Here is a 144179-nt window from a genome sequence, read left to right as displayed (position 1 = left end):
TATGGAATGAACTACACTAGCCCAGTAAAGATTTCACATTATCTCATTGTCACAAAATTAAAGGTTGGTAGAAAACAAAAATGACCAATGGAGTATAATTTATAAAAAATTCATTTATCAATAATAAAACTCTTTATTGTCCACTTACCTCGGTGAGATTTATGAAAATAACTTATAAAAATAATAACATTATAATATCAGGAAATTATACGCACTCTGTAACATAACATATGTCATACTTTTAATATTTCAATTATCAGGCAATAAATTTCCTCTTTTACCAGCCTACCAGTATCCATGGGAATCCATAGGGGTCCCCGTTACACGTGAACCATTCACCTTAATAACTTAATTCCAGGGCCGTCCCCATACCCCGTCCGGTATAGGCACCAAAATCATGAATCTCAATACCCCGTCTGGTATGAGGGTGAAGCGGGCCGTCCTCATACCCCGTCCGATATGAGTGCCAAAATATTTAAAGTCTCCATACCCCGTCCGGTATGGGAGACAACGTTCCCGGTAGGGTTCTCTATGGACTTGGTTCATCCACCATCTCCCAAGATATCTAGTGAGGCTGTCAACTTATCCATTTGTCAACTCACATACCTTTTCTATTTTTCCTTAGTTTTCTGTTTCTCACATAATCATGAATATTTAAACCAGTAACAAGCATCCAATAAGGCAGGCATATCATCGGATTCACAAAATCAAGCCATAATGAAGTAAATAGTGATTCATGCATTCAAAACCATAAAATAAATAGATCATCTACCATAATGCATTTAAAACTATAAAATAACTAAAACAGCAACTGACCGAAAATATATCAGATTTGGACTCCATTAGCCACTTTAATTAATTATACATATCTATTAATTCATAAAATACTGTTTTATCATTTATTAAGCTTTAATGTCATGATAGAAAATAGGGTGAGAGATCCATACTTGATTCGAAGTCTAAGACCGGTTTTTTTTTCACTGCACCTACGGGCTGTCCCTAGATTCTCTGAATTTTTTTTCAGGAACTGAAACACACTTCTGGTACCTACACGTGTCCCCAAATAAATCAAAATCAGACCCAGGGCCTATTCAGCCAATTTCGAAATTCTGGCACGGCAGCTCCACCGTGCTCTGGCGACGGCGATCCGCCTCGGGTTGGCAGTTTTCTGGTCGTTTTCGACCGAATTCAGCCAAACTTGTACCGGTTCCTGTGATAAAACACACGTAGGGCCCTCGGTGGGCCAAAAAATACAAAAAACTGAGACTTACCAGCGGTGGAGCTCTCGGGCTTCTCCGGCTCGAGTCGCAGGTTGGTGTTTTGCTCTAGTAAACCTATAGAGGAAAGGACAATGGTCACAGTGATGGAAAAATTACATCGAACGAAAATCGGGAAGGGCCTCATCGGAGGCAAAAACTGTAGAAACCCACGGCGGCGCCACTGGTTTGGCTCCAATTTGGCCACAGGTGGGTTTAGAATCGAAATCCGAGCTAAAGGGAAAATGTCTACCTCATTTGGCGGCTAAAAAGTTCTCCGGTGTGGCGGCAGGTGGCGGCAGTCGATTCCTCCGGTGGTTGGGCTGTCTTCTCCGGCGATGGCTCTAGCGGCTAGAGTTTGGGTTTGGGTATGGATGAGGTTATTTATAACCTTCTGCTTTTAATCTGAACCGTCCATCACGATTTAATCTATACCGTCTGATCGCGATTAAATTGGGAATGAATTTGGGCCGTCTATCACGATGCGATCTGGGCCGTCCATGCGTGATTCAATCTTGGCTATCCGCAAGCGTGCAATCTGGGCCGTCCGCACACGCTTTTAATCTGGGTCTTCCGTGCGTGCGGGAACAGATCTCAGCCGTCCGATCGCACGCACGCGGATCAGCCACGTGGCTCCACTCCGTGTGGCCTCCTGCGTTAGAGTTTCTGCCACGCGGCGTGCCTTGGTTGGCCAGGGCTGCTGACGTGGCATAATTTTTCTAAATTGTATTTTGACCCCTGGTTTTCAATTTTCTTTTCAAAAAATACCCCCATAATCTGAATTTTCACCCCTCTTCCCAAAATTATTTTCAATTAAATCCCAAAAAAATTTTATGCCTTTTTATCATTATTATTATTTTTATTTCTATTTTATTAAATTAAACTAAATTAAAACTATATATTATTAAATAAATAATCATTTAATTCATATAAATTTACAAAAAAAAATTAAAACAAAACAAATTAATGTTCATTAAAATAATAATAAATTTTTTGGGGTGTTACAATTTGCCTCTCAGAATTTTATATTTATTTTGTTTTTAATCCTTTTCCAATTCATTTCCTTGTCACTGCACCAATACCACCATTTCCCAAACAGACATCAAGAGAATTAAATCCAAAAGATAATTGAATAATAATTCCCAAATAGACATCAGATTTAGACCACTATTTCCCTCTTTTTTTAATTTCCTATCCCTCTCTCGTTCTCATCCTTTTAATTTTCCTCCTAGGTTTCTAACATATTTCCTCTGTTCTCTCCTCATAGCTATCCACATGATAATTCCATCATTTCGTCCAATCTTCTATTTATCCTCATATCTCACTCTCCATTTTTTTTTTGTTTTTACTCTTGGTTCTAATCTGATTTCAAGAAAATGTCCCTATTCTAAGATCAACTCATTTCTTCCCAAAAATATCTCAAAGAATTTAAAACATAAATTCTACTCAAGTAGTGAGAGTCAAATTTAACTTAGTTCTCAATGACGACGTTAATCTGATTGACGGATTCCTCCATTGTTCTACTCCCAACTCCACCACTAGCTAATTAATCTGATTGAAGAAACTGCACATAAACTTCCTCTTAGTGTACCCTGCAGCCCGACGTCCTCTTTGAAAGTGAAGGAGGAACCATCAGAACCATTTAGGATGGCAAAGAAATCCCTAAATTAAATAAAATTACAAAATATTATTTGATAATTGAGGTATAATCAATATTTTTACTTTTAATAGTTAAGTTAGAAACAAATAACATCTTCCTAGATATAATTATATAATTATATATTTACTTTTTGAAAAGAAGATTTTTATCTCTTTAACTGCTTAAGTAGTAATCAAAATTTTAAATTCTAATGACTAATGAAGAAAATAAATCTCTAGACTTTGACTTCTAACAAGCATTGAATTCTCTAAATTTAGATATTCTTTAAGTGTAATCTTATAATAGTTTTTTTATAGATAACATAATAAAAATAATGTTAAAACTCTAAAATATTTGATTACATAAGTTCAAAAATAAATTACGATACTTCTAGTTTTTTTTTCTTTCTTGATGCTTTCAATTTTTCTTTCAATCTTTCTTTAATGATATAATTTATATCTATGATGCAATGTTCATATAAGAAATGATAAAATAGTTTCTTTACAAAATTAGCTCTATTTATTACTTCACCACAATATAATTTCTTCATAATCTGATCCTCACATTTATTATTGTGTTACGATGTGATCAATTTTAGGTGATTTAGAAATATAAGAAAAGTTACAAAATAATTGGGAGAAGGAGGAAAAACATAAGGAAATGAGATAGGAAAACAAGAGTCAAACTAGAAGTATTATAAAGGTGAGTTCTCTTTTATTCCCCTAACACATAACGCACAATTAGGTAGTAATTATAAAGTAGATTCGTTATAAGGATTCATATTTTTCAAACAGTTTCTAAGTTTTAGCTAACGATCGCGAACTAACTCAAATAACATATTTGACTTTTTATTAAATTACTTTTTTACTCTAAATAACAGAAAAACATAAAAGTACAATCTAAATTAAATACGTCCAAAAATATATACATGTACTTGCATTAAGTGGTATTAAATCTATCTTGTTCATTTGATTCAATTTTTACTTTTTGTGTAATTACTAGTAATCATTTACATGTTGAATGAGGTATATATTCATTAATTTTATTTTTGAACTTATATTTTCAGCTTGAATTTATTGAATGAAATTTTATTTCATAATCCTTCAAATATATGAAGATTAATTAGAATTTAGTTCGCAAAAAACATAATTAAGAGAGTTTAAATATTAAAATTGTGATATATTATTAAATTATAAAATATTTGAGAAATGTAATAATTAAATTTCTTAAGAAAAGGATGAAACTTGTTCAGAAATTAAAGCAAATGGGACAATTAGATACATATACAAATATTTTAAGTTCTAATACTATTCTATATTATACTAATATGGTTTAGTCATTCTGTCATAAAATGGTGCATGTATGTTATATATATGTAGACATATATATATATATTAATGCTCCTAAGGATGAATTAACCCTAAACAGAAAAGACTAGAAACGAAAAAAAATTGAAAAAGAAAAAATGCTCAGCACATGACATAGAAAATGTTTATGAATAATGAGTGGTTTACAGATCAGAGAACAGAGAGTTATATGCATAGGTGGCCGCAATTTGTTTCCTTGTGAAGGAAAACGGTGAACAACTCACTATCAATTACTCCACTCTATGTAACCGCCATTTCACTCTATATGTATATACATACACCTATAGACACTGTCTTTTTCATCACTCTCAATTACCAGTTGATTAGCTCTTCTTCTCATTAATGGCTGATACGGCTGCTCTCAAATCCCAGATCTTAAATGTTACTTTCTCTCTTTCACTCACTTTTTCTCCAATATGCTACTGTATGATACATATATCTATATATATAATGATTTTGATGCATGCGTGTTTAGTTAATACTTGTAATGGTGAGGTGCAGGGAATAGTGAACGAGCAGCTTGCAATGGCTTATGGAATGAAAGAGATTCAAGAATGTGGACCTTTTTATTTTTTCCATCGGCTTCCTACTTTCATGAAGGATTCTCGAGTTATTTTAACAAATATGATGATAAAATTGTATTTGTGTGTCTATTTATATATATATATATATAGATATAATATTGCATATGTCTTTAGTATTTTTTGTAAAATGCAATATATATTAATTTTGCATAATGCAAAAAGTGGAACTTAATATTCTAATACGAATAAAAATATAAACAGTCGTTTGATTCATTTATATCCTTTTAATCATTCATATATTATGTGGGTATATATATATATATATAATTGGGTGTGTATATATAAGTATAGATAATTTTGCTCTTTATTTAACTTCAGTGAAAAATCAGAGGTGGACTTTCACGAGATTGGAGAACTTATTTTCAAAATCAAAGGGGCTTCTTCATGATAATTAATTATACAACCCCGGATAAACTATATAAATGATATTAATGTATAGATCATAATAAATATTATTGTGTGTGTGTGTATGTATATATAATCATGGTTACTATGGTACTCCAGCATTGGTGCTTGTCGCATGGCACAGATCTGTCGTGAATTCCTTAAGCCTATTGAGGAACAATCTAAGCAACAATGAGCAAACACTTATTTTTCTGTGTTTTGTTTTCATCTCTATAATATTCTTATACAAATATATGCACCAATACATATATATATATATATTGAAATTTCATTTACTCAAATATTGATGATCAAATTAACTTTGGTTCAAAAATTCATCTTGAGACACTTGTGTCTTTTCTATAGGTGTATCTTTCAATTGGAAGCACTCAAACATGAATTCTCAATCTTGCAAGAAAAATTAAGCATTCTTCATGAGGTAATTAATAATTATTGTTGGTATTTTTTATAATGGGTAATCATTTCACATTTTCATTAATAATTTTTTTAAGCTATTATATTGTATATTTATTTTTACAACACAATTTCTCAATTACTAGTGTGATTTGACCCACAACCTAAATATTTCTATGTAATTTCTTCATTTACAAATTGAAAATATATACATATATATGAGATTAATGTCTATTGTTGTTGGAAATATATTTATTTTTTTATTTTTAATATTTTTTGTGGTACAGTTTGAGAGAAGGATTGCGGCTAATGCTAGACCTAGATGAAGTAAAAGTTGTTAAATGCTATATGTTTAGTTTCCTTTATGAGCTGAGCTTTAGTTTCTTCTATGAATTGATCCCATAAACTTGGAAGTTTGTAACAGAGATTTAGTTTCCTTCATGAGTTGATGCTAAGAACTAAAAACTTACAAGTGTATAGTAATGCAAAAATATGTAATGAATAAAATATGAGTTTGCAAAAAATATCTTATCATCACTTTCTAATCACTCTCTCAGACAATGCTTTACATACCAGTTGAATTTTTTCAACTAATCTGGAACCAACCGAGGAAATGTATTGAAAAGTTTTTTTATCAAGCATTAATTTAGATGGAAAGGTGATGATTTACGAGATAGAAAAATACCATAACCAATACAAAATGATTTACAAGATGCAGAAAATATCATAATCAAACATTAGAATTAAAATAATGTCAGGTATTTTTGATTTATAGTGAATTCTTTAAAAGAATGTCTTTCACTCCTATAACACTTTATATATGATATAAAGTCTGTAAATAGGAAACAACTTATTTAATCTCCAATCCAAGAAGATGTTTTGAGCTAATGCTAATCCTAAATCAACATATCATTTTTACATTAAAATCCTATGATACCCGAATCATTGCTCAAAAGCTTTAACCTCCAAATAAAATGAAAAATAAACCATTGTTATCATCACCATTATACATTTAAGTTTTTTAAATAGGTAAGTTGAGCCATAAATTGAAGTTACCTATCCTTGTGTGAAAGCAGCTTCAGAATCTTATATTATATACATCTGTTGGGAGTTCTTTTGACCATGTTTTCTCTTGGGGTTAGCACTTATCATGCAAGAGAAGGCATTGACAAGCTAAGAATCCTCTTTAGTTATTAGAATTTTTTTTGCACTTGGGTCTGCAAGTAGAAGCTTAGCCACAAGGTATCCAAGAATTGATCTTGTTTGGAATAACCGTACTTGTTTCCTGATGAACTTTTCTATTTTCATGTCATAGTATTCAGGCCACTTGTCTCTTGATATGTGTCTTTCAATAACTTCAACAGCTCTTGCAGTGATTTTTGGACTTTTCATCTTTATGGCTACAACAGTAAGCTATAAAAAGTCCATTTTTAAAATCTTAAGTCGCACTGCCTATTGTAGGCTGATTCAACATTGACAGTTGGATATTTGACTTAGTTTTGGATTTATCTCCTAAAATTTTTGATGTTTTGTTAGTCGTGATAGAATTTGAGTTAGTGGCACAAATCTCTACCATTTCTTTTTATTTTTAGTTCAGTTGTAAAGCCTATTTAAAAGGCATTTCTGGTTGCTAAATCTATCATCCCACTGATTTTAAAATTCCAATAGCAATTCATACCCATAAAATGTTTTGATTAATATTTTTATTTTTCTACTGCATTCATTTCTTGTCTACTATATTTTTCCTTGCTGCCGCAAGTTTGAGTTTAACAAAGCTCTCTTCTCCAACAATAGTAGTATCAGAGCAAAGTTTGGTTGTAATTGGGCGTGCATCTCATGGCGACAAATGGCAATGTCGTGAATATTTCTCAACCATCAATTCCTATCTTTTCGTGGTGAAAGCTACGAATTTTGGAGCATTAAAATGAAGACATTATTCAAGTCTCAAGATTTATGGGACTTTGTTGAGAATGGGTATCCTAATCCGGATGTAGATGGCAGGTTAAGAGAAAATAAAAAAAAGGATTCTAAAGCACTATTTTTCATCCAACAAGCAGTGCATGAATCTATTTTTTCTAAAATTTCAAATGTAAATACAACAAAAGAAGCATGGACGACTTTGCAAACAACATACAAAGGCTCATCGAAGATAATTATGGTAAAACTTCAATTTCTTCGTCATGATTTTGAGATGTTGTAAATGAAAATTAGAGAATCGATACAATAATTTCTTTTACGAGTTGCAAGGGTTGTTAATTAAATGAGATCTTATAGGGAAGAGATTTCTGATCAAACCACTATTGCAAAAGTGTTAAGGTGTTTAACTCTAAGTTTTGATCACATTGTTACAGCCATTGAGAAGTCTAAGGACTTAGCAACTTACTCATTTGACGAGCTGATGGGTTCTTTGTAATCCCATGGGCCAAGATTGAATCAGGTGAATGAAAAGACTGAAGAGAAGGCTTTTCAAGTGATGGGGGAGTCTCCCAAATGACAAGATGATTCAAAGAAGGCACAAGTAGAGGATGTGGTAGAGGAGGTTATCGAGGCTGCGGTAATCGAGGTAAAGGCAGAATTGCTGGACAAGATGAACAAAGGGAGATGATTGGAAAACAAATAAATTAAAAAAGTAATATTTAGTGTTATTATTGCAAGCGATACGGGGATGTAAAGGTAGACTGCTAAAAAGAGAAAAACAAGCAAATTATGTTGAAGATGAGGAGGAGATTGAGCTATTTATGGCCTATCAAGATGGCACCAAAGCATCAAGTGGCATATGATTTTTGGATAGTGGTTGTTTCAACCATATGACCGGGATCAAATCTCTATTCAAGGAGCTGGATGAGTCATGTAAGGTGAAAGTAAGACTTGGTGATGATGGCAAAGGCACGGTGGCATTAAGCAATGGTCATGGTAACACAAAACTCCATCACAATGCCTATTTTATTCCTACTTTATCACAAAATCTATTGAGCATTGGGCAGCTTATGGTTAGTGGGTATTCTATAATGTTTGATGATGTGTCTTGTGTGATTAGAGATAAAACATTTGATCAAATTATTGTTGGTGTTTAAATGGAACTTAATAAGCTTTTCCAACTTGAGGTTTTTAGTGTTAAAAACCATGCTCTTATTGTTAAAGAAAATAAAGAGTCAAAATTGTGGCATTTACGATATGGACATTTGAATGTAAAAGGTCTACAATTATTGAGTTAAAAGGAAATGTTGTTCGGGTTACCTAAAATTGAGTCCTTAAATTTTTGCAAATGGTACATTTATGGGAAACAATGTAAAAAACCATTTGCTATAGGAAAGTCTAGAAGGGCATATAAGTGTGTTGAACTTGTACATACTGATTTGTGTGGCCCTATGAAAGCACAATTTTTTGGTGGAAGTCAATATTTTTTGTTGTTTACAGACTATTACAGCTGTATGAGTTAAGTCTACGTCCTTCAATTCAACTCTGAAACGTTTGAGATCTTTAAGAAGTTCAAGGCACTTGTTGAGAAGCAAAGTGGAAGAAGCATAAAGGCATTGCGTACTAATAGAGGAGGGGAGTTTCTATCTAATGAATTTAATCAATTTTGTGAAGAACAAGACTTGCCCAGAGAATTGACAGCACCACATACACCAGAACAAAACAAAGTGGATGAATGTAAAAACTTAACAGTTGTTGAAATGGAAAAAAGCTTACGAAAAGAAAAGGGGCTGAAAATGTTGTCGTTGCTACCTATCTATTGAAATTATCTCCTACAAGGGCTGTTCTCAACCAAACACCATATGAAGCTTTGAGTGTTATGAGACCTTAGGTAAGCCACTTAAAAATCTTTTGTTGTATTGCCTATTCCTTGATAGATTCACATAATCACAACAAACTTGATGAAAAATCTGTGAAATGAATCTTTGTTGGTTATTGCTCTCAATATAAAGCATATAAGCTCTATAACCCTTTGAGTGGAAAGATAATTGATATAATTGAATTTTATAGATATTTTTCTATTTTATTTGAGTTGATTTTGATCGATTTTTGCCAGATATGCTGTGTGATTGTCTTTAGCACTTTTCAAGAATGATTTTAGAACTTGGAAGCAAATTAGAATGGGTTGGAATAAGATTTGGGTGAAAAAGTGTTGAAACATGAAGATGTGGGAGAGATGGCCATAACACACAACTATGTGTTATGGAGCCAACATTTTTATTTCTTAGGAGGAGTGAGACATGGCCATGTTCCTGAAAGACACGGCCATGTGTCTTATACTAGGTTAACACAAAGCCATGTGTTAAGAAGGCAGTGTTTCTATTTTGTTTGACAAAAGAGACACAGCTGTGAGCCTAGGGGACACGGTCGTGTCATGTCTAAAAGCTAAAAATTGACATAATTTCGAGGAAGACACAGCCGTGTGTCGATTTGACATGGTCGTGGGATGTGCCAGATTAGAAAATTAGGTTTTGAACGATATAAAAAAGAGAGGATCTGAAAAAGAAAAGGGAAGACTGGAGGAGGAGAGGAGGGAAGACAGCTGCAGACATCAAGAACTTCTTTTGTCGGTCATTCTTTTCACGTTTCTTTTAGATTTCATTCTTGTAATTTTCGTTAGGATGTGTAACTAAACTCTTCTGTTGGGATCTTTGATGAAACCCTAAGGGATACTTTGTGATTTTTTTATTCAATCTATGAAAAGCTTTTTCCCCAATCCCTATGTGTTATCTTGTGGCTTAATGCATAAATAGATTGATCACCTATTTATTGATTTATGATGAATGATTGGATTGAGAGATTGATTATTCATTAGAATAGCAAGTTAGCACAATAGATTGAATGTGAGTAGAGATATTAAGCATAATCTATATATTTGATGATTGAATGTTAATGCACTGATTCATACTAATCCATAGAAATATGTGTGTTACAATGAAGTAGGTAAGGTAATTGATCTTTAGAAAGAGATTACTACATGATTGAATGAAATTGGAAAAAAGATCTAGTTGTAGATTGAATTAAGGAAATTCATAATTGAACTTAGGGTGGATTCTAAGATCTTGACTTTTATTATATCTTGATTGTTAATTGAGAAGAGATTACTACATGATTGAGCGAAATTGGGGGAAAGTTCTAGTTGTAGATTGAATTTAGGAAATTCATAGTTGAACTTAGGGTGGATTCTAAGATCTTGACCGTTATTATATCTTGATTGTTAATTAATCTTAATTCATTGTTTTTTTTGTTGTTGTTAAGTTTTAGTTTATACTCATTCTCTTAGTCATTGGCCAAATAATATCAATTAGTTGTGATTCTAGTAATTGTTATATTAGTCCTCGTGGGACGATATCCAAATTTATTGCTATAGTACGTGTTCGAACTAGTGCACTTGTTAGGTGAGTTCATATAACAACAAAGTTTTGGCTCTGTTGCTGGGGACTAATACTAGCAATATTAAAGTTGACTATTTTTTATTAATTTGGTATTTTTACCTTGTTTTTTTTTTTGTTTTGCTAGCTATTTACAAGGGGTTCTATAGTGCATGATAAAAAGAAACAAAGAACCATTGATTTTTGATACATAAATCGAGAGGACTCACCACAGACTGAGAGCACAAGCAAGAAGTAGACTTCTCCCATCTCGTGTCAGAAATTTGTTGAGAAGAGGAACAAAAACAATGGTTGACGAACTAGAAGGGCGAAGAGAGCACACAATGATGGATTATTCTATTATACTCTTATTAGAATTGAACCGAGTGTCACATGGTCAGCTGTAAAAGCTAACAACTTTGAGATTAAGTCAGCCATCATCCAGATGATTCAGCAAAGTGTACAATTTTTTGGGTTCCCAGCTGAAGATCCTAATGAGCACATTGCCAATTTTCTGGAAATCTGTGATACTTTCAAGCATAATGGAATGAGTAATGATGCAATCAGATTGAGACTTTTCCCTTTATCATTGAAGGATAGATCTAAGGCTTGGTTGAATTCGTTACCAGCTGGTTCCATCACTACTTAGGAGGATATTGCTCCACTTTTTTTTAGCCAAGTACTTTCCAACTTCAAAGACAGGTAGGTTGAGGAATGAAATCACCACTTTCGCATAAATAAATGGAGAATTTTTGTATGAGTCTTGGGATCGCTATAGGGATCTGCTAAGGAGAGTTCCTCACTATGGTATACTTATTCTGCTTCAAGTACAGACATTCTACAATGGTCTCACAACCAACATCAAGATAATGATTGACATAGCAGCTTGAGGAACACTGAACAACAAGACACCTGAGGCTGCCTAGAAGTTGATTGAGAAGATGGCAAATAATAGTTACCAATTGGAGAAGGAGAGATCTTCATCAAGAAATAATTGCAGCTTGCATAGTGTTGACAACTATACAGCTCTATCTGCACAAATTGAGGCCTTAACTAAGAAAATAGACAGCATGAATAGGGTGACAGCACAAGCAGTGCAAGTTCAGAATTATGAAGTTCAACAAGGGAATCCTTATTCTAATACTTATAATCCTGGATGGAGGAATCACCCTAATTTTCCATGGGGCAACAAAAATAATCAGACACAAGCTTCCCCGCTAGCTCTGTCCCCCATTGAATGAAGGCCAAACATAGAGGATATGCTCACCAAATTCAGGATAGCAACGGACACTAGGCTACAAAGTAATGAAGCCTCCATCAAGAGTCTAGAGGACCAAATTGGGCATTTAGCAAAGTTGATTTTTGAGTGTGCTCAAGGAACTTTGCCAAGCAACACAGAGACCAACCCAAGAGAGCATGTGAATGCTATAGCATTGAGGAGTGGAAAATAGTTAGTAGAGTTAGAACCAAGGAAGATAACACAAGTAGATGAGAGCAACCCAAACAAAGAAGAAGAAAAAAATAAAAAGAAATCAAGAGAAGGAGCTACCCAATCGAGGAAGAGAACTCTCTAACATTGCATATCCAGGGAGATTGAAGCAACAACTACTATGTTTAATATTTTTAAAAAATAGTTTTACTTTTCGTTAAAATATAAACTCATAAATCTTAAATAAAACACAAAAATTTTAACTGCTACCATATTGTTATAATTTATTATAATTGTTAATAGCTATAATTATGAGCTAATAAAACATATTTTTAATTAAGTAAAACTCATACTTTATAAGTCAGCAAATTTAAATTTAGTTAAAATTTTCATAAAATCCATAAGAGAAAAAGATATATATGAAAATAAAATTTTGCAAAATATGTAAAATAAAATATTCCCTCAAGAAGGATGTTTATTTTTTCCTTCATAAGTAAGAAGTCATTTGTGATTGCATCCAATGCTGCTATGCACCTTTGTTTAAAAAAAAATAAATTTAAAATATTTTATAGAAAACTCAATAAAGAGATATATTAGTATTATCTAAAATAAAAAAAAGAACGAAATTCATTTATTATATGAATATATAAAGACTACTAATTAATTTATGATGTCCATTATGTATGAAAGCTTACCCTTCTTTATTCCTTTCATCAGATGCCTTTGATGAATTCTTCATATTTCAATGCCACTCGACAAGCACCAGGGCTGCGATTAATATCAATTAATTATTTTTTTAACAAAAATTGTGTAAATCTATTGATTATGTAGTATACATCAATCATAATATAATACAAATAATCTCCCAATTAGAATACACATAAAAGTGCAGTTTGACTTGAGATTAATTAGGCGATATACACTAATTACAATACAATACAAGTAACTTTAATTGATGACACACACGAAAGTACAATCTGATTTGAACTTATGATCTCTTGTAAAAGAAGAAATGAATCAGCTATTAAACTAATTAATTAATTAATTTGTAAAAGAAGAAATGAATAAGCTATTAAACTAATTAATTAATTAATTAAGTATACACATACACCAATCAAATATATATATCCTGCTAATAGATATTTGGTTAATTAAATTATTAATTATTTATGTATTAGGTTGATATCTATGTACTTTTATCCTTATTATAAGAGTATGAATTCAAATCAGACTATACATCTCATGACATATCATTTTAACTATTAAAATGTATGAATTTTTATTATTAAATAAATATTGTAAGATCAATAATAATACACATAAATACTCCAAATTAAAGAGTTTTGAGCCGTGATGACTAGTATTAATTATATACCTTGAGGAACTCCTTTAATCTTGAAGCAAAGTTCACAAATTTTAGGAAAATCTACATCAAATAATTTGTCTCTACAAATTAAAAGAAAAAGATCAAATAAATAAAACCCATTAACTAGTCAAACATAGTTAATAAATTACTCAGATCTATATTGAGATATGTATTTTGCACACATATAAAGCTTTAGTCATGTCTGATAAGGTGATTTCATATTTAATTATGAAGTTGGAGACCAGATCAGAGAAATAATTAGGATCGCAACCAAATACTCCTTTCATTTCATATGCTATTCCAAAAAACTAATCTACCGTACTCTTTGAAAAAAATCAAATGTAAATCAATCAAGGATATCAATATGTACATGATTGGTAAACAAATAAGAAAAAAATAAATAAGATGTTAAGCACTAAACTTCTTGTTCCATCGAGTGGATCATGTCGAGGAGTTGCGTGCTTTGATCCATCCTATTCGAAACGATTAGAGAAGAAAAAATGGTTTTGCCGAGAGAAGGGAGATTGTTTTTTTTTTTCGAATCTGTAATGCTCACCGAAGTGGTGGAGAGTTATAATGAGTTTAGTGTTTATAAAAAATTGTTAATAATTTAGGTCATTTCTAGTGATTGATCTTTAGGTTATCAATATTCTATGCATTAATGAACTTGCATATTTTTGGATTTTGTGTTTCGAGTTTGGATTAATCTTGCCAACAGTTTTATAAGAAAAAATATTTTCTTTTGAAAAAAAATAAGAGTTTAATTTAATCCATTTATAATATTGCATAAACGATAAAGATGATTTTTCTCCAAATAAATTACTTTAACTGATAAAAGATACTTTATTGGCACCTTTCAGAACAGTTAGTTACTGCTAAAAATTAGACAATAGATGATAAAATTTTACCAATAGATTCATATTTTTACTAAAAGTCAAAATGATGCAAAGTAAATTTGCAGCAAAATAGAGGAAGCCACGTATCCATTTCATGCACAACCTGTCCATTTCTTTATTTGAAAAAAAAAATTATTTAGCTTTTATATTGACAGAAAGACGTACAAAAGAAATCAAAAATAAAATTATTTATCTTTATGTTCTAAAACCTAAAGAAAATTTAATTTCCTCTATTGCAAGACACTAAAACTTCTCTGTCTTTGTTAGTTGCATCTAATTGTAGTCATCACCCATCACCTCTCATTATTCATTGAAGTATCAATTTTTCTTATCAGTCATTAAATATTGTATTTTAAACAGTGAATTTATGTTAGTTAATTCACTCATTTGTATGAGATTAAAATATTTATTCAAGTTAAATCATACCTTATTATTTGACTAAACTACAAATTTAGCCGTATTTCTTTCTAATACTGTATAAGTCAATAAAGAATGTAAGTTAGTACAAGAACATCCAATACAACATTTACTTTTTCCTTTTAAAAAATCATGGATAAAAACAATTCTGCTTAAGCAAGTGAACAAAAAACAGAGACTTATGAACAACTATATATCTTTCAAAAGTCTTTACTACATCTCTAGCTATGTTATATACTATCTTATTACACTTTTACATCCAACTATGAAGAAGAGAAACAAAATGTAGAATGAAGTTACTTTTAAATTCAACTAAAAATTAGACAATAAACAACACAATTTTAGCGAGTGATAGACGTTGTCACTAAAAGTCAAAATGTCGCTAAATATATAACAAATAAAGGAAGCCACTTGTCTATTTCATGCACAATCTATCCATTTCTTTGGAAAATAATTATTTAACTTTTATATTGGTAAAAAAAATACATAAGAAGCTACAAATAAAATAGTTCTTTTTTGTGTACTCAAAACTAAAGAAAATTTGATCTCTTCTATTATAAGACATCAAAACTTCTATCTTTGTATTAGTTGCATCTCTTTGCAGTCATCATCAATCACCCCTCATTATTTATTAAAGCATAAGTTCTCGTGACCAATTGTCAAAACACTATATTTTAAATAGTAATTGTACATCATTTGATTCATTCATTTGTATGAGATTAAATAATTCATTCAAGTTAAGTTCTATTTTGTTATTTGATTTACCTACAAAATTAGTCGTATTTCTTTCTAGTATGGTATTAGTTCATACAATGTAAGTCAATACAATAATAACCATTACAACATTTACATTTTGTCAAGAAAATTTCATCATCCATAAACAGTAAAAACTATTTTGCTCAAGAAAGTCAACAAAAAACTTAGGCTCATGAATTTTTAAATCTAACTAAGAAGAAAATAAACAAAATACAGAATGAAAGCATAAACATTCTCAAGTAACAACCCAAACTTTAGAAAAATATTCATCAAGTATAAAATTTGTATATGGTACTTTTAATAAGGGTCTTATTACAGGTAGAAATTAGACAATAGATGATATAATTTTAGTGACTGATTTAAATTGTCACAAAAGTTGAAATGTTGCTAGGTAATATGCAACAAATAGAGAAACTCATGTGTCCATTTCGTGCCCACCCTATCTATTTCTTTACTTCGGAAAAAAAGTTGTTTAACTTTTGTATCAACAAAAAGGAGTATAAAAAAAAATTAAAAATAAAACAGTTCATCTTTGTCTTAAAATCTAAAGAAAATGTGATCTACTTTGTTGCAAGATACCAAATCTTTTCTTTTTGTGTTGGTTGCATTTCATTGTATTCACCATCAATCGCCTTTCATTATTCACTGAAGTGTTAGTTCTCATAATTGGTCATCAAATACTACATTTTAAACAATAAATATACATCATTCGATTTACTTATTTATTATAATATTAAATAATTCATTCAAATTAGGTTATGTTTTATTATTTGATTGAACTATAAATTTAGTAGTATATGTTTTTAATACTAAATCACCTATTATTTTTTTAAAGAAAAATCATTATTCATTAATAATAAAAAACATCATACTCAAGTAAGTGAAGCAAAAACTGAGGAGATTCATGAACATTTATCTATCTTTCAGAAGTCCGTACTCATCTCTAGCTAAGCTATGTATTATTATTATAATACTTTTCAATCCAACTAAGAAGAAAGGAAACAAAATGCAGAATGAAAGCTTAAACATCCTCAATAGGAAACAAAATACAGAATGAAAGCTTAAACATCCTCAAGTAATAACCTAAACTCAGAGAAATATTCATAAAGTACAAAATTTGTACTTAGTACAAAATTTGTACTTGGTACAAAATTGTCCATATAACTAAGTAAAACAAACTCTATACTAAATTAAATTTTAAGACAAAAAATTTGTATCTTAGTGCAATATAACATTAAGGAAAAAAAAAGAAAATACTTAAACCTAAAGATTTAGATGTAACATTGGAGTTTTAGAGCTTTATTAAGTCCTAATACATGCTCGAAACCTCAAAGTTGTCATAAGAAAGGTCTAGAACGCGAGAACAATTTTAAAACCCTACACAAACTTTTGGCAAAGCTATCTTGTAACCTTATATGTATATCAAAATAGCTCTAGAAGCCAAAAGTTTCCTTATCCTCAACTATCCTTGAATCTTGACATTGTTTGTTCCCAATAAGGTAAGTAGTAATGAAGCACTACACAAGGACCCATGAGTTTCCTTACTTGATATTATCAGGACCTTGAAGTAATACATTTAAGTTTTATCCCAGTAATATCGTAAAAAGAGTATTACTACCTCTTATACCAAATATTTGAGAAATTAATAATACTTTTATACGGTTAAGTAAAGACATTAATTGAGAACAATTGAAAATGCTATATTTTTTGTTAGACAAATGATCCAGTAAATCTTTAATTATATATTTTTATAAATATTGAACCTTTCAACATGAATTTCTTTAAAATTTCTTGCCCTAATGTACATATTACTTAAATCTCACTTTTGTTTAGTTATTAAAATTCAATATACATAAAAAAAAAACATATATCATGTAAATTAAAGACTAAATTTCTTGCTTCCTATTAATACTATATTGAACTCTCTATAGTACTATCAAATGCAATAAATTCCTTGCAAGATACAGGAGAAGGAACAAATGATGATTTTATACATCTCAAAAGTTCCTAATTAAGCCCATCAAAAAATTGGTATCGTTTGATTGTTGTTACACCCATTGTGGACCGCATTTGCCTCGTGGGGTCCTTGATTAATAGCGGTGTGATCAAATCCTTTGCTAGCTCCGAAACCATGATTGACGAATTCCTCCCTTATTCTGCTCCCAATTCCACCGCTAGCTAATTAATTTGATTGAGAAATCGCACATAAACTTCCTCTTAGTGTACCCTAGCTATGAATTTTCTTTCTCTCCCTCTTCCCCTGCAGCCCGACGTCCTCTTTGAAAGTGAAGGAGGAACTATCGGAACCATTGAGGATGGCAACGAAATCCCTAAATTAAATAAGATTACAAAATATTTTCTGATAATTGAGGCATAATCAATATTTTTTTTTTTAATAATTAAGGTAGAAACAAATAACATCTTCCTAAATATAATTATATAATTATATATTTACTTTTTGAAAAGAAGATTTTTATCTCTTTAACTGCTTAAGTAGTAATCAAAATTTTAAATTTTAATGACTAATGAAGAAAATAAATCTCTAGACTTTAACTTCTAACAAGCATTCAATTCTTTAATTTTAGATATTCTTTAAGTGTAATCTTATAATAGTTCTTTTATAGATAACATAATGAAAATAATGTTAAAACTCTAAAATATTTGATTACATAAGTTCAAAAATAAATTATGACATTTCTAGTTTTTTTTTTCTTTCTTGATGCTTTCAGTTTTTCTTTCAATCTTTCTTTAATGATATAATTTATATTTATGATGCAAAGTTCATATAAGAAATGATAAAATAATTTCTTTATAAAATTAGCTTTATTTATTTCTTCACCACAATATAATTTCTTCATAATCTGATCCTCACATTTATTATTATGTTACGATGTGATCAATTTTAGGTGATCTTCAAATATAAGAAGAGTTAGAAAATAATTGGGAGGAGGAGGAAAAACATAAGGAAATGAGATAAGAAAATAAGAGTTAGACTATAAGTATTATAAAGGTAAGTTCTATTTTATTCCCCTAACAAATAACGCATAATTAGGTAGTAATTATAAAGTAGATTCGTTATAAGGATTCATATTGTTCAAATAGTTCCTAAGTTTTAGCTAACGACCGCGAACTAACTCAAATCACATATTTGACTTTTTATTAAATTATTTTTTTACTCTAAATAACAGAAAAACATAAAAGTACAATCTAAATTAAATACGTCCAAAAATATATACGTGTACTTACATTAGATATTCTTTAAATGTAATCTTATAATAATTTTTTTTATAGATTACATAATGAAAATAATGTTAAAACTCTAAAATATTTGATTACATAAGTTCAAAATAATGAAAATAAGATTTCTATCTCTTTAATTTTTAAATTTGAAAGATTAATGTAGAAAGAAATTTCTAAATTTTGACTCCTATTGAGCATTGAATTCTCTATATTTAGGTATCTTTTAAGTATAATCTTGTAATAATTTTTTTAAAGATTACATACCTTAGAATGAAAAATAATGTTAAAACACTAAAATATTTGATTACAAAAGTTTAAAAATAGAGTATGACACTTCTATTTTTTTTTCTTTCTTGATGTTTTCAACTTTTCTTTCAATCTTTCTTTAATGCTATGATTTATATTTATGATGCAATGTTTAGATAAAAAATAACAAGATAGTTTTTTTATTAAAATTACCTCTATTAATTTCTTCACCACAATATGATTTCTTCATAATCTTATCCTCACATTTATTATTGTGTTACGATGTGATCAATTTTAGGTGATCTAGAAATATAAGAAGAGTTAGAAAGTAATTAGGAGAACAAGGAGGAAAAACATAAGGAAATGAAATAGAAAAACAAGAGTTAGATTTGAAGCATTATAGAGGTAAGTTCTCTTTTTTTTTCCTAATGCATAATGCACAATTAGGTAGTAATTGTAAAGTAGATTCGTTATAAGGGGTCATATTCTTCTAACAATTCTAAATTTTAGACCGCGAACTAACTCAAATCTCATATTTGACTTTCTATGAAATTACCTCTTTATCCTAAATAACTGAAAAACATAAAAGTACAATCTAAATTAAATATGTCTAAAAGTATATACATGTACTTACATTAAGCAGTATTAAATCTATCTTGTTCATTTGATTCAATTTTTACTTTTTTATGTAATTATTAGTAATCCTTTACATGTTGAATGAGGTATATATTCATTAATTTTATTTTTAAACCACTTATATTTTTAGGTTGAATTCATTGAATGAAATTTTATTTCATAATTCTTCATATATAGGAAGATAAATTAGAATTTAGTTCTCAAAAAACATAAATAAGAGAGTTTAAATATTAAAATTGTGATATATTGTTAAATTATAAAATATAGGACAAATGTAGCAAGTAAATTTCTTAAGAAAATGATGAAGCTTGTTTAGAAATTAAAGCAAATGGGACAATTAGATACATATACAAATATTTTAACTTCTAATACTATACTATACTATATCTATTTTTAAAATATAGTTTCTCAACGAGTGGTGTAATTTGACCCACAACCTAAAAATTTCTATGTACTTTCTTCATTTACAAATTGAAAATATATACATATACATGAGGTTAATTGAAATTATTATTGTCATAATCGAGCAATAGAGTTAAAATAATATAAGAGTATTCTCAATTTATAGTGAACTTTTTAAAAGAACACCTTTCACTCCTATAGTACTATATATATGATATAAAGTCTATAAACAGGAAACAATTTGTTTATTCTCCAATCCAGGAAGATGTTTCAAGCTAATGCTAATCGTAAATCAATATATCATCTTTACATTAAGATCTAATGATACCCGAATCACTGCTCAAAAGCTTTAACCCCCAAATAAAATGAAAAATAAACATTGTTATAATCACCATTCTACATTTAAGTTGTTAAGATAGGTAAGTTAAGCCACAAATTGAAGTTACCTATCCTTATGTGAAAGCAGCTTAAGAATCTTATATTATGCAAGTCTTTTGGGAGTTCTTCCGACCACACTTTCTCTTGGGGTTAGCACTTATCATGCAAGAGAAGGCATTGACAATCTCATAATCCTCTTCAATTTTCAGAATTTTGACTGCACTTCGGTCTGCAAGTAGAAGCTTAGCCACAAGGTATCCAGTAATTGACCATGTCTGGAATAATGGTGCTTGCTTCCCGATGAACTTTCTATTTTCATGTCATAGTATTAAGGTCAATTGTCTCTTGATATGTGTCTTTCGACAACTTCAACAGATTTTGCAGTGATTTCTGGTTTTTTCATCTTTATGGGTGCAATAGTAAGTTGTAAAAAGTCCATTTTTAAAATCTTAAGCCACTGCCAACTTTCCTTCATTATTACTTTATTTTATAAAACATCAACAAGGTGCCATATCCTATTGGAGTCAAGTATGTGAACTTAAGAAACTTATACCTAAATATAACTTCTACAAAGGGTTCTTTGGAGCAATGAAAAAAACATTAGCAACAGAGAGAATATTTAAGCATAACAAACTAACTTACCATAGCAGAGTTTGCCAAGAACCACCATTGTGGTAAGACCATGGACTGCATGAAAAGGAAACGTAGTGAGAAATGCTGAAAATAATGAAGAAATATATCATAAATAAATAATACGAAAGTAGATTCTTATGTGTTCTTAGGATCACTACTAGTGATTATTTGCCACACCTGACCTTCAAGAGCAGGATAACATATCTTGAATAGCATATTTGCTACCAAATCTGTTTCGCTTCAATAAGATCTAGTATGGCATATGACTAATCAACTATTGTCAGACTGCTTACAACAGACCACATGTTTCTTAGAGAAAAAAATCAAAAATCCATATGTGCTAGTTGTAAATTTCCAATTAGATAACCTCCTTTATTGGGCATCCATTCCACCAACCAAGGAGAAATTTGATCTGGGTAATTTTTGAACTTATTAACTGCATCATATGAGTACTCCTCAATCTTGCAACTATAAATCTCTTTCAGTTTTCGCAAATCAATCAAATAATACTCCCTGATGTGGAATGAGAGAGCAAGTAGGCAATTATTTAGTGCCGAAACAGATCAGCTGATCCATCTTCTTGAGCAAGCATTTCACGTGCACAGAGTAAGGTAGAATAAAATAATGCCTTTAAGACAAAAAGGTAAACAAATAAGATCTCTCTATTACTAACTTATAAATTTAAATAATGGCTGATCCATGTAGGCTAGTGAGTCAGATCATAATCTGTTGTTTGAATCCAATTTGCTAAAACATTGATCAAAACTAAAACGACTGGGAATAGTTCTAGATAAAAGTAGTAGAATTGCCTCAGAAATTCCCATATACATAATGGTAATCAAATAATTATAACCCTCTTAATCCTCAAACCCTTCTTTTATCAAAGTGAACCCAAGAGATTCTTGACTCAATTGAAATAATACCTTCTTCTACTTCAATTTCAAGAATGATTAACCTTAAATGAAAAAACAAGCAAAAGAAACAAATAAAGGCATTAGATTCAATGTGAGTATTTTAGTGAAAACTTTCAACTAAATTAGACATACAACCCAAAAGTAAAAAATTCAACAATAAAAAGGAAAATAAACTTTGACCCTCAAGGAAAACTAATGAAATGATGCTACGAATATACGTAATACGTCTCTTTCCCCCCGTTATTTTTAGGAACCATAAAGAATTATCTTCTAATACCTAGAAGTCATATAATAAGAGTACTTAAAAGGTGAGAAAACCTCATCAAAAGACAAAAGCTAATGATTACAAGGCACCAATGCAACTTTTTTGTAAAAAACAACAGAAAGCATCTAAATAACTAGTAAATTTGTGATAGAACTTAACAAAAGTCCTACTAATTGGACCATTCATAAATCAAGGATTCCAAATCAAGAAAAAAAATCATAGCTTAAATCCAAACTCATATGAAGTGATATTAAAAATGAACATACTCCAAAACTGAACGAGAAAATAAAAGAGAAAGGTGCATACCTTGTATGAAATAAAAAGTGGATTTGTATTGAAGCGATGTTTGGAGCAGAAAAATCTAGAAAAAGAGAAGACAATGTTGTGTCGTTTCAATATCTCGACACAATCAACAATAATGCAATTGTATGTATCGTATTTAGTTTTGTTTTGGATAGTTGTGGATTATTATGAATAAATAAGAAATTATATAAAAATTCTGCTTGCTCTTCTTTTCTCATCTTGTCCTTTTATTTTATTTATTCATTTCATTTGATTATTTTTTAATTCTATATATAAATTTTCTCTCATTTTTCTACTTGTTTTTCCTTTTCTCTGAATCACATGATTAATGATAAGTATAGCGGATGTGCAGACGAAGGAGATATCTTGCGATGAGGGTAAGCACACTATGAATTCATGCACCCTCCATTTTCATCAATTTGCCATTAATTTATTCAACTTATATGATCAATGATTTGTGTTGAGCATATTTCTTGTTTGTTTGTGTACAATAGTTCTCTCAACAATGATATACTCATAATTTTCCCTCTCTTGCTTGGTTAAGATAAATCATGAAAGACAAAATGCAAGTAGGTTAGAGAAGAACAAGTGCCTGGAATTCAAAAGCTTTTGGAATGAACTTTAATGAGAATCATAAAAAATAATGGATATGTGAACCAATCAAGATAAAGTTGGTTTTTTTTTTGTTTTTAGATTTTCATGATTCATTAATGAAATTCGAGATATGATCACACTTTTATATGAGATAATAAGAATCTATAAGTAAGAATCATTACTTTGTTTCTAAAGTGGAGGTTTTATAATATGAATGTTTTTTTTTCTTTATTAAAAGAATTGGAATTAAACTACTTTATCTTACATTATTTTTTATTAAAATACATGAGAGATTGTTTTAGTATTGTAATAACAATATATATTCATGTGAGTTTTTGAAAACAAAATCAAAACTAAGGGTCTTTTATATGTGTGTAATAAGAAGACGAGAGATCTTTGACTTAATGAGAGAAAATATAAGAAAACTCACCCTTTATATGTAGGCATTTTGTGAGTTTTACTTTAACACATTTCTTCTTCTTTAATATTTATGTTAATAAATAATTTAAGAAAAATATTAATTCGAATTTTTTCGCCTATTATAATTGTTTTAATAAAAGAATCTAATCGTTACAGAATATTATTTTCATTTAGATATGCCATGACTCTTTAGGACAAAATCCAATTTCATTACTATATCTCTACCAACAAAGTTATAAGTTAAATCTTTTGATTCTATTAAATCAAATATTATAAACAAATCATTATTAATACATATAATTATATCCAAAAAGTGATAAATTTTACATTTTAATAAGATACAGACTTGTTATCTTCCAAAAAAATGTAAGAATCTTAACCATTCAAACACCATGTTTATGATCATTTATGAAAATTCTTAAAAACTTCATTGTAGTGTATGCTTAATTGTGATAAATAAACATAGTCACAAGCTTTAATGGGGGCATTTTGGTGCATGAAATTCATGTTCCCATGTTAATGGATGTTAGTGGCTAGTTTCTCCTTTTCAATGGTATCATCCTATGTTTACCTTATAAATAGTTAGCTCTTCTACTCTATCCTATCTCATTCCTACATTTCTCTATTGCTCTCTCTTTTATCTTTTTTCTTTCACTTTCATTTTTTTTAAAAATTTTCTTGAAAGATTCTAACTTTTCCTTTTCTAGTTGCGCAAATTAATAAAATCTATGATCTATTGGTAGCTAAGCTTATTGTATCATACAATTAACATGTCAAAAATCTCCTTTTTATACTCACCTTATCTGATTCACCTAGTGCACACCTCAATCCTTATAATGGATGTTCAAACTTCAATTCCTATTTGTATAGAAAGTAAATGTCTAAGGTAAATTCTCCTATCTTTTTTCACCAAGAGATTTTTACATAAAACTATTAAATATCAACAATTCATCTCAACCAATAGCAACAAAATTTAAATTTTTTTGAAATAATATCTTTTAATTTGTAATTATCTCTGTAGAATAAGTATGAGTTTCAAAGCAAAAAATTAAAAGTTAGGTCAAGATTTTGACCTACTATAGTTCCCTCAACTAAGAGAACTTAATAATCATGAAATATTTTTTTCGCCTAAAAACATAATAGGCACGTTGAGATTAAACTCAACTTAATCACGACATCAGCAGCATAAAAAAAAAGTTAAGAGTTTAAATTTGTTTTCCATGAAAAAGTAATACTTATTACAACCTGCAGAGAATTTATTGGTATTGATTTTTAGAAGCTTTCATCCCCTCATCTGCCTAACAAAAAAAAACGTAATTACTTTATAATATTGTTATTGAAAGAGATGAAAATAGATAAAATAAAAATAATGAAAAATTAAATATTGAACTAAAATTTTATAAATTAAAAGGATAATAATTACTTTAGTTAAGTTACAGTAATTGAAGAAAAATATAAGTCTTATTTTATTCTTAATTAATTTAAAAGCAAATTGAATTATTTAAAAAGAAACTGTATTTATTACAATAACAAGGTATTCGAGAGTAATATTCTCCATTTACTAGAACGATTCAAATTAAAATATTAAGGAATTAAAAAAATAAATAAGAATCAAATTAAATAAGTTGTAAGAAGCAAGAGTACCTTTATTTCAAAGAGTACATTTGCGCTTGCGAGGGGTGGTTCTAGCTTCCAACTGCACCACCATACATACCCCATTCAGTGAATAATAATAATAATAATAATAATAAATATTTTAAAATCAAAATCTACAATGTTTAATGTTTTAAAAAAACAGTTTTACTTTTTATTAAAATATAAACTTTGTATTTTCAGCAAAACCTAAACTTGTAAATCTTAAATAAAACATAAAAAAATTTAACTACTACCATATTATTATAATTCATTATAATTTTTAATTGCTATAATTATGACCTGGTAAAACAAATTTTCAATTAAGTAAAACTCATACTTTATAAGTTAGCAAATTTAAATTTAGTTAAAATTTTTATGAAATCCATAAAAGAAAAAGATATATATGAAAATAAAATTTTGCAAAATATGTAAAATAAAATATTACCTCAAGAAGGATGTTTATTTTTTCCTTTGTAAGTAAGAAGCCATTTTCGATTGCATCCAATGCTGCTATGCACCTTTGTTTTTTTAAGAAAATAATTTTAAAAAATTATAAAAAATCTCAATAAAGAGATATATTAGTATTATCTAAAATAAAAAAATAAGTACGAAATTCATTTACTAAATGCATATATAAAGACTGTTAATCAATTTATGATGTCAATTATGTATGAAAGCTTACCCTTCCTTACTCTTTTCATCAGATGCCTTAATGAATTCCTCATATTTTAGTGCCATTTGACAAGTGTCAATGCTGCAATTAATATCAGCTAATTATTTTTTTAAATAAAAATTGTGTAAATCTATTGATTAAGTGATATACATCAATCATAACGCAATATAAATAATCTCCGAGTAAGAATACACACAAAACAATAGTTTGACTCGAGATTAATTAGGCAATATACACTAAATGCAATACAATACAAGTAACTTTTAAATGATGACACACACGAAAGTACAATCTGACTCAAACTTGTGATCTCTTGTAAAAGAGGAAATGCATCAACTATTAAACTAATTAAATAATTAACTAAGTATACACATATACCAAATAGATATATATATCATACTAATATATATTTTGTTAATTAAATTATTAATTATTTATCTATTGGGTGGATATCTATATGCTTTTATCCTTATCTATAAGAGTATGAATTCATATCCGATTATATGTCTCATGACATATCATTTAACGACTAAACTGCATGAATTTTTACTAACAAAACTTGCACTTGAGAATTTTTATTATTAAATACATATTATAAGATCAATAACAACACGCATAAATACTCCAAATTAAAGAGTTCTGAGCTATGATTATTAGTATTAATTATAAACCTTAAGGAGGCTCCTTTAATCTTGAAGCAAAGTTCACAAATTTTAGGAAAATCAGCATCAGATACTTTGTCATTGCAAATTAAGAGAAGAGAACCAAATAATTAAAACCCATTAACTAGTCAAAATTGGTTAATAACTACTTAGATCTATATCGAGATATATATTATGTCCACATACAAAGATTTAGTCATGTCTGATAAGATGATTTCAGATTCAACTACGAAGGTGGAGTGTAACGGCCCCTGAAAATTCAAAAGAAAATACATATAATAATCTGAGTGCGGAAGCAAAATCAAAGATTAAGGTTAACATCCCTTACACAACAACTTAAAAGTACTAAACAATACCACGGAATAAGTTCTCTAAAAGAAATACGAGAAATGAGAAAAATAAAGGAAACTATAAAGCATCTAGCATCTACTCGCCGTCTTCTTGTGGATTAGGCTCGGGAACTCGGTCCTTCTGATCTAAAATGGTTAAATAAGGAATGAGCTACACTAGCCCAGTAAGGGCATCACACTATATCATCGTCACAGAAGCAAAAATTGGTAGAAAACTGAAAACAACCAATGGAGAACAAATTTTAAACCAATTCAATTATTTAAAATAAAACCACTTACCCTTTTTTTTACCCTTGGAGCACTTGTGAAAACAACCTATAAAGACAATAATATCATACAGATCATAATTTCATGCATAATCAGTAACATAAAATACATCATAAATTTGTATTCATTAACAATAGCTGATTATCACCGTTTCTCGTTTTCATCAGCATACTAGTATCCATGGGGATCCATAGGGATCCCCGCTACACGTGAACCATTCCCCTTAACAATCTTAATCCCAGGGCCATCCCCATATCACTTCTGGTATAAGCGCCAAAATAATAAACCTCAATACCCCGTCCGGTATGAGGGTGAAGCGGGCCGTCCCCATATCCCGTCTAGTATGAGTGCCAAATGACCAAGTCTCTATACCCCGTCCGGTATGAGACGACGTTCACGGTAGGATTTCCTATGAACCTGGTCCGTCCACCATCTCGCAGGATATCTAATGAGGTTGTTATCTTATCCATTTATCAAATCACATCCCATTCCTATTTGTCCTTAGTCTCTGTTACCAACTCAAACATAAATATATAAACAAGCAACGTCCATCCAACAAAGCAAACATATCTTAGATTCCCAAAATCAAACAGTAGTGAAGTAAGCAGTGATACATGCATTTAAAGCTATAGAATAGATAAACTAGATACCATAATGCATTTAGACTGTAAAATAAATCAAACAGGAATCGACAGAGAATAATGTCCAGTTCGGACTCCATTAGCAACCGTAATTAATTATACATATCTATTTAATTTATATAAAATACAGTATTATCATTTATTTAAACTCCAATTCCATGATAGGAAATAGGGTGAAGGGTCCTTACTTGATTCGATGCCGAAAACTAGATTGTCACTACGCCTACGAGCAGTCCTAGGTTCCCTGAATTTTTTCTCGGGAACTAAAACGGGCTTACAGTATCTACACATGTCCCAAATAACCCAAAAATCAGACCCAAGGCCTACTCGGCCAATTTCAGAAATCTGGCACGGTGGCTCTGCGGTGTTCCGGTGATGGCGCCGCCGCTCGCAGCGGTGATCCACCTCGGGTTGGCTGTTTTCGGTCGAATTCGACCAAACTTGCATCAGTTCCTCTGAGAAAACACACTTAGGGCCCTCGGTTGGCCAAAAAAATGAAGAAAGCCGAAACTCACCTACGGTGGGGCTCTCTGGTGCGGTGGCTCCTCCAGCTCACGTTGCGGTTGGGTGTTTTGCTCCAGTCAACTTGTAGAGGAGGAAACGGTGATCACAACGGTGAGAAAATCACATCAAAGGGGAATCGGGAAGGGCCTCATCAGAGGCAAAAATTGAAATACCCCGCGGTAGCGCAGTTGAGCTTTGGCAGTGTTTTCTTGCCAATTGGCTAGTGCTTTTACTCTTATTTGGCCATAGGTGGGTTTAAAATAAAATTCTGAGCAAATGGTAGAATTTTTACCTCCTTTGGCGGCCGGAAATTGCTTCGGTATGGCAGCGGGTGGCAACGGTCGACTCCCCATTGGCTGGGCTGACTTCTCCGGCGAGGGGCTCTGGCGGTTAGGGTTAGAGTTTGGGTGCGGATGGGGTTATTTATACCCATCCGCTTTTGATCTGAGCTGTCCATCGCTTTTAATTTGGATTGTCTGATCACGATTAAATAGGGAGTGAATCTGGGCCATTCGTCGCGATTTAATCTTGGACGTCCATGCGCGATTCAATATGGACCATCCGTGCGCGATACAATCTGGTCCGTCTGTGCGCGCTTTTGATCCGGGCCGTCCGTGCGTGCGGCAATGGATCTCAGTCATTCGATCGCGTGCACGTGGATCGCCCACGTGGCCTTCCGCGTTAGCGTCTCTGCCAACTGGCGCGTCCTAGTTTGTCAGGGCTACAGACGGGGCAGCTGACGTGGCACAACTTTTTTAAATTGTATTTTGACCCCCAGTTTCTTATTTGTCTTTTAAAAATACCACCAGAACCCAAATTTTCACCCCTTTTCCCCAAAATTATTTTCGATTAAACCCCTAAATAATTTTTACCCCTTTTTATTATTATTATTATTATTATTTCCATTAAAATAAATTAATTTAAATTTAATTTAATTTAAAATTACATAAATAATAATTATATTCATATAATTATAATTAATAAAAAGAAAAAAAAAGGAGAGGTTGGGTGTTACATGGAGAGCATATTAGAGAAATAATTAGGACCTCAACCAGGCACTCCTCTCATTTCATATGCTATTCCAAGAAAGTGATCCACCATACCCTTTTAAAAAAATCGAATGCAAATCAATCAACAATATCGATTTATATACATGATCACTAAATATATAACAAAAAAATAGATAAAATGTTAAAGCACTATACCTCTTGTTCCATCGAGTGGATCATGTCAAGGAGCTACATGCTTCAATCCATCATATTAGAAACAATTCGAGAAGAGAAAAATGGTTTTATCGAGAGAAGGGAGATTTTTTTTTTCGAATTTGCAATGCTCACCGAAGCAGCGGAGAGTTATAATGAGTTTAGAATTTTTAAGAAATTGCTAATAATCTAGGTCATTTCTAGGGTTTGATATTTAGGTTATCAATATTCGATGCATTAGTGAACTTGCATATTTTTTAATTTTGTTTTCCAGTTTGGATTATTCTAGCCAACAATTTTATGAGAAAAAATATTTTCTTTTGAAAAAAAAAACAAGAGTTTAATTTAATCCATTTATAATATTGTATAAACAACAAAAATGGTTGTTCTCCAAATAAATTACTTCAACTGATAAAAGGCATTATATTGGCACCTTTAAGAATGGTTAATTGCTGCTAAAAATTAGACAATAGATGATAAAATTTTACCAGCAGATTTATATTATCACTAAAAGTCAAAATGCCATAAAGTAAATTTGCAGCAAATAGAGGAAGCCACATATACATTTCATGCACAACCTGCCCATTTCTTTATTTTTTAAAAAATTATTTCACTTTTATAATGACAAAAAGAAGTACAAAAGAAATTAAAAATAAAATAATTTATCCTTATGTTCTAAAACCTAAAGAAAATTCAATCTCCTCTATTGCAAGACACTAAAACTTCTCTCTCTATGTTAGTTGCATCTCATTGCAGTCATCACCCATCACCTCTCTTTATTCATTGAAGTATCAGTTTTCCTTATCAGTCATTAAACACCGTATTTCAAACAGTAAATTTACGTTACTCAGTTTACTCATTTGTATGAGATTAAATTATTTATTCAAGTTAATCCATACCTTATTATTTGACCGAACTATAAATTTAGTTGTATTTCTTTCTAGTACTATATAAGTCAGTAAACAACCCAAACTTTAGAAAAATATTCATCAAGTATAATTTTAGACAACATAATTTTAGTGGTTGATTTAGACTATTACAAAAGTTGAAATGTTGCCAAGTAATATGCAACAAATAGAGGAACTCATGTGTCCATTTTGTGCCCACCCTATTTATTCCTCTACTTTAAAAAAAAAGTTTCTTAACTTTTGTATCAACAAAAAGGGGTACCAAAAAAAATTAAAAATAAAATATTTCATCTTTATCTTAAAACCTAAAGAAAATGTGATCTACTTCATTACAAAATACCAAAGCTTTTATCTTTGTGTTGGTTGCATTTCATTGTAGTAACTATCAATCGTCTCTAATTATTCACTGAAGCATCAGTTCTCATAATTGGTCGTCAAATACAATATTTTAAACAATAAATATTCATCATTCAATTCATTTATTTACTATAAAATTAAATAATTCATAGAAATTAGGTTATACTTTATCATGCTCAAGTAAGTGAAGCAAAAATTGAGGTTCATGGACAATTATCTATCTTTCAGAAGTTCATACTCATTTCTAGCTAAGTTATGTATTATTCTTATAATAATTTTAAATCCAACTGAGAACAAAGGAAACAAAATATAGAATGAAAGCCTAAACATGCTCAAGTAATAACCTAAACTCAGAGAAATATTGATCAAGTATAAAATTTGTACTTGGTACAAAATTTGCCAGATAACTAAGTAACACAAAATCTATACTAAATTAAATTTTAGGACAAAAACTTTGGATCTTAGTGCGACATAACATTAAAAAAAGAAAAGACTAAAACCTTAAGATTTAAATGTAACACCGTAGTTTTAGAGTTTTATTAAGACCAAATACATGATCGAAACCTCATAGTTGTCTTAAGATAGGTCTAGAACACGAGAATAATTTTAAAACCTTGCACAACCTTTTGGTAATACTATCTTCTAACCTCATAGGTATCTCAAAATAACTCTAGCAGCCAAAAGTTTTATTATCTTCAACTACCCTTGAACCTTAGCATTGTTTATCCCAAATTAGGTAAGCAGTTCTGAAGCACTACACAAGGACCCATGAGTTTCCTAACTTTCTGTTAATTTCAAGGAATGCGCTTGTGCTTGCGAGGGGTGGTGCTTGTTTCCAAATATATCAGCATACATACCCCATTTATTAATTAATAATAATAATAACAAAGATTTTAAAATCAAAATCTATAATGTTTAATATTAAAAAAATAGTTTTACTTTTTATTAAAATATAAACTTTACATCTTCAGTGAAACTTAAACTCGTAAATCTTAAATAAAACACAAGTTTAAACTACTACTGTGTTGTTATAATTTATTATAATTGTTAACAGCTATAATTATGCAACCAGCAAAACAGATTTTTAATTAAGTAAAACTCATACTGTATAATTCTACAAATTTAAATTCAGTTAAAATTTTCACAAAATCCATGAGAGAAAAAGATATATATGAAAATAAAATTCTGCAAAATATATAAAATAAAATATTACCTCAAGAAGGATTTTTATTTTTCCTTCATCAATGTGAATTCATTTTTTATTGCATCTAATGCCGCTACATACTTTAAAAAAAAAGAAATTAAAAAAATTAAAAAAGCACAATAAATAGATATGTTAATCGATTTATGATGTCAATTATGTATGAGAGCTTACCCTTCCTTACTCTTTTCATCAGATGCTTTGATGAATTCCTCATATTTCAGTGCCAATCGACAAGCACCAACGCTACAATTAAAATTAACTAATTATTTTTTAAAATAATTACAATTCAACACTACTTTCAAACGATAACACACATAAAAGTATAATCTCACTCGAACTTATGATCTCTTGTAAAAGGATAAATGCATCAACTATTAAACTAATTAATTAATTAATTAAGTATACACATACACCAATCAAATATATATCCTACTAATAGATATTTGGTTAATTAAATTATTAATTATTTATCTATTGGGTTGATATCTATGTACTTTTATCCTTATCTATAAGAGTATGAGTTCAAATCACACTATACATCTCATGACATATCATTTAGTTATTAAAATGTATGAATTTTTACCAACAAAAATTATACTTGAGAATTTTTAGTATTAAATGCATATTATTAGATCAATAATAACACACATAAATACTTTAAATTAAAGAGTTTTGAGCTGTGATGATTAGCATTAATTATATACCTTGAGGAGGCTTCTTTTATCTTGAAGTAAAGTTCGCAAATCTTAGGAAAATATGCACTAAATACTTTGTCCTTGCAAATTAAGAGAAGAAGACCAAATAATTAAAACTCATTAACTAATCAACGTGGTTAATAACAACTAAGATCTATATCAAGATATATAATATGTACACATATAAAGCTTTAGCCATGTCTGATAAGGTCATTTTAGATTCAGCTACGAAGATGGAGAGCATATCCGAGAAATAATTAGGACTGCAACCAGGTACACCTCTAATTTCATATGCTATTTCAAAAAAGTGGTCTACCATATCCTTTAACAAATATTGAATCCAAATTAATCAATGATATCGATATATATACATGATCAATAAATAGATAACAGAAAAATTGATAAGATGTTAAGCATTAAACCTTTTGTTCCATCGAGTGGATCATGCTGAGGAGTCGTATGCTTTGATCCATCCTTTTCGAGACGATTAGAGAAGAGAAAAATGGTTTTGCCAAGAGAAGGGAGATTGTTTTTTTCTTCGAATCTACAGTGCTCACCAAAGCAGCAGAGAGTTATAATGAGTTTAGTATTTATAACAAATTGCTAATAGTCTAGGTCATTTCTAGTGATTGATATTTAGGTTATCAATATTGTATGCATTAATGAATTTGCATTTTTTTGAATTTTGTGTTCCAAGTTTGGATTAATCTTGCTAAACATTTTATGAGAAATTTTTTTTTTAAAAAAAAGAGTTTTGTTTAATCCATTATAATATTGTGTAAAAAACAAGTATGGTTTTTCCCTAAATAAATCACTTCAACTGATAAAAGGAATTATATTGGCACCTTTGAGAACAATTAATTACTGCTAAAAATTAGACAATAGATGATAAAATTTTACCAGCAGATTTATATTGTCATTAAACATAAAAATGCAACAAAGTAAATTTGCAACAAATAGAGGAAGCCACTTATCCATTTGAAAAAAAAAATTATTTAGCTTTTATATTAACAAAGAGAAATATAAAAGAAACTGAAAATAAAATAGTTTATCTTTATGTTAAAATCATAAAAAAATTCAATCTCCTTTGTTGCAAGACACCAAAACTTCTCTCTCTGTGTTAGCTGCATCTCATTACAATCATCACCCATCATTATTCATTGAAATATCAGTTTTCCTTATCGGTCATTAAATTTTGTATTTTAAATAGTAAATTTATGTTACTTAACTCACTCATTTGTATGAGATTAAATTATTAATTTAAGTTAAATCATCATTATTATTTGACAGATTACAAATTTAATCGTACTTCTTTCTAAAACTATATAAGTCTGTAAACAATGTAAGTCAGTATAATGACATCCAATAAAACATTTTCTTCTTCATTTTTAAAAAAATCATGGATAAAAACCATTTTGCTTAAGCAAGTGAACAAAAAACTAAAACTCATGAACTATATCTTTTAGAAGTCCTTACTACATCTTTAGCTATGTTGTATACTACCTAATTACACTTTTACATCTAATTATAAAAAAGAAAAACAAAATGTGGAATGAAAGTTACTTTTAAATCCAACTAAAAATTAGAAAATAAACGACACAATTTTAGTGGGTGATAGACATTGTCACTAAAAGTCAAAATATCGCTAACTAAATATACAACAAATAAAGGAAGCAACTTGTCCATTTCATGCACAACCTATCCATTTTTTTACTTAGAAAAAAAATTGATTTAACTTTTATATCAGCAAAAAAATACATAAGAATTAGGAAATAAAATAGTTCATCTTAATGTACTCAAACCTAAAGAAAATTTGATCCCCTCTACTGTAAGACATCAAAGTTTCTATCTTTGTATTAGTTGCATCTTATTGCAGTCATCATCAATCACCTCTCATTATTTATTAAAACATCAGTTCTCCTAATCAATCATCAAATACTATATTTTAAACACTAAATGTTCGTCATTTTATTTATTCATTTGTATGAGTTAAATAATTCATTGAAGTTAAGTTCTACTTTGTTATCTGATTAACCTACAATATTAGACATATTTCTTTCTAGTATGGTATTAGTTTATGCAATGTAAGTCAATATAATAACATCCATTACAACATTTACTTTTTTTTAAAGAAAAATTCATCATCAATGAATAATAAAGACCATTTTTCTCAAGTAAGTCAACAAAAAACTTAGGCTCATGAATAAAAATATATATTTCAATAGTCCTTACTACATTTCTAGCTAAGTTATGTACTATTCGATTAAAGTTTTAAATCTAACTAAGAAGAAAATAAACAAAATACGAAATGAAAGCTTAAACATCCTTAAGTAAAAACCTAAACTTTAGAAAAATATTCATCTAGTGTAAAATTTGTACCTCGTACCTTTAAAAAAGGTCCTATTACAATTAGAAATTATACAATAGACGATATAATTTTAACAGTTGATTTAGACTATCACAAAAGTTAAAATGTTGCTAGGTAATATGCGACAAATAGAGGAACTCATGTGTCCATTTCGTGCCCACCCTATCTATTTCTTTACTTGAAAAAAAGAGTTGTTTAATTTTTGTATCAACAAAAAGGAGTACAAAAAAATTAAAAATAAAATAGTTCATCTTTGTCTTAAAACAGAAGGAAAATGTGATCTACTTTGTTGCAAGATACCAAAGCTTTTATCTGTGTTGGTTGCATTTCGTTGTAGTCACCATCAATCTCCTCTCATTATTGTCACCATCAATCTCCTCTCATTATTCACTGAAGTGTCAATTCTCATAATTGATTGCCAAATACTATATTTTAAACAATAAATTTACATCCTTTGATTTGCTTATTTATTATAATATTAAATAATTCATTCAAATTAGTTTCTATTTTATTATTTGATTGAACTATAAATTTAGTAGTAGTTACTTTTAATACTAAGTAAACTTATACAATGGAAGTCAATACAATAGCACCCAATATAACATTATTTTCTTAAGATAAAATCATTATTCATTAGCAATAAAAACCATCATGCTCAAGTAAATGACCAAAACCATCATGCTTTGAGTAAGTGAAACAAAAATTGAGTAGGTTCATGAACAATTATCTATCTTTCAGAAGTCCTTACTCATCTTTAGCTAAGTTATGTATTATTCTTATTCTACTTTTGAATCCAACTAAGAAAGGAAACAAAATGCAAAATGAAAGTTTATACATCCTCAAGTAACAACCTAAACTCAGAGAAATATTCATCAAGTAAAAAATTTATACTTGTTACAAAATTTACCATATAATTAAATAAAATAAAATCGATACCAAATTAAATTTTAGGACAACAAATTTGTATTTTAGTGCAACATAACATTAAGAAAAAAAGAAAAGACTAATACCGCAGTTTTAGAGCTTTATTAAAACCTAATACATGCTTGAAACCTCACAGTTGTCTTAAGATAGGTCTAGAATGTGAGAGCAATTTTAAAACTCTACACAACCTTTTGGCAAAGCTATCTTGTAAGCTCATAGGTATCTCAAAATAGCTCTAGAAGCCAAAAGCTTCCTTATCCTCAACTACTATTGAACCTTAGCATTGTTTATCCCAAATTAGGTAAGAAGTCCTAAAGCACTACACAAGGACGCATGAGTTTCCAAGCTTGGTATTATTAGGATGTTGATGCAATACATTTCGGTTTTATCCAAGTAATACCTTATAAAGAGTGTTACTACCTCTTATACCACATGTTAGAGAAATTAATATTACTTTTAGACAGTTAAGTAAAGACATTAATTGAGAACAATTGAAAATGTTATATCGTTTGCTGGACAAAATTATCTAGTAAATCCTTAATTATATATTTTTATAAATATTGAACCTTTCAACATGAATTTCATTAAAATTTCTTGCCCCAATATATAAATTACTTAAATCTCACTTCTATTTAGTTATTAAAATTTGATATATATAACAAAACATATATCATGTAAATTAAAGAATAAATTTCTTACTTCCTAGTAATACTCTATTGAACTCTCTATAGTACTAGCAAATGCAACAAACTCTTAACAAGATACAGGAGGAGGAACAAATGGTGATTTTATTACCTCTCAAAAATGCCCAATTAAGCCCATCAAAAAATTGGTGTCATTTGATTGCCATTGCACCCATTATGGACTCCATTCGCCTGGTGGGGTCGTTGATTATAATCACGTGATCAAATCCTTTGCTGGCTCCGAGACCATGGTTTCTTTGGGAATTTAGGTGCTCGAGCCACGATATTCGCTAGGGGCAACTCTTGGTCAACTTCCTTACATAGCGTCATCCCATATAACATTTTGAATATGAATATCCCTAGTGCCCACCAATCAACTGCATTTCCATGCCCTTCACCATACCCAATTTCTGGTGCTAAGTACTAGTGGGTACCAACATAATACATTAATTAAACATTGATTGGCTCTGTGATGATTTCCACAACTGCGCGATGTGTTTACTTTTTTCTATTTGTGTTGACTAGGGCGTAAGCAGGAGGCTACATCAGGTGTGATACAATTGGCTAGAATGTATGATGAATTAGAAAAGTTGGGTTTATGATCAGGATAATAACTTGTTTTTGTGATTGATGATGCATTTTGAGCAGAAATTATGTGGATTATTGATGTGGGATTATCATCTTTTAGTGAGAGATCGAAGTCGGTCAACGAAATGTAGTCGTCGAATCTTACTAACACATTTTTGGGTTTCAAATCATAGTAAACTATCCCCATCACATGTAGGTATTCTAAGGCCACTATGACTTCAGATGCATAAAACCAGTGCAAAAATGAAAAGGTTACAAATCTGACTCCAAGTAAGAATAGACACAAAAATACAATTTGACTCGAGATTAGTCAAGTGACATACACTAATTACAATACAATACAATACAAATAACTTTCAAATGATGACTCACATAAAAATACAATCTGACTCAAACTTATAATCTCTTATAAAAGAAGAAACGCATTAACTATTAAACTAATTATTTAATTAATTAAATATACACATATATAGTTAATTATATTAATAATTATTTATCCATTAGGTGGATATCTAAGTACTTTTATCCTTATCTATAAGAGTATGAGTTCAAATAAGACTATACATCTCATGACATATCATTTAACTATTAAAATGTACGAATTTTTACTAGTAAAAATTGTACTTGAGAATTTTTATTGTTAAATGTATATTATAAGATCAATAATAACACATATAAATTCTTCAAATTAAAGAGTTTTGAGCTGTGATGATTAGTGTTAATTATATACCTTGAGGATGCTCATTTAATCTTGATGCAAAATGCATAAATCTTATGAAAATCTGCATAAGATATTTTGTCCCTGTAAATTAGGAAAAGAAGATCAAATAATTAAAACCCATTAACTAATCAAATATGGTTAATAACTACTCAAACCTACATCGAGATATATATTACGTACACATACAAAGCTTTAGCCATGCCCGATAAGATGATTTCAAATTAATCCATGAAGGTGGAAAGTAGATCATATAAATAATTAGGATTGCAACCAGTATCTCTTTTCATTTCGTATGCTGCTACAAGAGAGTGCTCTACTGCATCCTTAAACAAAAATCGAATGCAAATCAATCAAAAACTTCAATATATATATGATCGATAAGCAAATAAGAGAAAAATAGATCAGATGTTAAGCACTAAACCTCTTATTCCATTGAGTGGATCATGTGGAGGAGCTATGTGCTTCAATCCTCCTATTTGAAATGATTGGATAAGAGCTGTAACAACCCATACCTCCATAGTGAGTCAGGGTACCGTAAGAACTTATATTGCCAGCGAAAAATACAATAAACTTCTATTTCTAAATAAAATTAAGTACGTCCAAGCGCAGTGTTCACATCCCTCGCTAGTGAGGGTTAACCATTACATCTATCTAAAATCAAGAAGCCATCTAATTAAAGTTTGTGTAACTCATATTTTCCTACACGTGCATCATAGAGAACACTGTCTCTACTCACCTAGATCGGCTCCCAGAGTTTGTTTATTCCATTGTCAATCCCATTCTGACTTCTAAATAACACCACTTTCAACCTTATAGAGAACACTGTCTCTGCTCACCTAGATTTGTGTAAACATCCCCGAAAATTTAAAGGAAATATATATAAAATCTCTAAGTGCATAAGCAAAATAAAATAGATTATGGTTAACATTCCTTACACAATAACCAAACGTATTAAATGTATGAAAAAATAAGCTAACTAAAGTAAATACTAGAAATGAATACTATAAGGAAACTTATAAAATCTTTAGGCATCTACTCACTGTCTTCCTACAGAACGGGCTCGGGAACCAAGTCCTCCTGATCTGAAATGGTTAAGTAAGGAATGAGCTACACTAGCCCAGTAAAGATTTCACACTATCTCACTGTTACAGAATTAAAAGTTGGTAGAAAACAAAAACGACCAATGGAGCATAATTTATAACAAATTCATTTTGTAATAATAAAACCCTTTATTGTCAACTTACCTCGGTGAGATTTATGAAAACATCTTATGAAAATAATAACATTATAATATCAGGAAATCATACGCACTCTGTAACATAACACATGTTATACTTTTAATATTTAAATCATCAGGCAATAAATTTTCTCTTTTACCAGCCTACCAGTATCCATGGGGATCCATAGGGGTCCCCGCTACACGTGAACCATTCACCTTAATAACTTAATTCCAGGGCCGTCCCCATACCCCGTCCGGTATGGGCGCCAAAACCATTAATCTCAATACTCCATCTGGTATGAGCGCCAAAACATTTAAAGTCTCCATACCCTGTTCGGTATGAGAGATAATGTTCCTGGTAGGGTTCCCTATGGACCCGGTCCATCCACCATCTCCCAGGTCACATACCTTTTCTATTTTCCCTTAGTTTTCTGTTTCTCACATAATCATAAATATTTAAACCAGTAACGAGCATCCAACAAGGCAGGCATATCATCGGATTCACAAAATCAAGCCATAATGAAGTAAACAGTGATTCATGCATTCAAAACTATAAAATAAATAGATTAGATACCACAATGCATTTAAAGCTGTAAAATAACTAAAACAGCAACTAACCGAAAATATATCAGATTCGGCATGGTGGCTCCGCCGTTTGATTAATTTATATATGTTTAATCATTCATATATTATGTGGGTATATATATATATATATAATTGGGTGTGTATATATAAGTATAGATAATTTTTCTCTTTATTTAACTTCAGTGAAAAATTGGAGGTGGACTTTCACGAGATTGGAGAACTTATTTTCAAAATCAAAAGGGTTTCTTCATGATAATTAATTATACAACCCCGGATAAACTATATAAATGATATTAATGCATAGATCATAATAAATATTATTGTGTGTGTGTGTGTATATATATAATCATGGTTACTATGGTACTCCAGCATTGGTGCTTGTCGCATGGCACAGATCTGTCGTGAATTCCTTAAGCCTATTGAGGAACAATCTAAGCAATAGTGAGCAAACATTTATTTTTCTGTGTTTTTTTTTCATCTCTATAATATTCTTATACAAATATACGCACCAATACATATATATATATATATTGAAATTTCATTTACTCAAATATTGATAATCAAATTAACTTTGGTTCAAAAATTCATCTTGAGACACTTGTGTCTTTTCTATAGGTGTATCTTTCAATTGGAAGCACTCAAACATGAATTCTCAATCTTGCAAGAAAAATTAAGCATTCTTCATAAGGTAATTAATAAATATTGTTGGTATTTTTTATAATGGGTAATCATTTCACATTTTCATTAATAATCTTTTTAAGCTATTATATTGTATATTTATTTTTACAACACAATTTCTCAATTACTAGTGTGATTTGACCCACAACCTAAATATTTCTATGTAATTTCTTCATTTACAAATTGAAAATATATACATATATATGAGATTAATGTCTATTGTTGTTGGAAATATATTTATTTTTTTATTTTTAATATTTTTTGTGGTACAGTTTGAGAGAAGGATTGCGGCTAATGCTAGACCTAGATGAAGTAAAAGTTGTTAAATGCTATATGTTTAGTTTCCTTTATGAGCTGAGCTTTAGTTTCTTCTATGAATTGATCCCATAAACTTGGAAGTTTGTAACAGAGATTTAGTTTCCTTCATGAGTTGATGCTAAGAACTAAAAACTTACAAGTGTATAGTAATGCAAAAATATGTAATGAATAAAATATGAGTTTGCAAGAAATATCTTATCATCACTTTCTAATCACTCTCTCAGACAATGCTTTACATACCAGTTGAATTTTTTCAACTAATCTGGAATCAACCGAGGAAATGTATTGAAAAGTTTTTTTATCAAGCATTAATTTAGATGGCAAGGTGATGATTTACGAGATAGAAAAATACCATAACAAATACAAAATGATTTACAAGATGCAGAAAATATCATAATCAAACAATAAAATTAAAATAATGTAAGGTATTTTTGATTTATAGTGAATTCTTTAAAAGAATGTCTTTCACTCCTATAATACTATGTATATGATATAAAGTCTGTAAATAGGAACAAATTATTTAATCTCCAATCCAAGAAGATGTTTCGAGCTAATGCTAATCCTAAATCAACATATCATTTTTACATTAAAATCCTATGATACCCGAATCACTGCTCAAAAGCTTTAACCTCCATATAAAATGAAAAATAAACCATTGTTATCATCACCATTATACATTTAAGTTTTTTTTATAGGTAAGTTGAGCCATAAATTGAAGTTACCTATCCTTATTTGAAAGCAGCTTCAGAATCTTATATTATATACGTCTGTTGGGAGTTCTTTTGACCATGTTTTCTCTTGGGGTTAGCACTTATCATGCAAGAGAAGGCATTGACAAGTTAAGAATCCTCTTTAGTTATTAGAATTCTTTCTGCACTTGGGTCTGTAAGTAGAAGCTTAGCCACAATGTATCCAAGAATTGATCATGTTTGGAATAACCGTACTTGTTTCCCGATGAACCTTTCTATTTTCATGTCATAGTATTCAGGCCACTTGTCTCTTGATATGTGTCTTTCTGTAACTTCAACAGCTCTTGCAGTGATTTTTGGTCTTTTCATCTTTATGGCTGCAACAGTAAGCTATAGAAAGTCCATTTTTAAAATCTCAAGTCGCACTGCCTATTGTAGACTAATTCAACATTGACAGTTGGATATTTGACTTAGTTTTGGATTTATCTCCTAAAATTTTTGATGTTTTGTTTGTAATGATAGAATTTGAGTTAGTGGCAGATTGCTCTACCATTTTTTTTTATTTTTTGTTCAGTTGTAAAGCCTATTTAAAAGGCATTTCTGGTTGCTGAATATATCATCCCACTGCATTTAAAATTCCAGCAGCAATTCATACCCATAAAATGTTTTGATTAATATTTTTATTTTTCTACTGCATTCATTTCTTGTCTACTATATTTTTCCTTACTGCCGCAAGTTTGAGTTTAACAAAGCTCTCTTCTCCAACAATAGTGGTATCAGAGCAAAGTTTGGTTGTAATTGGGCGTGCATCTCATGGCGACAAATGGCAATGTCGTGAGTATTTCTCAACCATCAATTCTTATCTTTTCATGGTGGAAGCTACGAATTTTGGAGCATTAAAATGAAGACATTATTCAAGTCTCAAGATTTATGGGACTTGGTTGGGAATGGGTATCCTAATCTGGATGAAGAAGGCAGGTTAAGAGAAAATAAAAAAAGGGATTCCAAAGCACTATTTTTCATCCAGCAAGCAGTGCATGAATATATTTTTTCTAAAATTTCAACTGTAAATACAACCAAAGAAGCATGGACGACTTTGCAAACAACTTACAAAGGATCATCCAAGATAATTATGGTAAAACTTCAATTTCTCTGTCGTGACTTTGAGATGTTGTAAATGAAAATTAGAGAATCGGTACAAGAATTTCTTTTACGAGTTGCAATGGTTGTTAATTAAATGAGATCTTACAGGGAAGAGATTTCTGATCAAACCACTATTGCAAAAGTGTTAAGGTGTTTAACTCTAAGTTTTGATCACATTGTTGCAGCCATTGGGAAGTCTAAGGACTTAGCTACTTACTCATTTGACGAGCTAATGGGTTCTTTGTAATCCCATGGGCCAAGATTGAAGAAGGCTTTTCAAGTGATGGGGGAGTCTCCCAAATAACAAGATGATTCAAAGAAGGCACAAGTAGAGGATGTGGTAGAGGAGGTTATCGAGGCAGCGGTAATCGAGGTAAAGGCAGAATTGCTGGACAAGATGAACAAAGGGAGATGATTGGAAAACAAATAAATTACAAAAGTAATATTTAGTGTTATTATTGCAAGCGATACGGGGATGTAAAGGTACACTGCTAGAAAGAGAAAAACAAGCAAATTATGTTAAAGATGAGGAGGAGATTGAGCTATTTATGGCCTATCAAGATGGCACCAAAGCATCAAGTGGCATATGATTTTTGGATAGTGGTTGTTTCAACCATATGACTGGGATCAAATCTCTATTCAAGGAGCTGGATGAGTCATGTAAGGTGAAAGTAAGACTTGGTGATGATGGCAAAGGCACGGTGGCTTTAAGCAATGGTCATGGTAACACAAAACTCCATCACAATGCCTATTTTATTCCTACTTTATCACAAAATCTATTGAGCATTGGGCAGCTTATGGCTAGTGGGTATTCTATAATGTTTGATGATGTGTCTTGTGTGATTAGAGATAAAACATTTGATTGAATTATTGTTGGTGTTTAAATGGAACTTAATAAGCTTTTCCAACTTGAGGTTTTTAGTGTTAAAAACCATGCTCTTATTGTTAAAGAAAATAAAGAGTCAAAATTGTGGCATTTACGATATGGACATTTGAATGTAAAAGGTCTACAATTATTGAGTTAAAAGGAAATGTTGTTCGGGCTACCTAAAATTGAGTCCTTAAATTTTTATAAATGGTGCATTTATGGGAAACAATGTAAAAAACCATTTGCTATAGGAAAGTCTAGAAGGGCATATGAGTGTGTTAAACTTGTACATACTGATTTGTGTGGCCCTATGAAAGCACAATTTTTTGGTGGAAGTCAATATTTTTTGTTGTTTACAGACTATTACAGCCGTATGAGTTAAGTCTACTTCCTCCAATTCAACTCTGAAACGTTTGAGATCTTTAAGAAGTTCAAGGCACTCGTTTAGAAGCAAAGTGAAAGAAGCATAAAGGCATTGCGTACTGATAGAGGAGGGGGGCTTCTATCTAATGAATTTAACCAATTTTTTGAAGAACAAGACTTGCACAGAGAATTGACAGCACCACATACACCAGAACAAAACAAAGTGGATGAACATAAAAACTTAATAGTTGTTGAAATGGAAAAAAGCTTGCGAAAAGAAAAAGGGCTAAAAATGTTGTCGTTGCTATCTATCTATTGAATTTATCTCCTACAAGGGCTGTTCTCAACCAAACACCATATGAATCTTTGAGTGGTAGGAGACCTTAGGTAAGCCACTTAAAAATCTTTGGTTGTATTGCCTATTCCTTGATAGATTCACATAATCACAACAAACTTGATGAAAAATCTGTGAAATGAATCTTTGTTGGTTATTGCTCTCAATATAAAGCATATAGGCTCTATAACCCTTTGAGTGGAAAGATAATTGATATAATTGAATTTTATAGATATTTTTCTATTTTATTTGAGTTGATTTTGATTGATTTTTGCCAGATATGCTGTTGGATTATCTTTAGCAATTTCCAAGAATGATTTTAGAACTTAGAAGCAAATTAGAATGGGTTGGAACAAGATTTGAGCGAAAAAGGTTTGAAACATGAAGATGTGGGAGAGATGGCCATAACACAACTATGTGTTATGGAGCCAACATTTTTATTTCTTAGGAAGAGTGAGAAATGGCCATGTTCCTGAAAGACACGGCCATGTGCCCTATACTGGGTTAACACACAGCCATGTGTTAAGAAGGCAGCGTTTTTATTTTGTTTGACAAAAGAGACACAGCTGTGAGCCTAGGAGACACGGTTGTGTCATGTCTAAAAGCTAAAAATTGACATAATTTCGAGGAAGACACAGCCGTGTGTCAATTCGACATGGTCGTGGGATGTGCCAGATTAGAAAATTAGGTTTTGAACGATATAAAAAAGAGAGGATTTGAAAAAGAAAATGGGAGACTAGAGGAGGAGAGGAGGGAAGACAGCTGCGGACATCAAGAACTTTTTTTGTCGGTCATTTTTTTCACATTTCTTTTAGATTTCATTCTTGTAATTTTCGTTAGGATGTGTAACTAAACTCTTCTGTTGGGATCTTTGATGAAACCCTAAGGGATACTTTGTGATTTTCTTATTTAATCTATGAAAAGCTTTTTCCCCAATCCCTATGTGTTATCTTGTGGCTTAATGCATAAATAGATTGATCACCTATTTATTGATTTATGATGAATGATTGGATTGAGAGATTGATTGTTCATTAGAATAGCAAGTTAGCACAATAGATTGAATGTGAGTAGAAATATTAAGCATAATCTATATATTTGATGATTGAATGTTAATACACTGATTCATACTAACCCATAGAGATATGTGTGTTACAATGAAGTAGGTAAGGTAATTGATCTTTAGAAAGAGATTACTACATGATTGAATGAAATTGGGAAAAAGTTCTAATTGTAGATTGAATTAAGGAAATTCATAGTTGAACTTAGGGTGGATTCTAAGATCTTGACTTTTATTATATCTTGATTGTTAATTGAGAAGAGATTACTACATGATTGAACGAAATTGGGGGAAAGTTCTAGTTGTAGATTGAATTTAGGAAATTCATAGTTGAACTTAGGGTGGATTCTAAGATCTTAACCGTTATTATATCTTGATTGTTTATTAATCTTAATTCATTGTTTTTTTTTGTTGTTGTTAAGTTTTAGTTTATACTCATTCTCTTAGTCATTGGCCAAATAATATCAATTAGTTGTGATTCTAGTAGTTATTATATTAGTCCTCGTGGGACGATATCCAAATTTATTGCTATAGTACGTGTTCGAACTAGTGCACTTGCTAGGTGAGTTCATATAACAACAAAGTTTTGGCTCTATTGTTGGGGACTAATACTAGCAATATTAAAGTTGACTATTTTTTATTAATTTGGTATTTTTAACTTGTTTTTTTTTTTGCTAGCTATTTACAAGGGGTTCTATAGTGCATGACAAGAAGAAACAAAGAACCATTGATTTTTGATACATAAATCGAGAGGACTCGCCACAGACTGAGAGCACAAGCAAGAAGTAGACTTCTCCCATCTCGTGTTAGAAATTTGTTGAGAAGAGGAACAACAACAATGGTTGACGAACTAGAAGGGCGAAGAGAGCACACAATGATGGATTATTCTATTATACTCTTATTGGAATTGAACCGAGTGTCACATGGTCAGCTGTAAAAGCTAGCAACTTTGAGATTAAGCTAGCCATCATCCAGATGATTCAGCAAAGTGTAAAATTTTTTGGGTTCCCAGCTGAAGATCCTAATGAGCACATTGCCAATTTTCTAGAAATCTGTGATACTTTCAAGCATAATGGAATGAGTAATGATGCAATCAGATTGAGACTTTTCTCTTTATCATTGAAGGATAGATCTAAGGCTTGGTTGAATTCGTTACCAGCTGGTTCTATCACTACTTAGGAGGGTATCACTCCACCTTTTTAAGCCAAGTACTTTCCACCTTCGAAGACAGGTAGGTTGAGGAATGAAATCACCACTTTCGCATAAATAGATGGAGAATTTTTGTATGAGTCTTGGGATCGCTATAGGGATCTGCTAAGGAGAGTTCCTCATCATGGTCTACCCATGCTGCTTTAAGTACAGACATTCTACAATGGTCTCACAACCAACATCAAGATAATGATTGACATAACAGCTTGAGGAACACTAAACAACAAGACACTTGAGGCTGCCTAGAAGTTGATTGAGAAGTTGGCAAATAATAGTTACCAATGGGAGAAGGAGAGATCTTCATCAAGAAATAATTGTAGCTTGCATAGTGTTGACAACTATACAGCTCTATCTGCACAAATTGAGGCCTTAACTAAGAAGATAGACAGCATGAATAGGTGACAGCACAAGTAGTGCAAGTTCAGAATTATGAAGTTCAACAAGGGAATCCTTATTCTAATACTTATAATCCTGGATGGAGGAATCACCCTAATTTTCCATGGGGCAACAAAAATAATCATACACAAGCTTCCCCGCTAGCTCTGTCCCCCATTGAATAAAGGCCAAACATAGAGGATATGCTCGCCAAATTCATGACAGCAACAGACACTAGGCTATAAAGTAATGAAGCCTCCATCAAGAGTCTAGAGAACCAAATTGGGCATTCAGCAAAGTTGATTTTTGAGTGTGCTCAAGGAACTTTGCCAAGCAACACAGAGACCAACCCAAGAGAGCATGTGAATGCTATAGCATTGAGGAGTGGAAAATAGTTAGTAGAGTTAGAACCAAGGAAGATAACACAAGCAAATGAGAGCAACCCAAACAAAGAAGAAGAAAAAAAATAAAAAAAAATCAAGAGAAGGAGCTACCCAATCGAGGAAGAGAACACTCTAACATTAGCCAATTTTTTTAAATTCAAAACTATAGGTGTTTCACATTTTCTATGTACACGTATGGTATATATAAAAAAAGTGTGTTAAAGTTGAATTTTTTTTTATTTTGTCATAATACTATTATATAAGAAAACTTCATTAAAATTTTTGCAAGATATCAAGATTCTTATTCGGCATAAATTTGTAATATGCAATTGGATTTTTTTTTGTCTTCAAATGCGTTTGTTATTTTCTCAGAAATAATAGTTTATTATATAATTGAATATTTTTCCTAATGCTCAAAATTCTTGGCTTCATGAAAAGATGTGATCATTAATTCTTTTTTTATTAAATATAAATTCTTGATCAACATGCTAAATATTTAATTTCATCCCTAAATTATCATTGTTTCTTTTCATAGATTGCATGGTTTTTATTAATTAATGAGATACATTTGTTTGTTTCTTTTGAGAAATTTACAATTCTTTACAATAATATATTTAGTTATTTTAATGTAATATTTTAGTTTAAATCATATATTTATATACTAATATATAAAATTCGATTAAAACATAATATCTGAAACATGATCTAATGGTTAATGAAAATTATAAAATGCCTTTTAACATCCTACATAGTGTAATATAAAAAATATAAGTCGATAATGATAACATTTTAAACTGTAAACTAAAGGTTTACATGATCACAACATTTAGCACCTTGTGACCCTTTAAAATGATTGTGTACTGGTGCAAACTTTACTTTGTAATATTAACTTAACTTATTACTGATCTTGTAAGTTTAACTAATGTGATACATTTGTAAATTTTTTGAGTTAGCTTTAACTTATTACTAACCTGGTACGAAATTTTAAAAGATAATTATATATAAAATAATTATTCCACCTGATGGTCTATTAGAGCTTAAAAATGAAAAATTCATTCTCTTTGGAAGCTTTTTTATTCATGTAATCAATTTGTCCTCTCTTCCTCTTAGCTCACAGTCATATTTTTCCTCACATTTTGTTGTCTCTTAATTTTCACCTCACCTTTTAGACTTAAAACTAAATTTTAGCCTCAATATTTTTCTCACATTATGTATAAATGGATGTATATAAATATATATATAAAAGATGAAATTATCAATTAATATTAAGTAAATGGGATTGGTGGCATAGAGTTGCAATTATCAATTCAATGTCTATTATTCCAAAATGTTCAGTTTTGTGACAAAATAAACCGTTATTAAGATACTGATTACTTTTATAACTTTGTGACTTAGTTTACTTGTTTGAGTATCTGTCATTTTTCACATGACTTTTATAGGTACAAGGAATATGTACAAGATCTCCTATATGTATAGAAGTAAAAAATCATTCAATTTTTTCTTTGTCCCACAACTTTTATTAGCTGAAGGAAAACCTACAAGATCTTTTATTTATATAGAAGTACAAAATCAAATACTACAAGCTTGCTGTAAACCTAAACAACACATCGAGACTTATTGGTGGAAAGTAGTAGTTCTATCGAGGTGAGTTCATTACCTTTATAAGGCGTAAAAAGGACTGACACTTCCGCCTTTGCACTACTAGGGGTTACTGGCTCTACCATGATGCTTTGACTAATAAAAGGTGGAGGTGCTAATCAACTACATGTTATGCTGAGTAATGTGCATATATGTATTTCTAATGGATAAATTTTGATCCTAATGAAGAAAGGACAAGTCACAAAACTTGCAAAAGGTGTACAAGAGATCCAAAACGTAGAATGCACCTCTTGTGTCTACATTGGTTAATACAGGTCTCACTTTAGACACTAACAGTGCTGTACCTGCATTTATTATATGCAAAATGCACATTCCTAATCTCCTCGTCATCACTTTAGCTTAATGATTATGTAGATTGAAAGTTTCATCTTTCAGACTTATGTCGACTAAATATAAAATCCAGACTGCATGTTCATATTTTTTTATTAAGGGCTTGAGCTTAATCCCCACTTTTAAATAGAATTTGGATGCACATGCCATCTTCCTCCACGTGGTACACAAATCCCTACAGTGCTGGCGGCAGCATCTACAGATGCTCTGAGTTTGGAGGTGGTGGATGATAAGGCTCTCAAACTAGTCGTCATTTGTTCAAGTTCTGTTGTGGCCATGTATTGGAAGCTCTTATCAAAAGTTCTTGTTGCTATATGATGGGTGATGATTAGATTTAAAAATTTGTGTTTGAAATTTAGGTTTTAGAGAAGAGAAAGAAAACTCTTTAGAATTAAAGGACAATAAATATATATATATATGTATGTATGTATATTCTTTTTTCTATCTCAAAAATTCTCTAACAATAATACTACATATTGTTTAAGTAAGCATATTTATATTTGTAAAATATGTGCATATAAACTATATTTAAAAGAAATGTGAGGTATCCTTGAATTTATTTTTTGATTATCGTAATCCTACTATTTAAGAAAATTTTACTAAAATCTCTAAATGAAACAAAAAAACTGATTTAATATAAACTATTGATATGATATGGGCTTTCTTTTAAATATATGAAGATATTATTTCATAAAAAATAATGGTTTATTAAAGAATTGGATATTTTTTCTAATACTAAAAATTCTTGGGTTCTAGAAAAATGAGATACTTAAGTTCTTATTGAGAGATAAAATATAAAATTATTAGATAGATTGGTAGTAAGCCACCACCAAAGAATTGTGATTTGTCAAAGATCGTCTTAGCCTAAAAAATTAGTGTATATTATATCAATGGTAAAACAAGCAGAAGAATTTAATTCATCATGAATTTTACCCAATTGTATCACACCTACAGTAGCGTCCTGCTTACACCCTAAAAAAAAAGTCAACACACCACATGGCTGTGGAAATCATCACAAAGCCAATCAATGTCCAATCAATGTCTTTTGTTGAAACCCATAAGTACTTAGCACCATAGTTTATGTATGGTGAAGGGCATGGAAACACGGTTGATTGGTGGACACTAGGGGTATTGATATTCGAAATGTTATATGGGATGACGCCATATAAGGGAGTTGACTAGGAGTTACCCTTGGTGAATATTGTGGCTCGAGCAGTTTAGTTTCCCAAATAAACCATGGTTTCAGAGCCAGTAAAGGATTTGATCACACAACTATTAATCAAGGACCCACCAGGAAAATGGGTCAACAATGGGTTCAACAACAATCAAACGACACCAACTTTTTGATGGGCTTACTTGGGCACTTTTGAGATGTATAAAATCACCATTTTTTCCTTCTCCTATATCTTGTAAGAAGTTTGCTACATTTGATAGTACTATAGAGAGTTCAATAGAGTATTACTAGGAAGCAAGACATTTATCCTTTAATTTACATGTATACTGAATTTTAATAACTAAACAGAAGTGAGATTTAAGTAATTTCTACATTGGGGCAAGAAATTTTAATGAAATTCATGTTGAAAGGTTCAATATGTATAAAAATATATAATTAAGGATTTACTAGATCTTTTTGTCTAACAAATGATAAAGCATTTTCAATTGTTCTCAATTAATGACTTTACTTAACCATCTAAAAGTAAAATTAATTTCTCGAATATGTGGTATAAGAGGCAGTAATACTCTTTTTAAGGTGTTACTTGGATAAAATTGATAGTACTAAAAATATCAAGCAGGGAAACTCAGGGGTCCTTATGTAGTGCTTCATTACTACTTACCTAATTTGGGATAAACAATGCTAAGGTTCAAGGTTAATAGAGGATAAGGAAATTTTTGGCTTCTAGAGCTATTTTGTGATACCTATGAGCTTACAAGATAGCTTTGCCAAAAGCTTGTGTAGGGTTTTAAAATTTTTCTCGTGTTCTAGGCCTATCTTAAGACAACTATGAGGTTTTGAGTATGTATTAGGTCTTAATAAAGCTCTAAACCTATGGTGTTACAATTAAATCTTAAGGTTTTAGTCTTTTTTTTTTTCTTAATGTTATGTTGCACTAACATACAAATTTTTTGTCCTAAAATATAATTTAGTATAGATTTTGTTTTACTTAGTTATACGGTAAATTTTATACCAGGTATAGATTTTATACTTCATGAATATTTATCTGAGTTTAGGTTTATACTTGAGGATGTTTAAGCTTTCATTTTGCTTTTTGTTTCCTTTCTTAGTTGGATTCAAAAGTATAATAAGAATAATACATATGTAACACCCCGACTCAGGAAACAGAACCCAGCCCAAACTTGGGCATTAAGAAAAGCAAGGGACAAAATGACACCGTTTTAATTAAAAAGGAAAAAAAAAGAGATGGCAACTAAAGGTGTGCATGCCTCTGGAAGCCAAAGAAGGATGAGAAGAAGATCACACCTGCATGCTGTAAAAGAAGGAAAAAGAGGCGTGTAGGGCTCCCCTTCTTCGCCACAAAAATGGAGTTGTGACATCCCATGTGCCAATTAAGGCAAATGGGTATCAGATACAGATTTAAAATAACAAGTGCATAATAATATTTATGCAGCAGAATCAAACCTTAACAAATCCCTTATAAATATATATAATGTTCAAAATACATACATCAGTGAGGCCAGAAGTGGCAATAAAATACAAAACATAAGGGCTACTTATTTCACTATGCTACTAAAATTTATCAGAGTGTGGGTACAGTTATGCACTTAGACTTGTGGATTCACCGGATCCTCATAGACTTGTGGATTCCCCAGATGACCTGCTTGTGCGCGACAGGACACGCACGTAGGTCTTGACTCCATGCTATGCACGAGGATGGGAATTGTGCATTGTGCGCACGTCCCATGCATGCGTGCGGGCGGAGGGGACGTGTGCGCTGTGCGCACGTCCTGTGCGTGCTGGCATGCGGATGGGTTGTGTGTGTTTTACACATGCTCTGTGGCCTCTATACAAGCATGTTTGTGAGCACAGTGCCCAGCACCCACACTGACAAACTACTTTCTCGCGGGATTTATACTGCAAGCATGTTTTTTTCTGTTTCCTGTTTTTTTTTTAAATTTTATCTTTGAAATAAAATAAAAGAATTTAAAATATTTTAAGATAAAATAAAAATAATAAAATAAAATAAAAATAGATCAATCATGAATCTTGAGAAATGTTAAGTTTAAAGTGACCAACGACCCAAATAAATAGAATTTTCAGATCATTTTAGCATAGTGATAGGCAGGTGTTACGTTCGTTCTGTGGGATGGAGATCCTGTGCGTAAGGAGAGAGAGATCTATGTATAGAGAGAGAAAGAGAGTTATGTGAAGAGAGAAAATGAGACCTTAAGAGGGTCGCGGTGCCATTGACCTACTCAAGGTGGTATGTGATGGTGCGCGACTATCCTTGCGACAAGCTGAAGAGTCTAGGCAGCTGACAATCTGCGCAATTGGAAACTAGAAGGAGAATCATGTGATAGCATGCATTCGAAGAAGAAGGAGAGCTACTATTGTTGGTCGCATGATTCTTCCTATCCTTAGCTTTTTTCTATGCAATTTCACCATATACGCGCTGGATTTGAGTGTGCAAAGTAGTTCATAGTGAATTTTGGTTGATTCGCAGAGGTTCAGAACAATGTGCGGTGGCCAAATAGTGGTCCGGCAGCGGTGCTCTAGTAACAGCACTCCAGCTGTAGCGCGTAGCAAATCAAGGACATGCGTATGGTGACAAGCGACAGTTACATGTGACCGAGATCACACTATGGTAAAACTCGATCTCCATTTTGTATTCCAATTATTTCTACAAGTGTCTGTCATTAACCCACATGTTTTTTATTTGTAAATGAGAGAATTATTTAACAATACTAGATTTATAAGAGAGTACAGACCCGAGCCAATAAAGATTCTGACACTTTTTGATTCAACTGTAGGTAACAAATTGTTTTAGTCTCGTTCAGATGTCCCCATAGTTTTATAAAACTTTATTTTTCATTAAAATGAATTGTTTGTAGACTTTGCAAACTATTTAAGTTTTCTAACACGAGTTCTGTGAACTCATCATATGTGCGTGTGTGCAATTGTATATGATTGGAGACCTACATGATATTGTCTACGATGTATGTTTATGTATTCATATTGTTAGTTTTATATATATACAGATTTTATGCATGATAGTTATCGAGCTATAGGTATGTGTGATACATATATATGAGTATAATTGTAGGTTGTGTAACGTGTGTATGTATGAGTGAACAACTTGTATGTACCTACTTATAGGATACACATATGACTTGTGTAAATATACAAGTATATTCATGTTATATGTGTTGTGTGTACATATATATTTATTTGAGTTGATAACTGTGCATATAAAGGGTATATATTATGCTTATTGTATAAGCATGTTGATGTATAACATATATGATATATAAGTAGGTCCATGTCTGAGTAGGTCATTCAATGATGAACTTGATTAGTAAAGGAATAACATAAGAATCTTTAAAAGACAAGAAAATCCATTTAATTGGTATCACAGAGGGGTGGGTGTGTATGTAGTCTTTTGGCATATGACTGTGGTGAACCCTACCTGTGGATACAGATTTTGCCGGATGTGGTGAAGTGATGAGAACTTTGAATTGGATACTGTGTACTGCAAATTGTGAACTGTGAACTAAATTGGAATGTATTCACGTGGTAGAAGAGATCTTTACTTCTCTCGTTGATGCCAGCGAAAACGGCATCGCACTATGAAACTCTTAAAAGATGAAAAAAATACAAATTATAAACTTTAATAGAAAGGTAACTGAGAATGAAAGTATAACTGAAAAGTGATAAGTTAACACTGTAAGGTGAAAGTCATATTGACATATGCAATGATAAGTAATTCAGTAACAAGTGCAAGTGATTGTCAGAAAGTTCAAGTGCAAGTGCTACGAAACTAGTGAATAATATCATTTATTTATGTAGATATGATGTTAGAGTATTTGTGATGTCTATTAAATCATATGTGAAAGAGTGAATTATTGAGATATGTAAAATTATGGTTACTATATTGCTTGAGAATTGGTTTTAAGAAAATATGTATATGTTTTGTAAATCTTGTGTGGTTGAGTGTTTGTATGTCTTTGTTATGGGCACTGCTCTTTTTCGTTACTAAGTTTGTGAAACTCACTCCAATTAACACCCCCAATGCAGATTAGTCCAAATCAAGAGCAAGTTTAAGGTCGAAGGAAGACTTTATAGAACCTTTAGTGACAGTGAAAGTTCGTCTTGTAAAGTTAGTTTAATTATATTATAGTCATGTAGTGTAAAGAATTTTATAAGCCTCATAATTTATAATTCCGTATAAAGATGATTGAATCTTAATTTTTTACTTATTGCTGTGTAAATTTATCAGGTTATGTGTGTGGAATAGTGTTCCTTTCTCAACAGAGAAAGCAGGTTATTACAACATAGCTTAGCTAGAGATGAGTAAAAACTTTTAAAAGATAGATCATTGTTCATAAACCTCCTTAGTTTTTGCTTAACTTACTTGAACATGATGGTTTTGCTCATTTACTTGAGCATGATGGCTTTTATTGTTAATGAATAATGATTTTATCCTAAAAGAAATAATGTTATATTGGATGCTATTGTATTGACTTCCATTGTATAAGTTGATTCAGTATTAAAAACAGATACTACTAAATTTATAGTTCAATCAAATAATAAAACATAACCTAATTTGAATGAATTATTTAATATTATAATAAATAAGTGAATCGAATGATGTATATTTATTGTTTAAAATGTAGTATTTGATGACAAATTATGAGAACTGACACTTAAGTGAATAATGAGAGGCAATTGATGGTGACAACAATAAAATGCAACCAACACAAAAATAAAAGCTTTAGTATCTTGCAATAAAGTAGATCACATTTTCTTTAGGTTTTAAGACAAAGATGAACTATTTTATTTATTTATTTTTTTGTACTCTTTTTTGTTGATACAAAAGTTAACAACTTTTTTTTTCAAGTAAAGAAATAGATAGGGTGGGCACAAAATGGACACATGAGTTCCTCCATTTATTGCATATTACCTAGCAACGTTTTAACTTTTGTGATAGTCTGAATGAACTGCTAAAATTATATCGTCTATTGTCTAATTTTTAGCTGTAATAGGACCATTTTTAAAGGTACCAAGTACAAATTTTATACTTGATGAATATTCTCTAAAGTTTGGGTTGTTACTTGAGGATGTTTAAGCTTTCATTCTATATTTTGTTTCTTTTCTTCTTATTTAGATTTTAAAGTTTGATCGAATAGTACATAACTTAGCTAGAAATGTACTAAGGACTATTGAAAGATATATATATATATATTTATTCATGGGCCTAAGTTTTTAGTTGACTTGCTTGAGCAAAATGGTTTTTACAGTTAATGGATGATGGTTTTTTCTTTAAAAAAAGTAAATGTTCTAATGGATGTTAGTGTATTGACTTACATTATATAAACTAATATCGTATTAGAAAAAAATACGACTAATATTGTAGGTTAATCAAATAACAAAGTAGAACTTAACTTGAATGAATTATTTAATCTCATACAAATGAATAAATAAAATGAAGTACATTACTGTTTAAAATGCAGTATTGACGATTGATTAGGAGAACTGATGCTTTAGTAAATAATGAGAGGTGATTGATGGCGACTGCAATGAGATGCAACAAATACAAAGATAGAAGCTTTGATGTCTTATAGTAAAGGAGATCAAATTTTCTTTAGGTTTGAGTACATAAAGATGAACATTTTATTTCCAGCTTCTTATATATTTCTTTTTGCTGATATAAAAGTTAAATAATTTTTTTTTTCCAAGTAAAGAAATGGACAAGTTGCTTCCTTTATTTGCTGTATATTTAGTTAGTGACATTCTGACTTTTAGTGACAATGTCTATTAGTTGCTGAAATTGTGTCGTTTATTGTCTAATTATTAGTTGGATTTAAAAGTAACTTTCATTCCACATTTTGCTTTTCTTCTTCTTAATTGAATGTAAACGTGTAATCAGATAGTATATAACATTGCCAGAGATGTATTAAGGACTTCCGAAAGATATATAGTTGTTCATGAGTCTTAGTTTTTTGTTCATTTGCTTAATCAGAATGGTTTTTATCCATGTTTTTTTTTAAATGGAAAAAGTAAATGTTGTATTAAATATTACTGTACTAACTTACATTATTTGCTGACATATATAATACTAGAAAGAAATACGACTAAATTTATAGTTCAGTAAACTAATAAAGTATGATTTAACTTCAATAAATAATTTAATCTCATACAAATCAATGAATCAAATAACATAAATTTACTGTTTATAAAATAATTTTTATCATAAAACTGTTAGCAAGATTAATCGAAACTCAGAATACAAAATTCAAAAATATGCAAGTTCATTAATGCATACAATATTGATAACCTAAATATTAATCACTATAAATGACCTAGATTATTAGCAATCTGTTATAAATACTAAACTCATTATAACTCTCCGCCGCTTCGGTGAGCACTGTAGATTTGAAAAAAAAAATAATCACTCTCCTCTCAGCAAAATCATTTTTCTATTTTCCAATTGTTTCGAATAGAATAGATCGAAGCACACAGCTCCTCGACATGATCCACTTGATAGAACAAGAGGTTTAATGCTTAACATCTTATCTATTTTTCTCTTATATGTTTACTAATCATGTATATATATCGATATTGTTGATTGGTTTGTATTCGATTTTTGTTAAAGGGTATGGTATATCACTTTTATTGTATAACATATGAAATGAAAGGAGTACCTAGTTGTGGTCCTAATTATTTCTCTTATCTACTCTCCACCTTTGTAGCTGAATCTGAAATCACCATTTTAGACATGGCTAAAACTTTATATTTATACATAATATATATTTCGATATAGATTTGAGTAGTTATTAACCACGTCTGATTAGTTAATGGGTTTTAATTATTTAGTCTTCTTCTCTTAATTTGTAGGGACAAAGTATCTGATGTAGATTTTCCTAAGCTTTGTGAACTTTGCTTCAAGATCAAAGGAGCCTCCTCAAGGTATATAATTAAAACTAATCATCACTACTCAAAACTCTTTAATTTGGAGTATTTATGTGTGTTATTATTGATCTTATAATATTTATTCAATAATACAAATTCTCAAGTACAATTTTTTTTTGTAAAAATTCATATATTTTAATAGTTAAATAATATATCATGAGATTTATGTCAGATTTGAACTCATAATCTTATAGATAAGGATAAAAGTACATAGACATCCAATAAATAGATAAATAATTAATAATTTAATTAATCAAATATTTATTAGCCGAATATATATATATTTGATTGGTATATGTGTATACTTAATTAATTAATTAATTAGTTTAATAGTTGATGCACTTTTTTTTTTACAAGAGATCATAAGTTCGAGTCAGATTATACTTTCGTGTGCATTAACACTTGAAAGTTACTTGTTTTGAATTGCAATTAGTATATATTGCCTAATTAATCTCGAGTGAAACTATACCTTTGTGTGTATTCTTACTTAAAGATTATTTGTATTGCGTTATGATTGATGTATATAACTTAATCAATAGATTTACTGTAACAACCCCATTTCTCATCTAAGAAATGAGTGTTACCACACGTATAAAACTTAATAAATAGTGCATCAATATACTAAAATCTAAAACTCAACTATACATCCCTTGTGCAAAGTTACAGTTAATGAGATTCATAAAGTCTTTAATAACATTTCTATAGTAAATTTTCAGATCTATTTTACAAAAAAATTTCCCAATTTCATAAAAGGATTCTTCTGAATCTTCTTTGACCATGAACTTGCTCTTAACCTTCCTACTCTGGAATTGATAAAAAGGAGTGAGCCACCACTTGCTCAGTAAGAATAATTTAAAACTCCAATTCGAAGATCATAGATAATATACTGATTCAAACCATTACCTTTACCTCAAGCTTATCAGGCCCTTCATCACGATTTAATTTCGTCTCCCTACTACAACTATATCGATCTTACTAGTCACACGTTTTCACTTTCATATGTGACATCCCAAGTGCTAGTTAAGGCAAATGGGTGTCAGATACAGATTCAGAATAATGAGTGCATGATAAAATTTATGTAGTAAAAACAAATCATAACAAATCCCTTACAAATATATATGAGTTTTAAATTCATACATAAATTGAGGACAAAAGTGGCTACAAAATATAAAATATAAGGGCCACTTCTTTCACTATGCTATTAGATTCATCAGAGTGTGAAAACAATCATGCACTCAGACTTGTGGATCTATGGAATCCTCATAAACTTCCAATGGTAAGTTTGTTAGCGGTTCCTCACTTTCTTCTTCATCTGGGAGGGGGGTATAGAAAGAGTGAGTTTCATATGCTCAATAAGGAAAACAATATTAAATTAACATCGTAAGATTTTAAAAGTTAATTATTTTATCTTACTGTTTAACTTCTTTGTTTACAAATCTTAGATTATAAAAAGAACATTTATTTATTAAGAAAATGATACGTTAGCATAGAAAATCAAACATACATTATGCCAGATTTTCGTGTCATGCTTTTTGAAGTCATTACAACTTCCATCTTTGAGGGCAAATACAGATTTTCAACTACCTAAGTGGAATGATAAGATCATATACAAATACAACAATTTTCTCAGGCCTATTTTCGGCTGGCCAAACCATTGTACTATCTATGACAATGGCCGTACAAATAGATATATATAGTTATTACATTACTTAGCCACGGGTGACCCCTATAGATAGCGTGACACCACTCTCGTCAGAGGGCATGTTGTCATCCACTATGAGTGGTCCTCATAAGTCTTTCTAAACCAGATATGGGAGGGTAAAATAGATACTCTGAAGGGCAAGGGGAATAGATACCCCTTAGAGATAAAAAGCCTAACAAGACACTTGATACAATATGCATGTCAATACAGATACAGTTCGGAGCATATAAGCTTCATTCCACTTTTCTCTTTTTCTTTTCTTTTTACTTTTATTGTTACCGATTACATATTATATTTATTATATGCAAATTCATCAAGTGTCTGCAATTCACATAGCATGCTTGAAAACAAGAACAATTCGACTCATATGAACACAGAGGCATACAAAATAAGTAAATTAACAATCATATTAGATTTTCTTACCTATAAATACTCCTTAAGATATTGAAAGTAATACTAGATTCCTTACAGAAATCTCTATAATTTCTTCTTTATTGTTCCCCTTTCTTTCACTTCTTCTCTCACTAAATTACTCTATCTCTAAACTTTTGAAAAATAGAAGAAATGGAAGTGTTGAGAGGAAGGTAAGGGGTGGGTAATTTATAGAATTTTGGAACTGTTGGATTCACACCAAGTGGCAAAATCTGGTAAAAAGAGAGGAGAATAAGATGTTCAGCACAAAAAATGAGGGAAGACAGACTCCTCCGCCGCCGGTTGTGGCGCAATGCCCAAGGTAGCAGTGGTGCATTGCCCAATGAAGCAGTGCTTTAGCTAGTGCACTACAGGCTAGCCTGTAGGCGCACACACCTACTGCCACACCTACTGCCACGCATGTAGGGCCTAGACGTGCTGGGTGCCATTTACGTAGGTCCCAGGCGCACAGGGCCTATTCGCACAAGCTTGTTGCACGAATGGCACACGCATATTGTGCGACACATGTCAGGGTGTGAGGTGACGTGCGGATGGCTCACCTATGAGCGATAGGATGCATGGGCAGGTCCTAACCCCACAGCACGTGCACGCGAAAAAAGCATGCGCGTTGTGCGCAAGTCCTGTGCGCGCGGAGGAGAGGTGTGCCTTGTGCGCACGTCCTGTGTGTGCGGGCGTGCAGAAGGGACGTGCGTGCTGTGCGCACGTCCCGCAGCCACTATGAAATTGGCCAGAATTATGAAATTGGCAATATAGGCCCTGGGACTGATTTTGGGTTTGTTTGGGACATTTGTAGGTACTATTAGAGCGTTTTAATTCCTAAAAAAAATTCAGAGAACCCGAGAATCGCCTGTAGGCGCAGTCAAACAGCTTAGCTTTTCGGGCATCAAATCGAGTAAGGATCCCTCACCCTATTCCTTATCATAGAATTGAAGTCTAAATAAATAATAATCCAGTATTTTGTGCGAATTTAGAAAATATGCATAATTAATTACGGATTGCTAATAGGCCAAGACTGAAAATTATCTACTATTGTTTATTGATTGTTTTTACAATTTGTATGCATGATGGCATCTTATTAATTTATTTTATGGCTTTGAATGCATGTATGGTTTATTCTATGTGTTTACAGCTGAATTGAGAAAAAAAGAAGGTTTAACGATAAAAATTGTGTGATTAAGTGAATGGATGAAACAACAGCCTTACTGGATATCTTGGGAGATGGTGGACGAACCGGGTACATAGGAAACCCTACTGTGAACGTTGTTTCATGCCGAACGGGATATCGGAACTTGGTAATTTGGTGCTCATACCGAACGGAGTATGGGAACGGCCCGCTTCACCCTTATATCGGACGGGGTATTGAGGTTTTGTAAGTTGGTGCTCATACCAGACGGGGTATGGGGATGGCCCATAATGGAGAATGTTAAAGAAAAGGGTTCATGTGTAACGGGGACATCTCTATGAACCTCCACATATACCAGCAGGCTAGTAAAAAGATTGACAGTTATTGTTTGATTTATTGATGATGGATATATAATTATATATGTGCTATGTTGCTGCTTATACATGAAATCATGATCTTTATAATATTATTGTTTGTATAGCTTATACATGAAATGGTTTTATGATTGATAAATGAATTTGCTAAATTTAGTACTCCATTAGTGATTTTTAATTTTCTATCAACCTTTTTTTCTTTGTTGGTGATATAGTATGACGTCGTTACTGGGCTAGTGGAGCTCATTCCTTATTTAACCATTTCAAACCAAGAAAACCAAGTTCTAGAGTCCGAACTGCAAGAAGATTGCGAGTAGATGCTAGTTTTCTTTATTTTTTGTTTATTTCCTTATTTCTTATATTTTGTTTTAAGACTAAACTTTGTAGCCCCATTTGGTTCTTTAAGTTATTGTGTAGGGAATGTAAACCTTAAACATTTATTACACTTTCGGACTTAATTTATAATTTATTTCCTTTGGATATTTACGGGGTCAGTATAGTTGGTATCAGAGATACGTTCCTTGGACCCATTTCTTGCATAAAATCCTTAGGGAACACCAAAACAATGGATTATCACTCAACCATTCCTTATGAAATGCAGGTACAGATAGATAAGGAGAGGAAGACCCCCACTAAACTGAGTAGCCCGAGATAGTTCGCTTAGAGAAGATGTTGACTAGATATTTGAGATGCTGGAGAGACTCATTGTTGCCTAGCAGGGCCGGGAGGAAAGGAGGGAGCTACCTGATCCTCCCCCGCTGCCACAGGGTAGAGCTACCCCTGCAATAAGAGGATTCCGAGCAACCCCGGTACGACCCTACTCCTCCACAATACCACTCGGCACCACCACAGTATGATCTAGTGCCCCAGCCGCAGTACCCCGCGACACCACCACAGTACAATCTAGTGCCCCCACCGTATCAACAAGTACCACCGCAGGGCCATCTAATCCATCCTCAGCACGACCTAGTCCCTCTTCCACGGGACCCAGCTCCTCCCATGATGGACCCATGCTACATAGAGAGGTATAAAAGATTAAACCCATATACTTTTATATGGGGATCCTCTTTTGAAGATGCCAAGTACTGGTTAGAAGAGATAGACAAGGCCTTCAAGACTAGTGGAGTGATTCCCGAACAAAAAATCGTCCTTGCTACCTACATGCTAGTGGGAGAAGCAGACCACTGGTGGAAAGTCAAATAGACCACCCTGCCTGTTCTAATTACTTGGAAACAGTTCCTGGCGGCCTTTCATACAAGGTACCTTCCAGAGCATCTCCGACATCTGAAGGAGATGGAGTGTGTACAGTTGGTCCAGGGGAACATGATTGTATCATAACATGCTCGTAAGTTCCTAGAGTTGGGCCGATATTCCCCTGAGACATTGTTTGATGAGGGTAGGAAGGCTAGAAGGTTCGAGTGGTGTCTCCGTCCAGAGATCAAACAGCAGTTGTTTGTGCTTGAGTTCAGTACTTATTTGGCTGTTCTGGCAAAGGCACACTTAGTGGAGAGGAGCCTCCGTACCTTCTCTCAAGCAGTAGGGAACCTCAGGCCCTCAGCTCCACCCCGCAGACCAGCACCTACTGCACCTGTTCAACAAAACAAGAGTCCCAGACCGATGATTCAGGCTTCCCCTCAGGCTCTAGTGGCAGGACGCGGTAAGATATGTCAGCATTGTGGCAGGGATCATGGGGACCGACCCTACTATCGCCTCAATAACACTTGTCGCATATGTGGTAGTGCCCAACATTATGCGAGGGAGTGACCGAGGAATCAGAATCAGGCCAGACCACCTATCTAGGGTAGGGCTTACAATCTCAACCAGCAGAATGTAGAAGCCAACCTGGACGTGGTACAGGGTATGTACATTATCTGTAACTATCTTGCTTATATTTTGATTGATACTGATGCATCGCATTCATTTGTTTTACCTATTTTTGAATTAAAATTTAATGTATTACCTGATAAACTTGATTCTGTCTTGTTTGTGTCTACTGTTGGGAGTACGACACTATTAGAAGAAGTTGTATATAGAGCCTGTGTCGTAGATATAGTAGATAGGAAATTGAGTGTGGACATAATAGAATTAGACATGGGGGACTTTGATGTAATTTTAGGAATGAACTTACTAGCGGTGTATCACACCACTGTAGATTGTTTTAGAAAGAAGGTTGTATTCAATCCTCTTAATGAGGAGCCATTTATAAATTAATAAAATCGTTTAGCATTTGTTCCCTCATAGAAAATTTTCTTATTATCAAGTACTTTAACCTTGATGTTTTCTCTAACTAGGCAAACCCAAGAAAAAGATTTATATTCAAGAGATTCTGGTAGTCCAAGACTTTCAAGATGTGTTTCCAGATGAACTATATGGACTACTAGTGGATAGAGAAGTCGAATTCACCATAGACCTTTAGCTAGGCACCCAATCGATTTCGGTTGCTCCTTACTGTATGAGCCGTGTTGAGATGGAGGAACTAAGGAAACAGATCACTGAATTACAGGACAGTGAGTTCATCTAACATAGTGTGTCCCCTTGGGGTGCCGAAGTCACATTTGCAAGAAAGGGGGATGGGACATTGAGGTTATGTATTGATTACAGAGTCTAAACAGAGTCACGATCAAGAACAAGTATCCCCTCCCCAGGATTGATGACCTCATTGACTAGTTGCAGAGTGCCCGGGTCTTCTCCAAAATAGACCTGTGTTCAGGTTACCATCAAGTAAAAATCAGGGCAGAAGACATCCCCAAGACAACTTTTCGAACTAGGTACGGACACTATGAGTTCTTGGTCATGCCATTTGGACTAACCAACACTTCAACAATCTTCATGGACTTGATGAATAAGGTTTTCAGACAATTCCTGGATCAGTTTGTTATTGTGTTCATTGATGATATCTTGGTTTATTCAAAATGCAAAGAGGAACACACCCACTATCTAACTCAAATTTTGCAGGTTCTAGACCTATCTTAAGACAACTATAAGGTTTCGAGCATGTATTAGGTCTTAATAAAGCTTTAAAATTGCGGTGTTACATCTAAATCTTAAGGTTTTAGTCTTTTCTTTTTTTCGTAATGTTATGTTGCACTAAGAAACAAAAGTTGTGTCCTAAAATTTAATTTAGTATAGATTCTATTTTATTTAGTTATATGGTAAATTTTGTACCAAGCATAAATTTTATACTTCATGAATATTTCTTTGAGTTTAGGTTTATACTTGAGGATGTTTAATCTTTCATTTTGCATTTTGTTTCCCGTCTTAGTTGGATTCAAAAGTATAATAAGAATAATACATAGCTTAGCTCGATATGAGTAAGGACTTCTAAAAGATAGATAATTGGTCATGAACCTTCTCAGTTTTTGCTTCATTTACTTGAACATGATGGTTTTGGTTATTTACTTAAGCATGAAGGTTTTAATTGTTAATGAATAATGATTTTTTCTTAAAAGAAATATTTTTATATTGGATGCTATTGTATTGACTTCCATTGTATAAGTTGATTTAGTATTAAAAAAAAATTCTACTAAATTTATAGTTTAATTAAATAATAAAATAGAACCTAATTTGAATGAATTATTTAATATTATAATAAATAAGTGAATCAAATTATGTATTTTATTGTTTAAAATATAGTATTTGACGACTAATTATGAGAACTGACACTTCAGTGAATAATGAGAGGCGATTGATGGTGACTACAATGAAATGCAACCAACACAAAAATAAAAGCTTTAGCATCTTGCAACAAAGTAGATCACATTTTCTTTAGGTTTTAAGACAAATATGAACTATTTTATTTTTAATTTTTTTTGGTACACCTTTTTGTTGCTACAAAAGTTAAACAACTTTTTTTTTGAAGTAAAGAAATAGATAGGGTAGCACGAAATGGACACATGAATTCCTTTATTTGTCGCATATTACGTAGCAACATTTCAACTTTTGTGCTAGGATGAATCAACCGCTAAAATTATATTGTCTATTATCTAATTTCTAGCTATAATAGGACCATTTTAAAGGTTCCAAGTATAGATTTTATACTTGATGAATATTTTTTTAAAGTTTAGGTTGTTACTTGAGGATGTTTAAGCTTTCATTCTATATTTTGCTTCTTTTCTTCTTAGTTAGATTTAAAAGTTTAATCAAATAATACATAACTTTGCCAGGAATGTACTAAGGACTATTGAAAGATATATATTTATTCATGAGCCTATGTTTTTGGTTGACTTGCTTGAGCAAAATGGCTTTTACTGTTATTGTATGATGATTTTTTCTTAAAAAAAAAAAGAAAATGTTGTAATGGGCATTCTTGTATTGACTTACATTGTATAAACTAATACCGTACTAGAAAGAAATACGACTAATTTTGTATGTCAATCGAATAACAAGGTAGAACTTAACTTTAATGAATTATTTAATCTAATACAAATGAATAATAAATTAATGTACATTTACTATTTAAAATAGAGTACTTGACAATTGATAAGGAGAACTTATGCTTTAATAAATAATGAGAAGTGATTGATTGCGACTGCAATAAAATGCAACTAATATAAAGATAGAAGCTCTGATGTCTTATAGTAGAGGAGATCAAATACGACTAAATTTGTAGTTCAGTCAAATAATAAAATATGATTTAACTTAAATAAATAATTTAATCTCATACAAATGAGTGAATCAAATAACGTAAATTTACTGTTTAAAATACAATATTTAATGACTGATAAGGAAAACTAATCCTTTAATGAATAAGGAGGGGTGATGGGTGATGACTGCAATGAGACGTAACTAACAGAGGAAGAGAAGTTTTGGTGTCTTGCAACAGAGGAGATTAAATTTTCTTTAAATTTTAGAACATAAAGATAAACTATTTTATTTTCAGTTTCTTTTGTACTTCTTTTTGTCAATATAAAAGTTTAATTTTTTTTCAAATAAAGAAATGGACAGGTTGTGCATGAAATGGATAAGTGGCTTCCTTTATTTGTTGCAAATTTATGTTGCGGCATTTTTATTTTTTATGACAATATAAATTCGCTAGTAAAATTTTATTGTCTATTGTCTAATTATTAGCAGCAATTAATTGTTCTCAAAGGTGCCAATATAATGCCTTTTATTAGTTGAAGTAATTTATTTTGAGAAAAACCATCTTTCTTGTTTATACAATATTAAAATGAATTAAATTAAACTCTTGTTTTTAAAAAAAAAATAATTTTTCTCAAATAATTTTTCTCATAAAACTGTTGGCAAGATTAATCAAAACTCCATTAATTATTGAACCAAATCACATATCTAATATTTATTTAAGGCATTATATTCATTAATAATGTCGCATTTTATATAATTTATCTTTCTAAAGTCGTAATTAATTTCCTCAACCCATATTCTAGATCTCAAGCCCATCATAATCATTGTTGTTTTTTGACTAGTTACTATTCACTGCCCGAAATGTCATTGACCCTGCTTGTTGGGCTGTAAACTAGGAGCCATATCATATTTCATACAAATTTACTTTATTTGCTTATAGGCTAGAACCCCAATGAAACAACCCATTTGTTAGTTTCTCAATATTACTATTCTTTCCTATCTTTGTTTGTTTTGAATTAATGTAACCCCTCAAACTAAATTTTATCCTTCTGTCTTAAACCATTCTTAAAGGCTTGGCTCACTTAAATTTTAATTACTCTTATCCCCTTCCTATAGGCTAGGCCCACAAGATTTAATTTCCTTTTTGTTTTTTTGCTTAATTTCTTCAGGTTTGGCCCAATTCATCACTGGAATTCCTTTATTCTTCCTACGAGCTCAACCCATTCGAGTTGGGCTTTCCTTTCCCTCTTTATTTATTTATTTCTTTATTTTTCTTTTCATTAGATTCAATCCACTAAAATTTTAGACCCCTCACCAAGCCCACTTTACTTATGGACTTCATGCGTCAGAGAAGGTGGATAGAACTTCTTAAGTACTATGATTGTGACATCTTGCACCATGCGGGTAAGGGCAACGTGGTAGTCGATGCACTCAGCAAAAAAAGTGCAGGTATCTTAGCCCATTTGATAGTTTCAGAATGCAGGCAAATTGGGGCCACACAACAGGTTCGACTTCAGGACTTGAAGAAAGTCACATGTTTGGGCCATCTGATCGTCCAGCTTGAGTTAATCCAAAGAATAAGGGAAACTCAGTCAGTTGATCCCGCCCTAGTAGCCCTCAAGAATGATGCAGAACAGGGAGTTAGCTCAGAATTCCGAGTCTCCGCTGATGGGTTACTCCAATTCCAGAATAGGGTGTGTGTTCTAGGTGACAATAAGTTAAAGAGAGACATCATGATAGAGGCCCATAGCTCAAAGTTTTCCATGCATCTCAGAAACACTAAAATATACCAAAGCATGCGACCCCAGTTTTGGTGGAATGGGATAAAAAGAGACATAGCTGACTTTGTGTCTAAATGCTTGGTATGTCAGCAGGTCAAGGCAGAGCATCAGCACCCAGGCGAGTTACTTCAGCCTTTACCGATCCCAGAGTGGAAGTGGGAACATATCATCATGGACTTTGTGACAGGGTTACCTAAGGCACGCTCAGGACATCATGCCATCTGGGTAGTTGTTGACCGGCTTATCAAGTCTTCCCACTTCTTAACCATCAGGATGACCGATCCCTTGGACAAATTGATAAGAATGTATATCCAAAAAATAGTCAGATTGCATGGAGTCCCAGTGACAATGTTGTCCGACAGGGACACCAGGTTCACTTCTCAGTTTTGGAGTAGCTTTCAGCAAGTCATGGGAACGAAGCTGTCTCTCAATACAGCCTTCCACCACTAGACTGATGGACAGTAAGAAAGGACAATCCGTACACTTGAGGATATGCTCCAAGCTTGTGTCATTGACTCTGGGGGCCATTGGGACGACTATCTACCCCTGATAGAGTTCGCCTACAACAACAGCTAGCAAGTGAGTATTGGCATGACTCCGTATGAGGCGTTATGTGGCCGCCCATATAGATCGCCGATTTGTTGGAAAGAAGTTAGCGATAGAAAATTGTTCGACCCGGAGCTGTAAAGGAGACTGCATCCAAAATAGTTAAGATCAAGAAGAACATTCAGACGGTTCAAAGCAGGCAGAAGAGTTATGCGGACACTCGGATGAGAGATTTAGCGTTTGAGAAAGGCGACCGGGTGTTCCTTAAGGTCACTCCTTTTAAGGGAATTAGTAGGTTCGGCAGGAGGGAGAAATTGAACCCCTGATTTATTGGACAATTTGAAGTCTTAGACAGGATTGGTACCACTGCCTACAAACTAGCACTGCCTCCAGAACTTTCCAAGGTTCACAATGTGTTTTATATGTCCATGCTACGCAAGTACAACCTGTACCCCTCTCATGTGTTGGCCCACAAACCTCTCCCACTTCAGGAGGACTTATCCTACAAGGAAGTACCAGTCGACATTACGGATTGAAAGAGTAGATTACTCCGCAATCGGGAAATATTCTTTGTAAAGGTCGTATGGCAGAACCACACACCAAGGGAGGCTGCATGGGAGCTAGAATCAGACTTTAGACCCCAGTAACCCCAGCTGTTCGATCGAGAGTAAGAGGCAAATTTGAGGGACTAAATTTCTTTTTAAGGGGAGGAGAGTTGTAACACCCAATTTTTTTTGAATTATTTTTATGTTATTTTATTATTTCTATATAAATATAAATATGTGTTAATTGAATTTAATTGAATTTAATTTATTTTAATTTGACTAAATGAAAATAATAGTAATAATAATAATAAAATGGGTGAAAATTTAAGTTCGGGGGTATTTTTGAAAGAAATATCAGAAAACGAGAGTCAAAACTCAATTTAAAAAAGTTACGCTACGTCAGCTGCCCGATCAGCAACCCTGACCAACCAGGACGCGCCAGGCGGCAGAGACGCTGACGCGGGAGGCCGCGCAAGAGGGAGCCACGTGGGCAATCCATGTGCGTGCAATCGAACAGCTGAGATTCATTCCTGCGCACATGGACAGCCCAGATCAAAAAAACACACGGACGATCTAGATTCCATCGCGCACAAACGACAAAGATTGTATCACACACGGACGGTCCAGATTGAATTGCGCACAGACGGCCCAGATTGAATCGCAATGAACGATCCAGATTCACTCCCTATTTAATCACGATCGGACGGTCCAGATTAAATGCGATGGACAGTCTAGATCAAAAGCAGATAGGTACAAATAAACCCATCCGCACCCAAACCCTAACCCTAGCTTCCAGAGCCCCTCATCTAAGAGGACAGCCCAGCCGCCGGGGAGCCGACTGCCACCACCCGCTGCCACACTGTAGAAATTTTTGGCTGCCAAACAAAGTAAAAATCCTACCCTTTACTCAGAATTTTCTACCGTTGTGATCACCGTTTCCTCTTCTATAGGTTGACCAGAGCAAAACACCCAACCGCAATATGAGCCGGAGGAGTCGCCACACCGGAGAGCCCCACCGCCAGAGAGTTTCAATTTTCTACATTTTTTTGACCCACCGAGAGCCCTAAGTGTGTTTTCTCACAGGAACCGATGCAAGTTTTGTTGAATTTAGCCAAAAATGGCCGAAAACAGCCAACCCGAGGCGGATTGCTGACACAAGTAGTGGTGCCATCGTCCGAGCACGGCGGAGCAGCCGTGCCAAAATTTTAAAATTTGCCGAGTAAGCCCTGGGTCTGATTTTTGGGTTATTTGGGACATGTGTAGGTACCGTAAGCACGTTTCAGTTCTTGAGAAAAAATTCAGGGAACCGAAGAACTGCACGTAGGGGTAGTAACAATCTAGTTTTCGACGTTGAATCAAGTAAGGACCCCTCACCCTATTTCCTACCATGGAATTGAAGTTTGAATAAATGATAATACTGTATTTTGTGCAAATTAATAGATATGCATAATTAATTAAGGTTGCTTATGGAGCCCAAACCGGACATTATTCTCTGTCGATTCCTGTTTGATTTATTTTACAGTTTAAATGCATTATGGTATCTGGTCTATCTATTCTATGGTTTTAAATGCATGTATTACTGTCTTACTTGATCACTGTGTGATTTTAGAATTTACAATATGATTGTATTACCGGGTGCATGTTTATTGTTTATGTGATTATGTACAACTTGGTAACGGAGACTGCAGAAAAACAGATAAGGTGACAGTCTCACTAGATATCTAGGGAGATGGTTGACCAATCAGGTTCATAGAAAACCCTATCGTGAACGTTGTCTCATACCGAACTGGGTATGGAGACTTGGTCATTTGGCGCTCATACTGGATGGGGTATGGGGACAGCCCGCTTCATCCTCATACCGGACGAGGTATTGAGGTTTAATATCTTGGCGCTCATACCGGACGGGGTATGGGGATGGCCCTGGAATTAAAATTGTTAAGGAGAATCATTAATGTGTAGTGGGGACACCCCTATGGATCCTCATGGATATTAGTAGGCTGGTAAAAATGAGAAACGGTGATAATTAGTTATTGTTAATGAATACAAATTTATGATATGTTTTATGTTACTGATTATGCATGAAATTGTGATCTGTATGATGTTATTGTTTTCATAGGTTGTTTTCACAGGTTCTCCAAGGGTAAGAAAAAGGGTAAATGGTTTTATTTTAAATAAGCGTACTGGTTTAAAATTTGTGCTCCATTGGTTGTTTTTGATTTTCTACCAACCTTTGCTTCTGTGACGGTGATATAGCGTGATGTCCTTACTAGGCTAGTATACCTCATTCCTTATTTAACCATTTCATATCAGGAGGACCTGGTTCCCGAGCCCGATTCACAAGAAGACTGCGAGCAGATGCTTTATAGTTTCCTTTATTTTTCTCATTTCTCGTATTTCTTTCAGAGAACTTATTCTGTGATGTTGTTTAGTACTTTTAAGTTATTGTGGAAAGGATGTTAACCTTAATCTTTTATTTCGCTTCCACACTCAGATTATTATTATATGTATTTCCTTTTGAATTTCTGGGGCCGTTACACATGAGTTCCTCTATTTGTCACATGTTACCTAGCAACATTTCAACTTTTGTGACAGTCTAAATCAACCACTAAAATTATATCATATATTGTCTAATTTCTACCTGTAATCGGACCCTTATTAAAGGTACCAGATATAAATTTTATACTTGACGAATATTTTTCTAAAGTTTGGATTGTTATTTGAGGATGTTTAAGCTTCCATTTCCTATTTTGTTTCTTTTCTTCTTAGTTAGATTTAAAAGTTTAGTAGAATAGTACATAACTTACCTAGAAATGTAGTAAGGACTATTGAAAGATATATATTTATTCATAAGCCTAAGTTTTTTGTTGACTTGCTTAAGCAAAATGGTTTTTATTGTTTATGGATGAAGACATTTTCTTTAAAAAAAAAGTAAATGTTGTAATGTTGTTACTGTATTGACTTACATTGTATAAACTTATACAATACTAGAAAGAAATATGACTAATTTAATAGGTCAATGAAATGACAAAATAGAACTTATCTTGAATGAATTATTTAATCTCATACAAATGAATGAATCAAATGACGTACATTTATTGTTTAAAATATAGTGTTTTGACAATTGATCAAGAGAATTGATGCATTAATAAATAATGAGAGGTGATTGATGGCGATTGCAATGAGATGCAACTATTACAAAGATAGAAGTTTTGATGTTTTACAATAGAAGAGATCAAATTTTCTTTAGGTTTGAGTACATAAAGATGAACTATTTTATTTCTAGCTTCTTATGTATTTACTTTACCGATATAAAAGTTAAATAATTTTTTTCAAAGAAATGGATAGATTGTGCATGAAATGGACAAGTGGCTTCCTTTATTTGGTGTATATTTATTTACTTAATGACATTTTCACTTTTACTGACAACCTCTATCACCTGCTAAAATTGTGTCCTTTATTGTCTAATTTTTAGTTGGATTTAAAAGTAACTTTTCATTCCACATTTTGTTTCTCTTCTTCTTAATTGGATGTAAAGTGTAATTAGATAGTATGTAACAGAACTAGAGATGTAGTAAAGAATTTTGAAAGATATATAGTTGTTCATGAGTCTCAATTTTTTGTTTACTTGCTTAAGCAGAATGGTTTTATCCATGATTTTTTTTTAAAAAGAAAAAAGTAAATCGTGTATTGGATGTTAGTGTATTAATTTACATTGTTTACTAGCTTAAACAGTATTAGGAAGAAATATGGCTAAATTTGTAGTTCAGTCAAATAATAAGGTATGATTTAACTCGAATAAATAATTTAATCTATATAAATGAGTGAATTAAGTAACGTAAATTTACTGTTTAAAATACAGTATTTAATGAATAATAAGAAAAATTGATACTTCAATAAATAATGAGAGGTGATGGGTGATGACTGGAATGAGATGCAACTAATAGAGAGAGAGAGAGAGACATTTTAGTATCTTGTAACAGAGGAGATTGAATTTTCTTTAGGTTTTAGAACATAAAGATAAATTATTTTATTTATGGTTTCTTTTGTACTTCTTTTTATCAATATAAAAGTTAAGTAATTTTTTTTCAAATAAAGAAATGGGCAAGTTGTGCATGAAATGGATACGTGGCTTCCTCTAAATTTGCGGCATTTGAACTTTTAGTGAAAATGTAAATTTGTTGGTAAAATTTTATCATCTATTGTCTAATTTTTAACAGCAATTAACTATTCTCAAAGGTGCCAATATAATGTCTTTATCAGTTGAAGTAATTTATTTGGAGAAAAACCATCTTTGTCATTTATACAATATTATAAATGGATTAAATTAAACTCTTGTTTTTTTAAAAGAAAATATTTTTTCTCATAAAACTGTTGGAAAAATTAATATAAACTCGGAACACAAAATACAAAAATATGCAAGTTCATTAACACATAGAATATTGATAACCTAAATATTAATCACTAGAAATGACTGAGATTATTAGCAATTTGTTATAAATACTAAACTAATTATAACTCTCCGCCACTTCGGTGAGCATTGCAGATACGAAAAAAAAAATAGTCTCCTTTCTCTCGGTAAAACCATTTTCTCTTCTCTAATTGTTTCAAATAGGATGGATCGAAGCACGCAACTCCTCGACATGATCCCCTCGATGGAACAAGAGGTTTAGTGCTTAACATCTTATCTATTTTTTTCTTATTTATTTACTGATCATGTATATATATTGATATTATTGATTGATTTACATTCAATTTTTTTAAAAGGTACGGTAGATAACTTTTTTGGAATAGCATATGAAATGAAAGGAGTATTTGATTGCGGTCCTAAATATTTCTCTGATCTACTCTCCACTTTCGTAGTTGAATATGAAATCACCTTATCAGACATGACTAAAGTTTTGTATGTGTACATAATATATATCTCGATAAAAATATGAGTCGTTATTAACCATGTTTGACTAGTTAATGGGTTTTAATTATTTGATCTTATTCTCTTAATTTGCACGGACAAATTATCTGATGCAGATTTCCCTAAATTTTGTGTACTTTGCAAAAAAAAATGACTTCTTACTTCTGAAGGGAAAAATAAACATCCTTTTTGAGGTAATTTTTTCTTTCACATATTTTGCGAAATGTTATTTTTATATATATTTTTTCTCTTATGGATTTCATGAAAATTTTAACATAATTTAAATTTGCTTATTTATAAAGTATGAGTTTTACTTAATTAAAAATCTGTTTTGCCGGCTAATAGTTATAGCTATTAACAATTATAATGAATTATAACAATATGGTAGTAGTTAAATTTATTTTATTTTATTTAATATTTATAAGTTTAAGTTTCACCGAAGATGTGAAGTTTATATTTTAATTAAAATGTAAAAATATTTTTTTTAAATATTAAACATTGTAGATTTCAATTTAAAAATCTTTGTTATTATTATTATTCCCTGAATGGGATATGTATGGTGATGTAGTTGGAAGCAAGCACCACCCCTCGCAAGCATAAACGCACTCCTTTAAATTAAGGTACTCTTGCTTCTTACAACTTATTTAATCCGATTCTTATTTTTTTTTAATTCTTTAATCTTTTAATTCGAATAGTTCTAGTAATGGAGAATATTACTCTCGATTACTTTGCTATTATAACAAATACAGTTTCTTTTTAACTAATTCTATTCGTTATTAAATTAATTAAGAATAAAATAAGATTTATATTTTTCTTTAATTACTGTAACTTAACTAAAGTAATTATAATCCTTTATTTAATTTATAAAAGTTAACTTCAATACTTAATATTTCACTATTAGTATTTTATCTATTTTCATTTCTTTCAATAACAATATTATAAAGTAATTATGTTTTCTTTTGTTGGGCAGATGGGGTGGATGAAAGCTTCTAAAAATCAATACCAATAAATTCTCTGCAGGTTGTAATAAATATTCCTTTTTTATGTAATAAATATTACTTTTTTTTATGTTGGTGGTGATGCCATGATTAAATTGACTTAAATCTCAACATGCCTATTATGTTTTTAGGCAAAAAAAATAGTTCATGATTATTAGGTTCCCTTAGTTGAGGGAACTATAGTAGATCAAAATCTCGACCTAATTTTTAATTTTTTGATTTGAAACTCAAATTTATTTTGTAGAGATAGTTACAAACTAAAGGGTTTTGTTTCAAAAAATTATAAATTTTGTTGCTGTTGGTTGAGATGAATCATTGATATTTAATAGTTTCATGTAAAAGTATCTTGGTGATAAAAGATAAAAGAATTTACCTTAGATATTTACTTTCTATACAAATAGGAATTGAAGTTTCAGGATACATTATAAGGATTGAGGTGTGCACTAGGTCAATCGGATAAGGTGAGTATAGAAAAGAGCTTTTTGACATGTTAATTGCTTGATACAATTAGCTTAGCTATAGATCATAGATTTTATTAATTTACACAACTAGAAAAGTAAAAGTTAGAAATCTTTCAAGAAAATTTTAGGAAACATGCATTTCATGCACCAAAAATTACCCCATTAAAGTTTGTGACTATTGTTCATTTATCACAATTAAGCACACAGTACAATGAAGTTTTTAAGAATTTCCATAAATTATCATAAATATGGTGGTTTAATAGTTAAGATTCTTACATTTTTCTTGAAGACAAGAAGTCTGAATCTTATTAAAATATAAAATTTATCACTTTTGAGATGTAATTATATGGATTAATGATGATTTGTTTATAATATTTGATTCAATAGAATCAAAAGATTTAACTTATGACTGTGTTGATAGAGATATAGTAATTAAATTGAATTTTGTCCTAAAGAGTCATGATATATCTAAACGAAAATAATATTCTGTAACGACTAGATTCTTTTAATTAGAACAATTATAATAAGCGAAAATTCTGAATTGGCATTTTTCTTAAATTATTTATTAACATAAATATTAAAGAAGAAGAAATAGACTTAGATTTTATACTAAAATATTTATTATTAATTATTTTAATAGTAATCGTTCATGAATGATAAATCTTTTTTCATATAAGAACTCTTAACAAAAGAGGAAAGAGGAAAGGATTAATTTTCTTTTTAAATTCTATTTTGATTCTCGGTAGCTAACTCATCATTATATTAATAACTAATATTATTCATTATTTTCTTATAGTAATTATTTTTCAATTATAAATTTAAAACAAACAAAATATTATAATTTTCATTTCATTTATTTTTCAACTATTAGTTATCATAACCAAAAAACATTTTTTTTTTCTCATTTATATATATTTAGATATTCTCATGTATAATATGGCAATCATCATCATCATATCCACTTCCTATTATAAATTCCATTGAAAACTTTATAGTTATTTACCATTATATCAAGTTACAATAGCTCTTTAAATTTATAAAACGCACACTCACACACACACACATATATCTGTGTGTTTGTGTGTGTATTTCTCAAAAAGATCTGATGATAAGAAAACTTAAATAACTGTAGTTACTTTTATTAGGCATGTATCAATTATCAAATCAAAACAAAATGTAAGTAAATTTGTATTTCATTCAATTACAAGATGAAACAAATTAAAAAATAATAAAAATTGATAGAATCTAAAATTTTTTATTTTAATTTTACATAAAATTAATTTTCATTTATTAAAAATTATTTTAACATTTTACAATATAATTAAATATAATTTACCAAATTTTTAATATTTTATAGATAAATCATTTGTACTTTCACCATTATCTGTAAAAGTTGTATTTATAATTCGGACTATAAACTATACATTTTATATATTATTATTGATAAGTTGTGTTATTATTAGTGGATAAGTAATATATAATTAATAAAATATTCAAATTTATATTTTTTAATAAAAATTTGAAGAATCTCCCTTCTTTCCTGCTTCGGTTGAGATACTTGTAAGGATATTCGCCCATGACTCCGTTAATTTTTCCCCCTGTTCATCCTGTAACCATTTCCTCGTCGAAACGGGATTCTATCGGGATTGCGCGGAGGGACTCATCCCATTCCTACTGCAGTGGCACCGCACTGGAATGGATGTGGAGTTTGCAAAAAGATTCTGAATGCCCTAACTAACCGCACAAGAAGTAAAATAAAGGTAGGCATTCATACTTGAAGATTGCAAATGCAGATTCCCCATTTCTCAAGTTGAGCCTCTTTCTTCTGAATAGAGGCTTTCAGACATCAATTATCACCCGAACCCACAGACAACCCCCCATCTCAGCCATAGAAGATGAACTTATGTCATAGTCGACAAAGCCCCCAAATAGGTTCCCAAACTGCCTAGTCATTGTTTTCGATACACAACCCAAGGGAAGTGAGTGAATCTATACCTAGAAGAGGCTTGTGTCAATGGCTACTTTCATTGGATGTTTTCCCTCCCTAAGGTGGTGCACAACCAACAAGTTGTTGTTAAAAGTCCGTGGCCCTTTGTTGAGCACTCTCTGGAAATCCAATTAGCAGAAAAATCTGTACAAGTAATGGCCAGATATGAGATCAACAATATTTACCCCTCTTTGGACCTCCTCAGGTCTACTAGTGTATTCATCATTGATTTAAACTTCACAACCGCTTCCATCAAGAATCTTCCCACCAAACAGAGGTCATACGACTCTTGCTATTCAGGGACAAGTTCAGTTAAGTCCGAGCCCCCATCCTCCTCCTTTGCAATCAACAATGACACTACGCTATCCACCGTATCCATGGATCACCCCTTACGTGCCAATCGACTAACTATTGAGAGAAAAAACAATAACTTGTCTATGGTGTAAAAAGGTCTCACTACTGGAAACAATACCTCTTGTAAGAAAACAAAGCAAATGGAGAAGAGGGTCATCCAATATTGACTTGGTACTAGACCAAGTAAATTTTTATTTATATTCTATTTACATTTGTAAGTTTCAAAACCTAACCCTCTCAATAAATAAGGGAGGTAATTATGTAACGGCCCTGGAAATTTAAATGAAATATATGTATTAAAAATCTCAAATGCAGAAGCATAATAAAAATTTTGATTAACATCCCTTACACAATAACCAAAACGTACTCAAAACATGAAGGAACAAACTAACTAAAAGAGATACTCGAAATAAAAACTATAAATATAACTATAAAGTCTTTAGGCGTCTCCTTCGCCGTCTTCCTGCGGAACGGGCTCGGGAACAACATCTTCCTGATTTGAAATGGTTAAATAAGGGATGAGCTATACCAGCCCAATAAAGACATCACACTATCTCACTGCCACGGAAGTAAAGGTGGGTAGAAAACAAAAATGACTAATGGAGCATAATTTATAACAAACTCGTTTATTAACATAAAAACCTTTACTGTCCACTTACCTCGGTGAGATCCACGAAAACAACATATGAAAATAATAACCTTATAATATCATGAAATCATACACACTTTATAACATAACATATATCATACCTTTACATTTCAATCATGAGAAACCAGATTTCCTCTTTTACCAACCTGCTAGTATCCATGGGGATCCATAGGGGGACCCTACTACACGTGAACCATTAACATTTACAACCTGATTCCAGGGCCGTCCCCATACCCCGTCCGGTATGGGCGCCAAAACCATGAACCTCAATACCCCGTCCGGTATGAGGGTGAAACGGGCCGTCCCCATATCCCGTCCGGTGTGGGTGCCAAAACACATAAGGTCTCCATACCCCGTCTGGTATGAGAGACCACGTTCCCTACGGACCCGGTCCGTCCACCATCTCCTAGGATATCTAGTCAGGCTGTCAACATTTTCCACTTATCAATTCACATATCCTTTTTGATTTTTTTTTTCTTAATCTCAATCATCCAATCATACACAACATGTAAACCAGTAATTGACACCAAATAAGACAATACAGTACCCGGTTCACCATAATACAAAACATAATAAAAGAAACCATAGTTCATGCATACAAGACCATAACATAATTACATCAAACATCATGCTGCATTTAATACTGGAAATTAGATCAAACAATAACAGACCAACACTGTATCAGACTCGGGCTCCATTGGCAACATTAATCAATTATACATCTATAAAGTCACACAGTACATTTTAATTATTTATTCAGCTTTAATACCGTGATAGAAAATAGGGTGAGGGGTCCTTACTTGTTTCGGGGTCTGAATTCAACTCTACAGTGCGCCTACAGGCTGTTCCTAATTTTCCTAAATTTTTTTCTAAAAAACTAAAACGCACTACCGGTACCTGCACGTATCCCAAAAAAATTCCAAATTAGACCTAGGGCCCCTTTCAGCCAATATTAGAACTGTGGCATGGCGGCTTCACTGTGCTCCAGCGATGGCACCGCTGCTTGCGGCGGTGATCCGCCTCGGGTTGGCCATTTTCGGCCACACTTGCATCGTTCCCTGCGATAAAACAACCATAGGGCCCTCGGGGGGCCAAAAAATTACGAAAAACTGAAACTTACCTGCGACGTTGCTCTCGGGTGCGACAGCTCCTCCGACATTAGTCGCGTTTTTGATGTTTGGCTCTGATCAACCTGTTGAGAAAAGAACGGTGATCACAGTGGTCTAAAATTTGCATCGAACAGAGGCCGGAAAAGGCCTAATCGGAGGTAAAAACAGAGGGGGGCACGGCAGCGCCACTGGGATTCGGCTGGGTTTTTCGGCCGTTTAGCCGGTGGTTTGGCTTCGGTTTGGCCATAGGCAGACTCAGCATCGAAAAATGAGCCAGGGGGAGAAAATTTACCTCGATCAGCTGTCAGAAACTTCCCCAGTGCAACGGTGGGTGGCGGCGGCCCACTCCTCAAGCGTCTGATTCTTCTTCTCCGGCGAGGCACTGGCGGCTAGGGTTTTGTGGTCAGGTGTGGGTGGGGTTATTTATATCCTTTGCCTTTTAATCTCAACCGTCTATCAATATTAAATTTGGACTGTCCGATCGCGATTTAATTGGGATTAAATTTGGGCTGTCCATCGCGATGCAATCTGGGCCGTCTGTGCCTGATTGAATATGGACCGTCTGTACGCGTGAATCTGGGCCGTCCGTGCGCACGTTTGATCTGGGCCGTCCATTCGCGCGGGAACGGATCTAGGCCGTCTAATTGCGCGCACGCGGATCGCCCACGTAGTCCGTCCTGTGTCAGCACTTTATTGCCACGCGGCATTTTCTGGTTGGCTAGGTCTACTGACCGGGCCGCTGACGTGGGCGCTGACGTGGGTGCTGACGTGGCACAACTTTTCTAAATTGTGTTTTGACCTCCGATTTCTGATTTTCTTTTCAAAAACACCCCAGGAATCCAAATTTTCACCCCATTTTCTCAAAATCAATTTCAATTAAATTCAAATAATATTTTTACCCAATTTTATCATTATTATTATTTTTATTTTCATTAAATTAAATTAAATTGAATTAAATTAAATTAAATAAAAATCCAAAAAATTCAAATACAAGAAAAAAGAAAAATAAAAATAATAAGAAAAAAATTAGAATCACTTGAGTGTTACAACTCTCCGCCCCTTAAAGAAATTTGGTCCCCCAAATTTTCCTCTTACTCTTGGTTGAACAAATGGGGATACTGGGCTCTAAATTCTGATTCTAGCTCCTAGGTAGCCTCCTTGGGCGTGTGGTTCTGCCATACGACCTTTACAAAAGATATTTTTCGGTTGCGGAGTATTCTGCTCTTTCGGTCCGTGATACTGACTGGTACTTCTTCATAAGACAAGTCGTCTTGGATTGGAAGCGGTTCATGAGCCAAGACATGAGAAGGGTCCGGGTTATACTTACGTAGCATGGATACGTGGAACACGTTATGAACTCTGGAGAGCTCTGGATGCAGTGCTAGTCTGTATGCAGCAGTACCAATCTTGTCTAAGATTTCAAAGGGTCCAATATATCGGGGGTTTAATTTTCCCCTCCTGTCGAACCTATTAATTCCCTTAAAAGGAGTGACCTTAAGAAATACCCGATCGCCTTTCTCAAATGCTAGGTCTCTCCTCCGGGTATCTGCATAACTCTTCTACCTACTCTGAGCTGTCTGAATGTTCTTTCTGATTTTAACTATTTTGGACGTGGTCTCCTCTACCAACTCCGGGCCGAACAATCTTCTATCGCCCACTTCCTCCCAACAAATCGGTGATCTGCACGGGCGCCCATATAACACCTCATATGGAGCCATGCCGATGCTAGCTTGGTAGCTGTTGTTGCAGGCAAACTCTATCAGGGGTAGATGGTCATCCCAGTGGCCCCCAGAGTCCAGGACACAAGCTCGAAGCATATCCTCAAGCGTACGAATTGTCCTCTCTGATTGTCCATCAGTCTGAGGATGGAAGGCAGTACTAAGAGACAGCTTTGTTCCCATAGCTTGCTTGAAGCTACTCCAAAACCGAGAAGTGAACCTGGGATCCCTGTTGGATACTACTGTCACTAGAACCCCATGCAATCTGACTATCTCCCGGATATACATTCTTGCCAACTTGTCCAATGAATCGTTCATCCTGATGGCTAGGAAGTGGGAAGACTTTGTAAGTCGGTCAACGATTACCCATATGGCATCATGTCCTGAACGTGCCTTGGGTAGCCCTAATACGAAGTCCATGGTGATATGTTTCCACTTCCAATCCAGGATCGGTAAAGGCTGAAGTAACCCACTTGGGCGCTGATGCTCTACCTTGACCTGCTGACATACCAAGCATTTAGATACAAAGTCGGCTATGTGTCTCTTCATCCCATGCCACCAAAATCGGGGTCACATGCTTTGGTACATTTTGGTGCTTCCTGGATGTATGGCAAACTTCGAGCTATGGGACTCCGTCATGATGTCTCTTTTTAACTCACTTTCATCTGGGACACACACCCTGTCTTGGAAACGAAGTAATCCATCGGTAGAGATTTAGAATTCTGAGCTCCCTCCTTGTTCTGCATCCTTCTTGCGGGCTACCAGGGGGGGTCGACTGTTTGGGCTTCCCTTATTCTCTGGATTAACTCAGGCTGGACTGTCAGGTGGCCCAAACATGTGACTCTCTTCAGGTCATGAAGTCGAACCTGTTGTGTGGCCCCAATTGGTCTGCATTATGAAACCATCAAATGGGCTAAGATACCTGCACTTTTCCTACTGAGGGCATCTGCTACCACGTTGCCCTTACCCGGATGGTATAAGATATCACAATCATAGTCCTTAAGGAGTTCCATCCACCTTCTTTGACGCATGTTGAGATCCTTCTGAGTGAATATGTGTTTCAAACTCTTATGATTGATATAGATCTAAAAGGTCTCTCTGTACAAATAATGGCGCCAGGTTTTCAAGGCGTGAATGATTGCGGCAAGCTCCAAGTCATGGGTGGGATAGTTCTTCTCATGATTCTTTAGCTGTCTAGACCCGTATGCTATAACCTTTCCATGCTGCATTAGGACACAACCCAGGCCCAGATAGGAGGCATCACTATAAACTATATATCCTCCCGATCCACTCAGTAAAGGCAGCACGGGTGCAGTGGTCAGCCGCTTCTTTAATTCTGAAAATCTTCTTTCGCAGTCTTAATTCCACTCAAACTTGGCATTCTTCTTTGTGAGTCGAGTTAGATGAGCTGCTAGACTGGAGAATCCTTCAACGAACCTGTAGTAATAACCTGCCATTCCCAGGAAGCTACGGATTTCGTTAACTCATGTCAGCTTCTCCCAGCCAAGTACCGCTTCAACCTTTTCAGGATTTACTGATATCCCTTCCTTTGATATGATGTGTCCTAGGAAGGCGGTTTGCTCAAGCCAGAATTTACACTTACTCAACTTCGCATATAACCTCTTGTTTCTAAGGACCTGCAAAACTTGGGCAAGATGGTGAGCATGTTCTTCTCTGCTTTTTGAGTAGACTAAGATATCATCAATGAACACGATGAAAAATTGATCCAAGAATTCTCTAAAGACCCTGTTCATCATATCCATAAAGATTGCCGGGGCATTGGTTAGGCCAAATGACATGACCAGGAACTCATAGTGTCCGTACCTGGTTCGGAAGGCCGTCTTGGGAATGTCTTCTATTCTTATCTTCACTTGATGGTAACCTGATCGTAGGTCTATTTTAGAGAAGACTTGTGCACCCTACAGCTGATCAAAGAGGTCATCAATCCGGGGAAGGGGATACTTGTTTTTGACCGTAACCTTGTTCAATCCTCTGTAATCAATGCACAGTCTCAACGTTCCATCTCCCTTCCTTGCAAAAGTGACTCCAGCACCCCAAGGGGACACATTGTGTCTAATAAAACCACTGTCTTGCAATTCGGTGATCTGTTTCCTCAGCTCTTCCATCTCAATATGGCTCATGCGGTAAGGAGCAACCGAAATGGGCTGGGTACCTGGCTGTAGGTCTATAGTGAACTCAACTTCTCTGTCAACTGGCAGACTGGGCAGTTCGTTCAGAAACACATATGGGAAGTCTAGGACTACCGGAATCTCTTGAATACAAATTTTCTTCTTGGGCTTGCCTAGTCAAAGAAAGCAGCAAGATTAAGGCACTAGAAGTTAAGAAAACTTACCATCAAGGAATACATACTGAATAATTTTATTAATTTGTAAATGGCTCCTCGTTAGGAGGATTACATACAACTTTCTTGTTAAAGCAATCTATAGTGGCGTGATACGCCGCTAGCCAATTCATTCCTAAGATTACATCAAAATTCCCCATGTCTAACCCTATCAGGTCTACACTCAGTTTTTTATTTTCTATCTCCATGGCACAAGCCCTATAGATAGCTTTCCCTAGTAGTGTTTCACCCCCGCCAGTAGACACAAACAACAATGATTCAAGTTTATCAAGTGATACATTAATTTTGGAAGCAAAAGCATATGAAACAAAAGAATGCAATGCACCAATGTCAAATAAAAAATGAGCAATATGGTCACAGATAGTATACATACCCTGTACTACATCCGGGTCGGCGTCGGCGTCGGCATCCTGCTAGGTAAGGTTGTAGGCTCTGTCCTGGATAAGAGGCCTCCCTTGATTCTGGTTCCTCGGGCATTCTCTTGCATAATGCTGGGCACTGCCACAAATGCGACAAGTGTTGTTGAGGCGGTAGCAGGGTCGGTCCCCGTGATCTCTGCCGTAGTGCTGACAGATCTTCCCATGTGCTGCCCCTGGAGCCTGAGGAGGGGCCTGGATGGCTGGTCTTGGCCTCTTATTTAGTTGGGCAGGCGCAGTAGGTGCTGGCCTGCAGAACGGGGCTGAGGGTCGGGAACTCCCTCCTGGCTGAGGACGGGTGCTGAAGCTTCTTTCCACGATCTGTGCCTTTGCTAGGACTGCTGAATATGTCTTGAGCTCTAGTACTAACAAGTGTTGCCTGATCTCTGGGCGGAGACCCCACTGGAATCTCCTGGTCTTTCGGCCCTCATCCATCAATGTCTCCAGGGAGTATCGGCCCAGCTCTAGGAACTTATGAGCATATTCTAATACTGTCATGTTTCCCTGAACCAGTTGAACAGAATTTGTTTCCTTTAGGTGTCAGATGTGCTCAGGGAGATACTCCGCATGGAAGGCCGCTAAGAACTGCTCCCAAGTGACTGGTGTAGGAAGGGTGGTCTGCTTGAGCTCCCACCAACGTCCTGCTTCCCCTACCAACATGTAAGAAGCAAGGGTAGCTCTCTGCTCAGGAACTACTCCCAAGGTCCTGAAAGCTCTCTCAGTTTCCACTAGCCAGTACTGGGCCTCTTCAAAAGAGGATCCCCCTGCAAAGGTGGAGGGGTTCAATCTCCTATACCTCTCTGTGTAGCCTGGATCGATCAAGGAATGAGCGGGGTCCCGTGGAGGAGGGACTGGACCCGGCATGGGATAGACTGGGGGGTCTTGTGGTGGCACCTGCTGATATGCTGGGGGCACTGGCTCGTGCTGTGGCGGTGCCGGGTAGTTCCGTGGCTGGGGCACCAGGTTGTACTACGGCAGTGGTGCCGGGTGGTACGGTGGAGGAGCAGGCTCTTGCTGGGGCGGCTCAGGATCAGCCTGCTGTAGCGGAGGCTCAACCTGCGGTAGTGGAGGAGGGTCGGGTAACTCCCTCCTCTCCTCTCGCCCTCGCTGGGCAGCTATGAATCCTTCCATCATCTCAAATAACCTGTTTATATCCTCCCGAAGTGAATTATCCCGGGCTGCTCGGTTTAGTGGGGGTCTTCCTCTCCTTATCTCTCTACACCTGCATTTCATAAGGAATGGTTGAGTAACGGTTTATCGGTGAATATTTCTCTAAGCATTATTGTGTAAGGGATGGGTCCAAGGAACGTGGCTCTGATACCAACTGTAACGGCCCCAGAAATTTAAATGAAATATATGTATTAAAAATCTCAAATGTGGAAGTGTAATAAAAATTTTGATTAACATCCCTTACACAATAACCAAAACATACTCAAAACATGAAGGAACAAACTAACTAAAAGAGATACTCGAAATAAAAACTATAAATATAACTATAAAGTCTTTAGGCATCTCCTTCGCCATCTTCCTGCGGAACGGGCTCGGGAACAACCTCTTCCTGATCTAAAATGGTTAAATAAGGGATGAGCTACACTAGCCCATTAAAGACATCATACTATCTCACCGCCACGGAAGTAAAGGTGGGTAGAAAACAAAAATGACCAATGGAGCATAATTTATAACAAACTCGTTTATTAACATAAAAACCTTTACTGTCCACTTACCTCGGTGAGATCCACGAAAACAACATATGAAAACAATAACCTTATAATATCATGAAATCATACACACTTTATAACATAACACATATCATACCTTTACATTTCAATCATCAGAAAATAGATTTCCTTTTTTACCAACCTGCTAGTATCCATGGGGATCTATAGGGAGACTCCGCTACACGTGAACCATTAACATTTACAGCCTGATTCCAGGGCCGTCCCCATACCCCGTCCGGTATGGGAGCCAAAACCATGAACCTCAATACCCCGTCCGGTATGAGGGTGAAATGGGCCGTCCCCATACCCCGTCCGGTATGAGCGCCAAAACACATAAGGTCTCCACACCCCGTCCGGTATGAGAGACCACGTTCCCGATAGGGTTCCCTACGGACCCGGTCCATCCACCTTCTCCTAGGATATCTAGTCAGGCTGTCCACATTTTCCACCTATCAATTCACATATCCTTTTTGCCTTTTTTTTTTCCTTAATCTCAATCATCCAATCATATACAACATATAAACCAGTAATTGACATCAAATAAGACAATATAGTACCGGGTTCACTATAATACAAACTATAATAAAAGAAACCATAGTTCATGCATATGAGACCATAACATAATTACATCAAACATCATGCTGCATTTAATACTGGAAATTAGATCAAACAATAACAGACCAACACTGTATCAGACTCGGGCTCCATTGGCAACCTTAATGAATTATACATCTATAAAGTCACATAATACAGTTTAATTATTTATTTAGCTTTAATACCGTGATAGGAAATAGGGTGAGAGGTCCTTACTTGTTTCGGGGTCTGAATTCGACTCTACAGTGCGCCTAGAGGCTGTCCCTAATTTTCCTGAATTTTTTCTAAAAAAACTGAAACGCACTACTGGTACCTGCACGTGTCCCAAAAAATCCAAAATTAGACCTAGGGCCCCTTTCAGCCAATATCGAAATTCTGACACGGTGGCTCTGCCGTGCTCCGGTGACGACGCCACCGCTTGCAGTGGTGATCCGCCTCAGGTTGGACGTTTTTGGCCGAATTTGGCCACACTTGCATCGATCCTTGCGATAAAACAACCCTAGGGCCCTCGAGGGGCCAAAAATTCATGAAAACTCGAAACTAACCGACGGCGGTGCTTTGGGTTTAGCGGCTCCTCCGGTGTGAGTCGCGTTTTTGATGTTTGGCTCCAATCAACCTGTAGAGAAAAGAACGGTGATCACAGTGGTATAAAATTTGCATCGAACGGAGGCCGGGAAGGGCCTTATCGAAGGCAAAAATAGAGGGGGGACGCGGCGGCGCCGCTGGGCTTCGGCTGGGTTTTTCGACCGTTTGGCGAGTGGTTTGGCTCCGGTTTTGCCATAGGTGTACTCAGCATCAAAAAACGAGCTAGGGGGAGAAAATTTATCTCGATCAGTGGTCAGAAACTTCCCTGGTGCGGCGGCGGCTGGCTCCTCCGGCGTCTAGTTCTTCTTCTCCGGCGAGGCATTGGCGGCTAGGGTTTTGTGGTCAGGTGTGAGTGGGGTTATTTATACCCTTTGCCTTTTAATCTCAACCGTCCATCAAGATTAAATTTGGACCATCTGATTACGATTTAATTGGGATTAAATCAGGGCCGTCGATCGCGATGCAATCTGTGTCGTCTGTGCCTGATTGAATCTAGGCCGTCCGTACGCGTGAATCTAGGCCGTCTGTGTGCATGTTTGATCTGGGTCATCCGTGCGCGCGGGGACAGATCTGGGCCGTCCAATCACGCGCACGCGGATCGCCCACTTGGCCCGTCCCGTGTCAGCGCTTTCTTGTCACGTGGCGTGTCTTGGTTGGTCGAGGCTGCTAACCGGGCCACTGACGTGGCTGCTGACGTGGGTGCTGACGTGGCACAACTTTTTTAAATTACGTTTTGACCCCCAGTTTCTAATTTTATTTTTAAAAACACCCCCAGAATCCAAATTTCCACCCCTTTTTCCCAAAATCAATTTCAATTAAATCCAAATAATATTTTTACCTAATTTTATCATTATTATTATTTTTATTTCATTAAATTAAATTAAATTGAATTAAATTAAATTAAATAAAAATCCAAAAAATTCAAATACAAAAAAAAGAAAAATAAAAATAATAAGAAAGGAATTAGAATCACTTGAGTGTTACAAATTAACTCTAGTTTGTGGAACGAAGGAATCATCAGGGTAGATTCATTTTTATGGTAATGGACATTTGGTATTCAGTTTTTGAGTTTTTGGAGTTTGCAACTTTTGTAGCAAAAGAGTGGTTATATAGAATAATTCTGCATATGATGTAATAGGGCCTTGTTCCAGCAACTATGCTGGTAGTGAAATTATAAAATTAAATAAATTTGGGAAACAATAGTGGAAGTTTAAATTAAGTACTTGACAAGCTTGATTTAAATTGATATCATATCTTCGTGTTTCTCAAGTGAGTTTCTGGCATGTGTAATAAGTATATGATTCTAGTCTGGTCGATTCAAAAAATGTTCAACTATTAGAATTGTTACTCAATGTATTTTTTTGTTACTTTCGAATGGTGTAATTCCCCAAAATGATGGAGATTGTATAGTTTATAACATATATTTTTTGGAGATAGTTCATAGCTTACATGTCTGACACCATAGAGTTTTGGTTTGTGCATTAAGTATGTTTCTAACATGGTGGTGGAAATAACAGATTATGATCTGACTCACTAGCCTACATGAATCGGCTATTATTTAAATTTATAAGTTGGTAACTGACATATCTTATTTATTTACCTTCTTTTCTATGGCATCCCCAATTAATCCTTAATTTTTATTTCTTATAGGCACTATTTTATTCTGCCTTACTCTGTGCCCATAAAATGCTTACTCCAAAATGGATCAGTGAATCTTATCCGGGCATTGAATAATTGCCTACTTGCTCTTTTATTCCACATCATGGAGTATTATTGGATTGATTTGTGAAAACTGAATAAGATTTATCGTTACAAGATTGAGGAGTACTCATATGATGCAGTTAATAAGTTCAAAATTTACCCAGATCAAATTTCTACGTGGTTGGTGGAATAGATGCCTAATAAAGGAAGTTATCTAATTGGAAACTTATAGGCAGTATATATGGATTTCCAATTTTTTTCTCTAGGAAACATGTGGTCTGTTGTAGTAGTTTGGCAACATCTAATCAGTCACATGCCATACTAGATCTTATTGAAGTGAAATGGGTAGATTTGGTAGCAGACATGCCATTCAAGATATGTAATCCCACTTTTGAAGGTTAGGAGTGGAAAATAATCACTGGTAGTGATCCTAAGAACACATAAGATATTTGCTCTCGTATTATTTATTTATGATCTATCTCTTCATTATCTTCAGTATTTCTCACTACATTTCTTTCTGATGCAGGCCTTGGTCTTACCACAATGGTGGTTCTTGGCCAACTCTGCTATGGCAGGTTAGTTTGTTATGCTCAAATATTCTCTCTGTTGCTAATGTTTTATTCATTGCTCCAAAAAACCCTTTGTAGAAGTTATATTTAGGTATAAGTTTCCTGAGTTATCATGCTTGAATCCAATAGGATATGCTACCTCGTGATGTTTTATAAAATAAAGCAATAATGAAGGAATGTTGACAGTGCGGCTTAACATTTTAAAAATGGACTTTTTGTAGCTTATTGTTGCAACCATAAAGATGAAAATACCATAAATCACTGCAAGAGCTATTGAAGTTGCTTAAAGACGCATATCAAGAGACAAGTGGCTTGAATACTATGACTAAAAAGAGGAAGGTTCATCAGGAATTAAGCACGGTTATTCCAGACATGGTCAATTGTTGGATACCTTGTGGCTAAGCTTATACTTGCAGACCAACTGCAGCCAAAATTCTGATAACTGAAGAGGATTCTGAGCTTATCAATGCCTTCTCTTGCATGATAAGTGCTAACCCTAAGAGAAAGTGTGGTTAGAAGAACTCCCAAAAGACTTACATAATATAAGATTCTAAAGCTACTTTTATACAAGGATAGGTAACTTCAATTTGCGGCTCAACTTACCTATTTGAAAAACTTAAATGTATAATGGTGATGATAACAATGGTTTATTTTTAATTTTATTTTGGGGTTAAAGCTTTTGAGCAGTGATTCGAGTATCATAGGATCTTAATGTAAAGATGATTTGTTGATTTACGATTAGCATTCGCTTGAAACATCTTCCTGGATTGGAGATTAAACATATTATTTCCTTTTTATAGACTTTATATGTAACACCCCACAAACCTTTGCATTTAATTTGTAATTAGGAAATCCCTATTTATTCAAGCCCTAAGGTGACTTGAACTCTTTTAATTATTTCGTAATTTTTATATCGCATTTCATAAATTTAATTCACATTTTTAATTTTATTATGAAATTTTGATTTTTATTATTTTTGTCAATATTATTTTATTCTATTTTAAAAATAAATTTTCAGGAGAAGAGACAAAAAAAGGGGTAAAATCCCACGGGAATATACCTAGGGGAAAAGACCCACGCGGGCATTGCACACCTCGTGCGCATGCGTGCGTGCGGCCAACATCGGAGGTGCACAATGTGTGCACGTCCCATCATCGCAGGGCATGAGGTCAGTTTGCGCGCGCAGACAGGCACGACACCGTGTGCCCTATGCATACGCCGTCCACGTTGTACACCCTGCATGCAGTAGGATAAGCCAACGCACCTGCAGGCTAGGCATGCAATGCGCAGCCAACTGGGGAGGAACACTATTGCCTCGGGCAGTGTGCTGCCACCACCTTGGGTGTCGGGCACTGCCTCGGCTCGTGCGCACCACTAGTTGGGTGGTATGCCATTGTTGTCTTAAGAGTGTGCCACCATCAGTTGGGAGGCTTTCTTCGTTTTTTCACCACAGTCGAGTCATGTCACATCACTTCTTTCTCATTTAACTCTCCCTTTCCTCACTAGATTTTGTCATTTGTTTCAAATTTTATGGTCCCCATTTTCTATAAATTGGGACCCCTCTCTTCAATTTTTCTTATCACTTCCATTTCATTCTTCCATTCTCCAAGAGCTTAGGAGTGATTTATGTTTTTTTCGTCCCCCATCTGGTCCAGAAAGACGTGAGAGGACCGCTCCCTGTGGATGATGGTGTACCCTCTGACGAGAGTGGTGCTGCGAATTATTTAATAGGGGTCACCTTTGGTTAAATACTGTCGTGGTTATAAGCTATCTAATAAAACCACTGTGGTTGGCACGGTCGTTGTCATAGATCATGTCATGGTTTGGCAAGCCGAAAATGTGTTATTGGTAAATTACTGTTATATATCTGATCTGATCATTCCACGTGAGTAGTCAAAAATTCGTATTTGCCCTCAGTAGATGGAAGTTGGAATGACTTCCCGAAGCATGACATAAAAATCTAAGTATATCATGATTTATTTGATTTTCTCTATTATGAACATGATTGATTTGATTGTTATGACTATGATATGATAGATTTGATGTTTTTTTAATAAATAAATTATTTTCATAAATAAGAAAGGACCCTGATGTGACCCCTGATGGTAAGTATTGATGACATAATTATTCACTTTTAAAATCTTATGATGTTATTTAAATATTATTTTCCTTACTGAGTATATGGAACTCATCCCTTTTCATGTTCCCCCCCTAAGATGAGGAAGATAGTGAGGAACAGATCGCTGACCTACCCTTTGAAGTTTATAAGGATTTCGTGGATCCACAAACCTTGACGGCATGACTTGTCCCAAAATTTTTTAATGAGTCCATTCACATAGTAAAAGAAGTGGCCCTTTTTGTATTTTGATATGTTATATTTTGTTGCAACTTCTGGCCTTAGTTATATATGTATAATTGGAACTCATATATTTTGGTAAGGAATTTATAATAATTTGCTCCGCTACATACAATTATCTATCATGCACTTGTAACCTATTTCTGCATCTGGCACCCTTATAACTTAATTAGCATTTGAGATGTCACATTATATCATATACATAGTACTATAGGAGTGAAAGGCATTCTTTTGAAGAGTTAACTGTAAATCGAGAATATTCTTATATTATTTTAACTTTATTATTCGATTATGACATTTTCTGTATCTTGCATATCATTTTTGATTGGTTATGGCTTTTTTCTGTCTCGTAAATCGTCACCATGATATCTAAATTAATGTTTGACAATAGAACTTTTTAATATATTCCCTCGGTTGATTCCAGATTAGTCGAAAAAATTCAACTGGCATGTAAAATATTACTTGAGAGAGTGATTAGAGAGTGATGATAAGATATTTCTTGCAAACTAATATTTGTATTCATTGCATATTTTTGCATTACTACAGACTTGTAAGTTTTTAGTTCTGAGCATCAGCTCATAGAGGAAACTAAACATACAGCATTCAACAACTTCTACTTCATCTAGTTCTAGCATTAGCCACAATCCTTCTCTCAAACTGTACCACAAAAAATATCAAAAATAAAAAATAAATAAATATATTTCTAGCGACAATAGAAATTAACCTCATATATATGGTATATATTTTCAATTTATAAATGAATAAATTACATAGAAATTTTTAGTTTGTGGGTCAAATTATACTACTCATTGAGAAACTATATTGTAAAAATAGATATAGTATAGTATAGTAGTAGAAGTTAAAATATTTGTATATGTATCTAATTGTTCCATTTGCTTTAATTTCTAAACAAGCTTCATCATTTTCTTAAGAAATTTAATTGCTACATTTCTCCCATATTTTATAATTTAACAATATATCACAATTTTAATATTTAAACTCTCTCATTTATGTTTTTTGAGAACTAAATTCTAATTGATCTTCCTATATATGAAGAATTATGAAATAAAATTTCATTCAATGAATTCAAGCTAAAAATATAAGTGGTTCAAAAATAAAATTAATGAATATATACCTCATTCAACATGTAAAGGATTACTAGTAATTGCACAAAAAGTAAAAATTGAATCAAATGAACAAGATAGATTTAATACCGCTTAATGTAAGTACAGATATATACTTTTGGACATATTTAATTTACAATGTAATTTATGTTTTTTTGTTATTTAAGGTAAAGAGGTAATTTCATAGAAAGTCAAATATGTGCTTTGTGTTATTTAGCGGTCTGAAACTTAGGAATCATTGGAAGAATATGATTCCTTATAATGAATCTACTTTATAATTACTACCTAATTGTGCGTTATGCATTAGGAAAAAAAAAGAGAACTTAACTTTATAATACTACCAATCTAACTCTTGTTTTTCTATCTTATATCCTTATGTTTTTCCTCTTTCTCCCAATTATTTTTTGACTCTTCTTATATTTCTAAATCACCTAAAATTGATCACATCGTAAAACAATAATAAATGGGAGGATAAGATTATAAAGAAATTATATTGTGGTGAAGAAATTAATAGAGTTAATTTTATAAAGAAACTATTTTATTGTTTCCCATCTGAACATTGCATCATAGATATAAATTATAGCATTAAAGAAAGATTGAAAGAAAATCAAAAAGCATCAAGAAAGAAAAAAAAAACTACAAGTGTCATAATTTATTTTTGAACTTATGTAATCAAATATTTTAGAGTTTTAACATTATTTTCATTATGTTATCTATAAAAAAAACTATTATGAGATTAGACTTAAAGAATATCTAAATTTAGAAAATTGAATGCTTATTAGAAGTCAAAGTTTAGAGATTTTTTTTCTTCATTAGTCTTTAAAATTTAAAAATTTGATTACTACTTCAATAATTAAAGAGATAAAAATCTTCTTTTCAAAAAATAAATATACAAATATATAAATATATTTTAGAAGATGTTATTAGTTTCTACCATAATTATTAAAAGTAAAAATATTAATTATGAATCAATTATCAAAAAATATTTTGTAATATCTATTTAATTTAGGGATTTCGTTGCCATCCTCAACGGTTCTGGAGGTTCCTCCTTAATTTTAAAAGAGGACGTTGGGCTACAGGGGAAGAGAAGAAAATTCAGAGTTAGGGTAAACCGAGAGGAAGTTTTTATGCGATTTCTTCAATAAGATTAATCAGCTAGTAGTGGAATCGGGAGTGGAACAAGGGAGGAATCCGTCAATCAGATTAACACCATCACTAAGAAAAAAGGTAAGTGAAATTTGACTCTCACCGCTTGAGTAAAATTTATCTTCTAAATTTTTTGAGATATTTTTTAGAGGAAATGAGTTTATCTGGGAATAGGGACATTTTCTTGAAATCAGATTAGAACCAGGAGTAAAAATTAAAAAAATCGAGACTGAGATCTGAGGATAAACAAAAGATTGGAAAAATGATGGAATTATCGTGTGGACAACTATGAGGAGAGAACATAGGAGATATGCTAGAAACATAGGAGGAAAATTAAAAGGATGAGAACGGGTGAGGGATAGGAAAAAGAAAAAGAGGAAAATAGTGGTCTGAATCTGATGTTTGTTTGGGAATTATTATTTTGTTATCTTTTATATTTAATTCTCTTTATGTCTGTTTGGGAAATGGTGGCATTGGTGAGTCGAGACAAGGAAACAAATTGGATAGGGATTAAAAACAAAATAAATATAAAATTCTAGGAGGCAAATCTAGGTGAGCGAGATAGTGTTCTCTGTGAGGGTAAAAGTGATGCTGTTTGGAAATAGGAATGGGATTAACAATGGAACAAACAAACTCTAGGAGCTGATTTGGGTGAGCAGAGACAATGTTCCCTATGATCCACGTGTAAGAAAGGATGAATTACACAAACTTTAATTATATATATTTTTTTAATTTTAGATAAATCTAATGGTTAACCCTCACTAGCGAGGGATGTGAACATTGCTCTTAGACATACTTATTTTTATTTAGAGATACAACTTTATTGTATTTTTCGTGTTGGGAATATAAGTTCTTATGGTACCCTAACTCCCTATAGAGGTATGGGTTGTTATAGCTCTTATCCAATCATTTCGAATAGGAGGATCAAAGCACACAGCTCCTCCACATGATCCACTCGATGGAATAAGAGGTTTAATGCTTAACATCTGATATATTTTTCTTTTATTTATTTATCGATGTCATTGATTGATTTGCATTCGATTTTTGTTAAAGGATATGGTAGATCACTTTCTTGTAGTAGCATATGAATTGAAAGGAGATTTTGGTTGTGATCCAAATTATTTCTATGATATGGTTTGCACCTTCGTGATTGAATATGATATCACCTTATCAGATATGGGTAAAGCTTTGTATGTGTACATAATATATATCTCAATATAGATATGAGTAGTTATTAACAATATATGATTAATTGATTGGTTTTAGTTATCTGGTCTTCTTCTCTTAATTTGCAGGGACAAAGTATCTAATGCGGATTTTTCTAAGATTTGTGCACTTTACATCAAGATTAAATGAGCCTCCTCAAGGTATGTAAGTAATACTAATTATCACAAATCAAAACTCTTTAATTTGGAGTATTTATGTGTGTTATTATTGATCTTATAATATATATTTAATAATAAAATTTATCAAGTACAATTTTTGCTAGCAAAAATTCATTGATTTTAATAGTTAAATGATATGTCATGGGATGTATAGTCTAATTTGAACTCATACTCTTATAGATAAGGATAAATGTACTTAGATATCTATCCAAAAGATATATAATTATTAATTTAATTAACTATATATGTGTATACTTAATTAATTAAATAATTAGTTTAATAGTTTATGTGTTTCTTCTTTTATAAGAGATTATAAGTTTGAATCAGATTGTATTTTTATATGTATCTTCATTTGAAAGTTATTTGTATTATAGTAATTAGTGTATATCACTTAACTAATCTTGGGTCAAACTGTATTTTATGTGTGTTCTTACTTGGAGATCATTTGTATTGTGTTATTCTTGTGCTTATCACTTAATTAATAGATGTACCTAATTTTTACTTTTTACAAAATAATTAGCTGATATTAATTGTAGCCTTCGCGCTTGTCAAATGGCATTGAAATGTGAGGAATTCGTCAAGGCATTTGATAAAAAGAATAAGGAAAGGTAAGCTTTTATATACAATTGAGGTCATAAATCAATTAACAGTCTTTATATATTCATGTGGTAAACAAATTTTATACTTAATTTTTATTACAGATATTACTAATATATCTCTTTAAAGAGTTTTCTTTTTTTTTTCAAATTTCTTTATTGGAATAAAAAAGTGCATGGATGCATTAGATGCAATCAAACGTGAATTCTCATTAGTGAAGGAAAAAATGAAAATCCTTCTTAAGGTAATATTTTATTTTACATATTCTGTAACATTTTATTTTCATGTATATCTTTTTTCTTTTGGATATTGTAAAAATTTTAACTGAATTTAAATTTGCATACTTATACAGCATAAGTTTTACTTTATTGAAAATCTGTTTTATAGGCTGCATAATTATAGCTATTAATAATTAAAATAATATGATTGTAGTTAAAACTCTTATATTCTATTTAAAATTTATGAATTTAACTTTTAATAAAAATATAGAATATTTTATACTATATAAGTTTGTAAATTTCAATTCAATTGAAATTTTTACGAAATCTATAAAAGAAAAAGATATATATGAAAATAAATTTTATGAAATATATAAAATAGAATATTACCTCAAGAAGGATTTTTATTTTTTCCTTCATTATTGAAAATTCATGTTTGGTTGCATCCACTGCCTATGCACCTTTTTAAAAAAATTAAATTTTTTTAATAAAAAACTTAGTGAAGAAATATATTATTAATATGTATAATAAAAAATAAGTACTAAATTTATTTACTATATTCACTAATTGATTTGGTTTATGACGTTGTCAATTATGTATGAAAGTTTACCCTTCCTTACTCTTTTTATCAAATGCCTTGACACGTGTGTATATATATATAAACACATAATTCATATATATGATGGTGTATGAACAATCATATGTGGCCCCAATAAGTTTGAAATTCATTTGTGATCGGTGGTCGTGTTTACATGCTAAGTCTTGTCTTGGCGGCGATCTTCATGTCCTCTGTCAAAGGCAGTTGGATAAACGCTTCAACGAAGCTGCTGCCTAGTATATACTTACAACAACATTAATTATCTGTATCTATAAATATATATTATATGATTATACAAATTGTTAAATTATTATTATGATATTCAGTGCAATTAATATCGTGATATACGTGCATATATTATCTATATACACACGCACACACATGTATATGTATTGATAAATTGATAAGGTTATATATATATATAGAGACACACACACATTATATATTTATATAATTCCCAATTATAAGTATCTTCTTTGAAGTTTTTAACCTTTCCCCTTTGCACCTTCTTGATTCTATCATATTTCTGCATAAATATATATATATATATGTATATATAGATACCATCTTCATTTTCATCTTTATTAATTAATAAAATTTTCTTTTCATATTTTAATATGATCCAAAAATGTTAAAGTATAAGAGCCAAATTCAAATGTGAAGGAATTTGGTTTACAACTTCATGAACTTATTTACAGAGTCATAAATTAAATATATTATATATTTTTATAATATGGGTAATATTACATGAGATAATTATATTTCTTAAATATTTTCTTAAATATATTAAATAGAATAAAGTATTAAAATTTTCAACAAGCTATTCGCATAACTTATCAAACTCAATTTTATATATTTCGAACTTATTTAAATTTATTCATTTATTTTTTTTAAAAAAAATTTTGTGACCTTCTCGTTTTTGCACAGATTTTATGCATATGAAGTCATAGTGGTCATAGAATACTTAAACATGATGGGGATAGTTTAGTGCGATTTGAAGCCCAAAAACGTGTTAGTAAGATTCGACGACCACATTTCGTTGACTGACTTAAATCTCTCACGAAAAGATGATAATTCTACATCAACTATTCACATAATTTTTTATTAAAATGCATCATCAGTCACAAAAACAAATTGTTATCCTATTGATCAACCCAACTTTTCTAATTCATCAAGCATTCTACCCAATTGTATCACACCTGCAGTAGCCTCCTACTTACACCCTAGTCAACACAAATAGAAAAAAGTCAACACATCACACAGTTGTGGAAATCATCATAGAGCCAATGAATGTCTATCAATGTCTTTTATTAGGACCCACAAGTACTTAGCACCAGAAATTGTGTCTGGTGAAGGGCATGGAAACATGGCTAATTGGTGGACACTGGGGATATTCATATTTGAAATGTTATATGGGACGATACTGTGTTAGGGAGCTGACCAGGAGTTGCCCCTAGCAAATATTATGAGTCGAGCACTTGAGTTTCCTAAAGAAACCATGGTTTCTGAGCCAACAAAGGATTTGATCACAAGGCTATTAACTAAGGACCCCACAAGGCAAATGGGGTCCACAATGGGTGCAACAACAATCAAACAGCCCCAATTTTTTGATGGTATTAATTGGGCACTTTTGAGATGTATAAAATCACCATTTGATCCTTCTCCCATATCTTGTAAATAGTTTGTTACATTTGATAGTACTATAGAGAGTTCAATAGAGTATTACTAGGAAGCAAGAAATTTATTCTTTAATTTACATGATATATGTTTTTTTTATGTATATCAAATTTTAATAACTAGACAGAAGTGAGATTGAAGTAATTTGTACATTGGAGTAAGAAATTTTAATGAAATTCATGTTGAAAGATTCAATATTTATAAAAATATATAATTAATGATTTACTAGATCATTTTGTCTAACAAATGATATAGCATTTTCAATTATTCTCAATTAATGTCTTTACTTAACCGTCTAGAAGTAATATTAATTTCTCTAATATGTGGTATAAGAGGTAGTAATACTCTTTTTAAGGTAGATAAAACCGAAATGTATTACATCAAGGTCCTGATAATATCAAATAGTAAAACTCATGGGTCCTTGTATAATACTTCATTACTGCTTACCTAATTTGGGATAAACAATGTTAAGGTTCAAGGGTAGTTGAGGATAAGGAAACTTTTGGCTTCTAGAGCTATTTTGAGATACCTATGATGTTACAAGATAGCTTTGTCAAAAGGTTGTGTAAGGTTTTAAAATTGTTCTCACGTTGTAGACCTATCTTAATAAAGACAAAGATGAACTATTATATTTTTAATTTTTTTTGTACTCTTTTTTGTTGATAAAAAAGTTAAACAACTCTTCTTTTTAAGTAAAGAAATAAATAGTGTGGGCACGAAATTGACACATGAGTTCCTCTATTTGTCACGTATTACCTAGCAACATTTCAACGTTTGCGATAGTTTGAATCAACTGCTAAAATTATATCATCTATTGTTTACTTTCTAGCTATAATAGGATCATTTTTAAAGGTACCATGTCCAAATTTTATACTTGATGAATATTTTTCTAAAGTTTGGGTTGTTACTTGAGGATGTTTAAGCTTTCATTTCGTATTTTGTTGCTTTTCTTCTTAGTTAGATTTAAAATTTTAATTGAATAGTACATAACTTAGCTAGGAATGTACTAAGGATTATTAAAAGATATATATTTATTCATGAACCTAAGTTTTTTGTTGCCTTGCTTGAGCAAAATGGTTTTTACTATTAATGGATGATGATTTTTTCTTAAAAAAGTAAATGTTTAAATAGATGTTATTGTATTGACTTACATTATATAAACTAATATCGTACTAGAAAAAAATACAACTAATTTTGTAGGTCAATCAAATAACAAAGTAGAACTTTACTTGAATGAATTATTTAATCTCATGCATATGAATAAATAAAATTACATGCATTTACTGTTTAAAATACAATATTTGATGATTGATCAGGAGAGCTGATGCTTTAATAAATAATATGAGGTGATTGATGGTGACTGCAATGAGACACAACTAATACAAAGATAGAAGCTTTGATCTCTTATAGTAGAGGAGATAAAATTTTCTTTAGGTTTACGTACATAAAGATGAACAATTTTATTTTCAGCTTTTTATGTATTTCTTTTTGTCGATATAAAAGTTAAATAAATTGTTTTTTCCAAGTAAAGAAATGGACAGGTTGTGCATGAAATGGACAAGTTGCTTCCTTTATTTGTTGTATATTTAGTTAGTGACCTTTTGACTTTTAGTGACAACATCTATTAGCTGCTAAAATTGTGTCATTTATTGTCTAATTTTTAGTTGGATTTAAAAGTAACTTTCATTCCACATTTTGTCTCTCTTCTTTATAATTGGATGTAAATATGTAATCAGATAGTATATAACATAGCCAGGGATGTAGTAAGGACTTCTAAAAGATATATAATTGTTCATGAGTCTTAGTTTTTTGTTCACTTGCTTAAGTAGAATGGTTTTTATCCATGATTTTTTTAAAAAGTAAAAAGTAAATGTCGTATTGGATGTTGTTGTACTAACTTACATTGTTTGCTGTCTTATATAGTACTAGAAAGAAATGCGACTAAATTTTTGGTTCAGCCAAATAATAAATTATGATTTAACTTAAATAAATAATTTAATCTCATACAAATGAGGGAATCAAGTAACGTATATTTACTATTTAAAATACAATATTTAATGACTGATAAGAAAAATTGATACTTCAATGAATAACGAGAGGTGATGGGTGATGACTATAATGAGATACAACTAATAGAGAGAGAGAAGTTTTGGTGTCTTGCAAAAGAGGAGATTGAGTTTTCTTTAAATTATAGAACACAAAGAAAAACTATTTTATTTTCAGTTTCTTTTATACTTCTTTTTGTCAATATAAATGTTAAATAATTTTCTTTTTCAAATAAAGAAATGGACAGGTTGTGCGTGAAATGGATAAGCGGCTTCCTCTATTTGCCACAAATTTACGTTGCGGCATTTTTACTTTTTATGACAATATAAATCCACTGGTAAAATTTCATCGTTTATTGTCTAATTTTCAACAGCAATTAACTGTTCACAAAGTTGTCAATATAATGCCTTTTATCAATTGAAGTAATTTATTTAGAAAAAAACCATCTTTGTTTTTATATAATATTAAAATGGATTAAATTAAACTCTTGTTTTTTATAAAAAAAATTACTTTTTTCAGAAAAATGTTGGCAAGATTGATCAAAACTCGTAACACAAAATTCAAAAATATCCAAGTTTATTAATGCATACAATATTGGTAACCTAAAAATTAATCACTAGAAATGACCTAGATTATTAACAATCTGTTATAGATACTAAACTCATTATAACTCTCCACTGCTTTTATGAGTACTGCAGATTCAAAAAAAAAAAAAACAATATCCCTCTTCTTGACAAAACCATATTTCTCTTATCCAATAGTTTCGAATAGGATGGATCGAAGCACACAGCTCCTCGACATGATCCATTTGATAGAACAAGAGGTTTAATGCTTAACATCTTATCTATTTTTCTCTTATTTGTTTGTCAATCATGTATATATATCCATATGGTTGATTGATTTGCATTCGATTTTCTTTAAAAGGCATGGTAGATCTCTTTTTTGGAATAGTATATGAAATGAAAGGAGTACCTGGTTGCGGTCTTAATTATTTCTCTGATCTGCTCTCCACCTTCGTAGCTGAATCGAAAATCACGTTATCAGAAATGGTTAAAGCTTTGTATGTGTACATAATATATATCACGATATAGATCTAAGTAGTCATTAACCACGTTTGATTAGTTAATGGTTTTTAATTATTTAGTCTTCTTCTCTTAATTTGCAGGGACAAAGTATCTAATGTAGATTTTTCTAAGATTTGTAAATTTTGCTTCAAGATCAAAGAAGCCTCCTCAGGGTATATAATTAATACTAATCATCACAGCTCAAAACTCTTTAATTTGGAGTATTTATGTGTGTTATTATTGATCTTATAATATGTATTTAATAATAAAAATTCTCAAGTAAATTTTTTGTTTGTAAAAATTCATACATTTTAATAGTTAAATGATATATCATGAGATGTATAATCTGATTTGAACTCATACTCTTATAGATAAGGATAAAAGTATGTAGACATATAAATAGTTAATAATTTAATTAACCAAATATCTATTTATATTTGATTGGTATATGTGTATACTTAATTAATAAATTAATTAGTTTAATAGTTGAGACATTTCATTTTTTACAAGAGGTCATAAGTTCGAGTCAAATTATACTTTTGGTTGTTTTATCATTTGAAAGTTACTTGTATTGAATTGCAATTAGTGTATATTGCCTAATTAATCTTGAGTGAAAGTATACTTTTGTGTGTATTCTTACTTGAAGATTATTTGAATTGCGTTATGATTGATGTATATAACTTAATCAATAGATTTACACAATTTTTATTTTAAAAAATATTAGCTGATTTTAATTGCAGTCTTAGTGCTTGTTGAATGGCATTAAAATGTGAGGAATTCATCAAAGCATCTGATGAAAAGAGTAAGGAAATGTAAGCTTTCATCCATAATTGACGTCATAAATCAATTAACATATCTCTTTTTTGTGTTTTTTTCTAAATTTTTTTAATTTTTTTTAAAAAAAGTGCGTAGCAACATTGGATGCAATGAAAATGAATTCACATTAGTGAAGGAAAAAATAAAATCCTTCTCGAGGTAATATTTTATTTTATATATTTTGCAAAATTTTATTTTCATATATATATTTTTCTCTTATGGATTTTGTAAAAAATTTAACTCAATTTAAATTTATAGACTTATACAGTATTTGTTTTACTTAATTGAAAATCTATTTTGTCAGCTACATAATTATAGCTATTAATAATTATAATGAATTATAAAAATATGGTAGTAGTTAAAACTTTTGTGTTTTATATAAGATTTACGAGTTTAAGTTTCACGAAGATGTAAAGTTTACATTTTAATAAAAATTAAAACTATTTTTTAAAAATATTAAACATTGTAGATTTTGATTTTAAAATCTTTATTGTTATTATTATTATTTTTCACTGAATGGGGTATGTACGCTGATGCAGTTGGAAACAAGCACTACCCCTCGTAAGTGCAATCGCACTTGTTTAAATTAAGATAAAGTTGGGAAACTCATGGGTCCTTGTGTGGTGCTTTAGGATTGCTTAGGTAATTTAGGATAAACAATGCTAAGGTTCAAGGGTAGTTGAGGATACGGAAACTTTTGGCTTCTAGAGTTATTTTAAGATACCTATGAGGTTACAAGATAGCTTTGCCAAAAGGTTGTGTAGGGTTTTAAAATTGTTCTAGTGTTCTAGACATATCTTAAAACAATTATGTGGTGTCGAGCATGTATTATGTCTTACTAAAGCTCTACAACTGCGGTGTTACATCTAAATCTAAAGGTTTTAGTCTTTTCTTTTTTTTTTTAATGTTATATCGCACGAAGATATAAATTTTTTGTCCTAAAATTTAATTTAGTATAGATTTTATTTTACTTAGTTATATGGCAAATTTTGTACCTAGTACAAATTTTATACTTGATGAATATTTCTTTGAGTTTAGGTTATTACTTGAGGATGTTTAAGCTTACATTCTGCATTTTGTTTCCTTTCTTTTCAGTTGGATTCAAAAGTATTATATGAATAATGCATAGCTTAGCTAGAGATGAGTAAGGACTTCTGAAAGATAGATAATTGCTCATGAACCTCAGTTTTTGCTTCACTTACTTGAGCATGATGGTTTTGGTCTCTTACTTGAGCATGATGTTTTTTATTGTTAATGAATAATGATTTTTTCTTAAAAAGAAAATCATAGTTGATTCAGTGCCAAAAACAAATACTATTAAATTTATATTTCAATCAAATAATAAAGTAGAACCTAATTTGAATGAATTATTTAATTTTATGATAAATAAGTGAATTGAATGGTGCATATTTATTGTTTAAAATATAGTATTTGATGACCAATTATGAGAACTAATTCTTCAATGAATAATTGGAGGCGATTGATAGTGACTACAATGAAATGTAACCAACAGAAAGATAAAAGCTTTGGTATTTTGCAACAGACAAAGATGAACTATTTTATTTTTAATTTTTTTTTGTACTCTTTTTTGTTGATACAAAAGTTAAACAACTTTTTTTTGGTACTGCTTTATAGTGTGCTTGTCCTCACTATAAGATATCTCCTTCGTTTGCACATCCACTTATCATTAGCCATGTGATTCAGAGAAAAGAAAAAGCAAAGAGAAAAAGAAAAGATAGTAGAAAAATGAGAGAAAATTTAGATATAGAATTAAAAAATAATCAAATGAAATGAATAAATAAAACAGAGGGACAAGATGAGAAAAAAAGAGCAAGTGGAATTTTCATATAATTTCTTATTTATTTATAATGATCCACAATTATCCAAAACAAAACTAAATATGATATATACAATTACATTATTATTGGTTGTGTGGAGATATTGAAACCACACAACATTGTCTTCTCTTTTTCCAGATTTTTCTACTCTCAAACATTGCTTCGATACAAACCCACTTTTTATTTCATGTTAGGTATGCACTTTTTTTCTTTTATTTTCTTGATTTAGTTTTAGAGTATGTTCATTTTTAATATCACTTCATCTGGGTTTGGATTTAAGCTATGATATTTTTTTTCTTCTTTTGGAATCCTTGATTTATGAATGGTCCAATTAGTAGGACTTTTGTTAAGTTCTATCATGAATTGACTGGTTATTTGGATGTTTTTTGTTGTTTTTTACAAAAAATTTGCATCACTGTCTCGTAATCATTAGCTTTTGGCTTTTGATGAGTTTTTATCACCGTTTGAGTACTCCTATTATCTGACTTTTGGGTAGTAGAAGATAATTCTTCTCTGGTTCCTGAAAATAAAGGGGAAGAATAGATGTATTACATATATTTGTAGCATCATTTCTGTGACATGCCAAATGCTACTTAAGGCAATGGGTATCAGATACAGAAACAGGATTACGAGTGCATGACAAAATTTTATGCAGCAGAACAAATTAATACAAATCCCTTACAAATATATATGAGTTCCATTTACATATATATAATTGAGGCTAGAAATGGCTACAAAATATAAAGTCAAAATACAAAAGAGGGCCACTTCTTTCACTATGTTATTGGACTCATCAGAGTGCGAGAATGATCAAGCACTCAAGTTTTATGGATCCACAGGATCCTCATAAACCTCAATAGGTAGGTCAACAGGCAGTTTCTCAATTTCTTCCTCATCGGGGGGAGGGGTAGGGGCATAGAAAGAGTGAGTTTCATATACTTAGTAAGGAAAGAAGTATTTAAATAATATCGTAAGATTTTAAAAGTAAATTATTCTAACATAAATACTTACCATTTGGCTACTTTGTAGGCCTATCTTACATTATGAAAATAATTTATTTATTAGAGAAAACTGCACGTTGATAGAAGCAAAACAAACACACATCATACTAAATAATAGAGAAAATCAAATAAATCATGAAATGCTCAGATTTTGTGTCATGCTTTTCGAATTTGTTACAATTTTCATTTCTGAAGGCAGATACAGATTTTCAACTACTCATGTGGAATGACCAGATCATATATAGATAACAACAATTTGCTCAGGCATATTTCCAGCTTGTCAAACCATGGTACGATCTATGACTACAGCCGTACCGACCATAGTGATCCTATCAGATATTCTATAGTCATGACAGTACTTAGCCAAAGGTGACCCCTAACAGAGATTTGTGTCACCACTCTCGTCGAAGGGTACGCCATCATCCATAGGAAGCAGTCCTCTTATGTCTTTCCAGACCAGATGACGGAGGGAAAAACAGATACCCCAAATAGGGTTAGAGAAACAGATATCCCTTAGAGATAAAAAACGTAATGAGACACTTGATGCATTATACATGTCAATACAGATACATACTTCAAATGATTCATTCTTCATTCCACACTTTTTTTCTTTTTTTTTTTATTTTCTAGGTAACAACACTGACTTCATATTAGTATATGCAAATCGTCAAGTGTTTATAAATCAAATAACATGCTTGAAATTAAGAATAGTTCAACTTATTAGACCTATGAACATAAAAACATGTAAAACAGGCAAAATCAGAATTATTATATTTAATAATTTTTTTATCTAAAATTATCTCTTAAGACATTTAAAAAAATACTAAATTCCTTACTGAAACCTTGATAATTTCTTCTACACTGTTCTTCTTTATTTCTCTCCTTCTCTCTCTAGATTATTCTCTCTCTAATTCTTGAAAAATAGAAGAATGGAAGTTTGTGGAAGAATGAGAAGGGAAGGCTCTATTTATAGAAATTAGGAACCATCATATTCATGCCAAATGGTGAAATTCGGTGAAGAGTGAGAGAAAAAAGATGCTCGGCATGAAAAACGAGGGAAGAGAGTCTCATTTGCCGGCGGCACACTGCCTGAGGTGGCAATGGCTCACCTAGGCACTGTAAGCTAACCTAATGGTGCACGACCCTCTTGCCGCGTTCGCAGAAGCTAGCCTCCTCGTATGCAGACCTACTGCCTGTAGGCCCCAAGCGCACAGTTGCCTATTTGCGCAAGCTTGCTGCGCGGACGACATGTGAGGTGACGCACGGAGGGCTCGCCTGCGCGCGATAAGATGCGCGCAGGGTTTGACCCCGCGCCGCACATGTGGATGGGACGTGTGCGCTATGCACACGTCCTGCCCCCACTGTGCGCGTGTGCGAGCACAGTTCGCAGGCGGCCGTGCAGGTAGCTCCCTTCCCCGCAGGATTTTTCCATGGGATTTTTCCCGTTTTGTCGGTTTTCCAAAATTTCATTTTTTTCTTTTTCTTTACTAAATAAAATAAAATAAAATTAAATGTAATTAAATAAAAATAGAATTAATTAAGATAAAATTAAATAAAATCAAATTAAAATCTACAAAATTCACGAATTACGATAGTAATTTACGGAGTAAATTAAATGAGTTCAATGTGTCCTAAAGGCTAGGATAAATAGGGTTTTTCAAATTAATTAAGCACAATGATGGACAGGGTGTTACAATTTCATTAGTCTTCCTTGAGTGTCAAAGTTTATTTTCCTTTTTATTGTTGAATTTTTGGCTTTTGGGCTGAATGTCTAATTTAGTTGAAAGTTTTCATTAAAATACTTGCAATGAATCTAATGCCTTGATTTGTTCATTTTGCTTGTTTTTTGATTTAAAGTTAATCATTCTTGAAATCAAAGTGGAGGAAGGTGTTTTTTCGATCGGGTTAGGAATCTCTTGGGTGCAGTTTGATCAAATATGGGTTTGAGGTTTGAGAGGTTATAATTATTTGATTAGCATTATGTCTATGGGAGCTTCTGGGGCAATTTTACCCGTTTTATCTAGAACTATTCCCAGTCCTTTTAATTCTGATCCATGTTTTAGCAAATTGGATTCAAGATTTCATCCTAAATGAGTTATAAATTTTTTGAAAAAAAGGGCATAGAGGTTTAAACAATTTTTCATGTGTCCTACTATGCCACTAGGTTTCATGGGATCCCAACTAGTTAAGGGGTTAAGAAGTGGATTGCTTAGGAATAGAACAACAAAGAGATTCCAGCTTCTAAGCTGCAAATTAGAACATGATGAAAAGTTTAGGGGAACAACTACTGAAAGAAATGGAGCATGGTTTGTGGATAGTGCTAATGAACTAAATTAAATAATAGGGGATATAAACTGAGTGTTCTGGAATTTGGGGATGTTAAATAATTGAAATAGTAAAAGGAGAGTTTAACATCTAATTGTACAGCTGGACCAGTTACGACTAACTTTCAGAAGGCCATTGTAGATTCTATTGAAGATGAAGCATGGGACCTATTGCGTGACTCTGTGGCTTATTACTGTGGGAGTCCTCTTGGAACTTTTACTGCCAATGATCCCACCAGTTCCGATATGTTAAATTATGATCAAGTCTTTATCCATGACTTTATACCTTCTAGCATTGCCTTTCTTTTGAAGGGAGAGTATAACATTATTCAGAATTTTATCTTTCATACCCTTTAGTTGCAGATAATGTGAAATTTTATTAGTAGGATCGCATTTGCTTTTTATTCTGGCAATTAATCATTTTTATATAGTAGTTTGGACTAAAACACTTTTTTGCTTGTTTCTGTAAATTAAGAAGTGCAACAGATACACGTGATATGCATCTTTCTTTTTATTGTTCATATCTCAGCTGGGCTTTTCTAAGAAATCTCTCTACTGATTAGGCGCTTTTTGATCATGAAAAAAATATCATATAAGAGAAAGGTACTTTTTCAAATAAGCATCCATCTAATTTGTTCATAAGTAGTCGACATAGTTAAACCTCTATCAATGAGTTTACTTTCAAATCTGGCTATCAAGATAATTCCATAAATTCTTAGTAACTGGTTTTTATGTGTGGTTGAATGTACATAGGAGAGCATGTCTTTTCTATAATATTTTTACAGGATTATGATTATGTTAATGAATCTTCTTGATATGTAACCATATTGTGAATAAAATTGACTACTTGTTTCATAGTTGCGAGAATGTGACTATTGGCACCTAAAAAACCCATGCAGTGATGTAATTTAGAAAATTCTTTGAGTACTAGGTAAATCTGTGCATGAGCGATCCCTGGTGGGGCCATGACCATCCGATAAATTATATCCTAGTCTCTTGCTCACCTCAGACATAATTGATATGTATTTTGTTTTTGATTTTCTTTACAGAGCTACGAAAAATGATGCACTGTTAGAGACCTTATCAGGGGTTGATGCTTACTAGTTTCATGGTGCAAACTGTTCCCTTAGATTGTGATGATTCTGCTATAGAAGAAGCATTGGATCCTTACTTTGGAGAGGTAGCAATTAGCATTGTTGCACCAGTCTATTATGGTATGCGGCAAACTTTATACCATGCCAGAAGTTGTTCAGAAGATGAAATATGCATTGTGTTTGTTTGTCATGACGAGTTTTTACTTTTTTTCCTTTTTCATAATTCTTTTTACCTCTACTTCTTTTGTAGGTTTATGGTGGATTGCGTGCATATGGAAAGTGCTCTGCTGATCTATCTGTTCAGGAGAGAGTTGACGTGCAAACTAGAACTAAAATGATATTGAAGCTTTGTCTTGCTTATGGTTTTAACATGTTTGCTACATTATTGGTGACTGATGGTTCTTGCACGATTGGAATTCATGGTCATCCTCTCGAAATCGAGGTGATTAGTTCTCCTGGTATTGAAATAGTATTTTTTTAATTTAGAATATGGAATTAGTATGTGGAATGAGGAATCATCAAGGCATATTCATTTTTTCGTTCTAACAGTTTTTTGAATAGCCATATGTGCCTGTCAATTGTTTATTTCAAGCAAGGGAAAAATTGCCTTTATGGTTCATTTGAAATGCTAATGGACATTTGGTATTCAGTTTTTGATTTCTTGGAGCTTGTGACTTTTGTAGCAAAAGAGTGGGGGTACAAAATAATTTAGCACATGGTGTAATAAGAGCTTGTTCCAGCAACTGTGTTGGAAGTGAAATTATAAAACTAAATCATTTTGGGAAATAACAGTGGAAGTTTAAAAATAAAGCTAGGATTAAGTACTTGACAAGCTTGAGTTAAATTGATATCATATCTTGGTGCTTCTCAAGTGAGTTTATGGCAGGTGTAATAAGTATATGATTCCAGTTTGGTTGATTCAGAAAATGTTCAACTATTGGAATTGTTACTCATTGTATTTTTGGTTGTTTTCGAATGGTGTAACTCCCCAGAATGATGGAGATTGTATAGTTTATAGCATATATTTTTGAGATAGTTCATAGCTTACATGTTTGACACCATGGAGATCTGGTTTCTGCATTAAGTATGTTTGTAACATAATGATGGAAATAGCAGATTATGATCTAACTCACTAGCCTATATGAATCGGCCATTATTTAAATTTATAAGTTGGTAACAGAGAGATCTTATTTGTTTACCTTCTTTTCTTCTAGTATCTCCAGTTAATCCCTTTTTTTTCTTGTAGGCACTATTTTATTTTGCCTTACTTTGTGCACATGAAATACTTACTCTAGAAGATGGATCAGCTGATCCTATCTTGGCACTGAATAATCGCCTACTTGCTCTTTCATTCCACATCAGGAAGTATTATTGGATTGATTTGCAAAAACTGAATGAGATTTATCATTACAAGATTGAGGAGTACTCATATGATGCAGTTAATAAGTTCAACATTTACCCATATCAAATTTCTCCTTGGTTGGTGGAATGGATGCCCAATAAAGGAGGTTATCTAATTGGAAACTTACAGCTATCACATATGGATTTCTGATTTTTTTCTCTAGGAAACATGTGGTTTATTGTAAGCAGTCTGGCAACAGCTAACCAGTCACATGCCATGCTGGATCTTATTGAAGCGAAATGGGCAGATTTGGTAGCAGACATGCATTCAAGATATGTTATCCCACTCTTGAAGGTCAAGAGTGGCAAATAATCACTGGTAGTGATCCTAAGAACATGTAAGATATCTGCTATTGTATTATTTATTTATGATATATTTCTTCATTATCGTCGGCTTTCTCATTACATTTCCTTCTGATGCAGGCCTTGCTCTTACCACAATGGTGGTTCTTGGCTAACTTTACTATGGCAGGTTAGTTTGTTATGCTTAAATATTCTCTCTGCAGCTAATGTTTTGTTCATTGTCCCAAAGAACCCTTTGTAGCAGTTATATTTAGGGATAAGTTTCCTGAGTTGTCATGCTTGAATCCATATTGGATATGGCACCTTGTTGATGTTTTATAAAATAAAGCAATAATGAAGGAATGTTGGCAGTTTTGGAGAAGAGAGCTTTGTTGAACTCAGACTTGCTGCAAATTTACTACAACAGCAAATAAAAATATAACAGACAAGAAATGAATGCAGTAGAAAAATAAAAATATTAATCAAAACATTTAATGGGTATGAACTGTTGCTGGAATTTTAAGTGCAGTGGGATGATATATTCAGCAACTAGAAATGCCTTTTAAATAAGCTTTACAACTCAACTAAAAACAAAAAAAATAGTAGAATAATTTGCCACTCAAATTCCATCACTATTGACAAAACATCAGAAATTTTAGGAGATAAATCCAAAAGTCAGTCAAATATCCAGCTGTCAATATTGAATTAGTCTTTAATACTCCCCCTTGATTCAAAGTTGCAAAAACCAAGCAGATTTCTCAAGTAGACATGCTTGTCGTAGGAGAGATTTTGAAAAAATATCAGCTACCTACTCATTGGTATTGCAATACTATAATTTAATTGACCCATCTGCCACAAGATCACGGATGAAGTGAACTTGAATATCAACATGCTTTATTCTCCCATGATAAACTGAATTCTTGGACATAATAATTGTTGTTTTGTTGTCATAATAAATAGTAGTTTCTTCATTTTTCTCTTGACTGAGATCTGCCAAAATTCTTCTGAACCATACTGCTTGATAAGCTGATGTCACTGCAGCTGCATATTCTGCTTCTGATGAAGACAGAGCTGTTGTAGCTTGTTTCTTTGAGCTCCAGGCAATAGTAGCTGATCCGAGATTGAATATGTAACCTGAAGTGCTCTTTCTATCCTCCAAGCAACCAGCCCAATCACTGTCACTGAACCCAGCCAGTCTGAAATATGATATTTTCTCATACCACAAACCATAATCAAGTGTTCCAGCCATATAACGCAATACTCATTTGGTTGCCCCTAGATGATGCATTGAAGGGTTGTGCATAAACCTGGAAATTAGTCCAATTGAAAAAGCTCTATCTGGCCTTGAATGGGTCAAGTAAATTAACCCATCAACCAAGCTTTCAAAGTGGCTTGTGTTAGCTTGTTAAGTTCCATCAACAAGCTACAACTTCTCATTCAAATTCATTAGTGCTGCTGTAAATTTACAACTAAACATGCTGAATTTTGTAAGTCAGTTGCATATTTTCCTTGTGACATAAAAATTCCATCTTCAACTTGCTTCACCTCTAACCCAAGAAAATAATTCAGCAAACCCAAATTTGACATCTCAAATTTCCTTTTCATGCATAACTTGAACTCATTAGTAAGAGAAGAAGATGAACCCATGTATATCATGTCATCAACATAAAGGCAAACAATGAGGAAATCATTTTTACCTTGTGTTTTAAAGTAAAGAGTGGGTTCATTCTTACTTTTCTCAAAGCCATTCTCTAAAAACTATGACTCAATTTTGCTATACCATGCCCACGGAGCCTGCTTTAAGCCCTAAAGAGCCTTCTTTAACTTGTACACTTACTCCTCTTTCCCATGAACTACAAAACCTTTAGGTTGAGAGACATACACTTCCTCATCCAGCTCTCTATTTAAGAACACTGACTTGACATCAAATTGGTAAATAGGCCAATTTAATTGAGTAGCTAAAGCTATTAGAATTCTCACTATCTCAAACCGTGTAATCGGATAAAATATTTTATCATAATCCACACCTTGTTGTTGCGCATAGTCTTTCACCACAAGCCGTGCCTTCAGTTTTTTATGCTGTCATCTGCTTGAAATTTTGTTCTAAACACCCATTTCACTCCAATAGTTTTCTTGTCTTTCGGTAGATCCACCAAATTCCATGTTTCATTTCTACGAATTGCTTCAAGTTCTTCCATCATTGCATGATGCTATTCTTCCTTCTCAGTTGCTTCTTCTAGTGGATTAGTTACAAATAAGGCTTGTGTAGCCTCGTAAATTTCAGCTAATGGCTTGAATTTTCTTGGAGGAGTATCATCATCGGATGAACTTTTATTACTAGAACTTGAAGAAGTGGAGGCTGATGGAGTTGAAGAAGGTGAGCTGGAAGTATTTAAAGGAGTTGGTTGTTGTCCATTAGTTAGTGGAGCTTCATTTTCAAGTGGAACTTCAAACTAAATGCTATCTGATTTTTTTTTTCCAAACTCCAGCTTGCATCTTCATCAAATACAACATTCCTACTAATAATTATTGTTGTGATGTGAACTCACTAGCAAGTGCACTAGTTCGAACACGTACCATAGTGGTAAATTCGAATATCTTCCCTTGAGGACTAATATAACAATTACTAGAATCACAACTAATTGATAGTATTTGGCTAACAACTAAGAGAATGAATATAAATTAAAACTTAATAACAAAAAAAAACAATGAATTCAGATTAATTAACAATCAAGATATAATAATAGTCAAGATCTTAGAATCCACCCTAAGTTCAACTATGAATTTTCTTAATTCAATCTACAACCAGAACTTTCCCCCAATTTCATTCAATCATGTAGTAATCTCTTACTAAAGATCAATTACCTTACCTTCTTCATTGTAACACACATATCTCTATGGATTAGTATGAATCAGTGCATTAACATTCAATCATCAAATATATGGATCATGCCTAATATCTCTACTCACATTCAATCTATTGTGCTAACTTGCTATTCTAATGAACAATCAATCTCTCAATTTAATCATTCACCATAAGTAAATAAATAAGTGATCAATCTATTTATGCATTTAGTCATAAGATAAAACATAGGGATTGGGGAAAAAGCCTTTCATAGATTTAATAAGAAAATCACAAAGTATCTATTAGGATTTCATCAAAGATCCAAAGAAAAGAGTTCAGTTATACATCATAAAGAAAAATACGAGAATAAAATCTAAAGGAAACATGAAAAGAATAACCGAGTAGAAGAAGTTCTTGATTTCTGCAGTTGTCTTCTCTTCTTTCCTCCTCCAGTCTCCCCTTTTTTTTTTAGATCCTCTTGTTTTAATATCGTTTAAAACCTTATTTTCTGATCTGGCACGCCCCAGCCATGTCAAATTGACACAAGATCATGTCTTCCTCGAAATTATGTCAATTTTTAGCTTTTAGACATGACATGGCTGTGTCTCCCAGACACACAATCATGTCTCTTTCATCGAGAAAAACAGAAACGCTACCTTCTTAACACATGGCCATGTGTTAACCTAGTATAGGGCACACGGCCGTGTCTTTCAAGAACATGGCCATGTCTCACTCCTCAAAAAAAGAAACATTGGCTCCGTAACACATCTTCATGTTTCAACCATTTTTTGCCCAAATCTTATTCCAACCCATTCTAATTTGCTTTTAAGTCCAAAAATCATTCGTAAAAAGTGCCAAAGACAATCCAACAACATATTTGGCAAAAATCAATCAAAATCAACTCAAATAAAATAGAAAAATATTTATAAAATTCAATTATATCAACTCCCCCACACTTGAGTTTTTATTTGTCCTCAAGCAATCTTAAATCCATTCCACAGCAAAAACATTAATGAAATCCTCCTCATCAAAACTATATTACCTTAAGATAACACAAAATAATATGTAAAAAGGCACAATCATCTATATAAGATAATTCAATAACTTTAGAAGATAGACCCCATCCAGTTTGATCTTATTCTTATAAATTTAGTATTCAAAACATTCTATGAGTTGTTCAATCATTCGTAGTATCCAAACTTTATAATCCAAAACATACTCAAGCTCAGTTGACAAAGGAGTAGGCATACATACACCTTTATTTTTTAATTTTTTTTAAAGCACCTTATTAGTTGTTCATAATGTCAATCGACTTTTTTACGCGAGAGCAAACATTGGTGATGCCAGCCCCGGTTACTCAATTGATCACACTTCTGAATGGCCACTGGCTCTACTCATAATCAACATTTTATTTTTGGAACTACATCGGTCCACTAAGGAGTAAACCCTCCCTACCAAATGCAACTGCGTTCGCAGGGCTCAAAATGAGACCTTTAGTTAGGCAGTATAGTGTCGAGCTGCTAAGCTATGCCCTTTAGTGGTGTAAAATTGAGTGATTAGCAGAGTATTTTTTTTACTAGCTTTACTCATCATCAACATTTTATTCTTTGAGCCAAATCGGTCCACTAAGGAGTAAGCTCTCCCTACCAAAGGCAGCTGCTTTCCCAAGGCTCAAATTGGAGACCTCTGGTTAAGCTAGCATAACGTCAAACTGCTAAGCTACACCCCTTGGTGGTGTAAAATTGAGTGATCAGCAGAGTATTTTATTATTATTATTATTATTATTGCATACATATATATCTAATTCTATACCTAAATATGCTTTCTTTTGTAAGGAATTATTCAATTTAGACAGAAGAACAAATTTCATGACTCAAAGGATGTAGAAGATCTTAGACTCTTAAAACCTGAATAAACTAAATAAGGTCAAATACTTCCATTGCTAAACTATTTCCACAAATAATCTTATCCAGTACATATAGATTTAATGCCATAATTATTATAATAGGTAGTCATGACGCAACAGGATACATCAAGATCAAACCATAGAACTTCATTAAGATTTAATTAAGATTTAGAGGATAATAACAAATATAGATTTAGAATACCACTCCCCCACACTCAATTGCGAATATGTCCCCATAGTTCACAAAGCCAAAAAATAAAAGGCAATGACAACAAAAGAAATGAAACTTCTTTGAAAATTTGATGGAGTAGCGTCCATTGCAGCCTCGATGAAGTTCACAAAAAAAAAACCTAAAAACATTCTGACAACACCAAAGTCGAATTAAACAAGCAAGTTATTGGTAAAGGAGAGAAGGAAACTAAAAGATATAAAAGGTAAAGATAGACTGAAAAACAAATATAAAGAAAATGAAAAATAAAATAAAATAAAAACAAAAGTGAGACTAACTGTCTTATGGTGGGTAGGGTGGGGGTTGGAATCCTATATGCTGAAAGAACACCATCATATAATGCTCAATTTACCTTTAGCGTTCTTCAATTCTTTCTTGCACCCTACTTAGCTTATCTAGTCTTTCCTCTAAGATGGAACTTGAATTAGGACATACTCCTACATTGGCCTGGAGAGAGCCAGGTCCACCCCTATCCATGGGTCCCGACCACCTTGATTTCAACTTGTCTAATGGTTTTTTAGTTGATGGTTTGTCTTTATCTTCACGAGAGTTACGAATCTCCTCAAATCTGAAGTTCTTTTGTGCATTAAACTAAGGTATCGCTTCTAGTAAATCTACTTGCTCCTTAACTTCTTCATCCTTCATGTTACTCCTTTCTCCATTCATGAAACCTTGTTTTATTGCATCTTTAAAGTAATTTTCCTGAAAAACACCTTGCACGATCGAATCAAGTATATCAATCGTGAAACAAGTATCATATGGATTTAGACATATAAAAAGAAATTTCCTCATCAAATACCATAAGAGTCAATTTACCATCATGAACATCAATTAAAGCTCTAACAATTGCTAGAAATGGTCTTCCTAGGATAATTGGTATCTCAAAGTCCTTTTCCATATCTAAGATCACAAAGTCTACTAGAAATATAAACTTATCAACCTTAACTAGCACATTTTCTATTATTCCAACTGGAATTTTAATAGATGTATATGCTAACTACAAAATAATCTTAGTAAGCTTAGGTTCTCTCAATCCTAGGTTCTTGTAAGTATCATATGGCATCAAATTGATACTAACTTCTAAATACATAATGCTTTTTCAATTGAAAGATCACCTAAGTTACATGGAATAGTAAACTTAACTGGATCCTTTAAGTTTAATGGCATCTTGTTTTGTAAAATAGTTGAGCATTCTTCATTAAGCATTACCATGGCCACATCATTTAACATCCTCTTCTTTGAGAGAATCTTCTTTAGGAGCTTTGCCTAGCTAGGCATCTGTTTTAAAGCTTCAACCAAAGAAATATTAATATGTAATTGTTCAAAAATATACACAAATTTACCAAATTACTTTTTTTTATTGCTTTAATCTCCTCGAATATGGAATGTTCAAGTGTTCTCCTCCTCGATTAGGTAGCTCCATCTCTTGATCTCTTTTTTTTTTTCTTCTTCTTCCTTGTTTGGGTTGCTCTCATCTACTTGTGTTATCTTCCTTGGTTCCAATTCACTAACTGTTTTTCACTCCTCAATGCTATAGCATTCACATGCTTTCTTAGGTTAGTCTTTGTGTTGCTTGGCAAAGTTCCTTGAGCATGCTCAGAAATAAAATTTGCTAATTACCCAATTTGGTTCTATAGACTCTTGATGGAGGCTTCATTACTTTGCAGCCTAGTGTCCATTGCTGTTATGAATTTGGCGAGCATATCTTCTATGTTTAGCCTTCATTCAATGGGGGGCAGAGCTAGTGGGGAAGCTTGTCTCTGATTATTTTGGTTGCCCCATGAAAAATTAGGCAATATACACTAAATGCAATACAATACAAGTAACTTTTAAATGATGACACACACGAAAGTACAATCTGACTCAAACTTGTGATCTCTTGTAAAAGAGGAAATGCATCAACTATTAAACTAATTAAATAATTAACTAAGTATACACATATACCAAATAAATATATATATCATACTAATATATATTTGGTTAATTAAATTATTAATTATTTATCTATTGGGTGGATATCTATATACTTTTATCCTTATCTATAAGAGTATGAATTCAGATCAGATTATATGTCTCATGACATATCATTTAACAACTAAACTGCATGAATTTTTACTAACAAAACTTGTACTTGAGAATTTTTATTATTAAATACATATTATAAGATCAATAACAACACACATAAATACTCCAAATTAAAGAGTTTTGAGCTATGATTATTAGTATTAATTATAAACCTTAAGGAGGCTCCTTTAATCTTGAAGCAAAGTTCATAAATTTCAGGAAAATCAGCATCAGATCCTTTGTCACTAGAAATTAAGAGAAGAGGACCAAATAATTAAAACCCATTAACTAGTCAAACGTGGTTAATAACTACTTAGATCTATATCGAGATATATATTATGTCCACATACAAAGATTTAGTCATGTCTGATAAGATGATTTCAGATTCAACTACGAAGGTGGATTGTAACGGCCCCGGAAATTCAAAAGAAAATACATATAATAATCTGAGTGCGGAAGTGAAATCAAAGATTAAGGTTAACATCCCTTACACAACAACTTAAAAGTATTAAACAATACCACGGAATAAGTTCTCTAAAAGAAATACGAGAAATGAGAAAAATAAAGGAAACTATAAAGCATCTAGCATCTACTCGCCGTCTTCTTGTGGATTAGGCTCGGGAACTAGGTCCTCCTGATCTAAAATGGTTAAATAAGGAATGAGCTACACTATCCCAGTAAGGACATCACACTATATCATCGTTACAGAAGCAAAAATTGGTAGAAAACCAAAAACAACCAATGGAGCACAAATTTTAAACCAATTCAATTATTTAAAATAAAACCACTTACCTTTTTTTTACCCTTGGAGCACCTGTGAAAACAACCTATAAAGACAATAACATCATACAGATCACAATTTCATGCATAATCAGTAACATAAAACACATCATAAATCTGTATTCATTAACAATAACTGATTATCACCGTTTCTCGTTTTCACCAGCATACTAGTATTCATGGGGATCCATAGGGGTCCCCGTTACACGTGAACCATTTTCCTTAATAATCTTAATTCTAGGGTCATCCCTATACCCCGTCCAGTATGAGTGCCAAAATAATAAACATCAATACCCCGTCCAGTATGAGGGTGAAGCGGGTCATCCCCATACCCCGTCTAGTATGAGACGACGTTCACGGTAGGGTTCCCTATGAACCCGATTCGTCCACCATCTCGCATGATATCTAGTGAGGCTATCATCTTATCTATTTATCAAATCACATCCCATTCATATTTGTCCTTGGTCTTCGTTACCAACTCAAACATAAATATATAAACAAGAAACGTCCATGCAACAAAGCAAGCATATCTTAGATTCCCAAAATCAAACATTAGTGAAGTAAGCAGTGATACATGCATTTAAAACCATAGAATAGATAAACTAGATACCATAATGCATTTAGACTGTAAAATAAATCAAACAAGAATCGACAGAGAATAATGTCCGGTTCAGACTCCAATTGCAACCGTAATTAATTATACATATCTATTTAATTTATACAAAATAAAGTATTATCATTTATTTAAACTCCAATTCCATTATAGAAAATAGGGTGAGGGATCTTTACTTGATTCGATGCTGAAAACTAGATTGTCACTACACCTACAGGCGGTCCTTAGGTTCCCTAATTTTTTTTTCAGGAACTAAAACGCGCTTACAGTACCTACACATATCCCAAATAACCCAAAAATCAGACCCAGGGCCTATTCAGCCAATTTTGGAATTCTGGCACGGCAGCTCCGCCGTGTTCCGACGATGGCACCGTCGCTCACAGCGGTGATCCGCCTCGGGTTGGCTATTTTCGGTCGAATTCGACCAAACTTGCATCGGTTCCTGTGAGAAAACACACTTAGAGCCCTCGGTGGGCCAAAAAAATGTAGAAAGCCAAAACTCACCGGCGGTGGGGCTCTCCGGTGCGGTGGCTCCTCCGGCTCACATTGCGGTTGGGTGTTTTGCTCCGGTCAACCTGTAGAGGAGGAAACGGTGATCACAACAGTGAAAAAATCACATCGAACGGGAATCGGGAAGGGCCTCATCAGAGGTAAAAATTGAAACACCCTGCGGCAGCGCAACTGAGCTTTGGCAGCGTTTTTCTTCCAATTGGCTGGTGCTTCTGCTCTGATTTAGCCATAGGTGGGTTTAAAATCAAATTCTGAGCAAATCATAGAATTTTTACCTCCTTTGATGGTTGAAAATTGCTTTGGTACGGCGGCGGGTGGCTACGGTCGACTCCCTAGTGGCTGGGCTGTCTTCTCCGGCGAGGGGCTCTGGCGGTTAAGGTTAGGGTTTGGGTGCGGATGGGGTTATTTATACCCATCCGCTTTTGATATGAGCCGTCCATTGCTTTAAATATGAACTGTCCGATCGTGATTAAATAGGGAGTGAATCTGGGCCATTCATCGCGATTCAATCTTGGACGTCCATGCACGATTCAATATGGACCGTCCGTGCGCGATGCAATCTGGGCCGTCTGTGCGCGCTTTTGATCTGGATCATCCGTGCGCGCGGGAATGGATCTCAGTCGTTCGATCACGTGCATGTGGACCGCTCACGTGGCTCCCTCCCGCGTGGCCTCCCGCGTCAGTGTCTCTGCCACCTGGCGCGTCCCGCTTGGTCGGGGCTACGGACCGGGCAGCTAACGTGACAACTTTTTTAAATTGCGTTTTGACCCCCATTTTCTGATTTGTCTTTTAAAAATATCCCCAGAACCCAAATTTTCACCCCTTTTCTCCAGAATTATTTTCAGTTAAACCTCTAAATAATTTTTACCCTTTTTATTGTTATTATTATTTCCATTAAAATAAATTAATTTAAATTAAATTTAATTTAAAATTACATAAATAATAATTATATTCATATAATAATAATTAATAAAAAGAAAAAAAAAAGAGAGGTTGGGTGTTACATGGAGAGCAGATTAGAGAAATAATTAAGACCTCAACCAGGCACTCCTTTCATTTCATATGCCATTCCAAGAAAGTGATCGACCATACCCTTTTAAAAAAATCGAATGCAAATCAATCAACAATATTGATTTATATACATGATCACTAAATAGATAAGAAAAAAATAGATAAAATGTTAAAGCACTGTACCTCTTGTTCCATCGAGTGGATCATGTCAAGGAGCTACATGCTTCAATCCATCATATTAGAAACAATTCGAGAAGAGAAAAATAGTTTTACCGAGAGAAGGGAGATTTTTTTTTTTCGAATTTGCAATGCTCACCGAAGCAGCGGAGAGTTATAATGAGTTTAGAATTTATAACAAATTGCTAATAATCTAGGTCATTTCTAGTGATTGATATTTAGGTTATCAATATTCGATGCATTAGTGAACTTGCATATTTTTGAATTTTGTTTTATAGTTTGGATTATTCTAGCCAACAATTTTATGAGAAAAAATATTTTCTTTTGAAAAAAAAAAGTGTTTAATTTAATCCATTTATAATATTGTATAAACAACAAAGATGGTTTTTCTTCAAATAAATTACTTCAACTGATGAAAGGCATTATATTGGCACCTTTAAGAATGGTTAATTACTGCTAAAAATTAGACAATAGATGATAAAATTTTACCAGCAGATTTATATTATCACTAAAAGTCAAAATGCCATAAAGTAAATTTGGAGCAAATAAAGGAAGCCACATATCCATTTCATGCACAACCTGTCCATTTCTTTATTTTTTTTAAAATTATTTCACTTTTATAATGACAAAAAGAAGTACAAAAGAAATTAAAAATAAAATAATTTATCCTTATGTTCTAAAACCTAAAGAAAATTCAATCTCCTCTATTGCAAGAGACTAAAACTTCTCTCTCTATGTTGTTGCATCTCATTGCAGTCATCACCCATCACCTATCTTCATTCATTGAAGTATCAGTTTTCCTTATCAGTCATTAAACACCGTATTTCAAACGGTAAATTTACGTTACTTAGTTTACTCATTTGTATGAGATTAAATTATTTATTCAAGTTAATCCATACCTTATTATTTGACCGAACTATAAATTTAGTTGTATTTCTTTCTAGTACTACATAAGTCAGTAAACAACCCAAACTTTAGAAAAATATTCATCAAGTATAAAATTTGTATCTGGTACCTTTAATAAGGATCCTATTACAGGTAGAAATTAAATAATAGATGACATAATTTTAGTGGTTGATTTAGACTATTACAAAAGTTGAAATGTTGCCAGGTAATATGCAACAAATAGAGGAACTCATGTGTCCATTTTGTGCCCACCCTATTTATTTTTCTATTGGAAAAAAAAAAGTTGCTTAACTTTTGTATCAACAAAAAGGGGTACCAAAAAAAAAATAAAAAAAAAATATTTCATCTTTATCTTAAAACCTAAAGAAAATGTGATCTACTTCATTGCAAAATACCAAAGCTTTTATCTTTGTGTTGGTTGCATTTCATTGTAGTAACTATTAATCGCCTCTAATTATTCACTGAAGCATCAGTTCTCATAATTGGTCGTCAAATACAATATTTTAAACAATAAATATTCATCATTCAATTCACTTATTTACTATAAAATTAAATAATTCGTAGAAATTAGGTTATACTTTATCATGCTCAAGTAAGTGAAGCAAAAATTGAGGTTCATGGACAATTATCTATCTTTCAGTCATACTCATTTCTAGCTAAGTTATGTATTATTCTTATAATACTTTTGAATCCAACTAAGAAGAAAGGAAACAAAATGTAGAATGAAAGCCTAAACATGCTCAAGTAATAACCTAAACTCAGAGAAATATTGATCAAGTATAAAATTTGTACTTGGTACAAAATTTGCCAGATCACTAAGTAACACAAAATCTATACTAAATTAAATTTTAGGACAAAAACTTTGGATCTTAATGCGAGATAACATTAAAAAAAGAAAAGACTAAAACCTTAAGATTTAAATGTAACACTGCAGTTTTAGAGCTTTATTAAGACCTAATACATGATCGAAACCTCATAGTTGTCTTAAGATAGGTCTAGAACACGAGAATTATTTTAAAACCCTGCACAACCTTTTGGTAATCCTATCTTATAACCTCATAGGTATCTCAAAATAACTCTAGCAGCCAAAAGTTTCATTATCTTCAACTACCCTTGAACCTTAGCATTGTTTATCCCAAATTAGGTAAGCAGTCCTGAAGCACTACACAAGGACCCATGAGTTTCCCAACTTTCTGTTAATTTAAAGGAGTGCGCTTGTGCTTGCAAGGCGTGGTGCTTGTTTCCAAATATATCAGCATACATACCCCATTTATTAATTAATAATAATAATAATAAAGATTTTAAAATCAAAATCTATAATGTTTAATATTAAAAAAATAGTTTTACTTTTTATTAAAATATAAACTTTACATCTTCAGTGAAACTTAAACTCATAAATCTTAAATAAAACACAAGTTTAAACTACTACTGTGTTATTAGAATTTATTATAATTGTTAATAGCTATAATTATGCAACCAGCAAAACAAATTTTTAATTAAGTAAAACTCATACTGTATAATTCTACAAATTTAAATTCAGTTAAAATTTTCACAAAATCCATAAGAGAAAAAGATATATATGAAAATAAAATTCTACAAAATATATAAAATAAAATATTACCTCAAGAAGGACTTTTATTTTTTCCTTCATCAATGTGAATTCATTTTTTATTGCATCTAATGCCGCTACACACTTTTTTAAAAAAAAAGAAATTAAAAAAGTTAAAAAAGCACAATAAATAGATATGTTAATCGATTTATGACGTCAATTATGTATGAAAGCTTACCCTTCCTTACTCTTTTCATCAGATGCTTTGATGAATTCCTCATATTTCAGTGCCAATCGACAAGCACCAAGGGTACAATTAAAATTAGCTAATTATTTTTTAAAATAATTACAATTCAACGCAACTTTCAAATGATAACACACATAAAAGTATAATCTCAGTGGAACTTATGATCTCTTGTAAAAGAATAAATGCATCAACTATTAAACTAATTAATTAATTAATTAAGTATACACATATACCAATCAAATATATATCCTACTAATAGATATTTGGTTAATTAAATTATTAATTATTTATCTATTGGGTTGATATCTATGTATTTTTATCCTTATCTATAAGAGTATGAGTTCAAATCACACTATACATCTCATGACATATCATTTAGTTATTAAAATGTATGAATTTTTACCAACAAAAATTATACTTGAGAATTTTTAGTATTAAATACATATTATTAGATCAATAATGACACACATAAATACTTTAAATTAAAGAGTTTTGAGCTGTGATGATTAGCATTAATTATATACCTTGAGGCAGCTTCTTTTTTCTTGAAGTAAAGTTCGCAAATCTTAGGAAAATATGCACTAAATACTTTGTCCCTGCAAATTAAGAGAAGAAGACCAAATAATTAAAACTCATTAACTAATCAACGTGGTTAATATCAACTAAGATCTATATCAAGATATATATTATGTACACATATAAAGCTTTAGCCATATCTGATAAGGTCATTTTAGATTCAGCTACGAAGATAGAGAGCATATCTGAGAAATAATTAGGACTGCAACCAAGTACACCTTTAATTTCATATACTTTTTCAAAAAAGTGATCTACCATATCCTTTAACAAATATTGAATCCAAATTAATCAATGATATCGATATATATACATGATCAATAAATAGATAAGAGAAAAATTGATAAGATGTTAAGCACCAAACCTCTTGTTCCATCGAGTGGATCATGCTGAGGAGTCGTATGCTTTGATCCATCCTTTTCGAGACGATTAGAGAAGAGAAAAATGGTTTTGCCAAGAGAAGGGAGATTGTTTTTTTCTTCGAATCTACAGTGCTAACCAAAGCAGCAGAGAGTTATAATGAGTTTAGTATTTATAACAGATTGCTAATAGTCTAGGTCATTTCTAGTGATTGATATTTAGGTTATCAATATTGTATGCATTAATGAATTTGCATTTTTTTGAATTTTGTGTTCCAAGTTTGGATTAATCTTGCTAAACATTTTATGAGAATTTTTTTTTTTTAAAAAGAGTTTTGTTTAATCCATTATAATATTGTGTAAAAAACAAATATGGTTTTTCTCTGAATAAATCACTTCAACTGATAAAAAGAATTATATTGGCACCTTTGAGAACAATTAATTACTGCTAAAAATTAGACAATAGGTGATAAAATTTTACCAGCAGATTTATATTGTCATTAAACGTAAAAATGCAATAAAGTAAATTTGCAACAAATAGGGGAAGCCACTTATCCATTTGAAAAAAAAATTATTTAGCTTTTATATTAACAAAGAGAAATACAAAAGAAACCGAAAATAAAATAGTTTATCTTTATGTCAAAATCTTAAAAAAATTCAATCTCCTTTGTTGCAAGATACCAAAACTTCTCTCTCTCTATTAGTTGCATCTCATTACAATCATCACCCATCACCTCTCATTATTCATTGAAATATCAGTTTTCCTTATCGGTCATTAAATTTTGTATTTTAAATAGTAAATTTATGTTACTTAACTCACTCATTTGTATGAGATTAAATTATTAATTTAAGTTAAATCATCATTGTTATTTGACAGATTACAAATTTAATCGTACTTCTTTCTAAAACTATATAAGTCTGTAAACAATGTAAGTCAGTATAATGACATCCAATAAAACATTTACTTTTTCATTTTAGAAAAAATCATGGATAAAAACCATTCTACTTAAGCAAGTGAACAAAAAACTAAAACTCATGAACTATATCTTTTAGAAGTCCTTACTACATCTCTAGCTATGTTGTATACTATCTAATTACACTTTTACATCTAATTATGAAAAAGAAAAACAAAATGTGGAATGAAAGTTACTTTTAAATCCAACTAAAAATTAGAAAATAAACGACACAATTTTAGTGGGTGATAGACATTGTCACTGAAAGTCAAAATATCGCTAACTAAATATACAACAAATAAAGGAAGCAACTTGTCCTTTTCATGCACAACCTATCCATTTCTTTACTTAGAAAAAAAATTTATTTAACTTTGATATCAGCAAAAAAATACATAAGAATTAGGAAATAAAATAGTTCATCTTAATGTACTCAAACCTAAAGAAAATTTGATCCCCTCTACTGTAAGACATCAAAGCTTCTATCTTTGTATTAGTTGCTTCTTATTGCAGTCATCATCAATCACCTCTCATTATTTATTAAAACATCAGTTCTCCTAATCAATCATCAAATACTATATTTTAAACACTAAATGTACGTCATTTTATTTGTTCATTTGTATGAGTTAAATAATTCATTGAAGTTAAGTTCTACTTTGTTATTTGATTAACCTACAATATTAGACATATTTCTTTCTAGTATGGTATTAGTTTATGCAATGTAAGTCAATATAATAACATCCACTACAACATTTACTTTTTTTAAAAGAAACATTCATCATCCATGAATAATAAAGACCATTTTTCTCAAGTAAGTCAACAAAAAACTTAGACTCATGAATAAATATATATATTTCAATAGTCCTTACTACATTTCTAGCTAAGTTATGTACTATTCGATTAAAGTTTTAAATCTAACTAAGAAGAAAAGAAACAAAATACGAAATGAAAGCTTAAACATCCTTAAGTAAAAACCTAAACTTTAGAAAAATATTCATCAAGTGTAAAATTTGTACCTCATACCTTTGAAAAAGGTCCTATTACAATTAGAAATTATACAATAGACAATATAATTTAACAGTTGATTTAGACTATCACAAAAGTTAAAATGTTGCTAGGTAATATGCAACAAAGAGAGGAACTCGTGTCCATTTCGTGCCCACCCTATCTATTTCTTTACTTGAAAAAAAGAGTTGTTTAACTTTTGTATCAACAAAAAGGAGTACAAAAAAATTAAAAATAAAATAGTTCATCTTTGTCTTAAAACATAAGGAAAATGTGATCTACTTTGTTGCAAGATACCAAAGCTTTTATCTGTGTTGGTTGCATTTCATTATAGTCACCATCAATCTCCTCTCATTATTCACTGAAGTGTCAATTCTCATAATTGATTGTCAAATATTATATTTTAAACAATAAATTTACATCCTTTGATTTGCTTATTTATTATAATATTAAATAATTCATTCAAATTAGTTTCTATTTTATTATTTGATTGAACTATAAATTTAGTAGTAGTTACTTTTAATACTAATTAAACTTATACAATGGAAGTCAATACAATAGCACCCACTATAAAATTATTTTCTTAAGATAAAATCATTATTCATTAGCAATAAAAACCATCATGCTCAAGTAAATGACCAAAACCATCATGCTCTGAGTAAGTGAAACAAAAACTGAGTAGGTTCATGAACAATTATCTATCTTTCAGAAGTCCTTACTCATCTTTAGCTAAGTTATGTATTATTCTTATTCTACTTTTGAATCCAACTAAGAAAGGAAACAAAATGCAAAATGAAAGCTTATACATCCTCAAGTAACAACCTAAACTCAGAGAAATATTCATCAAGTAAAAAATTTATACTTGTTACAAAATTTACCATATAATTAAATAAAATAAAATCGATACCAAATTAAATTTTAGGACAACAAATTTGTATTTTAGTGCAACATAACATTAAGAAAAAAAGAAAAGACTAATACCGCAGTTTTAGAGCTTTATTAAAACCTAATACATGCTTGAAACCTCACAGTTGTCTTAAGATAGGTCTAGAATGTGAGAGCAATTTTAAAACTCTAGACAACCTTTTGGCAAAGCTATCTTGTAAGCTCACAGGTATCTCAAAATAGCTCTAGAAGCCAAAAGCTTCCTTATCCTCAACTACTATTGAACCTTAGCATTGTTTATCCCAAATTAGGTAAGAAGTCCTAAAGCACTACACAAGGACGCATGAGTTTCCAAGCTTGGTATTATTAGGATGTTGATGCAATACATTTCGATTTTATCCAAGTAATACCTTATAAAGAGTGTTACTACCTCTTATACCACATGTTAGAGAAATTAATATTACTTTTAGACAGTTAAGTAAAGACATTAATTGAGAACAATTGAAAATGTTATATCGTTTGCTGGACAACATTATCTAGTAAATCCTTAATTATATATTTTTATAAATATTGAACCTTTCAACATGAATTTCATTAAAATTTCTTGCCCCAATATATAAATTACTTAAATCTCACTTCTATTTAGTTATTAAAATTTGATATATATAACAAAACATATATCATGTAAATTAAAGAATAAATTTCTTACTTCCTAGTAATACTCTATTGAACTCTCTATAGTACTAGCAAATGCAACAAACTCCTAACAAGATACAGGAGGAGGAACAAATGGTGATTTTATTACATCTTAAAAATGCCCAATTAAGCCCATCAAAAACTTGGTGTCATTTGATTGCCATTGCACCCATTATGGACCCCATTCGCCTGGTGGGGTCGTTGATTATAATCACGTGATCAAATCCTTTGCTGGCTCCGAGACCATGGTTTCTTTGGGAATTTAGGTGCTCGAGCCACGATATTCGCTAGGGGCAACTCTTGGTCAACTTCCTTACATAGCGTCATCCCATATAACATTTTGAATATGAATATCCCTAGTGCCCACCAATCAACTGCATTTCCATGCCCTTCACCATACTCAATTTCTGGTGCTAAGTACTAGTGGGTACCAACATAATACATTAATTAAACATTGATTGGCTCTGTGATGATTTCCACAACTGCGCGATGTGTTTACTTTTTTATATTTGTGTTGACTAGGGCGTAAGCAGGAGGCTACATCAGGTGTGATACAATTGGCTAGAATGTATGATGAATTAGAAAAGTTGGGTTTATGATCAGGATAATAACTTGTTTTGTGATTGATGATGCATTTTGAGTAGAAATTATGTGGATTATTGATGTGGGATTATCATCTTTTAGTGAGAGATCGAAGTCAGTCAACGAAATGTAGTGTCGAATCTTACTAACACATTTTTGGGTTTCAAATCATAGTAAACTATCACCATCACATGTAGGTATTCTAAGGCCACTATGACTTCAGATGCATAAAACCAGTGCAAAAATGAAAAGGTTACAAATCTGACTCCAAGTAAGAATAGACACAAAAATACAATTTGACCCGAGATTAGTCAAGTGACATACACTAATTACAATACAATACAATACAAATAACTTTCAAATGATGACTCACATAAAAATACAATCTGACTCAAACTTATAATCTCTTATAAAAGAAGAAACGCATTAACTATTAAACTAATTATTTAATTAATTAAATATACACATATATAGTTAATTATATTAATAATTAGTTATTCATTGATTAATAATCACGTGATCAAATCCTTTACTGGCTCCGAGACCATGGTTTCTTTGGGAATTTAGGTGCTCGAGCCACGATATTCACTAGGGGCAACTCTTGGTCAACTTCCTTACATAGCGTTATCCCATATAACATTTTGAATATGAATATCCCTAGTGCCCACCGATCAACTGCATTTCCATGCCCTTCACCATACCCAATTTCTGGTGCTAAGTACTAGTGGGTCCAGAAATAATACATTAATTGAACATTGATTGGCTCTGTGATGATTTCCACAGCTACGCGATGTGTTGACTTTTTTCTATTTGTGTTGACTAGGGCGCAAACAGGAGGCTACAACAGGTGTGATGCAATTGGCTGGAATGTATGATGAATTAGAAAAGTTGGATTTATGATCTAGATGTAACACACAAATTATTATTTTTATTTTCGTATTTGAATTTTAGTTTAATTTTTTTATATATTTAATTTATAAGATTTTAATTCAATTTAATTTAATTTAATAAAAATAAAAATAATAAAAATGATAAAATAGGGTAAAATTATTTTTTTGATTTAATTGAAATTGATTTTGGAAAAAAAGGGTGAAAATTTAGATTCTGGGGGTATTTTTGAAAAGAAAATCGGAAACCGGAGGTCAAAACACAATTTGAAAAAGTTTTGCCATGTCAGCAGCCATGTCAGCAGCCCAGTCAGCAGCCCCGGCCAACCAGGACACGCCGCATGGCAAGGAACGCTGACACGGGACGGGCCATGTGCGTGATCGGACCGCCCAGATCCGTTCCCGCGCGCACGGACTACCCAGATCAAATGTGCACACGGACAACCCAGATCTCACGCGTACGGACGACCCAAATTCAATTAGGCACGGATGGCCCAGATCGCATCGCGATGGACAGTCCAGATTTAATCCCAAATAAATTACGATCGGACAGTCCATATTAAATCTTGATGGATGGATGAGATTAAAAGGGGAAGGCTATAAATAACTTCACCCACACCCGACCACAAAACACTAGTTGCCAGTGCCTCGCCGGAGAAGGTGCCAGAGGAGCCGGCCGCCGCCACCCGCCGCCGCACTGGAGAATTTTCCAATCGCCAATTGAGGTAAATTTTCTCCCCCTGGCTCATTTTTCGATGCTGAATCTGCCTATGGCCAAATCGGAGCCAAACCACCGGCCAATCGGCTGAAAAATCCCACCAAAGTCCAACGGCACCGTCGCGACTTCTCTCTGTTTTTGCCTCGATGAGGCCCTTCCCGGTCTCCGTTTGATGCAACTTTTATACCACTGTGATCACCGTTCTTTTCTCTATAGATTGACCAAAGCAATACATCAAAATGCGACTCACGCCAGAGAAGCTGCTGCACCCGAGATCACCGTCGCCTGTAAGTCTGGGTTTTTTGTAATTTTTTGGCCCACCGAGGGCCCTAGGGCTTTTTTATCGCAGGGACCAATGTAAGTTTGGCCGAAAATGGCCAACCCGAGGCGGATCACCGACGCAGGCGGCAGTGCTGTCGCTAGAGCACGGAAGAGCCGCCGTGCTAGAATTTCGATATTGGCCGAAAAGGGCCCTAGGTCTGATTTGGGATTTTTTGGGACACGTGCAGGTACTCGTAGTGCGTTTCAGTTTCCCAGAAAAAATTCAGGAAATTTAGGGACAGCCCGTAGGCACACCGTAGAGCCGATTTCAGACCCTGAGATAAGTAAGGATCTCTCACCCTACCTCCTATCAGAGCATAAAAGCTCAATAAATAATTATACAGTATTTTGTGACTATATAGATATGTATAATTGATTGAGGTTGCCAATGGAGCCCGAATCTGATATATTGTTGGTCAGTTGTTGTTAGATCTATTTTTCAGTATTAAATGCAGTATGATATTTGATGTATTTATTTTATGGTCTCGTATGCATGAATGATGGTTTCTTTTATTATGGTTTGTATTATGGTGAACTCGATACTGTGTTGTCTTGTTTGGCGTCAATTATTGGTTTACATGTTTGTGTATGATTGGATGATTGAGACCAAGGAAAAGGGCAAAAACGTTATGTGGATTGATAAATGGATAATGTGGACAGCCTGACTAGATATCCTAAGAGATGGTGGATAGACCGGGTCCGTAGGAAACCCTACCGGGAACGTGGTCTCTCATACCGGACGGGGTATGGAGACCTTATGTGTTTTGATGCCTATACCGGACGGGGTATGGGGACGGCCCGTTTCACCCTCATACCGGACGAGGTATTGAGGTTTATGGTTTTGGCTCCCATACCGGACGGGGTATGGGGACGACCCTGGAATTAGGTTATTAATGTCAATAGTTCATGTGTAGCGGGGACCCCCTACGGATCCCCATGGATACTAGTAGGCTGGTAAAAGAGGAAATTTGTTGTCTGATTATTGAAGTGCAAAAGTATGACATGTGTTCGGTTACAAAGTGTACATGATTTTATGATGTTTATGATGTAATTATTTTAATAAGTTATTTTTATGAATCTCACCGAGGTAAGTGAACAGTAAAGGTTTTTATGTTAATAAATGAGTTTGTTATAAATTATGCTCCATTGGTTGTTTTTGTTTCCTACCGATCTTTACTCCTGTGGCAGTGAGATAGTGTGATGTCTTTACTGGGCTAGTGTAGCTCATTCCTTACTTAACCATTTCAGATCAGGAAGACGGGATTCCCGAGCCCGTTCCGCAGGAAGACGGCGAGTTAGACGCCTAAAGACTTCATAGTTCTATTTATAGTTTTTATTTCTAGTATCTCTTTTAATTAGCTTATTCTTTAATGTTTTGAGTACGTTTTTAGTTATTGTGTAAGGGATGTTAATCAAAATTTTTATTACGCTTCCGCATTTAAGATTTTTAATACATACGTCTTCATTTAAATTTTCGGGGCCGTTACACAGGACAACAACTTGTTTTGTGATTGATGATGCATTTTGAGCAGAAATTATGTGGATTATTGATGTGGGATTATCATCTTTTAGTGAGAGATGGAAGTCGGTCAACAAAATGTAGTCGTCGAATCTTACTAACACATTTTTAGGTTTCAAATCACGGTAAACTATCCCCATCACATGTAGGTATTCTAAGGCCACTGTGACTTCAGATGCATAAAACTAGTGCAAAAATGAGAAGGTTACAAATCTGACTCCAAGTAAGAATACACACAAAAATACAATTTGACTCGAGATTAGTCAAGTGACATACACTAATTACAATACAATACAAATAGCTTTCATGTAACAACCCCGGAAATTTAAAATGGAATGTATATTAAAAATATCAAATGCGGAAGCGAAGTCAAAAATTCGATTAACATCCCTTACACTAAAACCAAAAACGTGCTCACAATATAAAAGATCAAACTACCTAAAGGAGAAACTTGAAAGTAAAAGCTACAAATATGACTATGGAGTCCTTAGGCGTCCCCTTCGTCGTCCTCCTGCGGAACCGGCTCGGGAACAATGTCTTCCTGATCTGAAATGATTAAATAAGGAATGAGCTACACTAGCCCAGTAAAGACATCACGATATCTCACCGTCACGGAGGTAAAGGTGGGTAGAAAACACAAAAAGACCAATGGAGCATAATTTACAACAAAACCTTTTATCAATAATAAAACCTTTACCATTCACTTACCTCGGTGAAATTCATAAGACAATATACGAAAGCAATAACGTCATCATCATCATGAAATCATATATAAACTGTATAACGTAATACTTATCAAGCCTTTCGTAATTCAATCATTACACAATATATTTTCCTCATTTACCAGCCCAATAGTATCCATGGGGATCCATAGGGGTCCTGCTACCCGTTAACCCTTAACACTTGAAATTATATTCCAGGGCCGTCCCCATACCTCGTCCGGTATGGGCGCCAAAGCACATAAGATCTCCATACCCCGTCTGGTATGGGAGACCACAATCCCGGTAGGGTTCCCTACGGACCCGGTCCATCCACCATCTCCCAGGATATCTAGTCAGGCTGACCACATTATACAATTACCCATTTACATAATCTTTCATTCTCCTTTCCCTCAGTCAGCATTATCAATCCACATACAAACAAGCAAAACGGTAATTTATGCCAAACAGACAACATACAGCATCAATATCCCAGTCATTCAATCCATAATCAGTAAAACAGTAAAATATGCACATGAAACTATAAAATGAAAACATCAAACCTCATACTGCATTTAAAACTGTAAAATAGGCCAAAAACAGTTAACCGACAAACACACTAGACTCGGGCTCCATTAGCGACCTTAAGCAATTTCACACATTCGTTGATTCATGAAATATCGTTTTATCATTTATTGAACTTTAATACCGTGATAGGAAATAGGGTGAGGGGTCCTTACACGTTTCGGGGTCCGAACACGGCTTCACAGTGCGCCAACGAGCTGTCCCTAATTTTCCCTGAATTTTTTCTGGGGAACTGAAACGCACTACTGGTACCTGCACGTGTTCCAAAAAATCCAAATTAGGCCCAGGGCCCCTTTCGGCCAATATCGCATTTCCGGCACGGCGGCTCCGCCATACTCCGGCGACGGCGATTCGCCTCGGTTTGGCTGTTTTCGGCCACACTTGCATCGATCCTTATGATTAAACAACTCTAGGGTCCTCGGGGGGCCAAAAAATTACGGAAAATCGAAGCATACCGACGGCGGTGCTCTCGGGTACGGCGGCTCTCCGGTGAAGTTCGTGTTTTGGTGATTCAGCTCCGATCAACCTGTAGAGAAAAGAATGGTGATCACGGTGATATAAAAATTGCATTAAATGGAGGCCGGGAAGGGCCTCATCGGAGGCAAAAATCGAGGAGGGGCGGGCCGGCGCCGCTGGGCTTCGGCCGTGTTTTCTGGTCGTTTGGCCGGGATTTTGGCTCCGATTTGGCCACAAGGGAAATCAGCGTGGAAAAACAAGTCGGGAGTATGAATTTTACCTCGATCGGCGGTCAGAAATCCCTCCAGTGCGGCGGCGGGTGGCGGCGGCCGGCTTCTGGTTCGTCTTCTCCGGCGAGGGCAGGCGGCTAGGGTTTGTGGTCTGGTGTGGGCATCTTATTTATACCCTTTTGCCTTTTGATCTCAGCCGTCCATTTTGATTTAATCTGGACCGTCCGTTTTTGATTGAATCTGGGCCGTCCGTGCGATTGCATCTGGGCCGTCCGATCGCACGTTCGATCTGGGCCGTCCGATCGCGCATACGCGGATCGCCAACGTGGCTCGTCCCGGATTGATGTGGTCTTGGCACGTTGCAGGTCCTAGTTGGCCGGACTGCTGACTGGGTTTGCTGACGTGGCTGCTGACGTGGCCCCCCCCCCCCCTTTTTTTTTTTTTTTTTTCTCTTTTTCTTCAATTTCCCGGGCGCTACATTTCAAATGATGACTCACATAAAAATACAATTTGACTCAAACTTATAATCTTTTATAAAAGAAGAAACGCATTAACTATTAAACTAATTATTTAATTAATTAAATATACACATATACAGTCAATTAAATTAATAATTATTTATCCATTAGGTGGATATCTAAGTACTTTTATCCTTATCTACAAGAGTACGAGTTCAAATAAGACTATACATCTCATGACATATCATTTAACTATTAAAATGTACGAATTTTTACTAGCAAAAATTGTACTTGAGAATTTTTATTGTTAAATGTATATTATAAGATCAATAATAACACATATAAATTTTTCAAATTAAAGAGTTTTGAGCTGTGATGATTAGTATTAATTATATACCTTGAGGAGGCTCATTTAATCTTGATGCAAAATGCATAAATCTTATGAAAATCCGCATCAGATATTTTGTCCCTGTAAATTAGGAAAAGAAGATCAAATAACTAAAACCCATTAATTAATCAAATATGGTTAATAACTACTCAAATCTACATCGAGATATATATTACGTACACATACAAAGCTTTAGCCATGCCCGATAAGATGATTTCAAATTAATCCCTGAAGGTGGAAAGCAGATCATATAAATAATTAGGATTGCAACCTGTATCTCCTTTCATTTCGCATGCTGCTACAAGAGAGTGTTCTACCGCATCCTTAAACAAAAATCGAATGCAAATCAATCAACAACTTCAATATATATATGATCGATAAACAAATAAGAGAAAAATAGATCAGATGTTAAGCACTAAACCTCTTATTCCATCGAGTGGATCATGTGGAGGAGCTATGTGCTTCAATCCTCTCAGTAATGAAGGAAAAAATAAAAATTCTTCTTGAGGTAATATTCTATTTTGTATATTTTATAAAATTTATTTTTATATATATCTTTTTCTCTTATAGATTTCGTAAAAATTTTAATTGAATTTAAATTTAAAGACTTATATAATATAAAATATTCTATATTTTTTATAAAAGTTAAACTCATAAATTTTAAATATAATATAAGAGTTTTAACTACTATCATATTGTTATAATTCATTATAATTATTAATATGCAGCTGGCAAAACAGATTTTCAATGGAGTAAAACTCATGCTCTATAAGTATGCAAATTTAAATTCAGTTAAAATTTTTATGAAGTCTTAAAGAAAAAAGATATACATGAAAATAAAATTTTACAGAATATATAAAATAAAATATTAACTTAAGAAGGATTTTCATTTTTTCCTTCATTAATGAGAATTCATCTTTGATTGCATCTAATGCTTCCATGCACTTTTTTATTCAAAAAAAAAAATTTAAAAATAAGAAAACTCAGTAAAGAGACATATTAGTAATATTTGTAATAAAAAATAAGTATAAAATTTATTACTACACGAATATATAAAGACTGTTAATTGATTTATGACGTCAATTGTATATAAAAGCTTGCCCTTCCTTACTCTTTTTGTCAAATGCCTTGACGAATTTCTCACATTTCAATGTCGTTTGACAAGCGCGAAGGCTGCAATTAATATCAGCTAATTATTTTTTAAAAAATAAAAATTGGGTACATCTATTAATTAAGTGATATGCATCAACCATGACACAATACAAATAATCTCCAAGTAAGAATACACATAAAAATACAATTTGACTCGAGATTAGTCAATTGATATACACTAATTATAATACGATACAAATAACTTTCAAATCACGACACACATAAAAATACAATCTGACTCAAACTTATAATCTCTTGTAAAAGAAGAAACACATCAACTATTAAACTAATTATTTAATTAATTAAGTATACACATATATAGTTAATTAAATTAATAATTATTTATCTTTTGGGTAGGTATCTGAGTACTTTTATCCTTATCTATAAAGTATGAGTTCAAATCAGACTATAAACCTCATGACATATCATTTAACTATTAAAATGTGCAAATTTTTACTAGCAAAAATTATACTTAAGAATTTTTATTATTAAATATATATTATAAGATCAATAATAACAGAGATAAATACTCCAAATTAAAGAGTTTTGAGTTGTGATGATTAGTATTACTTATATACCTTGAGGAGGCTCCTTCAATCTTAATGCAAAGTGCATAAACCTTAGAAAAATCCGCATAAGATACTTTGTCCCTGCAAATTAAAAGAAGAAGACCAAATAACTAAAACCCATCAATTAATCAAATATGGTTAATAACTACTCAAATCTATATCGAGATATATATTATGTACACATACGAAGCTTTAGCCATGTTCGATAAGGTGATTTCAGATTTAGCCACGAAGGTGGAAAACATATCACAGAAATAATTAGGACCGCAACTAGAATCTCCTTTCATTTCATATGCTGCAACAAGAAAGTGATCTACCATATCCTTAAAAAAAAATCGAATGCAAATCAATCAATGACATCAATATATATACATGATCGGTAAACAAATAAGAGAAAAATAGTTCAGATGTTACGCACTAAACCTCTTGTTCCATCGAGTGGATCATATGGAGGAGCGATGTGCTTTGATCCTCCTATTCAAAATGATTGGATAAGAGCTGTAACAACCCGTACCTACATAGGGAGTCATGGTACCGTAAGAACTTATATTCCCAGTGTGAAAAATACATAACCTTCTATCTCCAAATAAAAAATAAGTACATCTAAGAGCAGTGTTCACATCCCTTGCCATGAGGGTTAACCATTACATCTATCTAAAATCAAGAAAACATCTAATTAAAGTTTGTGTAATTCATTCTTTCCTACACGTGCATCACAGAGAACACTATCTCTGCTCACCAAGATTGGCTCCCATAGTTTTTTTGTTCCATTGTTATTCCCATTCCTATTTCCAAACAACATCACTTTCACCCTCACAGAGAACACTGTCTCTACTCACCTAGATTTGCCTCCTAAAATTTTATGTTTATTTTGTTTTTAATCCCTTTCAAGTTTATTTCCCTACCTCTACTCACCAATAGCACCATTTCCCAAATAGACATCAAGAGAATTAAATACAAAAAATAACATAATAACAATTCCCAAATAGACATCAAATGCAGACCACTATTTCCCTCTCCCATTCCCATCCTTTTAATTTTCCTCCTATGTTTCTAGCATGTCTCCTCTGTCCTCTCCTCATAGCTATCCACACGATAATTCCATCATTTTGTTCGATCTTCTATTTATCCTCATATCTCACTCTCCATTTTTTCTATTTTTACTCCTAGTTCTAATCCAACTTCAAGAAAATGTCCCTATTACCAAATCAACTTATTTCTTTCGAAAAATATCTCAAAGAATTTAGAAGATAAATTCTACTCAAGTGGTGAGAGTCAAATTTCACTTACCTTTGTTCTTAGTGATGGTGTTAATCTGATTGATGGATTCCTCCCTTGTTCTGCTCCCGATTCCACTGCTAACTGATTAATCTGATTGAACAAATCACACAAAAACTCCCTCTCGGTTTACCTTAGCTACGAATTTTCTTCCTCCTCTTCGCCCTGTAGCTCGATGCCCTCTTTTAAAGTGGAGGAACCATCAAAACCATTGAGGATGGCAACAAAATTACTAAATTAAATAGAGATTACAAAATATTTTTTGATAATTGAGGCATAATCAATATTTTTACTTTTAATAATTAAGGTATAAACTAATAACATCTTCTTAAATATAATTATATATTTATTTTTTGAAAAGAAGATTTTTATCTCTTTAATTGGTTAAGTAGTAATCAAAATTTTAAAATTTAAAGACTAATGAAGAAAAGAAATCTGTAAACTTTGACTTCTAATAAGCATTCAATTCTCTTAAATTTAGATACTCTTTAAGTCTAATCTTATAATAGTTTTTTTTTATAGATAAACATAAAGAAAATAATGTTAAAACTCTAAAATATTTGATTACATAAGTTCAAAATAATTAAAAATAAGATTTATGTTTCTTTAATTTTTAAATTTTAAAGACTAATATAGAGAGAAATATCTAAATTTTGACTCCTAGTAAGCATTCAATTTTGTAAATTTAGATATTTTTTAAGTATAGTCTTGTAATAATTCTTTTAAAGATTACATACTTTAGAATGAAAATAATGTTAAAACTCTTAAATGTTTGATTACATAAGTTTAAAATTAGTTTTATAATTTGACTTCCAGCATAGTTGTTGGAACAAGCCCCTATTACACCATGTGCAGAATTATTTTGTACAACAACTTTTTTGCTACAAAAGTTGTAAGATCCAAAAAATCAAAAACTGAATACCAAATGTCCATTACCATTTCAAATGAACCATAAAGGCAATTTTTCCCTTGCTTGAAATAAACGGTCGACAAGCACATATGGCATTTCAAACAACTATTAAAACAAAAAAATGGATTTGCCTTGATAATTCCTTCATTCCACATGATAGAGTTAATTACCTCCCCTCTTTACTAAGAGGGTTAGGTTTTGAAACCTACAAATGTAAATAAGAATTGACTTGGTCTAGTACCAAGTCAGTGTTGGATGACCCTCTTCTCCATTTGCTTTGTTTGGTTGCAAGAGGTATAATAGATCCTCAAACTTCAATTCCTATTTGTATAGAAAGTAAATGTCTAAGGTAAATTCTTCTATCTTTTCTCACCAAGATATTTTTACAAGAAACTATTAAATATCAGTGATTCATCTCAACAAACAGCAATATAATTTACAATTTTTTTGAAATAATAGCCTTTAGTTTGTAAATATCTCTGCAAAATAAGTTAGAGTTTCAAATCAAAAAATAAAAAATTAGGTCGAGATTTTGACCTACTGTAGTTCCCTCAACTAAGGGAACCAAATAATCATGAATGTTCCTTTCGCCTAAAAAGATAATAGGCACATTGAGATTTAACTAAATTTAATCATGACATCACCACCAACATAAAAAAAGTTAGAGTTTAAATTTGTTTTCCATAAAAAAGGAATACTTATTATAACCTGCAGAGAATTTATTTCTATTTATTTTTAGAAGCTTTCATCCACCCCATCTGCCCAACAAAAGAAAACATAATTACGTTATATTATTGTTATTGAAAGAGATGAAAATAGATAAAATACTAATAGTGAAAAATTAAATATTGAAGTTAACTTTTATAAATTAAATAAAGGATAATAATTACTTTAGTTAAGTTACAGTAATTAAGGAAAAATATAAATTTTATTTTACTCTTAATTAATTTAAAATCAAATTGAATTAGTTAAAAAGAAACTATATTTGTTAAAATAACAAAGTAATTGTGAGTAATATTCTCCATTTACTAGAACTATTCGAATTAAAAGATTAAGTAATTAAAAAAAATAAATAAAAATCCAATTAAATAAGTTGTAAGAAGCAAGAGTACCTTAATTTAAAGGAGTGCCTTTGCGCTTGTGAGGGGCGGTGCTTGATTCCAACTTCATCACCATACATACCCCATTCAGTGATGAATAATAATAATAATAATAATAATAATAAAGATTTAAAATAAAAAACTATCATGTTTAATATTTTTAAAAAATAGTTTTACTTTTCATTAAAAATATAAACTCAAATCTTAAATAAAGCACAAAAATTTTAACTACTATTATATTGTTATAATTCATTATAATTGTTAATAGCTATAATTCATTATAATTTTTTGAATCTGTAATGCTCACTGAAGTGGTGGAGAGTTATAATGAGTTTAGTATTTATAAAAAATTGCTACTAATTTAGGTCATTTCTAGTGATTGATATTTAGGTTATCAATATTTTATGCATTAATGAACTTGCATATTTTTGGATTTTGTGTTTCGAGTTTGGATTAATCTTGCCAACAGTTTTATAAGAAAAAATATTTTCTTTTGAAAAAAAATAAGAGTTTAATTTAATACATTTATAATATTGCATAAACGACAAAGATGATTTTTCTCTAAATAAATTACTTTAACTGATAAAAGGCACCATATTGGCACCTTTGAGAACAGTTAGTTACTGCTAAAAATTAGACAATAGATGATAAAATTTTACTAATAGATTCATATTTTTACTAAAAGTTAAAATGATGCAAAGTAAATTTGCGGCAAAATAGAGGAAGCCACGTATCCAATTCATGCACAACTTGTCCATTTCTTTATTTGAAAAAAAAATTATTTAACTTTTATATTGACAAAAAGATGTACAAAAGAAATCCAAAATAAAATTATTTATCTTTATGTTTTAAAACCTAAAGAAAATTCAATTTCCTCTATTGCAAGACACTAAAACTTCTCTGTCTTTGTTAGTTGCATCTAATTGTAGTCATCACCCATCACCTCTCATTATTCATTGAAGTATCAATTTTCTTTATCAGTCATTAAATGTTGTATTTTAAACATTAAATTTACGTTAGTTAATTTACTCATTTGTATGAGATTAAAATATTTATTCAAGTTAAATCATACCTTATTATTTGACTGAACTACAAATTTAGCCGTATTTCTTTCTAATACTGTATAAGTCAATAAACATTGTAAGTTAGTACAATAACATCCAATACAACATTTACTCTTTCCTTTTAAAAAATCATGGATAAAAACCATTCTGCTTAAGCAAGTGAACAAAAAACTGAGACTTATGAACAACTATATATCTTTCAAAAGTCTTTACTACATCTCTAGCTATGTTATATACTATCTTATTACACTTTTACATCCAACTATGAAGAAGAAAAACAAAATGTAGAATGAAGTTACTTTTAAATCCAACTAAAAATTAGACATTAAACAACACAATTTTAGCGAGTGATAGACACTGTCACTAAAAGTCAAAATGTCGCTAAGTAAATAAATATATAACAAATAAAGGAAGCCACTTGTCTATTTCATGCACAATCTATCCATTTCTTTTGAAAATAATGATTTAACTTTTATATCGGTAAAAAAAATACATAAGAAGCTGCAAATAAAATAGTTCTTTTTTGTGTACTCAAAACTAAAGAAAAATTGATCTCTTCTATTATAAGACATCAAAACTTCTATCTTTGTATTAGTTGCATCTCATTGCAGTCACCATCAATCACCCCTCATTATTTATTAAAGCATAAATTCTCGTGATCAATTGTCAAAACACTGTATTTTAGATAGTAAATGTACATCATTTGATTCATCATTTGTATGAGATTAAATAATTCATTCAAGTTAAGTTCTACTTTGTTATTTGATTTACCTACAAAATTAGTCGTATTTCTTTCTAGTACGGTATTAGTTCATACGATGTAAGTCAATACAATAATAACCATTTACAACATTTACTTTTTGTCAAGAAAATTTCATCATCCATAAACAGTAAAAACTATTTTGCTGAAGAAAGTCAACAAAAAACTTAGGCTCATGAATTTTTAAATCTAAAAAGAAGAAAAGAAACAAAATACGGAATGAAAGCTTAAACATCCTCAAGTAACAACCCAAACCTGAGAAAAATATTCATCAAGTATAAAATTTGTATATGGTACCTTTAATAAGGGTCCTATTACAGGTAGAAATTAGACAATAGATGATATAATTTTAGTGATTGATTCAAATTGTCACAAAAGTTGAAATGTTGCTAGGTAATATGCAACAAATAGAGAAACTCATGTGTCCATTTCGTGCCTACCCTATCTATTTCTTTACTTTAGAAAAAAAGTTGTTTAACTTTTGTATCAACAAAAAGGAGTACCCAAAAAAATTAAAAATAAAATAGTTCATCTTTGTCTTAAAACCTAAAGAAAATGTGATCTACTTTGTTGCAAGATACCAAAGCTTTTATTTTTGTGTTGGTTGCATTTCATTGTAGTCACCATCAATTGCCTTTCATTATTCACTAAAGTGTCAGTTCTCGTAATTGGTAATCAAATACTACATTTTAAACAATAAATATACATAATTTGATTCACTTATTTATTATAATATTAAATAATTCATTCAAATTAGGTTATGTTTTATTATTTGATTGAACTATAAATTTAGTTGTATATGTTTTTAATACTAAATCACCTCTGATTTTTTTAAAGAAAAATCATTATTCATTAATAATAAAAAACATCATACTCAAGTAAGTGAAACAAAAACTGAGGAGATTCATGAACATTTATCTATCTTTCAGAAGTCCGTACTCATCTCTAGCTAAGCTATGTATTATTCTTATAATACTTTTCAATCCAACTAAGAAGAAACGAAACAAAATGCAGAACGGAAGCTTAAACATTCTCAAGTAATAACCTAAACTAAGAGAAATATTCATCAAGTACAAAATTTGTACTTGGTACAAAATTTGCCATATAACTAAATAAAACAAACTCTATACTAAATTAAATTTTAGGACAAAAAATTTGTATCTTAGTGCAATATAACATTAAGAAAAAAAAAAGAAAATACTTAAACCAAATGATTTAGATGTAACATTGGAGTTTTAGAGCTTTATTAAGTCCTAATACATGCTCGAAACCTCAAAGTTTTCATAAGAAATGTCTAGAGCGCGAGAACAATTTTAAAACCCTACACAAACTTTTAGAAAAGCTATCTTGTAACCTTATATGTATATCAAACTAGCTTTAGAAGCCAAAAGTTTCCTTATCCTCAACTATCCTTGAATCTTGACATTGTTTGTCCCCAATTAGGTAAGTAGTAATGAAGCACTACACAAGGACCCATGAGTTTCCTTACTTGATATTATCAGGACCTTGAAGTAATACATTTAAGTATATTATCAGGACCTTGAAGTAATACATTTAAGTTTGATCCAAGTAATACCGAAAAAAGAGTATTACTACCTCTTATACCAAATATTTGAGAAATTAATAATACTTTTATACGGTTAAGTAAAGATATTAATTGAGAACAATTGAAAATGCTATATTTTTTGTTAGACAAATGATCCAGTAAATCTTTAATTATATATTTTTATAAATATTTAACCTTCAATGTGAATTTCTTTAAAATTTCTTGCCCTAATGTACAAATTACTTAAATCTCACTTTTGGTTAGTTATTAAAATTCAATATACATAAAAAAAAATATATCATGTAAATTAAAGACTAAATTTCTTGCTTCCTATTAATACTATATTGAACTCTCTATAGTACTATCAAATGTAATAAACGCCTTGCAAGATACAGAAGAAGGAACAAATGATGATTTTATACATCTCAAAAGTTCCTAATTAAGCCCATAAAAAAATTGGTGTCGTTTGATTGTCGTTGCACCCATTGTGGACCCCATTTGCCTTGTGGGGTCCTTAATTAATAGCGGTGTGATCAAATCCTGTGCTAGCTCTGAAACCATCATTTCTTTGGGAAACTCAAGTGCTCGAGCCACAATATTTGCTAAGGGTAACTCCTAGTCAACTCCCTTACAAGACATCGTCCCATATAACATTTCGAATACGAATATCCCGAGTGTCCACCAATCAGCCGTGTTTCCAAGAACTAACTCAAATCACATAAGGATTCATGTTTTTCAAACAGTTCCTAAGTTTTAGCTAACGACCGCGAACTAACTCAAACCACATATTTGACTTTTTATTAAATTACTTTTTTACTCTAAATAACAGAAAAACATAAAAGTACAATATAAATTAAATACGTCCAAAAATATATACGTGTACTTACATTAGATATTCTTTAAATGTAATCTTATAATAATTTTTTTTATAGAGTACATAATGAAAATAACGTTAAAACTCTAAAATATTTGATTACATAAGTTCAAAATAATGAAAATTAGATTTCTATCTCTTTAATTTTTAAATTTGAAAGACTAATGTAGAAAGAAATTTCTACATTTTGACTCCTACTGAGCATTCAATTCTCTATATTTAGATATCTTTTAAGTATAATCTTGTAATAATTCTTTTAAAGATTACATACCTTAGAATGAAAAATAATGTTAAAACACTAAAATATTTTATTACAAAAGTTTAAAAATAGATTATGACACTTCTATTTTTTTTTCTTTCCTGATGCTTTCAGCTTTTCTTTCAATCTTTCTTTAATGCTATGATTTATATTTATGATGCAATGTTTAGATAAAAAATAACAAGATAGCTTTTTTTATAAAATTACCTCTATTAATTTCTTCGCCACAATATGATTTCTTCATAATCTTATCCTCACATTTATTATTGTGTTACGATGTGATCAATTTTAGGTGATCTAGAAAAATAAGAAGAGTTAGAAAATAATTGGGAGAACGAGGAGGAAAAACATAAGGAAATGAAATAGGAAAACAAGAGTTAGATTTGAAGCATTATAGAGGTAAGTTCTCTTTTTTTTTTTCTTAATGCATAACGCACAATTAGGTAGTAATTATAAAGTAGATTCGTTATAAGGGATCATATTCTTCTAACAATTCTAAATTTTAGACCGCGAACTAACTCAAATCTCATATTTGACTTTCTATGAAATTACCTCTTTATCTTAAATAACTGAAAAACATAAAAGTACAATCTAAATTAAATATGTCCAAAAGTATATACATGTACTTACATTAAGCAGTATTAAATCTATCTTGTTCATTTGATTCTATTTTTACTTTTTTTATGTAATTATTAGTAATCCTTTACATGTTGA

The 144179-nt window shown here is 32.4% G+C and overlaps 2 pseudogenes; one reads left to right on the top strand and one right to left on the bottom strand.

Annotated features, from left to right (window-relative positions):
• Positions 1 to 20963: 20963 nt before the first annotated feature.
• LOC148240192 (neutral/alkaline invertase 3, chloroplastic-like) lies at positions 20964 to 42127 on the bottom strand (annotated as a pseudogene).
• A 1391-nt stretch (positions 42128 to 43518) lies between these two features.
• LOC148240191 (neutral/alkaline invertase 3, chloroplastic-like) lies at positions 43519 to 110068 on the top strand (annotated as a pseudogene).
• Positions 110069 to 144179: the final 34111 nt, after the last annotated feature.

This window comes from Carica papaya, chromosome 9, assembly GCF_054855325.1.
Source record: "Carica papaya isolate Zhongbai chromosome 9, ASM5485532v1, whole genome shotgun sequence".
Taxonomy (NCBI): Eukaryota; Viridiplantae; Streptophyta; class Magnoliopsida; order Brassicales; family Caricaceae; genus Carica; species Carica papaya.
Note: the sequence above shows the minus strand (reverse complement) of the source record. Positions and strands in the feature narration are given on the sequence as shown.